Below are 144,179 nucleotides of genomic sequence, written 5' to 3' on the forward strand. Positions count from 1 at the left end.
GTCACCAGTTAACATTCCCTGCACATTGAAACAAACCAGGAATTGCATTATCAGGCATGTTTCAGAGGTGAGCAGTAGCACAGAAAGCAGTGCTCAAAGCAACAGCCAGTTTAGTCAAACATTTTCTCTTGCAACAATCACTGTTCCTACCACAGTTCTTGCAAACAGGAAAAGGAAAGGATACACACCAAACCTCATACAGTGATTTTACTTGATACAGTAGTTTGCTTTTACCAGAAATTACCAATAATTATGGATCCATAATTGATTTAAAAAAAAAAAGTGGCATTGAAATTAATGGTGGAATTGTGATGTCCTATGATTGATAACCAACGTGCGCACAGTGGTGTAGTGATAGAATATGCTGGTACAGTTCACTATATGGGCCAAAGATGGGTTGTCCCCTGTGACAGTAAAGCGTCGTGTCAGCTCATAGGTCTGAGGAAATCTCTTCCGAGTCATAGAGCAGTTACTGTGAGAGTGGTTTCATGCTCATACACACACACACCCCAAGAAATTAGTGCCTCTGTCCCTGTTTTAAGTGTCTTAACCTGCCCCCCCGATGGTCAGAGGAGTTTGGGAGGAGGGTTATATACAGTATAGTATTGTATAGGCTATACAGTACATACCGCTGTTGTTACACAACCACCAAAACATAATTAGGTGAAATGCAGCACATGGTTGTTTATTAATAAATACATTAAAGCATTGATAGCAGCAGTAACAGGTTCAGCTGATTAGTTTAAAATATAAGGTGATGTACTGCACTTATCCAGTTTCCACACCCAACACCCCGTGTCTTATCCGAGTTCAATGACTAGGAAACTTGAGTTTTCTCTAGGTTGAAAAAGGAAATGATTCACCAGATAACATTATTTTAAATGACAGGTATGAATACATTCAACTACCACTGTATTAATAATACATTAGATTTAAAAAATAAGGATTTATTAAACTTCTGTTAAGTTATGGGCAACCATTTTATTTTTCTAGCGATATTCTGCACTGTAATGTACTACTAGAAAGGAAAGGGGGGTCAATATACAGGAGCGACGATTAATGAAACCATCATCTGGCACATGAACTCCATGCAGACTGCTGTCAGTCTCTGTGACAGTAGGAAACCATCAAGCCAAGGGAGGCAGAGGGGTATCAACTGGCTCAAGGCTGCTCGTCATAGGACAGGGCCATCTCTCAGACCCATCTTGCTTCCATCAACATCACACCGTCTGTGACCCCTTATCACAGCTTTAACACCCCTCGAGAATTTCAGACTCGGACAAACCTCTTCAGTTTAGGTGGACTGCCCAGTTCACAGCTGTGTCAAAAAAATAACGTGGGAATCTCCCTGAAGGATACATGCCTTGTTAGGATACTTGGCATTTCTCTTACTAAGTGGGGTATTCTATGTACAATTGCACAATTTGTATCTCTTTAAAAGTCATCTGTAGCTTTCAACATAAAGTGCACAAACAAATATTACTAAGTAGCTATGTTGCTGGTGGTTACAATAAACACTTGATAACTAACAGCAGGTAACATTGTCTATACAAATACATTGTCTTAGTTCATGTGTGTCTACAGTGCAGAGATGTTGAATACTCCACTGGTGCTTCAGGGTTTGAAGTGCGTCAAAGGAAGAAATGCAGTTATATAACACTGCAATGAGATGTTTATTTTATATATCACTATTTATTGTGTAATTTTTACTAAACCTGGTCAATATGTCATGTGGTATAAGTGCCAGGTCTCTAATTATAATGTGTTGGTACATGGCACCTCAGCTCTGTCGAGTGGGTTGATGGCTGAGCTGATGAGAGAAAAAACAAAAAAAAACAACTACAGTTGAAGTGAGACAGAGGGCTGTAGTCACACAGGGCTGGGAGGAATGTCCCTTGTGGTCTCATCATCACTTCTCTATGACCTTATGAGAGTGCGATCCAACATCCAGGCCCTCATCTCGAAGGACAGACACTATTCTCACCCGCCAGGGGGGAACTTGTGACACTTCTACTGTGGCGTCAGTGCATTTTCCGGATAACTCACCAGAGTTGCAGGCGATTTTTTCGCCTTAAAAGACCACATTGCACACCAGAGGAAAGGAAAATATATAAATAAATAAATCCTCATACTCTGGAGTACATGGAGTATCTGATGTCCTGGAATATCTGACAGTGGTTCTCCTCCCCCCACAGACTGCATTGAACATTAACACCTGTCAAGTTTTTATTGACTTGCTGACATTTCTCCATTGTTAATTGAGCTTTGTTAACTTTGTGAGAGATATGACAATAAGGTCTGCAACTCAGTGTCACCGTTTTCCCCATTATGGAAAACACCAAGAATGCCAGCTTGTCCCAGATCCTCAAACGTGCAGTAATGCTGAATATTACAGGGTGGAGTGTTCATTGAGCCATTGAGCCATTGGATCGACTGCCACATCTCCGGTTCTGTGCACTTCAGACTTTACCTCATTCATCATGTCAAAGTCATTATTACGTTGCTGTCTCACCCCCCACCCCTAGATCACCCCAGAACACACTTCACATTATCCATTGATCAGCTCGTTGGCTCGCTAGCTTTCACAGGAATTACATTATTTGTTCATTTCAACCTAATCAAAGCATCATGCAAGGACAAGCAGTCCCTGGCTCAAACAGGTCTGTGTGTTCCCAGGCGAGCAGCTGGCAGGACAAGCACTGCTTCAGAGGACACGCAGAAGAGCCAGGCAGACCGGCCTGCACAGGAACTGATAGCAATCGATAGCATGCAGGGCCTGCGGGTGCTTCTACACTGATTGGCACTGAACTCCTGAAGAGCACATTCAGGCCACATCAGACGGACAGAGACCCCTGTAGACGCTCATGGTCCTGCTATTCTTTGCAAATCTTTACTTCCAGAAACAAGGCATCCTAAGACAGAAGAAATCCATTGTGCAGCCTGGGTCTATATACTATGAGCACTAACGTACTCGCCTGCCAAGATTCTTTTTTTTTCTTTTCTTGTGGCAATCCAGTGTATACAAACACTGCTGTTCATTCCAAAACTCTGGTTTTATTACCAGCCCCCCCCCCCCCAGGCACAGACATTCCTTTTGTATCTGCTTTGAGTATGTTTGAGAACATCAATATTCCTTACAATATTGGTGTATTGGGCTGGGCTTTTATAACATTTAAAATATATATGAGCAATATCAGGTTGGATGTAGTCCTGTAAGAGGTGATATTTAGCAAACATTGGTCAATACTGTAACATTATCTCTGCAGTGCCAATACAGTACTTACTCTTCAGATATCGATGACAGATACCAATCCTGTTAAACCAGACCTGTGAAAATGGGAAGGAAACAAGAGTGTAGCTTCCTGGAGCTTTTCCTTTCAAAAACGACAGACAAAAAACCCAGCTACCGGTCACAACCTTTCCCAGACCTCTGCATCCTTCAGTCGGGCCTGCCACTTCCTATATCTCTCCAGATTGCTGTCAGAATCTGATTAAGTGAACCTTCTCACTTTTTTTTGGTCTTTGTCTTTCAAGATAGATACTTTATTGCACTGTAGTTGGTTCTTAGGGTCAATAATCCAAGCATGATTTCTCAAAAATAAACAGCCTAATAAATATTTACAAGCAATTAATTAATGAGTATCCCTTTGCCAATATAAATCTGAGTGTTTCCTGTACACGCATTGCGGTGAACCCTAATTGCGCATTGCGTTTGCAGTCTAACGAAGTGCAGAGAGAGCCTTCCGTACGTCAGAACATGTCAATGAAAGAAGAGTCCGTCCAATGTTACCACATGTGTGCCCCTTTCACACAAAACACACACACTCAACTCTCATACTCCCCCACCCCATCAAACTGTCCTGTCTCGGAAACTACTGCCTGAATGCCTGAATGGGAACGATGTTTACAAAATCCTCATTAAGGGAAAGGGGATTAGACTGATAACACACAACAAAACTTGCGCGCGCACACACACACCAAAATCAGAGCTTCCCAGAGATAAGAGAGAGAGAGAGAGAGTGGGGGAGAGAGCAAGACAGTTAAGGATGCCACTGGATGAAGCAAAGCCATCCTGTTCCTAGCACTCAGAGCCTCTCAGAGTGGAGAAGCAGCGCGAGAGTGTGGGGTCACAAGCCAGAGACAGTGGAGCAGCAACTCCAAACTTGTCAGCTCAGCTTGACACCAGCCCTGCCCTCTCGAGATTATAAGACGGGCAACCCTTTCCACCCCTGCTAAACAGCCAGCTAATCAAGCCGAGCGAGCGCAGTACCGGGTTGGGTGTTTTTCTCCCCCCCCAACGTGACAAAAGGAAGCTAACACAAGCAGCACCTGGGTGTCAGTAACGACTATGGACACTGCCAGGTTAAGAATCATCATCGTGGCCCTGTGGTTCCTTATCCACGCCGGGGGTTGCAGCCCAATCATGGCGCCTGAGAACCCCCGTCCTGAGATGGGAATGGATGGACGCAACCTCTTCAGCGACCCTCTGCTGGAGCAGGACAGCGAGCTGGATTTCCAGACCTTCATGCAGACCCTACGGAGCCAGTTCCTGAAGACCTTCAACCTGTCAGGCTTCCCTCAGCAGGGCGCCACCAAAGTGGAGCCGCCAGAGTACATGCTGGAGCTCTACAACAGGTTCGCCAACGATCGCTCCTCCATGCCCTCCGCCAACATTGTCCGCAGCTTCAAGAATGAAGGTAAGCATCAGGCCAGGGGGGCATCTTCACATCTGTTCAATGCTGCGTTTATATTGGTACACAACGGTGTTCTCAATTGCAATGTAGAAAGGACGCAAGGCAGCAGGGAAGGTAGAATCAGACCCTTTTCTACAACCCACAGCAGGGTTGGGATCAATTCCACTTTTTCAATTCCTGTTCCTTTCTTCAGACCCATTCCCAATTCCACATGGCAATTCTTCTTGCCATTGATGCAGCAGGGTCAACTGGAATTGGAATTGAATAGAAAAATTAATTGGGGAGAAAAACTGGGATTTAATCCAACCCTGGTATGCTGTCAGTGCAGAAATTGTTTAGAGGGCCCTAAGAGTTTGGGGGTGATGCGCACACATGCATAACCACACCTGGGCTGTGAAATGAAATGCAAGCTGTGTGAAAGTCAGTGTAGATGAGAACGATTGCTTCATAAACGGTGAAATAAATCAGGTCTCCAGACCGACATGATGTCCTGTGGTTGAGAACGCATCTGTGGCAATTTTTTCTGACTCTGTCAGACCAACTGTCTAATCATATCAAAAGGGAAGAACTTAAATTGATATTTTATTTGCCTATTGGATTAATCTCACAGGCTGAACTGCAGCCCTCCAAAATCATAGCACCAAGAAACGAGTCTGAATCTCAAAGCATCATAAATATGACTTTACTGCACCTGTATGTTTAGAGGAAAAATTATGAATCAAAGAATTAGAAGCCGATCTCAACTCCTAAGGAGTGAGATTACGTTGTCTGTAAGGAAAACTGGATGTGCAAAAGTGACATTATATGAGAAGGAATTAATGCAGAGCTGCACAGATGGTGAATGATGGAGTTAGTGGTGGAGGGGGGGTTCAATCAAATAGGTTTAACTGACAAAACAAATGTGACATCACTCTTACTTTACTCTCACATGACTTTAAAAAGCTTAGTCAGACACGCATCAACACAGAACACAGTGTTTCTCTTAAGACATGTGAAACTTCCTGCCAAGTGTTAAGGTCCGTACTAATATAACTTAGTTTTTTTGAATGCCGTTATGATATTTTGACACATGATTAAAGCACTTTCCACTGGTCGAAGTTCACAGCCCTACAAGCTTCCTGTTTTTGAATCACTCGAAGCTGGAGAGGAAATTACTTTGAGAAACTGATCAGTAAACAGAGCTTCAACTAGGTGGGATGCATTCTTTGTACCCAATACACACCACTGCAAGACAATTTTACAGGGCAAGCTTTACAGTAAAACTGTACAGATGATGTAAACTAGCAGCCTGAATTCACAGCTATTCATTTCTTTTATGTCTCCCTACTTCATAATTGAATGCATTAATTGAGCTGCAGCACAGACTTAGAGTACAATACATTTACTAGAAATAAAACCTACCTTGAAAATTTTGTAATCTCATTTCCATTATGCACATTTTTTATTGCTTTTAACCATTTTATGAATGAATCCTTCAAGCTTTGTACAACAATGAACAATGAAACAATGAACAATGAACAAACAAAGTCACTAATCAATTAGTGTGTTGTTTTGTTTCGGTTTAAAGACAACTTGCCTAAACTCAAATGGCCCAGCTGGTGAAGGTAGTTTAATACATTTAAAACACACAAAAGAAGGGGAAATGTTGTTCTTTATAATGATATATCTGTCCTTAACCAGTTTGGATTAATGTTGAGAAGCTTCTCTCTCTTTTGCCAATGATGTGCTGCTGTGACACGTGTAGCATTCAGAAAACACTGCATAAATCTTAACATACAGCTCTTGCACAAGCTTGTCTGGAAAGCAGGCTAGTTTAACCTGATAACCTCTCTACGCAAAGCACAAAGACGGTTTAATTTACACCTGACATCAATATACCACAACAGGCAGAGTGTTAACAGTTTGTCATTACATGATACACAGTGTATGTGAACATGAACACAGGAAATAATACTCATCTCATAATTATCTCATATATCAAGCTCTTTATAGATATACATGCCATACATCTGCAATTTTCAGTTCAGCAAATATACACGTACTTTGTTTGGTTTCAGATGCCTGCTTCCTTAAGAAATGTATGTTTCCACACATTGGGAAATTGAAAGTGCCAAGATATCTAATAATAATAAGTGTGTACATACACACTCACACACACACACACACACACACATACATACATACATACATACATACATACATACATACATACATATATATATATATATATATATATAAATATATGACTTAATATAATAAATAAAATCTTTCTTGTTTTTAGAGGCAAAAGAATATATGCTGATATTACTTTTACTAAAACGATTATAGACCATTGGAAGTAAATTTTTCTGTCAATAGAAAATCAGAGGACATTAGTTTCCTGTGTTCATGTTCATGTCAAAATTGACAACAAAGAAAAAAAATTCTCTCATAAGGAAACTAGTTTTGTCGCTGGTAGAAGTTTCAGAATGTCAGCAGTATTTACGCGTATGTGTGCAAAGCGAGGCTCACAGGAGTGTTTCTGCCTGCTTCCTTACAGACACATCCCCGTACAGCAAGGACAGCAGCGGCATTCGCAAGCACCCTCTGCTCTTCAACCTGTCCATCCCCCACCACGAGAGGATCACCAACGCCGAGCTGCGGCTGTACACCCTGGTGCAGCGCGACCGCCGCCTGTACGACGGAGTGGACAGGAAGGTGACCATCTATGAGGTGCGCGAGGGTGGGGAGGAACAGCAGGAGGCTCCGGAGCAGGGGAGGAGAGGAGGAGGAGGAGGAGGAGGAGGGAAGGAGGTGGTGCTAGCAGAGCTGGCGTCCCGGGAGGTGTACGGGACAGACAGCGGCTGGGAGGCCTTTGACCTGACCGAGGCCACCCGCCGCTGGCGCAAGTTGGACTACACCACGCACCGTCTGGAAGTGCACATCGAGAGCGTCGATGGCGGTGGTGGTGAGGGGGGCACAGAGGCCTACGAGGAGGGTAACCTGGACATCGATGTCAACCCCGAGGCCAAGCACGAACCCTTGCTCATTGTCTTCTCAGACGACCAGAGCAGTGACCACAAGGAGGAGAGGAAGGAGCTGAACGAGATGATCGGGCACGAGCAGATGCCGGAGCTGGAGAACCTGGAGACAAGCCTCAATGGGCTGGAGGGCCAGGACAGCGACGGCCCCAATGAGGAGTCCCTGATGCAGATGAGGTCCAATTTAATCTACGACACAGCATCCCGCATCCGGAGGAATGCCAAAGGCAACCACTGCAAGAAGACCTCCTTCTACGTGGAGTTCAAGGACATCGGCTGGGACAAGTGGATCCTCGCCCCTCCGGGCTACGAGGCCTACGAATGCAACGGTGTCTGCAGCTACCCCATGACCGAGCACGTCACACCCACTAAGCACGCAATCATTCAGACTTTGGTTCACACGACGAGTCCGCAGAAGGTGTCTAGAGCCTGCTGTGTGCCCACGAAACTAGACCCCATATCCCTGCTTTACCTGGATGACACAGGTGTTGTCACATACAAGTACAAATACGAGGGGATGGTGGTGGCGGAGTGCGGCTGCAGATAGTCACAGACTTCGAAAGAAAAAAGAAAAAAAGGATAAAACACTAAAATTTAAATAGGGGAAAAAACATTTTTATGTATAGTCAGTGTGGGAGTATTTAATTTTATCTGTCTGTAAATGTGTACATTTTGTATTTAAAGAAAGAGATTATTTAATGATTGTGTACAGTATAATTGTTTGCTATACGTGTCGTTAAATCTGTAAGAAAAAAGGGCTGTTGTGAATAGTATGAAAATAGTTTCTAGTTTTTTTTTTCTTCCCAAAACATATTTTAGAATTTGTAGATGGAGGGCTTGATTTTAGGAGCAGGCAGTTTATGTATATAAAAAATAGTTCAATAATTAGTATTCTGTATTCCACAAGCCATTAAACTTCCACAGTTTGACTAAAGGACACCGTTATCTGACGTAGAAGATGTACAGCAAGTTAATCAATTTAATCTACCAAATTAGAAGATGCTTTTAAAACACATTATTATCGTAATCGATGCACTAAGCGCACAGGAAAGGAACACCGACAAGTTTTGAAATTAGGTCAGCCAGGGAACTCCCTGAAATCAAACACTTATTTTATTGTCTTTCTGTTTGCCTGTGATTGCATCAGTATCTCGTAATTAAATGTATAACTGAGGATCCAGAAGATTCCACTGTGAACCTCTCATCCCCGATACGCTGCATGCCGAACAAAGGCCATAAATAGAACGGAAAAACAATTGAAAACATCAACAAGCCCCTGGGTTTAAACCAAGGGGCAAAGTGACAGAAGAGACTGTGGAATTATTCACACGGGATGGACAAAAGACCTGCATTATGATTATACTCTACAACACGAAGGGCTTTTGCAAGAGGAACAACTACCAGAAAGGCTGCTGTGCGAGACCATAATACGTACTGAACTGTGAGCACTTCAGTTTCAAGAAATACTACAGATGTCACCCGAAACAACGATGTGGAGCTCTGACTGCATTTTCTGCACCTGAAGGTTTATTCTAACAATGTAGGTTAATTTGTTTGTTGACTTGGACCAATTGGTTGGTGATTCCAAGAAATCTATCAAATCTTCTCTGGAAAGTGGTCCTCGAGGACTGGAACAATGCACCCCCACCCTATAATAGAATACAAAAGTTCCTCTGAGGATGTCAAACTCAATACATATGCTCTCACACACACACACACACACATATATATATATATTTGCCCCAAAGGATAATCACTGTATTGTCACAGCAATGTACTTGCAGCAATTATTGGAGGAATCTGTACAACATTCTTCTCTTCCTTTCAAGCTATAAAAACGCACACAAGTGGGACTGAACGGATGTGCAGAGTTCAATGGACCTCCAGAGAAACTGCCCTCGGTTAAGACATAATTTTTTCTTCTTAGATTTAGCCCTTAGTTATCCAGAGACATTGTTTTCAGGGCTGTGGGTTTCCCTGCAATGCGCTGCCCACATCTTCAGAAGCTCAATCTCCTGGACAGAGCAGTGAGCATCACAGCTCCCTTCCAACTCCAACGGTTTTCCTTCCCCATTATTTTATTGTGGTTTATTCTAATCTGGGAGGAGGGGTGTTCTCAAAAGTGTCCTAAAACAATAGATTTGAAACAGAAATCTGTAGGGGGAGAGGAGGGGGGGCAAAACCCAAAAGGACTCTAAAAAAAAAAAAAAAACTCCCAAAAGGACTGGACCTTTCCCCTCCAGTTATCTGCCCCTGACAACCGCCAGCAAGGATCACATGCCCAGTTAGCAGCACTCTCCCGCTCCCTATAGCTGGGTGATAAGGAGGTGTCTGGGTTGAGAAACATGATTCCCGTCACTCGGCAGGACGGAGGTCCATGGAGCTGTCAGATTCTTGGGCTAATGGTACTGACGAGGACCCCTCCGCCCTGCACAATTGCCCTACACCTCTGCTTTCACTTTTATGGCAAAGATCTCACTTATCATTGGAAGCGATAAGTGGCAATGTCTTTTGAAGAGGGTGCCTTCCCAACACTCTGTGAAGCTCTGAAGGAGAAATACATTTATCAAATACCAGCGCAGACCAGCTTTCAGTTGGATTCACGCAACCCCCTCCACTCCACCTCCCTCCACAACCCCCCTCCCCACCCCCTTTTCTGTGCTGCTTTCATTAATCCTATTTATTGAATTATTTATTGAATGATTTGATTGTGACACTGAAGAACTGTAAATGTAAAATGAGACAAATGTGCTCTCAACAATAATGGGCACCATGTATAAAATACAGTCAAAATAGAAAGAAAGAGCTTGTGCTTATTTCTTGGGAATGTATTTGCTTTTCTTTTTTATTTCAACAGGCACATTAGTCTTTATCTTATGTAATTCAGCAGAGGTTAGAGTAGAAACCTAATTGCATCTAGTTTTTTATACTTCCTCATCAAAGCACTGGGGACAGTTTTACTTCACGAAAACTTCAAATGTAAACAATCAGTTGGGGGGCGGGGGGACCGAACAGATCTTCCACATGTCGGCAGAAGACAAAGCCCTGGGAATGTTATTGGCAACCTGTTTGTGAAACCAGCTTCCCCTGCCTGACGAACTGCAGATCCAAAAAATACTCTGGGGCGGTTGGGTTTAAGCTTTGAAATGCATGACTCTAAAAATGTTTTAATTGCTCTTAAAAAACAGTAACACAAAGATTGGTATCCTAGAGGAAGGGGAAGTGTTATTAACAGTTTCTTGCTCTTTTGATAAATGCTTTTTAAAAAAAGAGAATTGGACTTTATTGCTGCATGACTATCTCAACATCATGCTGATGCCTTTTTAACACAGATATGCAGTTCTTTAAGAAATATAATCAGTTATTTAAAATAATAATAATAATAATAATAATAATAATAATAATATTAATAATAATAATTGCATAGTTAGTCTGAAGAAGACATATCTGAAACAACATAATCCAGACAAAGACAAGGTCTTGACCAAGCACTGAATGATTATTCCAAGGGTGGCGCAAGACACTGACAGTCGCATCTCACATATGCCTTTTCTAACCTGGATTAACAAGATTAGACATCTGTCAAGGGTTTGGGATTTCCATTCTAATGAAGACTAATGATGCTCCCAATTAAGACGATGAAATACCATCTAAACAGATGGGTTCGGACGACTGAATACTGGAATAAGATACAAAAGAGGAACAGGATGAATTGAAAACTATAATGACAATTTAACTGTAGTACGTAGTAATGCTTGATTAACTGACTTTTTTAACATGCTATGTGGAAAAAAAGAATGTGGTTCCTTGCATAGCGTAATTGTATATAAAAATGCACTTCATTGGAAACCTAAGAATTTGATTACAGTGACCTTAAACCACAATCATACTGTCCCCAATTAATTAATTAGTAATAGACAGGCTATTGCAACTTTTAAATATCAAAGCAGGAAGTTTTTTGTGCACTTGATAAAAATATGAAGACATTCTTTAGTGTAATGTGGACAAAAAACAAATCAATAAATGGTATATTATTGCATGAGATTCCCCCCCCCCCCACACACACACACACACACACCAAGTAAAAATACAAAAAACAGCATGTAGATAACTGCATTGTCCCTCAGTGTCCATGGAAACGGTCCCAAACACAGTAGGGCTGTGGGGAGAGCAGGGAGTGTGGCGTGTCTCCACTCTCTCTCACAGGACAGCTAGTGACAGGTACGCATGTCACTGCTGTCAGCCGATGGAGGAGAGCACTTAGCTGAGAAACACGAACAGCAAATGTCTACTTGGTTTCCCGAGGGGCATGGCTGAGGTCCATATGAAGCGTGAATTCCTCCCAGTGTGCGAGATGAACGAAGGGCACCCTCCCCAGTTCCACTCACAGGCTTGCTCTGTGCACCGGCTGCAGCTGAACACTGCAAGGGCAGGTTGTGCAGGACTTTCCAACAATGCAGCATTTAATGTGATTGATTTTAATATAAATTACCTTCTTCTCTTCAGACAAGGGACGGATTAAATCAAAAATTTGACCCACCCACTAATAGAAAACTACAGAACTATACTCAGTTGCGGCTGCATTTTTAGTAAGATGCCACTTTCTTCTAATCATAAATGTAACCGCTATGATGTACAGGTTTGTAGTTTGCTATTAGTGGGTGGGTCAAAGTTTTGATTTAATCCGGCCCAAGGTTTTTAAAACAGAATAACAAAATATGTATATATATTCTTTTTTCCTCTCCTTGAGTCTCTCTGAATAACTAACAAATATTTTATTGTTATTTTTAATCATGTAATATAGTGCAGTCTTTTTGAACCTTGAGGTTTCTTACAGTTTTTCCCAGCAAACCACTGCCCTTGCATCAATGCAATTCACTGTGGCCACAATCCTGCTCCACTCCAATCACTGGCTCATAAACTTATTTAATTTAATAGATATAGGCCTACATATGTTTGTTATGTGGCAGTAATAAGACACTAAGATTCTAGTTTTAGGGACCCTCTTTCGATGCAAGAATTAACATCCAACCCAAAGAAATCCAGCTGTGATAAAGTGTTTAGAAAAAGGAATGAGATGTTGATATTGTGAAATTAAACTTCCTTTTGAGGGCAAACTCGTCTGTTTTTTCGCAGCCCTAGTCACTAATGAGATGGGAATGCTGGTGAGGTTCTGTTGCTAAAAGTGGACTCAGAACAGGGGGCAAAGACCCCGACTGATAGCAGGAGCATTACAAACAAGCTCCGAGCCAAGCTCATTAATGAAGTATTTAAAACAAAACAAAATACAGAATAAGGTCTGGTCACTTTCAATTTACGATATTATCAAGCAATGTAGTGTTGAAAGAGGAAGCTATAATCTGCAAGCTAAAGCTTTTATAAATGAGGTACTATGCTTTTGTCAGCATGGAGGGTTGCAATACCTGCTATCATCCTTTTCATCTCGGGGGTGGGGGGTTGAATGGGGTTCCCCAATGCATGATGTAGCAGTGTACCTTTAATAGCACTTCATACCTACAACACAAGTCTTCCTCATTGCAACTGCACAGATGTTTGTAACCTCTGCTAGGTGTGGATGGCACTGTGCTGCAGGTGTTTGGCTGCAGTTGTTATCATATAAATGAAGTGCACATACTTACAGTTTCAGGCAGTAATAATAAACCGAGGTGCCATTTTATTCACAACCTGGAGACAGAGTGTCTCTCCATAGAAGACATACGCACGGAGTTGGAATCCTCGCTTCTGAGATGTGTGTGTCTTGGCTGCACGTTTCAGGAAAATCCCTCCTCACCTCCTCATGGGTGTAACGTGCAGGGGCCCCTGATGTTGAAGAGTCCTGCCACTGCTGACGCAGGGCACTAATGGATACCATCACCAACCGCACCCCTTACTCAACCAGTAATCTCTCCATCTCCAAAACATCACTACCCACCAGCAGCACTGGGCTGCGCAATCATGCTGTTCACAGGGAGGCAGCTTACAGGGGAGCCAGGACATGCGGAGGTGGAAATCTCAACCCTGATGTAGTCGCAATATAGGAAATGTTTGGGCAGGAAAGGATTTCCTTTAGCAAAACTAAAACTTCCTTAATAAGGTGCCCCACATCCAGACTCACAGTATATTATTATTATTATTTTTTTTTTTTTTCAATTAGATATTCCTTCTGCAGTTATTCCAGTATGTGAGTAAACCAAGGTAACTCTGTAGAAGCACAGTATATATATATAGTTTCAAGGATACAAGTAATGTTGTAGAGTTTCAAAAAATGAATTTTAATTAAACATGGCAATTTGCTTTGAAAACTTCCCTCCTTTAAACCCCTCAAAGGCTATGGGTGGACTGGTGTCTCAAAAGCCCCAGCCTGAAGACATCATGAGAGCAAGTCAACAACAGTGCAGGTGTAAGATGCAGGGAGAGGAAAAGCAAGCCTAGGGACAAATCCAAGAGGAAAGAGGGTGCAATTGTTTTTCAAGAGCATGTACAGTAGGCGTGCCTGTACTTTTGTTTATATTTACATTGCATGTGTAGTCCTGTGTGGGGAGGGAGAGTGCACAAAAACGTGATTATTTACAGGAGAGGAAATGTCTTAATTGCACTTAATAGGGGCCAGGGAGGCCTGACCGTGGGGTCACAGTCTCATTCCTCCATTCAGAAGCGCTTTCATGTGCGAGATCTTGGCGATAGGAAGTAGGCTGTGTAAGTGGGAGATTGCCTGAGGATGCCACTGACACGCATTGTTCTACAGTCGAGCACCCCTGGACTGCAGTTCTGTACGTGTGTTTCGGCACACACTGACTACTTGTGCCTAGCCTCGCCCGCAGCGTGCCCGAGGGCCCCAGGAACAGTGACGGTCATCGGCAGTAGGCACTGGTGGGTGCTACGTAACACTACTTTAACTCCCAGTTATGCCAGGCATACTCAGTAATAACAATGAAAAGTCCAATGCTGTACACAAACACTAGGGCACAATCTGCAGTTTGTCTCCCATCTCAGAGCTTGCCACTCAAGAGACGTTTCTGGCACTGAAGTGGCTAAGGATCTCACCTGCGCCCCTGGACTGGTGCCGTAGCACGGTGTAAACAACAAAGTGCAACAACACCAACAGATGACAAGGAACAGCCAACGAAATACTGTCCAGTAATATGTGTTCTAATCAGCAGCTAAAAAGGAAATACTGAAAAGCACCTTTCTTTCCGCTCCAGACCCTCTGATCAGTTGCAGTTTCTGGAATAAATCCCCAGGGGGTCTTCAAGATGCCTGATCATGACTTAGATGGTCACCCTGTGCCTACAAATAAATTAGGTAAACATTTTTTAATTCAAGTGTCATGAACATTAGTTAAAAAAACATCCCTGACACACTAGGGACAATCACATAAACTCATAATGCTTGTACTATATGATTTCACTTCAGAGGCACTGGATCCCTTCATCTTTACATCATAGTGTTTTTGTCAACTTAAAGCATAAGAAAGTTTACAAACGAGAGGAGGCCATTCGACCCATGGAGCACATTTCCTTATTATTTATGAATATCTATATATTACTTATTTAACAATAATAATAATAATAATAATAATAATAATGTATTTAGACCTCAACATTAAAATGCACACATTTACACAATGATAAGGTCAAACAATGTCCATTGGTACAACACACACACACATATTAGGCCGGGTCGTGTTTTAAATTTACTCGCGATAATAGGCTCGATTCAAAGATGCAATGACCCTCTCCCTCTCGGGGTCTGTGGTGTTAGTTTTGGGGGCTTTTGAAGTGCTGAGGAGGGCGGTTTGATGGGCCTCTGGCTGGGGAAACACCGAGAGGAGACCATCTTTTTCACTCTGGAGTTCCCGGGGATTTACAAAGCAACGCCTGAGCAACTCCTCTGAGAGACGCGGTTTGTGGGCTGATCGATCTTCTCCAACACGTGTAGCCAACCTTTAATGATACAATAATGGACTTCGACAAAAGGAGATATAATTCCCCTGGTTTACTTGTCTTTGAAATGCTAACTTTGCTCCTTAACCTGGTGGTTCGCGACACTCAGGCTTTATTCAGCTCTTACCGTCGTGCGACACGCGAGCGCACAGCCTGCAGAAACGAGCGCCGAAGCGCGAGCCGTGACCTGCCGTGACGTAAGACGGCGAGAGGAAACGGCCAAACCTAACGAATGTACTTTTATTTTATTTTTTAAATCACAAATTATTGTGCACATTTTTAGAAAAATACATAATTATTAATAATATAATATCATCATCGTCATCAAGACAATACGAAACGTATGCTTGTAATGATTAAAGGGTATTTTGGCATTTTAGCCAGAGTCATACGAGTCAATGGAAGCCTTTTTAATGCTGTGCGTCCAGTTTGAATACATTTTAATGTTTCGTTTCGTTAGCTCAGCGCGATTTCTGTAAGTCAATGGTCGCAAAATGCCGACTGTTAAAAAACAGCTAATAGACCTTTTAAATACTAAAAAGCGGTGGATAGCACATTTGTACATTATGTATTCTATACAAGTCTATACAAAATTAAAAGTAAGTTGATTGATATATTTAAAATTTTTATTCTGTTGGAACTATCTCGCCGAACTACGCATGTCTTTAGCTGTGATGAGGCGGCGCAAGGATACGCTCGATGTGCGCGGATGAAAACAGCGCAGGCAGAACCGAAAGTAGTCCGTCAATGTGGAAACTAATTTCTCACGATTACCAGCAAATTAACCAATGCATTGAACTCTTTATTTGGTGTTTATAGTATTGTAATACTACAAATGGCAAACGGCCGAGCTTATTGTATTTATGCCTAGTGTTTATTTAAAGTTATTTAAAATAAATAGGGCCTAATGTAGTTTAATGTATTTTAATCAAGATTAATATATGTATTAGCTATATGCGTTTCAAACAGCAAATCAAAAGCTGCAAAATCTTACGTTCTCCCAAACAATGCATACAAAAAAAAAAGCTACTACAGTTTCGTAAATTTTCCACTAGGTGGCGACAAATGCCTACACATATAACACGTTTTTCAGGAAATGCAGTCTATTTACTGTAAGTCAGAAGTTTGTAAGAGGCCATAGGCCACCAGCTGCTGTACCAGCAATGTCGTGGTTATACACCATGTAACAACGTAATAAGATACGTTTAAGATACTCTGCCGCCTTTGGTAGTTTTAATTATTTACAGATTCCAGTAATTATAAGTTTCACAATTTGTTGATGTACCTATTCAATATGTCCCGTTGCCTTGCTGGAGAGAAAATCAGCATAAGGGTCCAGTCAACACATGTTAAAGAAACTTCAGCAACCAGCGAGCCACTGACAACCCCCATCTGTTTAAACTGGATCAATGCCCAGATGAACTCAACTCAGCTGAGCTTTTCTCAAACCATTACTTCACCATCGTTTTCCATGTAGAACAAATAATAGCCATCTGGCAAGAGGAGCTGCCATGTTGTATGGGTTTGAAATTTGCTGTTGGCAAAGTGTGTTAAGGCTGGCGAAGTCCAGATGACATCCCTTAAGGAACAAATTCAGGCCCTTTTCACAAGACTGGGAACAGGCACATCGAGCCCCTAGGTCAGGACAGATGATGGATCCAAAACATTATTTTATGGGAACAAGAGCAGGAAAGCTTTGATGAGTCAGATTGAGCAAAGCTGTGTTTAAAAAACAACCATGCAGAAATTAGTCTTTGCAGAAGATGGGGGGGGGGGGGGGGGGGACATATAAATTAACACGTTTTCAGACATTTTCCCAGAGGACAAATTATTTCTGCATTTATTCCCCATTGCAATGAATCACATGCCGGTCGATTTGGAGCAGCAACATTTTGTAACCACTCCAGCTCATGCTTCATGGTTCATGCTATAACACTCCATGCTATAACAAATCTGTGCATAGCGGGTCGAGAAAAGCAGGGAATATCTGTTCCTATAAGTTACTTTTGAGAAAAAGAGTTGTATATGTTTCCAGCACAAACACATCAGTGTTCTACAGCATCTACAAAAAGGATCTATCTCCAGATAACTATGCTTTTTTCTCATAGCCAAAGTATATCCATGCAGTAGATTTATTACAGTTTGCGAGTTGGAAAATATCTTGGTCAGCCATTTTGCTTCTACAATAAGGGAGACTGCTTGGTGAGTATTGTAGAGGCCCACACTATATAGGACTATATGTTATCAATCCAGATATATTTCTAAATCAATGCAGGACCTGTAGGGCTCATGTCACAGAAAGGTCATATACATGTATACCATAATTACAAACAATTAGGTGCAGCACAAAAATAATGGTATACCATAGTGTATCAAGACCACAGTAAACCATGAAACTGGAAAACCACCTATGCCTACTATATTTAATAACCGGTTTCCACAAACAGATGCACAATAACTTAACAACAAAATTGCCAAACTTGGTTAAAAGCATCTTAAGTCAGAGCTGCAGCCTTGGGAGAAAGCAAACAAAATGTGTGAAGGCAGATCCAAACTATGAAAATAACAATTTGTGGAATTAAAGATAGATGAGGATGATTACAATTTACAAACATATTGGATTAGAATAGTAATATGGAAACAGTTTATGTGGTGTAACCATGTGGATTAACCTTCCCAATATCCCTCTGTACTGTTCCAGCATTGGTTCTCCTTGCAGTGTTTAAATGACTCCCAAAATCTCTCTATATGTGCTTTTCATGAAGTGACATCAACATCCAGGTCAAAGGTTAAGAGAAAAGGCAAAAAAAAAATCAAGCTTTTTTCATTATCACACGGAGGCAGTTAATCATTGGTTTAATCATTTGAGGCTGGCAGCGCTGCAGAGCTGGGCTCCCTGCGGATCTGGACCGCTGTGGAATACCTGGCGCACCTGAGGCTTGGCAGCAGCAGTCAGGTGACCTGAGGTTGACAACAGGCTGGCCTAGCGTGATGCAGGCCATTGCTTTACCACTTGGGGTGAAATTAGGAAGCCTTTCATTTTAATTAATAAGCAAGAGAAGTGTTTAGGAGTTACCCAAATCAGACACAGGACAGGTGAGAGAGAGAGAAAGCTATTTTGTTGCGTTTCCACTTTCAGAAAGTCTTAGCATTTCTGATCTTGTTTTTAGATTTGCCTTAATTGAAGTAAATCTTATTTCTAGTACTTAATTGTAGTTAATTCAGTCCAGCTGAACTGAGTCACTGACTCCACCTTCAAATACACAAAGGTATTTAAGCTGCTGCTGACAAACAGCTGTGCTGTTTCTCAGTAACAATAAATAAATAAATACATAAATAAATAAGAAGGCATAAATCAAAGTTATCATTATTCTAGTGATAAGGAGACCCACATGGTATCTTGCCTGCCTGGTGCTCAGATTGCAGATCTCCCTAAACTAGTAGACGGGCTACTGGCCAAAGCCGGGGGGAATCCACTGGTCATGGTCCACATTGGAACCAATGACATAAGAAAAGGTAGGACAGAGGTTCTGCAAGACAAATTTAAAGAGTTAGGAACAAAACTAAACTAAAGAGCAGAACCTCCACGGTAGTTTTCTCTGAAATATGTCCGGTACCACGTGCCAGGCCAGGGAGACAGGCAGAGATTAGAAAGTTCAACACCTGGTTGAAATCCTGGTGTAGGGAAGAGGGGTTTAGGTTTATGGAGCATTGGTCTTTCTTCTGGGATAGATGGGACCTGTACAAACCGGACGGTCTACATCTAAACAGAAGGGGGGCTAATGCATTGGGAGAGCGTATGTGCAGAGTAATTGAGAATCTTTTAAACTAGGGACCGGGGGGCAGGGAGCTCTGACAATGGGAGATGTTCCACTAAAGAAAGAAAACCAAGGGAAACTGCTAGTAGGAAAGTCCTGATTTGTTTATACCTCAATGCCAGGAGTATAAGGAACAAGATATTAGACCTAGAAGCCACAGTGCTGGTGTGTGAAGGAGTAACAGAAACATGGCTTACAGAAAATGATGGGGATGAATACAAGTTGAAAGGATACACACAGTTTAGGACAGACAGGCAAAATCGAAGAGGTGGTGGGGGAACATTATATATCAGAAACGACATTGAGGCAGAAGAACTCAAATCTGTAATGAAACAGAATCATTGTGGGTTAAACTTTTAAATAAAAGATCTGGAGGATTAGTGGTAGGAGTGTGTTACAGACAACCCAATTCAGATATTCAGAAAGATGTTGCATTGTACAATGTAATCAGGACTGCATGTAGCAAGGATGTGGCTGTTATAATGGGGGATTTCAATTTTGCAAACATAGACTGGGAAAGCCCAGTTTCGATTGCAGAAGCAGAAATAGAAATGGTTGAGAAGGCAAATTACTGCTTTCTAACTCAATTTGTCAGGGAACCAACCAGAGAGAGTGATTTGATACGGAAAGACACTAGTTACAGATCCACTGGCAAACTGTGATCACAATATGGTTAACTTTGAGGCATTCTTTCAAAAAACAAGGACCAAGTCAAAAACAATGGTCTACAATTTTAGAAAAGCAAATCTTGAAGGTATAAGGCAGCACAAAACAAAATACAAAGAATATGTTGAACTGCAAAGAGATGTTAAGTGAGGGATCAGGAAAGCAAAGAGGGAAATAGAAAGAAACAGCTCTTGGAGCTAAAATTAATGCAACTAAGAGCTTTTTTCAATACTACAACAGCAAGAGGTCAATAAAGGAGGAAGTTAAACAGATAAAGGGCAAACATGGAAGTATCTTGGAAAACGAACAAGAAGTGGCAAAAGTTCTAAATGAGTATTTCACAGAGGTTTTTACAAAAGAAAAGACAGATAACATGCCACAGGTTAACAATCAGTCCAGTCAAACCCTAAGAGAGATCAGGATAAATGAGGAGGAGGTACTAAAGGGACTAGCAGAATTAAAAACCAACAAATCACCTGGGCCAGATGGTATATTTCCAACAGTACTTAAAGAAATGAGGGAAATTATTTATTAGCTAACTAAACTATTCCAAAAGACACTTAGAACAGGGGATGTGCCAACTGGTCAGAAAACTGCTAATGTCACACCAATCCACAAGAAAGGGGACAAAACTGAGCCAGGAAATTACAGACCAATCAGTCTCACCTGCATTACTTATAACATTTTGGGAAAAATTATTAGACTGAAAATCGAGGAGCATCTTAATCTTGGAGATAGTCAGCATGGGTTTAGATGAGGCAGATCATGTCTTACTAATCTATTAGAGTTCTTTGAACATGCAACTGCAGCTGTAGATCATGTGAAAGCATATGATATGATATACTTAGATTTTCAAAAAGCTTTTGATAAGGTTCCACACCAAAGACTGATCCTCAAATTGGAAGCTGTAGGCATTCAGGGTAATGTAAGTAGATGGATTATGAACTGGTTGATGTATAGGAAACAGAGGGTGTCGATAAGAGGAGTCGCTTCTAACTGGAGTGAGGTTGTTAGTGGAGTTCCACAGGGATCAGTATTAGGGCCTTTGCTGTTTCTAATCTATGTTAATGATCTGGACTCTGCGATAGTTAGCAAACTTGTCAAATTTGCAGATGATAGTAAAATAGGTGGCTCAGCAGTTATAATTTCCGCAGCACAGGCTATTCAAAAGGACTAAGATAATATTCAGTTGTGGGTCGACACCTGGCAGATGAAATTCAGTGTGGACAAGTGCAAGGTAGTACATGCAGGTAACAAAAATGTCCACTATACACTCACCTAAAGGATTATTAGGAACACCATACTAATACTGTGTTTGACCCCCTTTCGCCTTCAGAACTGCCTTAATTCTACATGGCATTGATTCAACAAGGTGCTCAAAGCATTCTTTAGAAATGTTGGCCCATATTGATAGGATAGCATCTTGCAGTTGATGGAGATTTGTGGGATGCACATCCAGGGCACGAAGCTCCCGTTCCACCACATCCCAAAGATGCTCTATTGGGTTGAGATCTGGTGACTGTGGGGGCCAGTTTAGTACAGTGAACTCATTGTCATGTTCAAGAAACCAATTTGAAATGATTCGACCTTTGTGACATGGTGCATTATCCTGCTGGAAGTAGCCATCAGAGGATGGGTACATGGTGGTCATAAAGGGATGGACATGGTCAGAAACAATGCTCAGGTAGGCCGTGGCATTTAAACGATGCCCAGTTGGCACTAAGGGGCCTAAAGTGTGCCAAGAAAACATCCCCCACACCATTACACCACCACCAGCAGCCTGCACAGTGGTAACAAGGCATGATGGATCCATGTTCTCATTCTGTTTACGCCAAATTCTGACTCTACCATCTGAATGTCTCAACAGAAATCGAGACTCATCAGACCAGGCAACATTTTTCCCGTCTTCAACTGTCCAATTTTGGTGAGCTTGTGCAAATTGTAGCCTCTTTTTCCTATTTGTAGTGGAGATGAGTGGTACCCGGTGGGCTCTTCTGCTGTTGTAGCCCATCCGCCTCAAGGTTGTACGTGTTGTGGCTTCACAAATGCTTTGCTGCATACCTCGGTTGTAACGAGTGGTTATTTCAGTCAAAGTTGCTCTTCTATCAGCTTGAATCAGTCGGCCCATTCTCCTCTGACCTCTAGCATCAACAAGGCATTTTCGCCCACAGGACTGCCGCATACTGGATGTTTTTCCCTTTTCACACCATTCTTTGTAAACCCTAGAAATGGTTGTGCGTGAAAATCCCAGTAACTGAGCAGATTGTGAAATACTCAGACCGGCCCGTCTGACACCAACAACCATGCCACGCTCAAAATTGCTTAAATCACCTTTCTTTCCCATTCAGACATTCAGTTTGGAGTTCAGGAGATTGTCTTGACCAGGACCACACCCCTAAATGCATTGAAGCAACTGCCATGTGATTGGTTGGTTAGATAATTGCATTAATGAGAAATTGAACAGGTTTTCCTAATAATCCTTTAGGTGAGTGTAATTACACTATGGGAAGAATAGAACTAGATGAAGTAACACATGAGAAAGACCTAGGAGTCTATGTGGACTCCTTACTTTCTCCATCCAAACATTGTGGGGAAGCAATAAAAAAGGCAAACAGAATGCTAGGGTATATTGTCAAAAGTGTAGAATTGAGAACAAGGGCAGTGATGTTCAGACTGTCCAATGCACTAGTTAGAGCTCATCTGGATACTGTGTGCAGTTCTGGGCTCCACACTTCAAGAAAGATATCGCTGCTCTAGAGGCAGTTCAGAGGAGAGCAACCAGACTTATTCCAGGTCTGAAGGGAAAGTCCTACTGAGAGACTGAGGAACTGAACCTTTTCACGTGGGGACTTGATCCAAGTCTTCGAAATCATGAAAGGCATCGACCACATCAAACCAAAGGAGCTTTTCCAGATCAGCAGGGACACACGGACCTGGGGACACAAATGGAAACTGGGCTTCAAGGCTTTCAAGACAGAAAACAGGAGACACTTCTTCACACACTCCCCAGTGATGTGGCTTAAGAGACAATTTGTGAACATTCAAAAATAGACTTGATATGATCCTTGGATCCTGAGACCTGTGTGAGTTATTAATGGACACCAAGCAAGCACGATGGGTCGAATGACCTCCTCTAATTTGTAAACTTTCTTACATTTTTCTTATGTTCTTAATTTAAATATAGGAGACATTCCAGCCACTGCAAAATACAAATCCACATACCAAAGAGTTTAAAAAGCGTAAACTCAAGGAGGTTAGTCATACAGGGCCTTTTTCATGAAAGGGTTTGATTTCAAAACAAAAAGTAAATTTGATCTGGTTTGAATTAGTGGTGTTCTTATAACAGCAGACCCTGGTAGGCTTCGACTGCCAGAACAGACGCTGGGAACTTGGGCTGCTGCCCTGGCATTTGCTTTAAAAAAAATACCAGGGGACATACCCTACTGAAAAACAATTATCCCACACGTCTCATTAAACAATCACTTAGGCCGGATCTTATGCAAAGCAATTGTCGGGCATTGAGGAAAGATTCCTGTAATTAACAACTTGCTGACACTGGGACCCTTGGCGTTTAAACCCATTTGAAGAGACAGGCACGGGGAGTTCCAGTCATTTGCTCGGGTAAAACACAAGCAGTTGTAGTGCCAGCCAGCTGCATAAGACAACTCAGCATGTTGAGTGTAAGGTTGTCGTACAAAGCACCTCGACACGCTACTCAATATGCTCATCTATGGGGAATGGGCGTGATCTAATTTTTTAGTTATTCAATACCCACAGTATTTATATGCATAACCAGCCCTCCTGAAATAGAAATGCCAGCTGAGTGAGATCAGGGGCCGGTTGAACTAAAAAGGTCTAACTTTAAGTCTTAGCCTTAGTCTAAGTCCTGTGAAATTGGACTTGCGTAAGACCTCGCTATAAGACCGCTGCACGAAACAAAACCCCACAGGTCTTACGTTAGCCCTGGCTTAACTGATGTTTAATTAAGTTTTTATTAATTAAATTAAACATTTTATTGTCAAATTAGTTGCAACTATTATTAGTTAAACTTCAATTACTTTGAATGTATTTAAGTATTGATGTATTTATTTTTTATAGCTTTTGCATTCTCCTGTGCTATTTCTGAATTATTTATACGAGAAGGTTTTGTCAGTCCTTAAATATCCTCTCTTGATGAAATGCCCTTTCATATAAAAAATCTAAATTACCTGGCATATGTGCTGCCATGTTGGTTTCATGTCAGTTTCTATAGCAAGAGATACCCATTTCCCATGTAAGCCTGGTGTAGGATAGACTTAAAAAATGACTTAAATTTAAGACCAAACTGAATCGATTTTTTTTTTTTTTTTTGCAACATGCCTATTTATTTTGGGCTTAAATTTAAGTCTAAGACCTTAAAAATGGTCTTAAAAGCATTTAAGACCTTTTGTGCAACCGGCCCCAGGTGAAGGGTGAACTCCTACAGATGTTGGATACACACACACACACATTTGTTTTTACCCCCGAAGTAAATGTAAACAGACAAACATGTGCAGTTGCATAATATTTAATACAGATCTAAATATGGAATCACAATATATATTAAACTTCAGGGTGGCGGGAGATTAATTATTCACTCTGCCAGAGTTTAAAAACAATCATCAGTAATTGTATTTGGTTTCAGTCATGAGAAAACAGCTGCAAGTGAAAATAAGATAATCCCAACTCACAGCAGATGATCGCTGCAGTGCGCCTGCACTCCAGATGTTTACGTGTCCTTGTAACACACTGGTGAGGCAAGTCATGTGATGGCCACAACACTTCACATTCACACACACTCCTCAGCCCAGTGAACTGCAGCACTGACCAGGATGCATCTTCATTGGCTAAAAGCAGAGCACGGCTCCACACAGCTCAGCAATTAAGGTGCAGGAGTGACAGTGACTTCCTTCAGATTTAAACTACAATCTATTAATCGCAGTTGCTCAGCCAAACTCTCAACTGAACTGGTCAGTCGTAAATTAAAATATAATAAATTAATATATTTTCTATCTTTCTGCTTTGGTTGTATTTCATCCTGATACACTAATACTGCTTATTACAATAGTACTGTGTCCAGGTCACAATTTCATCAGTGCATCCATTAGTCTTGACCTGGTCACTGGGCTCTCGGTCAACAGTGGCCAGCACAAGCAGACCCGTGCAGACAGAGTCCCCATCGAGCATAGCAGGAGAAAGTGACAGTTGGAAAAGAGAGAGAGCTCAGGCTGGCCTCACGGTTTCTCTGCAGTATCCGCCCGATAAGTACCACACAGCCGGTCCCAGTGGGTGAAGTAAGGTGCGTAGTTGTAGCGGAAGTGGTGGTGATGGGTCTGGTGAAAGGGCGACCCCCCGAGGAGGTGGAAGGGCAAGAGCCGGTGTGTGGCCCAGGGCAGGTCATGGCCACAGTGGTCCTCCACAGACATCCAGATATTGATCATGTGGAATGCCATTTCACTGAGCGGGTGGCAGTCCAGCAGGGCGGCGCAAGTGAGGGCAATGGTCTGCAGGCTCAGCAGTTCCCAGGGGCTGGAGTCCTGTGCAGCCAGAGCAAAAGTGTCCCGGTTCTGGTGGTGGGTGCTGTGGACTCTCTGGTACAGCCAGGGCACCCTGGGGATGGCAGCAGACAGGGGCTGTGTTTATTGCCTCTTTCTAATCTGAGTGAAGGGAGATCTATTTCTATTGGTTAATCAGAGTGACAGGAGATATATTTCTATTGGTTAATCAGAGTGACAGGAGATCTATTTCTATTGGTTAATCTGAGTGACGGGAGATCTATATCTATTGGTCAATCTGAGTGACATGTCCATCATTAATGTACAATAGTTAGATTGGAGGATTGAGGTTTTAGAGTGGTGTCACAATGGTTATTCATATAAGCACAGTTCCAATGGTAGTTACATATCAGATGACAAATGAATGCTAGTTGCAATTCAACAAAATTGAACACGTTTTTTAATTTATTTTTTTCCCCTAATTTAAAACAGGTAACTTCAGATGAAACAAACACAACCCTAACACCACTGTTCCATGCCAGGCCCATACCAATCTACACTCGATTCAGTTCAGCAAGCAGAAAAGCAACCCTAACCTTAACAAAAAGCCTACATTTACTGGGGACTCTAACCCTAGCTTTATCCAGAATCTGATTTCATCCCTTAATTTTAATGCAAAATATAGCAACTCCAAATAATGAACCTGAATGCAACTGTTAAATTATTACTACCTTCAGCCAAAGCTTTTTATATTAATATTGTGATCTTCAAACATCAAAAGGAGAGTACTTAACCAATACAGCACATTACCTCAGTGTGTCCCGAAGGGCACATTTTTACCTTCGAAGGTTCAGAACACATTACCGAACGAAGGTTCAAAGTTTCATCATTTATCAATTACGTCACATTAGCTATTAATGTACAGATTTGAATGAAAATCCTTTTTTTTTTTTTTTTTTTACAGATAATCCATTTAACTAAATAAAACACCGCCTTGTAGTTTAAGTCGAACAGTAATCATGTTTTTTATTTATGTTTTACATGTTACATGTAACATGTAACTTCATGTTAACTTCAATTTATATTTTATTTAATAAGGTCAAAGTGTTGGAAATGGTGAATCTGTATAAAAAATACATATTGGTGAATATATCCCGGTGTTCTAACTGATATACTTTCCTTATTATGTCAGCATTTAAATTCTACAGTTTTTTGTCATTATTATTATTATTATTATCATCATCATAATTTTCATTATTATAAATACTGGTGAATCAATATTTGAGACTATTCCCAGTGTGTGATCGGTTCTGTTCACGGTGGGAATCTCCTGTCTTCATGGTGTTGGATGCGTGTCCCTTATGTCACATATAAATGTCGCCTCAATGGTCTGAAACAAATCGATATAGACAGTGTAAACATGTTACTGTACCAACATACTTGTTGTCAAGCGCCTACCTGTGAATGACGACGTGCCAGGCGAAGTACACGGAGTCGAAGAGCAGGAGGCACAGGGCGACCTCGGCCAGCGCTCTGGCGCAGCGCGGAGCCTCCGGCGGCAGACTGGGGCTGCGGACGCACTGCAGCAGCGCCGTGACCGGGGCGATGACCGTCAGGTGGCAGCAGGCTATCCTGAGCAGACAGCGCCCCCACAGCTGCAGGGTGTCGCCGACTGGTACCTGCGGGTCCCCGCCAGCAATCCGGTAACAGTTCATCTGCGGCCAGCGGCGCCCCAGCACGTCCACAAGCAGGAACGGCACCGACAGAGCCAGGTGTGCCAGGAAGCCGAAGGACGCGGGCAGCAGCGGGGACTGGAGGAGGCGCTCCCGGCGGAGGATGGACTCCCAGAGCGGCTGCAGCAGCAGGTCAGGGGGGGCTGCAGGACACGTACTGTTCATTGCCCCCTCTCTCTCTGTATGTATATCTTTAACAAATCCAGTGCGGCTGTTTCAGTTCATTCACTCCACTTTCTGATGGTAAACCATGCCTCCTTCGTGTTTAGTTTCATCTTGAAAAGGAAAAAGAAAACAATCAAGACCCCTTACTCCTCTGATGGCAATGTTTAAAAATCGTATCCGCTGCTTGTCATGTACTTTTTCTAGGCAGGCATCCCCGTCTCAGACGTCCTGTGAGGAGGCGCAGGCTGTGCGCTGCTCTGGGGCTCGACTCCGCTTTTGTACTCCGTGAAACTGGAACTGAACCAGCTGAACCGGGGGAGGTCCAGCGCACCGCTCCGAAACTCACACATGTGCGGGAATGAACAGGACTGACCACAGGTGTGACACACAGCTAACTGACACTACATGATGTCGGGAATATTCAGGCTTCTAGGATTGTTTGGGTTATGTAACTTTCTTGCGTGTCTTTATTGAAAAATAAATTAAAAAGGCAGCAACCAAGGCTTTGTAGTATTCTGCCTGCCCCTCACTCAGTGGCGGTTCTAGCTTGTATGGCTCCCTGGGCGAACCCCCCTTTCAGAAACAAACTGTAGTATATAACTACAAATAAAAAAGAGATTCGAATTATAAGGCTAACAAACATAAGTGTTATACTAGCCTATTTCAGTACATGCATAACATTATACTCAAAAAGAGATGACATAGCTGCATACCTTTATCTTTTGCGCGTTTCTCATCTTCTTCTTGCCTCTATTTCCTAAACTGGGCACCTGATGGCTTAGACCATTTCTTATCCATTTGTGTTGATTTGGCACTTGAGCATCAATACATTACCCATCCCCCAACACTGCCAACCAAGAGTCAAGACTAAACCAGTTCACCTTGCTGGTGTGCAGACTGGTTTTATATTATTCTTAAAGACAATGCAACAATATGTCTGAGAAACTATATATCCACAGTATTATTAATTAATTGTGGTTTATTTGGTAGCATTTCGTAGTGTGACTGATTTTAGTAATTGCGTAATAGATCCTTAGAAACTAGATTTATAATCAGCATTTACGATTACACCCATTTATACACAATATTCTCCCACGGTGTGTATCGTGTTTTATCATGATTAGCTCTCCAATCATTAACCAGATTGCACGGTGCGTTGCCCAGCTTGACAACGCGTGTAGTCCTTTATGCCAGGGTGCAATCAAATGTGCAAAAGAGACCCACTATGGAGGGTGATCAGTGCCAAAATGAAGATGAACGTGATTATGGACATGAACATGAACATGCAGACAGTCCGCTTTTACAGTGTTACCACAGAAACTGGTCGGAAGTCAGACAGGTCCACGCAGAGCAATGGTAGACAGACGTGTTTCAATTAATAAAACTTAATAGTTTCATATTGTATTTTGTTCTTATTTAGAAAATGTGCACAGACTCTCACTCTACTCACTCACGGTCAAAAAAAGAGGTGTTAAATTAAGTCCTACATTTTACCTCTATTTCACCTTCTTTCTAACTGTTGCGTTAATGTTAGTAAATGGAGGTCCTTGAGGTCCTTAATCAGGAGAGACAAGTGCTTAAGTGTTTCTTAAAGCAATCACCATGTACGGTGCATTGCTCAGTTAATAGAAACAATAATATAGAAAATATAGTAAATATAGAAAAGTGTTTGCAAACTATAAACCCAGATGGTCAATGTTAACATGGAAATAAGAGAGCTGATTTCACATTAATGAAGAACATCATGCTTTTATTAACTGAAGATTTAACCATTACAGTTCACATAATACTATGTGTGAAATGAATCCGGCGCATGGGAAAACTTAATGCGTTCAAATAAAAATATTAACCAGACGCTTTAATTTCAAAATGTGCCTATAACATACTATATAATGAGGTGCATTTGCATGACGCATTTCCACGCTAAAATAAAGTTAACAAGTTTAATGTTAGCTAACCGGCTACATGTCATCATGTGTATGCCGAGGCATAAAGTTAACGTTAGCTGTCTCAGTATTACTATAATAAAAACGTTTAAATAATAATAATAAAAAAAGCGCGTGTGGTGTCATGTGCATCTTTAACTGTATGATATTTAATTATAATCAAAAGTAACTTTCACAAGTTTAATGTTAGCTAACCTAGTTACGTCATCATATGCAACCCGAGTTAAGAAAGTTAACATCAATGTTTTTAAATAATACTAATACTAATAAATAGATAAAAAAGCGAGTGTCATGATTATGTGCATCTTTATGGTAATTGTATATCACTTTACATTATATATTAGTGTTCGAACTGAGGGGGGGTACCCTCATAAGAGGTAAGAGAGAAAACTTTGAACTTGGGGGGTCCCGATATTTCATTAAATAATACAAACAAATGTCGAAATGAATGCCCTGACACGAGAGGTCTTTGTCGTCTTCTTCCAAATTCCAAAAGTGTTCCAGAATCGATTGTTTTCTCTTCAGTGACGTTCTAAACCCGCGCGTGCGCAAACTCGCAGCGGTGACTCAGTTACAGCAGGACTGAGTGGAAACACGCCATTCTTCTCTGATTTAGCATGATTACAAATGTATATCATTATCTAATTATCTAATTAAACGGCAGTTTATAATCTTTGTCTACCCAGCAGTGTCACGATGTGGAGTCCACCAAAAACATTAAAAACAGAAGGTGATTCAGCAGCCAATAGCAGGGCGGGAATGAGAGCCAATCATAATTCAGTTCCTCCTGGCCAATCAGAATGAGCTGATGTTTGAGTCCTGGCAGGGACAGTTCATGGTAGCTTTTATATGGGGTCAAATTAGTGCCATAAGTATCCCATTCAAAAAATATATATATTGTAAACAAAACAAAAAACAGAAAAAAATGATGTTGAGATCAAAAAAAAAAATCGAATGCAAAATGTATAGAATTGTAAACAAAAACAAAAAAACTTGAAAGCAAAAAATGTTAAATCGAGAGCAACACTCGCCTGCAGTCCCTGTCTGTGGCTGCGATGCTGCGATTTTTGCTTTCGCCGCCGTTTCTTTGCTTTCGATTTATTTATTTTCGTTACGGGTTTTGGCGCCGTTTTGTCGTGAGGGCGGGATGTAATATGTAATAACTGATTAATGTTTCAAGGGCGGCATATAAACCTGATAAGGCAGCTGAGATATGGACGCAAGAACAAAGGCAGGAGAGACAGAAGCGCTGTGTTGTTGCGCACTGGGGGAAGTTCCAATGCCTCTGAGTAACCTGCCTGCCTGTACCTAAATACCTCTGTCTCTAAAGTCCTTACAGTCCTCTTTTGTTTAAATTTTTGTGGGTTAAGTTTTAAAGATCCCATTAGACAAACTATATAGCCTTGGTGCAGATTAATATGCAATTGTTGGGGTAAAATTGCTTTCCAGTAAGATACTAGTTAAAACTTGCTCTTATAAGGGTTTCCTGTGTGGCAGATAGAGATCATTTCTACTGCCGTGGACATTCTTTAGTTAATGAACCAAAACTATACACTCACCTAAAGGATTATTAGGAACACCTGTTCAATTTCTCATTAATGCAATTATCTAACCAACCAATCACATGGCAGTTGCTTCAATGCATTTAGGGGTGTGGTCCTGGGCAAGACAATCTCCTGAACTCCAAACTGAATGTCTGAATGGGAAAGAAAGGTGATTTAAGCAATTTTGAGCGTGGCATGGTTGTTGGTGCCAGACGGGCCGGTCTGAGTATTTCACAATCTGCTCAGTTACTGGGATTTTCACGCACAACCATTTCTAGGGTTTACAAAGAATGGTGTGAAAAGGGAAAAACATCCAGTATGCGGCAGTCCTGTGGGCGAAAATGCCTTGTTGATGCTAGAGGTCAGAGGAGAATGGGCCGACTGATTCAAGCTGATAGAAGAGCAACTTTGACTGAAATAACCACTCGTTACAACCGAGGTATGCAGCAAAGCATTTGTGAAGCCACAACACATACAACCTTGAGGCGGATGGGCTACAACAGCAGAAGACCCCACCGGGTACCACTCATCTCCACTACAAATAGGAAAAAGAGGCTACAATTTGCACAAGCTCACCAAAATTGGACAGTTGAAGACTAGAAAAATGTTTCTAAAGAATGCATTCAGCACCTTGTTGAATCAATGCCATGTAGAATTAAGACAGTTCTGAAGGCGAAAGGGGGTCAAACACAGTATTAGTATGGTGTTCCTAATAATCCTTTAGGTGAGTGTATAACACGTTCTTATCAGTATAGTGTGCTGTGTCCTTGGTACCAGCGCTTCCATGTCTGGATGAAATAGTGTTTTCCTAATTATAAAGAATACCTCATGAATTATTGCTTCCCGTGTCTCGGAACTGCACCGGGACATATGCCAAGAAAATATCATCCAGGTTCGGGACGGCACCGAACCTCCTTTGAAATATTGCTTGTAGATGTATAAAAGGCCGTGTGAAACTTTCAATAAACGAAGATAAACGAACAGACATTGTGTCAGTGACTTTACTTCCCAGGCCTGTCTCCTGCTGAGAGTCTACACTGTTACTGGAAGCGCTCACTGGGGTGCCTGATTTACTGGGACCCGAAAGGTTGCTTCAACTGAAGCATTGTACCTTAACAGCAATCAAGGTGGAGGGGATTATATCTAGGAATAGTCCTTTTTGTATTATGAATGAGTTGGGGAGTTTTTGTAAGGTTTTATATAAATGTCACTGCCGAGGGGGCTCTGTGAGAAACGCGTGACCAACTACACCACCTCAATTGTTGAGCGAGAGAGGAGCTTGCAACCCCCTTTGAATTCTCTCCCCGGGCAGCTCGATCAGACCCCAAGACACAACAGCAGGAGATAAGTAATAACAATATTTTATTTAAGCATGCACAGGGCACAAAGGCTGTACATGACCAAATAAAACATGTTATCTATTGATATAAAACTAATCTTCCCATACTGTATACATTCACACTAAGCAGCAACGGATTTAGAGGCGTCTCTCTCCCAGAGTTGCTCAAATACAGCGAAAGGAGTTCACAACCAGGGTTACTGTTAATTCACTTCAGTCTCGTCAGGGTGCAGCCACCCCACAAAACACCTACAAGTAAGTGAGATGCCTGCTCTGGGACGAAAAGAAAGTACTCATCCACATTGGGCAGGTCTGCCTTTCACCCACGGCCTCCGAACGTCACGTCTCTGGTCCACGGTTAGCCGGGTTCCACGGCCCTTCCTTCAATACAGGACACCGGTGTCTGTTGCTTCACTGTCCAATCCCCTGCACCTTCCTCCAGCGCACTTACTGGCTCTGCTGCTGGTGTGTCTCTGGCTCTCTAGTGAGTAGAACAATAGGGTCAGGGGTGCAGGTGACTGTAATTAAGGAGGTGATGCAGGGAAGTCTACTACCAGATGGACATCTACAACAGAAGAATGTTTGCAAGGGCCCTAATTTCTGAAAATGCAAATAATGTAGAGACTATTTACAAATATTTACTACAACTATTTACACAGATGCATCACTGAGGCAAACAGGAACTAATGTGGCCCAGTCACCCACAGCTCCCAACAGTGAGGGAACCATTGTGCTGCTCGTTAATCACCCCTCACGCTGCTGTGGAGATTGTGCTTTAATTAATTTAGTTGAATTACTCATTTCATGTTTTTCACAAGGTTATAAAATAATGTCATGATTTCAAACAATCACGCTTTGTAAAAAAAAAAAGTGGGGGGATTACAAACCAATGCATTGAGATCAATTGGGCAACACATATAACAGAGGCTTATTGGAAGCTGGTCATTGGGGGGATTTCCAAAAGTGAAACATTTTTTATGAATCATCCTCAACTTCTACTATTGCACAAGCTTGATCTGCAGCACCCCCCACACAGCCCAAGACAACCAGCGCAAACGTCTAAGGAGAGCAGGAATTGGACACCTAACTGGCATGAATTAAGAAGCCGTCCCACAGGGGACTTTAATTAAAACAATCATGCAGGCTGTACTTCATTTTTAATTTCAAAAGCGCTTCATCAGGCAAGAGGCTAAGGGCACCTCATCATCCTGATTCCAGGAGGGGTTGCTAATGCTTTCTCAAGATTTGAATGCCAAAACAGACTGCTGGTTGCCTGTAAATGCAATAACATTTAAATATCAACTATAATTTCTCCCCCTGAAGTTATTCTCCTTACTCACCGCTGCCGAGATTCATGCAGTGTCTCTGGGGAAATGAAACTAGCCTCCGGATCTGTGTGGGTATCGATGATGTCTCCTGCGTACTATAGGTTACAGAGTGCTGATCCCCTCTGGTCAGCAACCATGTGTCTGTGTATGGGAGGGGGTTTCTAACCTGTTTTTCCCACTACTTTGCAAGTCAATATCTACACACAGCAATGTCAGATGTCAGTATGGAGGATAATCCATGCCACAATTTAAAATAAAAATAGAGAAAATAATAAATAAATGTTGACGTTTCAATAAATAAATAAATGGACATTTCTGTATTTCAACAATTAATTTTTAATTTATTTCTACATTAATTTTTTCCCCCCCGTTTGCTGCTTTGCTGATTACATTTCTCAGTGTGCTTTTACATTTCGAGTCGTGGTTCTGGATTTCTTTTTCTTTTTCAATGTGACAAAGCCCCTTCTGTCAATCACAGCTAGTGGGCGGGATCCAGTACGCTTATTTGCCAATCCAATACACTGTGTAGTGGGGTTCCTGTGGGGTTTAAGTTTGTTTTTGTATATAGGTATAAAAACAATACATGTTTTGACTCTTTCAAACTCTAAATTTATACTCAAATTTATTCGATCCACACTACACTCAGTGTATTGGATTAGCCAATAAACACACTGGATCCCGCCCACAAGCTGTGATTGACAGAAGGGACATTGCTGTATTTCTTTTTCAATGTGACAGACGCTTCGAAATGTAAATGGCAAAGCAATAAACAGGAAATTAATACATTAATGTAGAAATAAATGTTGAAATGCATTAATGTCCACTTATGTATTTCAACATTTATTCATTCATTCATTTAATTATTTTCTCTTTTAAATTTTGGCATGGATTAGCCTCCAATATGTCAGATCTATCTATGTCCATCTCTAGTTATATAAAGTGTTGTTAATGACACCCAGGATCCAGCCCATAGAGGCAGGTGGTTAATGACAAAACAAAACAAAGCACAAAAGGTCATTAAGAATAGTTAAAACCTAAAGTTTATTTATAATCATTATTATAAACAAAAATCAATGCATTTCTATTTTCCCATTTAGTTTGTAACCTGCTGTGTAATTATATTGTACAGTTCAATACAATACAGACACTGCTCCCTTGACGTCATTAAAAAACAGACCAATCAAACAAACACAACTACTTCGGTCTTCAGGAATGTGGAGAACAGAGATTGCATAGCATTCTGGGCCGCTGCAGTTTCTTTTGACAGCTTAACAGCCGCAGAGTCCAACTACAGACCCCCAGTGCCAAACGGACCACGTCAGTGCAGAGTGTGCCGTCAACCTGAGCAACAACGAGGGTCTCAGAAACAGTCAAACTGCAGACGAAGGTCGCCATCACATTTCACAAAGACAATTGAGGACAGGACGACATAAAATACAAATTATACAGACACAAAAACAGCACTTTGATGCAATGAGGCTGCACACGTTTTTCCAGGGTGTAAGAAATAGACGATCACAATTTGAATATTTCCCTTTTTAAAACAGAAATTAGCAGATATTTCTTATTACCAGGATTGAGAAAAATGTAGAATCAAGAGTAAACAAAATGATAGGAAAGCAGAAAAGGACATAGGACTGTGAGGCGGTGGGTTTTCTTGCCGAAATCATTAAACACAAGGGGCTGCTGAGCAGAGGAATGTTGTCTGGTTGTTACACAAAGCGAACTTTTAATGAAAATTGCCAAAGGAAAAAACAAATGATCTCTACATAAAATGGCAGCAGCTAGTTTCACCAATTAAAAGAGAAAAACTAAAATGGAATAAACTGTTCTTATGAATGAACTGCATAGTTCTTATGAATTTAGTGGCATTACATCAGCACTTCAAAGCAAATCGATCATAAATTTGGAGGAATATACACTGACGTACAGCTCTAGAATACAGAGAACACTTGTTCATCCCAACAAACTGCCATTCCACGGTAGTTATCTACTCCACCATCGCTGGCACAAGTTACAACTAAGACGCTTCTGCGATTTCCAGGAACCTCAAGACCCGGAACAGCTTTTAAATGGTCTCCGCTGCAACGAACAAGCCCGGGCTCAACACTTTTAATCACTTCTATAGACATCAAAGCATGAACACATACAATGGGATGCATTTGAAAGCCCCTTACTCCTTGAGGGTTATGATTCAGAAGCCTTACTGTAGAAGCAAAGTCACTCAGATTCGCTTCCCCCAGTTCAGACGGTGTATTGTTTAAAGAAAAAAAACACATAACCAAATTAGTGTTTGAATAGCAGAATCAGATAGGTCACAGCACCCACAGACATCACAGTGAGCTTCACATTCTTAATAAAACCGCTTCCTATGTGTAGTGTCACTGTGAAGAAATCTTTAGACCTGCAACTTCGGTCCAAAACACAGACGTGTACAGTTCACAATCTAAGTCTCAGTGACGGGAGGGACAGTGTCCTTCTTCAACCTCACAGAGCGATGCAAACTACAGATAAATAAAATCTCTAATAAAACATGGCATAAAAAAACCACAAATCCTGCCATTCTTCCCACCAATGGCAAGATATAATCTAAAAATCAAGCTTCATACATACATTGTGATTCAGTGCAATACATACCCCAAATATGTCAAATATTATGGGGGTTGAATAAGAACTTGACCACAAAAAAACAAAAACATATAAGCAAAACTGAAACCAGTGTTTGCACAGCCTTGGCATGCCTAGGCTAGTACATCAGACAGAAGCTTCCTGTGCCTTTATAACAGTAGAAAGAAAATACCCATGAAAATCTGAACTAAGAGGCTTGGCCTGGTTTTTCTTCAGTAGCAATTTTATTCAGCAGCACTTTAACACCCTTAGGGTTGTGACGATACTGCACGACTCCAGAACACCACTTTCTACAGCAGGGTTAAGGTCAATTCCAATTCCCTCTCAGGCCCATTCCGAATTCCAAATTCCAATTAATTGTGCCATGGACACAATCGTCTGAAATGGAACTGAAAATGAATTGAGAAAGGAATTGGAAATGGAACCAGAACGGAAAATCTGGAATTGGCCATGACCCGCCGGAACACAGGACAGCTGGAGATCTCCAGGTGATGCTGATGAGGAATTTTTGCCTATCAAATTTGTTCATTTTGAGGTTGTTACTGTATATTTAATTATCCTTCCTATTTAGCAATACATATATTAGGGCCTCATCCCATATCTAGGGGTAATATATATATATATATATATATATATATATATATATATATTCTTGAACAGGGTGGATTGAACACCTAGCAGGGTACTAGGTAAGGTAGGGGAATTTTAGTATTTAAATCACCCAAAAAAGTATAACCAAAATCTGATGTTGTGTAAAACAAAACAGTGTAGGTCTTATAGTTTTGGGTCTGCTGCCAATCTCAGTACAGAGCAGGTTCCCAAACTGTTTGCTGGAAGCATGTTCAGACAGTGGAGAGCAAGAATGAAAGCACTTCCCTGCAGATGTTAACACGCACACATGTGCTGTAAACCCCATATCTGTGCTTGGTATAATCACAGCTGAGGAGAGAGAGACAGAGACCCGAGACTTTTGTGTTGATCAGAAACTCAGTTGGGTTCCCTGGCAGTTGAAGAAGCCCTATGGGAGCCCTGCTAAAAGACACTCGGATATTGAACTATTAAAAACAGATTCTACACTTAATCTTAGCCAATTGGATGAGATAACCAAAAAGGAAACCACTTCATCCAAATTTAGGAGCCCAAAGAGCTCAGAAGAGCCCAGAGCCATGTGGAGACTCCAGGGTTATAGCTGCAGTGGAAAAGGGGACAAGTCCCATCAAAATAACAGTTCTAAACAAATTATACAAATAAAAGGTGTGCAAGACACCTAGAATTTTCCCTATTTTTCCCCATCTTTGGGATTAATCCCCCAAAGTCCAACGATGACATCATGATTACAAAGCATAACGTAGTACAGCGGGACTTCCTTCCCAAAAAGAAGCCGCTCTATGTCCCTGTGCAAGTGTTGTGGTGTGGACACGTCTGTGGAAGTGTGTGTGGGAGGCACTCAATGCAATCTAAACACATCAGATATAAAAAGATATCACACACAAAGGTCACAGACAACACACTGAGCAGAGAACAGAGCCTGCTGGAAAATCCTGAACTATCAGAAAGACCACTTCCTCATTTCCTGCGGCCCTGCCAAATAGATTTTTGCATTGTGCAGAGGGAGGGAAGAGAAGGAGAAAGGAGGAGAAAGGAGACAGAGGGAAAGTCCCTGCAGTGACGCCAGTAGACCACCGGCACAGACGACAATGGAACCACAAACATTTCCCAGCAGGCCAAGGGAGTGACCACAGGGCCATCATTTCAATTGCTAATGAAAAATACCTCTCTGTATGTCACACATATACATAAACCCACACTGAATACAGCAAAAACACCTAGCCCTATCCCACTTAAGTTCAGTCAGTCAGGTGTAGTTTTATGTCACAGATCTGAAGTTATGGATTGGTAGGGAGACAGATTTCCTGGGGTGACCCCCACCAGGCCCAACCACCACCCGACATCTGGTGCATATTTGGGAGAGGCTGAACAGAAAACAGGCTGCACTACATTATCTTACTGTGGGGGGCATCACTGTGTGAACTTCCACTGGTCTCAGCAAAGTGCCAATACCTGTGATCAGAACCACTATGTGAAAGCAATACAGAATAACAACAAATGGGCAGTCAAATGGGGATGACTGGGTCTCTTCTTGCTCTGTGTGACTCCATCAGAAGAAATTCTAAAAGACGGACTGTACTTTAACCCCCATCCCCAATAAAGTGGAATGGTCTACTATAAATGGGGGGTATGCTCATTCAGAGTAACTGAACACTGCCAAACCAATTACAACAGCTCCAACAGTAAGGAATGCAGAAGATGTAGACGCACACTGACCAGGAATGTGTTCGACGCTGTACAAGAACCAGGGTCCTCACAGGAACTCTGATTCAGGGTTTTAGAGGAGGATAGGAAGCCTGATGGCACTCCATTCTAACTGCCTTCCCACACTGATGCTCACCCATGGGATCCACCATGACACGATACAGGAAACAGCTTAGTCTGCACTGCCAATTATAATAACTACAGAATAAAACATACATAAGCCAACAAACCCAAATATAGAAATCAGGCCAGACCATTGCCTATGTACATATGTACAGATAAGAAAAAGTCCTTACATCAGCCGAGGTAATGTGACCTGCTTGCCAGGTGTGCCAGATTACAGATTGGCATTCCCCAATTGTGTGTTCTGCACCAAACAAAAATGATTTGACCAAAGGCAGACAAAATGTTACCAACAAAAATAACCTTAAAAATAACAAAACGGATAAAAACTAAGCCACACACAGGGCCTGCAGGTTACAGCCAACAGCCATAATGCAGAATGGACACTGTTCCTGACACGCACAGGTAGGTTTGGTCTCCCCTTGCTCAGCTCATTTAACCCCCCAAACCCTTTACAGATACAAACTTATTCCCCAATAAAACCCCAGCGCTGCGGCTCTCAGCCCCAGTCCACACTGGCACCCCGCCAGGTCGGCAATTTGGTCCTTTGAGTGCCATGTGTTTTGAACCCATCACTGGTTCACACAGTGCTTAAAATAGTTTAAAAAGGAAAAGGACAGAATTGTGTCTGTGTGTAAGCGTGTCTGTGTGTCCATGTATCTCTGCAAGTGTGTGTGTATGTGTGTGGGGGGGAGAATTCTAAAATATTTGTGTGGACTGGTTAGGGTAAATTTGTTTTTTTTGTTTTTGTTTTTAATGGTGTTTGGTTACATCTCTCAGGAGAGGAGATGAGAAACCAGCTTCAATGATTGACCAGTTAAAGTCCCCACTCCCATCACCGGACTCCCAACTCTATCTCCTCCACTCCCATGGTCTAGCTGTGGCCCTGGGCCCCGCCCTCTGTGACTCCAGCCACAGCAGGGGCCCGGGTGCCGGCCGCCCCCGAGTCCACGAACATGTGCGGGATCTCGCTGCCGAAGTAGATCTTGCTGTTAGCCGCGATGGCTTTGAACTTCATCATCTGCAGGTACTCCGGGGTCAGCTTCAGCTGCAGGGGGCAGAGAGAGAGACAGGTGAGATGGGGAGTAGGGAGAGAAACACAGGGGAGAGATGAAGGAGAGAGGGAAAGGGAGAGACGGGTGAGAGAAAGGGGGAGAGAGAGAGAGAGAGACTTTCTGGCAGAATCAGAGGAGACTCTTTAGGGAGGTTCATGGATTGCACAGCTCTTGGGACTAGTGTAGTCGATGACACCCTCCCTGACATGGACTCCCCCTTCATTAATGCATTCACTGTCAGGCAGCAACCCCGCCCAAGTCAGACAACTAAGGTAACAAAAAAATGGATGTATGCCTCAAATATATGAATATATTAAATATATATATATATATTAAATATATATAAATATTAAAATAATATACAAATACTTTAAGTAGAAAAAACTAAAACACCACCACAAAACACTCAGACATTGAAATAGCTATCAACCAAAACCAATTCAGGGAATCATTTAAATAAAAGTTAATCTCAGGAACTAGCCATACAGAATGGGGACATTTGGAAAAAATAAAACCTATATGCTGAACTCCCACAAAAACCTAAAATTTGAACAGCAACTAATTCAGGAAAACTGAAAAAACCTTCAATCAACAATTAAAACCAATCAAATCTGTGTGAGCAGTAATCTGTAAAGGGTCTTCTGTAGTATTCTCAACCCCAAAATACAGACCTTCCTTAAAGAGCACAGTGTCCTGAGAAAGAGTCTGATTGGCTTCATCCCAAAACTCAGCACCACTGATTGTATCTACAGCCTGCACAGCCTAATAAATACACACATTCATCTAACAAATAAAGGAAACATCTCTGCATGCTTCGTTGGTTTTAAAAAAAGCATTCAACTCAGTCTGGCATGAGGGCCTATATTACAAACTTAGTAGTGTAGTGGGTAAAGTATATAAGAGAGAGAGGTGGGGGAGAGAGACAGGAAGTGAAGGAGGGGAGGAACAAATCAGCAGAAGTGAGAGACACAGGCAAGGGAATCAGGAGGGACAGAAACACAGGTGGTCTTTGCACTGAGATCCCTGCCCTCTGTCCCCCTGGGCAGCTCTTGAGAAATCACAGCTTTATCCCAGATACGGACAGACAGCGGACTGACAGACCTGCAACGTGCAGCCACAAAGGCCAGAGAAGGGCACGGCGAGAGTCAACAGACTGGGGGACATTAGAGACATCAGAGACGACAAGACTTCTGACCGGGAAAGAACATCAATTTGGAAGAAGTGGCTAGTGATTGCACTGAGCCTTGCAATTTCAACTCTTCATTTGTTTTTCAGTAAAAATAAATGTACTCCTCTCCCAAAAAAAAATATGATGAGACTCAAAACAGGGAACTGCCCACAGAAACAATGCAGCGTACAGTGAGGGAAAAAAGTATTTGATCCCCTGCTGATTTTGTACGTTTGCCCACTGACAAAGAAATTATCAGTCTATAATTTTAATGGTAGGTGTATTTTAACAGTGAGAGACAGAATAACAACAAAAAAATCCAGAAAAACGCATCTCAAAAAAAGTATAAATTGATTTGCATGTTAATGAGGGAAATAAGTATTTGACCCCTTTGACTTAGTACTTGGTGGCAAAACCCTTGTTGGCAATCACAGAGGTCAGACGTTTCTTGTAGTTGGCCACCAGGTTTGCACACATCTCAGGAGGGATTTTGTCCCACTCCTCTTTGCAGATCCTCTCCAAGTCATTAAGGTTTCGAGGCTGACGTTTGGCAACTCGAACCTTCAGCTCCCTCCACAGATTTTCTATGGGATTAAGGTCTGGAGACTGGCTAGGCCACTCCAGGACCTTAATGTGCTTCTTCTTGAGCCCCTCCTTTGTTGCCTTGGCTGTGTGTTTTGGGTCATTGTCATGCTGGAATACCATCCACGTCCCATTTTCAATGCCCTGGCTGAGGGAAGGAGGTTCTCACCCAAGATTTGACGGTACATGGCCCCGTCCATCGTCCCTTTGATGCGGTGCAGTTGTCCTGTCCCCTTAGCAGAAAAACTCCCCCAAAGCATAATGTTTCCACCTCCATGTTTGACGGTGGGGATGGTGTTCTTGGGGTCATTCCTCCTCCTCCAAACATGGCGAGTTGAGTTGATGCCAAAGAGCTTGATTTTGGTCTCATCTGACCACAACACTTTCACCCAGTTCTCCTCTGAATCATTCAGATGTTCATTGGCAAACTTCAGACGGGCCTGTACATGTGCTTTCTTGAGCAGGGGGACCTTGCGGGCGCTGCAGGATTTCAGTCCTTCACGGCGTAGTGTGTTACCAATTGTTTTCTTGGTGACTATGGTCCCAGCTGCCTTGAGATCATTAACAAGATCCTCCTGTGTAGTTCTGGGCTGATTCCTCACCGTTCTCATGATCATTGAAACTCCACGAGGCGAGATCTTGCATGGAGCCCCATGTTTCTTCCATTTGCGAATAATCGCACCAACTGTTGTCACCTTCTCACCAAGCTGCTTGGCGATGGTCTTGTAGCCCATTCCAGCCTTGTGTAGGTCTACAATCTTGTCCCTGACATCCTTGGACAGCTCTTTGGTCTCGGCCATGGTGGAGAGTTTGGAATCTGATTGATTGATTGCTTCTGTGGACAGGTGTCTTTTATACAGGTAACGAGCTGAGATTAGGAGCACCTAATCTCAGCCCGTTACCTGTATAAAAGACACCTGGGAGCCAGAAATCTTGCTGATTGATAGGGATCAAATACTTAATTCCCTCATTAACATGAAAATCAATTTATAACTTTTTTGAAATGCGTTTTTCTGGATTTTTTTGTTGTTATTCTGTCTCTCACTGTTAAAATACACCTACCATTAAAATTATAGACTGATCATTTCTATGTCAGTGGGCAAACGTACAAAATCAGCAGGGGATCAAATACTTTTTTCCCCTCACTGTACGTGACTTTGGGCATTTCCCCTCATTAATCACCAGATAATTTGGAACTGCAGTTTTTGACAAGTCAGCCCTCACCCATCCATCGATTATGTCGAACCACAGCACGTAGAGATGTGGCGAACAGACTGTACCCTCCCTGATACCACGGGAGAATGTTCAGATTGTGTGTGTGTGTGTGTGTGTGTGTGTGTGTGTGTGTGTGTGTATTGTTCAGATTGTGTGTGGAGGTGGGGGGGTGGGGCGGATGACAGACGCAAGTCAACTGGAGAGCAGTGAACTCAGGAACCCGCCTGCTGATCACTGCCCACACAGCCCGGCTGCACAGCATCTCCCTCCCCAGTACCGGATGCGGCCCGCCCAGTTGCAGTGTGCCGACTCTGCTCAAGAGAAACTAAATGACCTAAATCGATGACTTAATGAGATGAAAAGCAGACTGAGTAGTGTGTGCTCGGAACAGACTATTTAATATTTGTCCTTAATGCCCCCCACCCACAGACCCAGAAGGTATCGAGTCAGGGATCTCAATGCAAGTTGCTAATGAGTGGACGCTGTCGGCCTGTGTGGATCTGTACGGCGTTGCACACAACAGCCATTTGGCGCCAGGGCAGCCTGCCCTCTCCCTGCCCTCTGCAGGTGTCACCTTGTTGGCCTCGGCGTTCCGCTGGGCCGTGTAGAACTCTGCGTCCGCATGGGCACGCTCCCGGGCCAGGTATGCAGAGTCTGGAGGGAGAGACAGACGGACAGTAAGCATGGGGGAGAGAGGCATAGGCACAGTTTGACTTTCATTTGGGGGGAAAAGTGGGGCAGTATTTGTTTTTTTTTTGTTTTCCCAAATAGCCCAGAAAAACAGGTGTCCACCACATTTGCTACACACAGGCTACAGCGCAGAGTGTGTCACACTAACAGAATACTAGTCAAATAGCATACATAGAGCACAAAGCCAATTTTAATGAAAAATGACCCGCAGTTGCCTCTTAATCACATAAATTCCCACTATCTTCTCCAGGTTCAACCTCGCAAATAAGTCAGATTCCAGTAAAGCCAGTGAAGAAAGTCCTCTCTCTCTCGCTCTCTCTCTCACTCTGGAGTAAAACCAGTTCAAAAGTTGTGTCACTGCGTTCCTGACTGGTCTTGCTCAGAGTGAACTGCACAAGGTAATAGAAGACTGGAGTTGTCTCAATGTTCAGTTTATTCTGAAGTGTCAGTAAAGTGATCTCAAATGCTAAGCCAGCAAAATGCTCAATTTCAGCAGCAGTGAGTGTTAGTTTTCAGTGGGGCTGCTTAAGTTTGTAACAATTTTGTTTTGGCACATCTTAGAACTGAATCGCAAGCCACTGCATTTTTTCATTGCCTCGTCTGAGAATCTCTTTTCAAATTTCTGAAAATAGAACCTCAAGAACCGGGAGATAAAGTTGCTCAGTTTCCTTTCTGAGAAAGCAACAAGGTGGTCTCTGCAAAATTATTTCACCCAAACTTCAGTCCAGTCCCTCTCTTTTGTCCTCTTACCAACCTTTTTAGATTCTCCACCATGGATAAGGCAGAGGCAGAGGCAGAGGCAAGGGTGATATCTTTTAAGTCGCTTGTGCAAAACATGCATACATTTTATCATGTCTTGGAGGACGACCAGATATGAAACGAATTACAGTCTGGTCATTTGCTCATAATGGCCTCTACAGACCACTTCTCTCCTTATTTGTCAAGAGGGAGAGAGACCAGGTCACATTCAGCATGGGTGAGAGGAAGGGAGACTGAAAATACAAGAGGGGATGTGGGTGATTAAGAGCAGTGGTGTAGTCTACGTGATACTCAGGTATACGCCGTATACCCACTAGGAAAGCTCAAGGATTTCCGTATACCCACTTAAAAAGCGCGAGGATACATAACATCGTCTTGTGACAGAACTTTCACACCTTCATTCATAAATTCACCCCATCTGTGATGCGAAGCACTGACTTTTGGACCATTGGGGCTTCCGTGGCCTGTGACCTGGATCTGACATCACCTACCAAGGAACAACAACACAGTTGCTTGGCGGTCATTCTCGGCGCAAGTTTGAAATTAACTAATGTGAATCACTAAAGGAGATATGAAACGAAAGCAAACTCAAACTACACACTTTCACTGTTTTCTTAAGCCTGCAGAAACTACAGAAAATGAGAACAATGCTATCCTACGCGGTACAGAAAACAAGCCTGATGCTATAGTAACGTTATCTGGTAAGTAAAAATAGCATATACGGGTATCATTAACGTTATCATTAACGTAACTGTAACAGCAGGGGATTGTTGGTATATTGAATTGTATCTAGAACTATCTAACTTCACTAATGTTAGTGTGGTGGATCAATGAATGTTGGAGAACGGGAGAGAAAACTTAGATACTGTGTGTGTGTGTCTGTGTACAGTAGTAAAAAGAATAAAATGTTTATATCTCCTTGTTTCAGATGATGAGAGAGATGAAAACTCCTGGCCAGCCCTGTGGACTGAAAGTCAAGCTAGGGAATTTAAAAACAGACATCCTTGGTTAAAGTGGAGGGACAGAAAGTTAGGTAGATATCAGCACACATGCAAAGCTGATATAAACAACTGAAATTCATAAAGTCAACGACTATGCAAATGAGAGTCAATTCATGGTTATCTTAAATGTGCATTAATTAACATTTACACCATTAAATTACTATATGGTAATGTTAGTTATCAATAGTTGTCAGATAATTAGCTATAGAAAGAGTGGAACATTTTTCTCCTTTCGCCTGCTTTTCATGCATTTGTTAGCCATGGTGTTTATTAAATACTTTTGAGTAAATTTTGGCCCTATTCAGCAGATGTTAGTGCTAATATAGATACAAAACTCCCTGGCCCCTAAATGGTGGAACGACCTGCCCACCGAAGTCAAAACAGCAGAGTCCTTGACCTCATTCCGGCGCTTACTCAAGATGCATCTTTTCCGACAGTACTTTTAATATTAGTCCTTTTACTCCCCGTTAGATAGCACTTCACAGTTTTATTATGGTTCTTGCGTTCTTGATTGTTTTCCTCCTTGCTCCCTTTCCCGTAGCCCTCGTCTGTAACCCTACATCTTGACAGCACTTAGCTTTTACCGTCCAGGATGTAGGACCTCACTTACTGTACTTGTGCAAATTGTAAATTTGAATTTGTAAAATGTATTATTTTGAATTGCTATGTTTTAGTTTAATTGAATTTGCAATGATTGATGCCTTGTACTTAACTGTATTTTTGCACTTTGTTTGCACTTATGTTGTAAGTCACCCTGAATAAGTTTGTCTGCCAAGAAATAAATAATAATAATAATAAAAAAATAACAATGATTATGCAAATTAGTCTTGGTTTTGTTTAATTCCAGGTTGTGCTGTTTGCACACTCAAAAAAAGAGTGTCCATATCTGAGGAGTGGGTGTACTTTAAGATCCAGTCCTCAAACGCAAACAGATCAACATCTCTGGCCTCTTTGAGGAATAAGATACGATGACATGAGACATCCAGAGCACACAAAATAGCCCAGGAGCTCACTGAAAAGGGTGGACGGGATTTACTTGGAAATGTGGTGAGAACTGTGTCAGAGACTGTGATGGCTGAGACAGATGCTGTATTCAGAACAGCATACTATCTTGTGAAGATGAACCGACCTTTCACTGACCATGACAATCTCACTGAGCTGAAAAATGGGCACTAGTCTGCACTCAAGGTACAGTTCATAGCAAAAGAGATGCAGAAAAAAATTGTTCACAGTATTGTGTCGTCTTCAAGCAAGTTGTCTGTTCTCATTGACGAGGCTACATCTCTCAGCCACAAATCTGCCCTGATTGTCAATGTGAAAACCTCAGTACTCCTGAAATTGTGTTCCTGGAGCTTGTTGAGCTAGAGAGCCAAAGGGCAGAGGATATAGAAGAAGCTCTACTTAACTGTTTGGACACTGCAGGCTTCAGTGAAGAGTGGTTTCAAAAAAACTGGGTCTCTTTTGTTTCTGATGGAGCCAGTGTCGTGTTAAGCAAGAACTCTGGTGCGGCAATCAGGCTGACTGCAAGGTACCCAAACCTCTTCACATGGCACTGCATGAACCACCATTTGGAACTGGCTGTATCTGATGCCGTGGATGAGGTTCAGGCAGTCAACCACTTCAATGTGTTCCTGAAGAAGATCCACAATCTCTACAGTCAGTCCAATAAAAATTCATGGGAGCTTCTGGAAGCAGCTCAAGAAGTGGGCTCACAAGTCCTGAAAATTGGCAGAGTTTTAAGTACGCGATGGGTGGCCAGCAGCTTCCGTTCTGTAAAGGCTGTGTGGAGGTCGTATGAAGCACTCAACAGACACTTTGAAAATGCTGCTGGAGACCAAACAAGAAACACCAAAGAGAGACAAACTTACAGAGGCCTGGCATGTCATATGCAAAGCAAGGAATTCCTGTGTGACCTTGGACTCATGTATGATGTACTCATGTCTGAACTTGCAAACCTGTCTAAGCAACTCCAGGCCCATTCAATCACACTCTTGAGAGCAGTCCAGCTTCTGAAGCGCACCATCAGAGTGCTGGCATCATTCACCGACACCCCAGGAGAGAAATCAGAGGAGACACTAACAGCACAGGCTTTGGGACATTTTGGATCCGTTCCCTTGGAGTCAAATGCAAAGCTCACACCAATCAATGCAAAGCAGTTCCTACAAAGTCTGATCAACAACATGGAGAAGCGCCTCTCATTTGAAGATGAAATGCTTCATGATCTCAGCATTCTGGATACAGGCAACTGGCCATCAACACCTGGCATACGGCATGGTGAGACACAAGTGAAACGACTGTGCAGGCCGTTCAATCTTTGTGATGAGCAAGCTGTTAATGGTATGAGAGATTTCCTTGAGCACCCAGACAGTGAGCCTGAAAGCCTAAAACCACTCATATGATGCATGCAGACCATCCCTTGCGGCACTGCCGAGTGTGAAAGGGGCTTCAGTCTCATGAACAATGTATCCACGGACAAAAGATCTACACTGTTGTCCAATGTAAGTAATTTGATGATGATCAGCATCAATGGGCCCCCTGTAAGACATTTTGAGCCAAGGAAGTATGTTACAACATGGTTGAGAAGCCATTGCTATGCCACACAAGCCCCTCAGATGCTTGCAATGCACACCTCAGATGCCCGAGTACAAATATATTTGGAAAGCTTTGTAGACTACCAGGCTACCCACCCTCCCCCCCACAGTGACTTAGTGAGCCCACCCCAAGGACACTGCCAGCAATCTAGGTGGAACAGGAGCTTGGCTGTCTGTAAGTGTTCCATTCTTTTTCCAGGGCCTGTGCACTAACACAGTGAACCCAGTATGGATACTTTGATGATGTTAAGTGCCTTTTCAGCCTTCATTTATTGAGGTGAAGCTAATTTGTTAATTAACCTTGTTTGTTTTTTCTTATTTGAAGCTTATTTGTCTTGTAGCAGTTCCTGGATGCTTTCTCATGCATTTAAGCTGATATGGTACATAGCCTAGGTTTGACAATGGTTTTGGAAGATAAGTGTGCTTGAGAAGATGTGGACCACTTTTTGTGTCCTCATAATTCAGTTCATAATATTCTGTAATGAATGAGTGTTGGTGATAGAACTGCACAAATGTTCATTGTTAATACTGCTACTGATAAGCCTCAGCTTTCCATTATTGTTAATAATAGTTGCAACTTGCACTCTTAAATGTGCATTGAAAATTGCCAGCTGATAAAACCTGTGCTCCAGGAACCATATTCATATAACATCTAAGGCTAAATGTAGCACTTAACTGGCTGAGTTAGATGGTGATTAACACTGAACAGTAGAAAATCAGTCCAGTCTCCCCAGCTGTCAATGTCATTGGCTGTTAAAGTCTTGTGTTGCTTATAATAAACTGACATGTTGATAACACATAAGCAGTTTTTCAGAATGCTTTCAATTACATGTAGATGCATACTGTATGCATAAGTGAGTGTGGTGGTGCTTATGGGGTGTCGCTGGGAGGGAAAAAATCACAGTATACTCACTACAAAAAACTAGACTACACCACTGATTAAGAGATACAGTGAATGTGAATCAGAGAGAGAATCACATAATTCCCTGAACTCCCAAAGGTTGGGAAACATTTGCCGGAACCCAGAGTTCACAGCACATCACCACAGTCCTTCATCATGGTAAAATATTTGGACAATGACTGGATTTTAGCAATAGTGAACCTTTTACTAACAGCTTGTCAGATAAGACCTACTACAAAATCAGGGTACAGACAAACATAGCACTTTTACACCGACACAGTGCCGGAGCTGGTGCTCGGCCAGGGAACCAGTTAAACTTTTTATGAGCCGACCTGCATTTCCACCGGTTTAAGAAATGAACGCTTATGTAACTGGATGTGGTGTATTTCTACTTTTATTCTTGTTAGAAAAAAGCTGGATATAAAATTGGCATTATGTAAAACCCTTGATTAATATAGGCTAGCCTACTGATTATGAACACGGCTTGTTTTGGGGGTATTTTCCGTGCAGTCATGGGGAAATCAATGAACTGGCAATGATCTCAGGTGCTGTTAATGCCATAATGTTTGATGGGAAATACTGAAGTGTTGCTCTCATTCACAGACCACTGTTTCCTGTTGATTTCTCTCATCATTCTTCAAAACTCTCCTCTCTGTTATTATAATTTTTTTTTAAATGGTGGCTGAACTCAAGCAAATCACTTTCTGTGGCGACGACTGCTCCCCAGACTCTGACGTCACAGGTTCCTTGACTCCAAACCAGCAGGTTTATGGTGCTGGCACGGAGCAGCTTTTGCTGGCTGAGTATTTTTTTTTGCGGTGTAAATAGCAGAACGGTTCCAGATTAGGCAGATTAGTCGGTGGAAAAGTGCTAACAGGAGACCACTACAGCCCATTTACTGGCCATCTTGGTATCCAGTGAGGGAGGCACACACTGACGCAGATAGAAAAGACAGAGAGAGACAGACCTTCAATCTCTGAAATCTTCTTCTCTGTCTCCTTCTCCATTACTTTCTGTCCATACTTGATCTCTGCCACCTGGGCCTGCTTCTCTGCCTCTGGGAAAGGAAAATAATCAGTTACAGATCAATTAATCAACTGAATCAATAACCCAATGCCAGACTCCAGTACAGCACAGAGCCTGCTCTGACAAAGGCCCTAGACCAGGGGTTGGCAAAATACAGTCCGTATATAAGGCCCATATAACATCTCCGTGCGGGTCACCAGCACTCCTGGCTACAAGCTTTCACTATTACAATGAACAGAATCAGATCATTGCCTGTTGTCCGAATATTTAAAATTTAAACATTTAAACACCATTGAAGCAGTGGCAATCGGACTCCTTTATGGGAACTCATTTTGTCAGCGAACACTGTAAATAAAAAAAAGAATGCAAAATAAAATGCATTCTCTGTATACAGGGTATCTATCATTACTGCCCTGCGTTTGGCTATTTTTATGTTGCTATGGTGAAGCGTTCAGAGAAAACGCTTGAATATTTTTGTGGGAATTATTTTACTACGTGACACTGCAATGGAGGAGTAGAATATAAAAAAAATGAATTTATCAAAAAAAAAGGAAAGTAGACAACGAACGCAGAGTAATGGACATCAAAACACCTTTGCACTGGTGTGGCAGGAAAAGCTTAGTTTGCAAAGGAAGTGAGGCAGCATTCAAAGAATACAATTAAACTGGCATTGAGAGCAAACATGCATCGAAATAGAAGAACGTGTCTGCCGAAGAGAAAGAACAGCGCTAGAGATGGGTGATCGAATGCAAAAGGAGCAATGTTTCTATTGAGAAAAACTCAGCGCAGAGCCGAGCAGCCATTCAGTGTTAGTGATTTATATAGGATTCTTTTGCGTTTTAATCCCATTTACAAACGTTTTACGATTAAAATGAAGATGGTTCAGATTAAGTTATTCTAAATATAAACTTACTAAATGTAAATTTGTAAAGTTGCTTTCTGTTGCAAATCGTTGTTTAGTATGCAATCAGTATGAAGATCCCAAGACTAGCCTAGACTTGTTTTCGGCAACACCATCCCATTTCCTGGTAAACCCGCCTTGTACTTCATTGGCAAATCGGCCGCATGCATAGCAAGACAGACAAGCGTCTCTGATCTTTGATCTGCACAAATCACATGGCTTAACCCACCCCACCACACAGTATTGCTACCGGGTGAAAAGTATCATTAGGAGAAAGAAATCAGTAACTTGGTGGAAAAAAATACACATAATGATCCGATCTGCAATTGCTGTATCAGTTTGTTGGGCAGTTTTTGACGAGCGGATCAATATTTGACCAGTTTGCTGATAAATATGGACCGGATGGGGGAATCTGAATCGGTGCAGTCGTATTTCAAACAGCTGGACCGGCGTAACGATTTGAATTGGTGAATCGATGTAATCAATTTTTTTAAAACATCACCCGTACAACTCAACCACGAACATCACACCACACGTCTAATTTAAAAAAGAACATATGAACAGTTAGCAAATAAACTAATGAAGTGCTCAATATCACAAATCTAATAATTAGCTACACTTTGTTGTGGAAAGATGACAATGTGATATTTAAACAGTAGCTGGTGAGGTGATATCATTACAAAAATGTGTGGCCCATGAGGGCTTACCAAAAGCATGGAGTGGTCCCCAAGAAAATGATTTCCCACCCCTGCCCTAGACTGACACAAGCTCCTCCCAGCATGCCCAAGCCACTCCCCCAGTTGTGTTCACACGCACCAATCACAGCTCTCTTCCTCTCTGTCTCCGCCTCCTTCTCCACCACTTTCTGTGTCTGCGCTGCAATCAGCAGCTTGGTCTTCTCACTCTCCCTAGTGGAAAAACAGAGAACAGGAAGCAGGTCAACACAGCTCCACGCACAATACAGGGCACTCCAGACACACTGCTCCCCCCCAACCACAGCTCTATCCACAACCAGGATGAGATCCACCACTGAGCTCAGTTCCTTCTGCCCAATTCCACTTCCACCTTCATTCGATTCACCCTCATTGTACTGAATTCCAGTTCTGGAACATTGTACACATTCCAGTTCCAGAATTCAAGAAGTAATTAGGTTGTATATACTGTAGAGTGGTTTCACACACACATATACATATAGATATATACACATACATAATTCAGTGTCATACAGAGCAGTGATAGCCACATTAAAGACACGGCAGACTCTAGCAATTAAAGTGCAGGAAAACAATCAGGAGCTCTTGTAGGACACATCCCAGAAGATACAGATGGCAGCTGTACTACCTGAAGAAGGCCTCAGTCACAGGTGTCCCACGGTTTCAGCCTGAGTTTAATCCTGGATTTGGCTTTATAGGTATTGGACCACAAGTGCTTTATTGTGCCTGTTTATTTAACTGCTCTGATGGAGGATCCCTTGTAAAGGAGTCGCATAGGCTCAAATAAATAAATAAAAACATACGATTAATTATGGTAATTCAATTTAAATTATGCCCTTTCTTTCTGTGTAGCAATCATGCTTAAAAGCACTACAGCTGCCATTCACAGTTCACACTGTGCCTAGACACCCCCAACCACTGACAGAGACAGTAATGAGAGAAAGGGTGAGGGCCCCCCCAGTTGTGATCCTCGGGGGCCATGACAGTGAAGCTCACATCAGCTCGTAGTTCCGCCGTATGGATTCTGGGATGTTGGGTTTGGTGACGCGGACGGCCTGCAAAGAGCGAGAGAGGGAGAGCGAGAGGGGAACAGAAACACGGGTTTGAGGTCAGACTCGACAGGCAGATGTAGCTTACATTGAGAACCATCTGCTCCCAGATCCCGTTTTATTCATGAATGCAATGATTTAGAAAGGGCTGCGTAAGTAACTGCTGAACTGACTAATCATGCTGCTGCGAAGTCCGACACCCCGATCTAATAAATGTAGAAAAACATTTGGAAAAACAACAAATAAAATACATCCTACTAAGGGCTCTGGCTCTTTGTGCAAAGGACGACAATACATTTGAAACAGACAGAAACCGCTACAGACGCAATATAAAAATTATTTTGCTGACAAGAGGACACCACCACACACTGATCACATGCTCCACTCCTAAGGTTATTATTGTACTGATGTCCAAGACAAACACATCTGCAAGTACTGGAAACTGAACTCATTACAATAATAACCATCAGTTCAGCTTCTGCATGTGAAGGATGAGAAAAACACGGCCTGGCCACCGAACGCAATCCTTTCTGGCAAACAGTCCAAAAGCAAAGGCATACGTAGTCTGGCAATGGCATTGAGGGAGTAAGTAGAATAAGCAAACTTCACAAGGGAGAGATTGCAGCTTCAGGCTGCGGGGCTTTCCATTTATGAGCTTTTAGATCTTCTTGGCATCGGTCTTTTTAACAGGAAATTGTCCTTGGACATATCTGAAACACTAAATGTCAAGCCTACCGAAAAGAGAGGAAGATAACTAAGAGTTAAGGCAGATATATGGGGTAAATGTTGACAGGGAGACAGCTGGAGAGTTAAAAAGGAGAAGGTAGAAAGCAGCAGAAAGTTGTGGGAAGGAGTTGTAACTACTGAGAAAGCACACCTGCGCAGTGAAGTGGTAGGTCTTGTTTTTGACAGCGTGAAATCTGGCTTATTTCTACAATTCCCATTAAGGGTTTCTGTCTGTAGAGCGCTCTGTGGCTCAACCAAACACAAATTGCATGACTTTAAAAGGCCACAGAAGAATCAGCTAGAAAAGTGTATCCCATTTAGTGAATCCAACAGAGGAAAGACCCGCACATAGGAGGTGCACAGGTGAAGAATTATTAATGAAGTCCTCTGAAAGGAGTTTATCTAGTGCCCACAGAATTAAGTTTTAAGGACTTGCATTGAAAGCAGTTTCTTATTTTGGACTTTGTAGAGGCTCTTCAAAAAGCCAAGTAACAAAGAAACTACATCTTAAATCTTTTCAGGACAAGCGCCAATAAAGGGTCAGGGTTAAGGGCCTCCAGATCTACAGCCACGGCCAGGCAGTATTCAATGGTATGCAACAAAACTAAACAAAATCGGCACTAGTGTGGAATGGCCAAAACAGAGACGAGCTGTTTTGTGCCCGTACTAAAAACCTGGAAGGCAGCTGTGCCGGCAAACCACGCTGTTCACTAAGGTTTCGGTCAATTGTTCTATATAATCGTTATTGCTATTATTACAATAATTACCAAAGCTTGTATTATTAATTCTGTAAGCCAGTCAAAAATCCACAAATGTACCGAGACTGGAGGGGGAAGAGGGCAGAAAAAAAAAAGTTAAATCCCAACGTAAGTAAAGTAAAAGGTTCAATTAGATCGGATTAGGTTGCTACATAAGCACACTGAGGATGAGTCACAACTTGCGGCTTGTTTTATTTGTACAAAGAAAACAGATGATTTACGGTAAAGCAGTGTGTGTGTGTGCATATGCATGTGTGTGTGCGTGCATGCATGCGAGTGTGTGTATGTATGTGCGTGCATGTGCATGTGTATGCATGTGAGAGTGTGCAAGAGCCTGGAGGCACGAGTGTCTGGCTGCTTCGGTCTGATCCACACATTCCAAGAGTTAGAGCTTCCTTGGAATAATGCAGCTGCTCAGACAGACACCGGATTGCATAACTCTGCCATAGAGACAGGGAACAAGCCAAACCGCCGCTAGAGCCGAGGGGAGAACGTGCCGAGCTGCTGCCACTGCACTCACCTGTATGACGATGCCAGGGGCCATGGCAGTGAGGTCCTTCTGCAGAGCCAGTTTCAGGTTCTCGTCGATCTGATCTGAGGAGACCAAGGCAGGGGACAAGCTTAGGATACAGGAGTGGGGCCTTTAATTCCCCCCGTTTTGTAAAACCTACTGTAGGACCGGAAAACCTCTTGATTCGCTTCCATAGCCCGCCGCCCCCACACACAGTTTCGTCTAATTAGCTCTCTGCCAAAAAAAACTAACACAAAATAAATACTTAATGTGCTGTGGACTGATACTGAGAGGATCTGAGTGCCCCCTGGTGGTACTGCGGGCACAGCATCCGAGATGCAGGCAAGAAGGAGAGGGAGAGAGCGGGTGGGGGGGCATGAACACCGTGTACTGGGACTCCCCAGGCGGACACAGCTGCCAGGTCAGGTGATTTTACTGGTGACTGACTGCTTCTAGATCCCCATTTTATGCATTCACTTATTTAAGAAGAAGGGGTTGTGCAAGTACAAACCAGCCAAACCCACAAATTAATTCTCAAGACCCGAGTTAAAGATGTCTGACCACCTGATAATGTAAAATAATGTAAACAAAAATTTAAATAAGTGTTCTAGACCACTCTCAGAGTTCTATTCATCAGCCTCCACCCCCCCGGCCACGGACAGAACTGTACGCATCCGTCACAGGCAGACATGACCTCACGTCCTGTGGTTGTGCAATAAAATTAAATAACACAACTAATAACGGCCAACAATGACAACAGTAAAGTGCTTGCTCTTACCGAACAGCCCGATGTAGACCTCCTGCAGAGTGTGCACGCTGCAGAACTGGTTCAGCTCGTGATGGATCTTGTTGAAGATCAGTGCCTTGTCGTAGTCGGCGGTGAAGTTCCTCACGATATCGTACACTACAGCAAGGGGCACAGAGCCATACGACAAGAGGTAAAGGGAGAGCAGAGAGAGATACAGACAGAAGTGAAGGGAAGGCATGGGATGGCACAGTTCTCAGCACACAAAACACTGCCGTTTGCATTTTAAACCCCTCAGAACCCAGAGTGACCTAAACTACTGGTCAAAAGATTTAAAACACCTCAATGTCTCCAGTTTTTATTGAAATGTAGACAGGTTAATGTCTCAATGTACTCTGAAATTAAGGTATAGAACAAAAACAATTGGACATTATGGAATTTTGTTTAACAAAATTTAACTCCTTAAACTGACAAACCCCTCGGGCACCAAATCCATGTGCTTCTTTTTAATCCCATGTGTACTCTTCACTGTTGTGTTTGCCAAGTGTTTGGCATCCCATGAAAATTTTGTTTTTTAAGCCCCCCACCCCCAATCCGCATTCTGAAATGGGGGGTGGGGGGATACTTGGTCTGAGTAGCAATACAAAATCTCAGAAAATATTGACAATTATGGCGTATTCTGGAACCAGACAGTCTACTGATCGAAACAAGACCCTCCACGTTTTGGTAGAAGCACCACACACCTGTAGAGAGCTAAAAATGTCAAGATGGGAAAACTCTGCTTACAGTGTACTAATACACAACGATTTTACATAATTGCATCTGAACTTCTCTGTGTCTGATAGAACATCAAATATAATAAATAGTTAGGTTGTTCTGAACAAAACAAGCCTATTTGCAAAGAAATCCAATGGAAATTGAGTGTTCTGTGACTGTCTGAATGAGACCCCCCCAGGAGCAGACTGCACGTTTACCCCCCGGGCTCTGAATGATGGTGGGCGACACGGAACCTGTAAATCGGATGTGTTTGAGAGTGAAACGCGCTGGTAGCCAAGAGAATAAGCTTTCAAACGATGTGCGCATTGTAGGAATACAGTGTGACTTCTATGCACAGGAGCGGCGTGTAACACTGACAAATAATGCTTAAGAGGGTGTAGTAATAGTATATAATTCTGAAATATACATTATTTTTCAGTCTTTGGTAACCTTACCTTTTTTAACCTCTGGAAGTTTACCGCTTACCTTTGTACTATTTCAGGTTATTCACTGGATTTTAACTACTTAAATGTCAATAAAAAATAGGGGTGTTCAAAAACTTTTGACCGGTAGTGTACGTCATAAGCTAAACAGAAATCTATACGAGGTACGAAGCTGGCCTGTGCGCAGGACAGATACATCCCATATATAAGTTATATCTTAAGAACGACAAACTGTTATTGACAGGGGGAAGGAATTCAATGTAACTCCTTAACAATATTCCTACCTTTATCTTCATCTCTGATAAAACACATATAGGAACTCAATTAGCCTGACACCTAAATAATACTCACAATATACATGCTGAACTGCGATACTGCTGAATACCCCCTGTATTACATTAGTCGGTTGCCTGCCCCATTTTAAGGCCTAATTTCATCACTTCCATTAATTTAAATCCCAGATTCAACAACCTAACTTAAACTGTAAAAACATTCCTTAATAAAAACTAAGAGGATCAAGCTACTCTGCAAGAGAAATCTGAACACCTCTCTCTAAATGACACGAACAATGCATTTACTCGCTACAGGCCAGGGGCACTGTGGGGCAGAGAGCATTACCTGCTGAGGGGATGAGGAAGTTTACGACCTCGATCCTGTCGAAGTAGATCATCACCCCCCCGCTGCAAACAGACCACAGGTGCATCAGGGAGGAAATGAGACAAACCAAAAAACACACACACACACAAATCACACTTTCCCTTTTTCACACAATACAGACTGTCCAGGCTCCCTCGTGGTGACAGAAGCACATTCTCACAGTCAGTTTATCTTCCTCGGCGCAGAAAACCCAGCAGGGTCAATCCAGTATCATTCAAAATAGCAGATTTATTATTATTTAAATTATTATAATAATTATGATTAAGTCTAGGTCTTATGTAAAGAAAATCAAGCTAGTCTGTTACCTTGTGCCACAGGGGACGTTCTTAACCTCATCGGTCTGGAGCGTCGTCTGAGGAGGAAAGATCAAGAGGTGACCTGACACAGACGAGAGTGCAGGGACAGATTTATGAAAGCGCGCATACATACACATCCACACCCACCCTCACTCACTCACTCACTCACTCACTCACCTGGACAGATTTGAAGGAGGTGATGAAGGGCAGCATGAGGTGGAAGCCAGGGCCGCTGGTGGAGGTCAGCAGAGCACCACCCCTGCAGCAGAGAGAGGGCAGGACGGAAGTTGAGGATGAAGCAGGAGCAGGAAATGAGGAAGAGAAGATGGTGAAGTGTCAGAAGATAGGGTGTGGGTGAAGAAAAAGAAGACAACACTGTAACCAGAACATCCCCCAGTAGGTGACCTGTGCTGGAGCTGGGGAGCCAGCAGGACAGGCCCCCGGCTCTGGCCATCAGCCCACTGACCTGTAGTACACCCCGATGTGGCCCTCCTCGATCTTATGAACCGCAGAGAAGAGGGCGGCGGCGGTGAACGCCAGGAGGATGGAGGCGATGGCCCCCAGCTGTGTCATCCTGCAGGGAGAGGGGAGAGTCAGTGTCTGTGGAGACGTGTGGAGAGCACTTCCACAGCTTTGACTGCACTGCTTTAGATATCTGCATGCATTTTGGAAGGATACACCACAACCAGGTTTATGTCAAAATTATACTCATTTTATGAAGATGCTGGAGAAGTAAATACTTTTCAAGGTGCTTTCAAGGAATTGGTCTTTTCCTTGCAGACCTGCAAGCGGCCACTGGGAACACTGACCTACTCTCGCGATAAGAGGGTTCACCTTCGAGATCCGTGGATGTTACCTGTTAGTATTTAACGTGTCCCTTATAATCCACTTTACCGGCCATCGGCAGCCTGGGGCGCCATGAACAGCCCACTCATGCCAGCCTGCATCTGCTGTGACTGGCTTCTGCCCTGACTGCTCTTACACAATATACAGCTGGGCGGCATACGGTGACATTTGTTAGTCGAAAACATGCAAAACGAGAAGACACGCTGCTCCGTTACCACACAGTCTGCACCGCACACTTTACATAGATGTCGTGTTTTCTGTGACATAGTTTATTTCTAAAGTTTCTTTAAAACTGCAAATAACACAGCGCGTAAACAAACATCCCGACAGAGAAATCGAAAGGCCCGAAGAAAGTTTTTTTTTTTTTTTAAATACCGTAAGCATTCACGATCAAAGTCAAACTGTGCAATTGCATTTCGGGCGAGAAACGCCACTGTCGCCTACAGCAGCTCATTTCCTAACTCGTCTGTTTGGGATTGATTTATTTCACCTGCTCTGTTTCTGTGCGGTCGCTCCAATGTGGACAAAATAATCACCTGCACGGCCACTTCCGGGGGAAAGCGACTCCTACGTCATCAGAATGCGCCCACACTTGTGACCTTGTGCTGAAGGGACGTGTGTTGTTCTGTTTTGTGCCAGCAGGGGGAGACACAGCCCGTTTAATTGTGTAGCATGTCCGATTACTGCGCTATCGTCCTGGGACCCACTGCTTACTCAGTTTTATATAAATACTAACCAATTATATACACATACCAATGGCATTATTTCCAACCGCCTACTGCTAATTTACATCAATATATGATTAAACTATGTATTTTGTTCCCTTAGAGAAATATTATTTTTAGACCAATTGTGGTTAGGGTGGGAGTACAATATGTGGCTAACTGGGATGTCTTTTCTGTTTTTAATAGCTGAGTGTTGTCTGTGTTCTTTTTGTTGCTGTTGTTTGATGTACCTTTTTCGGTGGGTCAAGTCACAGAGGCTATAAGAGCAGTTCTGCCTGAGCTGAGCCGCGGTGTTAAAGAAAGAAAGGAAAAGAAAAAAATAAACAGAAAGAATGAGAGAGAGAGAGAGAGAGAGAGAGAGAGAGAGAGAGAAAGCTGTCAGAGTTCATTAAGTGTCGAGGGAACAATGCAGACACTGGCAACACAGGCACCGCGGCCTGCCGATCATTAATCACCGCTGACAGGGAGCAGGGAGAGCTGCCAGGGCTCTGGTAGTCATTACTGCACAGAAAACACAGCACAGCCCTTTAAAATACCCTACAGTCATAATCACACTTACCAAACCAAAAATATACGTATAATAACAATAACAACCCTACAGAAAAGAGGGAGTGGGGCGGAGATGTCGTGCACGGATCCTGCAATCTTTTGAGTCCTGGGAGAATGTAAATACTGCCCTGGACCTTCTCTGGAAGTTTGCTGCTCATATTTATGACACGAGTTAAACTGCGTTTCTACTGGGGATGACGTGACACCGGCTCCGTTCAGACGAGTTTGGTCCACTGTAGCAGAACCGAAAGGCCGCAGCTCTTCAACGTTTCTGGCAGCGAGAAAGTGCAGCACTGCAGGAAACCACGAAGCAGAGCCTAAATCACAGTCAATTACTCACATTATTAACCCTATACCTGCCTGCAGATCCAACTTCAGCTAATTGTGTGAGAGGATACTGTATATTTATATATATGTATCATAAGAACATATGAAAGTTTACAAACGAGAGGAGGCCATTTGACCCATCGTGCTCGTTTGGTGTCCATTAATAACTAAGTGATCCAAGGATCCTATCCAGTCTATTTTTAAATGTTCCCAAATTTTCAGCTTCAACCACATCGCTGGGGAGTTTGTTCAGATTGTGATGCCTCTCTGTGTGAAGAAGTGTCTCCTGTTTTCTGTCTTGAAAGCCTTGAAGCCCAATTTCCATTTGTGTCCCGGGTGCGTGTGTCCCTGCTGATCTGGAAAAGCTCCTCTGGTTTGATGTGGTCGATGCCCTTCATGATTTTGAAGACTTGAATCAAGTCCCCACCTAGTCTCCTCTGTTCCAGGGTGAAAAGGTTAAGAACATAAGAACATAAGAAAGTTTACAATCGAGAGGAGGCCATTCGACCCATCGTGCTTGTTTGGTGTCCATTAATAACTGAGTGATCCAAGGATCCTATCCAGTCTGATTCATATCTATCGGTCTTTGTGTATAGATAGCTCATTATGTATCGGGAGACCACTGCAGAACAATGCTATCTGTATATCTATTTATATAGATTAATAGATAGATGGATGGATAGATTCAAACAGCATTGCCATACAGTTCACATTTACACTACACAACACAGAACACAAAAAGGAGCTGTCTCAAAGACCCCAGTATTCGATCACATCCTTGTGCATGCATATTGTCTTGTCTTGCTTCATCCAGGTATTTTATGTTTATGCAAAGGGTTTGCCTCATGGAGGGGGCCATGGGACAGTCCCACAAAGCTGCTTTCTGATACATCTGCCGTCTGCTTGTGTTCTGTATCTGTTTTGTCTCTTTTCCCTCTGTGTCAGTAAGCAGTGCTGGTTAAAACGTGCTGAAACTGGGGCTTGCTCTGTGAGAAACGCTTAGCCGAGTGCTTGAGCCTGCAGACTGCAGCATGGAAGCCCGACTTCAGCCAAAGCAGGGAGAGGGTACTGAGCGCGGTCCCTCTGCTGTGCTTTCATCAGACTCTTCGTCCAGACGTTTTTATTGATTTTTTTTGTATTTCAAAGTGCATTGTTGAGGGTCATCTATACCAGTGGTCCCCAACCCTGGTCCTGGTGGACCCCCTACCCTGCTGGTTTACTTTATTCAATTAATTACATAATTGAACCTTAATTGAAGTAATAATTTGCTTAGATTTGAGTTGGTTTTTCCATATTCCATACTTAACTTAAAACCCCTACTGTTTAAAACAATTAAATGCTCTTATTTAGGAAATTATTAGTTCAATTAAGGGTTCAATTAAGTAATTGAGTGCTCGGTTGGAACAGAAACTAGGCTGAGGGTGGGGTCCACATTCAGTTTGATAACATGGCTGTTTTTGTAAGAAGTGATGTTTTTCATGGGACTCGTACGTTACCCATAGGTGCTCAGGCAGCACCCCTTCTGGAATTAAGCAGCTTCCTTACATTAATAGTGGAGCGTTGCGGCCGACTTTTTTGCACATGCATGGACTCCCCTGCCTCCTGGGGTACTGGACAGGAAAGACGGACCGATACAGAGATAGAGAGAGGGAGACTGAGAGAAGGAGAATCCGTGCATTGGGTTCTCCATGCCTGTCAGCCCGACCAGCCTTGCAGTGCTGTGCAGCTCTGTACAGCCCCAGGTCCCGTTGCATGTCTTTTAAGGCCTCCGTTTGGCTGAGATTCATTGGAGGCAATGGATTTGCAGGATGTAGCTTTTCTTTTCTTCCTTTTTTCCTTTCTCTCTCTCTCTCTCTCTCTCTCTCTCTCTCTCTCTCTCTCCCCCTCTCTCAGCAGTGCCATTAAAGCAGCACCGGACTAAGAAAGACCAAAACCCTGTTAAGTGCTTTTCTAGAAAGCACGTCGAGCCTCATTAGCTGTCAGTTGTAACAATACTGAACTGGCAAAGAAGACTATTTGGAGTCTCGCGACCATTAATCACTGCCTGACAGAACTGACGGGGCTGGGAAACAGGCTCACATGTGCAAACCTTCCCCCTCTCTCTCTCTCTCACACACACAGACACACACACACACACACACACAATATACTCTATCTCTCTCTCACACACACAAACAAACCCAGACTCTCACACTGACAAAACCCTCTCACACAGACACACACACGTGAACACCTACTCTTATACACACTCGCACTCTCACACATATACACTCACAAGCTCATATATACTCACTCAAATGCACACACACACACACACACACACACACAAACCTGCTTCCCTTCCCTTCCTTTCTCTGCTCACACTGTTAACCCCTTCAGTGCCAGATCCCCAATGTTGCATCCGCGACACGGGGAGCAGGGTTGAGGGCAGACCTTCATCTCGGGCAGATACAGGGTGAGAGTTGAACGTAATTTGCATATAATATAAATATGTTTATGTACATACTTATACATCTTTATTTATGTGTACACGTGTATATAGGCTACTCTAGCTTCTCCACGCATGGCTGCGCTCTCTGGGCAGCAGAGGCAGCTCCAGTGTCAGGCTGTGCCCCATTATCGGCGGGGGGAGCAGAGCCGCAGCGCAGAGGAGGCCTGACTGGCCCGCTGCTCATTAATCACTGGCTGACAGGGCTGCAGAGGCCTGGTCACTCCTAAACAGCCAGCTGTCCAGCCCACAGTCACAGCCCCCCTCGCCCCCACCCAAACAGCTGGACGGTGTCTCTGTATCCCTGGAAACTTTGCTCTCTTCTTCTCTTTTTCTTTATAACAATTAGTCCATCTATCAGCTGATGACTGTATCCACAATGGTTAACAAAGACTAAGGAGTGAAATCTGTCATTTTCAGCTGCTGCTGTTTCTGTCCTGTACTGTAGCTGCAGAGTCACTGTACTGCAGTGTAGTGTTGTTACAGTCATTGTACTGCACTGTAGTGTTGTTACAGAGTCAGTGTAGTGTAGTGTTGTTACAGAGTCACTGTACTGTAGTGTAGTTACAGAGTCACTGTATTGCAGTGTAGTGTTGTTACAGAGTAACTGTACTGTACTATAGTGTTGTAACAGTCATTGTACTGTAGTGTTGTTACAGAGTCACTGTACTGTAGTGTTGTGACATAGTCACTGTACTGTAGTGTAGTGTTGTTACAGAGTCACTGTACTGTACTGTAGTGTTGATACAGAGTCACTGTACTGTACTGTAGTGTTGTTACAGAGTCACTGTACTGTAGTGTTGTTACAGAGTCACTGTACTGTAGTGTTGTTACAGAGCCACTGTACTGTAGTGTTGTTACAGAGTCACTGTACTGCAGTGTAGTGTTGTTACAGAGTCACTGTACTGTACTGTAGTGTTGTTACAGAGTCACTGTACTGTAGTGTAGTGTTGTTACAGAGTCACTGTACTGTAGTGTTGATACAGTCATTGTACTGCAGTGTAGTGTTGTTACAGTCATTATACTGTAGTGTTGTTACAGAGTCATTGTACTGTAGTGTTGTTACAGAGTCACTGTACTGTACTGTAGTGTTGTTACAGTCATTGTACTGTAGTGTAGTGATGTTACAGAGTCACTGTACTGTAGTGTTGTTACAGAGTCACTGTACTGTACTGTAGTGTTGTTACAGAGTCACTGTACTGTAGTGTTGTTACAGAGTCATTGTACTGTAGTGTTGTTACAGTCATTGTACTGCAGTGTAGTGTTGTTACAGAGTCACTGTATTGCAGTGTAGTGTTGTTACAGAGTCATTGTACTGTAGTGTTGTTACAGAGTCACTGTACTGCAGTGTAGTGTTGTTACAGAGTCACTGTACTGTACTGTTGTTACAGAGTCACTGTACTGCAGTGTAGTGTTGTTACAGTCACTGTACTGTAGTGTTGTTACAGTCATTGTACTGTAGTGTTGTTACAGTCACTGTATTGCAGTGTAGTGTTGTTACATAGTCACTGTATTGCAGTGTAGTGTTGTTACAGAGTAATTGTACTGTAGTGTAGTGTTGTTACAGAGTCATTGTACTTTAGTGTTGTTACAGAGTCATTGTACTGTAGTGTTGTTACAGAGTCACTGTACTGTACTGTAGTGTTGTTACAGAGTCACTGTACTGTAGTGTAGTGTTGTTACAGAGTCATTGTACTGTAGTGTTGTTACAGAGTCACTGTACTGCAGTGTAGTGTTGTTACAGAGTCATTGTACTGTACTGTAGTGTTGTTACAGTCATTGTACTCTGGTGTTGTTACACAGTCACTGTACTGTACTGTAGTGTTGTTACAGTCATTGTACTGTAGTGTTGTTACAGAGTCACTGTACTGTATTGTAGTGTTGTTACAGAGTCACTGTACTGTACTGTAGTGTTGTTACAGTCATTGTACTGTACTGTAGTGTTGTTACAGAGTCACTGTACTGTACTGTAGTGTTGTTACAGTCATTGTACTGCAGTGTAGTGTTGTTACAGAGTCACTGTACTGTACTGTAGTGTTGTTACAGTCATCGTACTGTAGTGTAATGTTGTAAAAGAGTCACTGTACTGTAGTGTTGTTACAGAGTCACTGTACTGTACTGTAGTGTTGTTACAGAGTCACTGTACTGTAGTGTTGTTACAGAGTCACTGTACTGCAGTGTAGTGTTGTTACAGAGTCACTGTACTGTACTGTAGTGTTGTTACAGTCATTGTACTGCAGTGTAGTGTTGTTACAGAGTCTTTGTACTGTAGTGTTGTTACAGAGTCACTGTACTGCAGTGTAGTGTTGTTACAGAGTCTTTGTACTGTAGTGTTGTTACAGAGTCACTGTACTGTAGTGTAGTGTTGTTACAGAGTCTTTGTACTGTAGTGTTGTTACAGAGTCACTGTACTGTAGTGTTGTTAGAGAGTCACTGTACTGTACTGTAGTGTTGTTACAGTCATTGTACTGTAGTGTAGTGTTGTTACAGAGTCAATGTACTGTGGTGTTGTAACAGAGTCACTGTACTGTACTGTAGTGTTAATACATAGTCACTGTACTGTAGTGTTGTTACAGACTCATAGTACTGCAGTGTAGTGGTTTTACACAGTCACTGTATTGCAGTGTAGTGTTGTTACAGAGTCACTGTATTGCAGTGTAGTGTTGTTACAGAGTCACTATACTGTAGTGTTGTTACAGAGCCACTGTACTGTAGTGTTGTTACAGAGTCACTGTACTGCAGTGTAGTGTTGTTACAGAGTCACTGTATTGCAGTGTAGTGTTGTTACAGAGTCACTATACTGTAGTGGTGTTACAGAGTCACTGTACTGTAGTGTTGTTACAGAGTCACTGTACTGCAGTGTTGTTACAGAGTCACTGTACTGCAGTGTAGTGTTGTTATAGTTTCACTGTACTGTAGTGTTGTTACAGAGTCACTGTACTGCAGTGTTGTTACAGTCATTGTACTGTAGTGTAGTGTTGTTACAGAGTCACTGTACTGCAGTGTAGTGTTGTTACAGAGTAACTGTATTGCAGTGTAGTGTTGTTACAGAGTCACTGTACTGAAGTATTGTTACAGAGTCACTGTAATGTAGAGTTGTTACAGAGTCACTGTACCGCAGTGTAGTGTTGTTACAGAGTAACTGTACTGTAGTGTTGTGTTCTTACAGAGTCACTGTACTGCAGTGTAGTGTTTTTACAGTCATTGTACTGTAGTGTTGTTACAGAGTCATTGAAATGTAGTGTTGTTACAGAGTCACTGTACTGTAGTGTTGTTACAGTCACTGTACTGCAGTGTAGTGTTGTTACAGAGTCACTGTACTGTACTGTGGTGTTGTTACAGTCATTGTACTGCAGTATAGTGTTGTTACAGAGTCACTGTACTGTACTGTAGTGTTGTTACAGTCATTGTACTGTAGTGTAGTGTTGTTACAGAGTCACTGTATTGAAGTGTAGTGTTGTTACAGAGTCACTGTATTGCAGTGTAGTGTTGTTACAGTTATTGTACTGTAGTGTAGTGTTGTTACAGAGTCACTGTATTGCAGTGTAGTGTTGTTACAGAGTCACTGTATTGCAGTGTAGTGTTGTTAAAGAGTCATTGTACTGTAGTGTTGTTACAGAGTCACTGTATTGCAGCGTAGTGTTGTTACAGAGTCACTGTATTGCAGTGTAGTGTTGTTACAGAGTCATTGTACTGCAGTGTAGTGTTGTTACAGTCATTGTACTGTAGTGTAGTGTTGTTACAGAGTCATTGTACTGTAGTGTTGTTACAGAGTCATTGTACTGCAGTGTAGTGTTGTTACAGAGTCACTGTATTGCAGTGTAGTGTTGTTAATGAGTCATTGTACTGTAGTGTTGTTACAGAGTCACTGTATTGCAGCGTAGTGTTGTTACAGAGTCACTGTATTGCAGTGTAGTGTTGTTACAGAGTCATTGTACTGCAGTGTAGTGTTGTTACAGTCATTGTACTGTAGTGTAGTGTTGTTACAGAGTCATTGTACTGTAGTGTTGTTACAGAGTCTTTGTACTGTAGTGTTGTTACAGAGTCATTGTACTGTACTGTAGTGTTGTTACAGAGTCACTGTAGTATAGTGTTTCACAGTCACTGTTCTGTAGTGTTGTTACAAAGTCACTGTACTGTAGTGTTGATAGAGAGTCACTGTACTGTACTGTAGTGTTGTTACGGTCATTGTACTGTAGTGTAGTGTTGTTACAGAGTCAATGTACTGTGGTGTTGTTACAGAGTCACTGTACTGTACTGTAGTGTTAATACATAGTCACAGTACTGTAGTGTTGTTACAGACTCATAGTACTGCAATGTAGTGTTGTTACAGAGTCACTGTATTGTACTGTAGTGTTGTTACAGAGTCATTGTACTGTACTGTAGTGTTGTTACAGAGTCACTGTACTGTAGTGTTGTTACAGAGTCACTGTACTGCAGTGTAGTGTTGTTACAGAGTCACTGTATTGCAGTGTAGTGTTGTTACAGAGTCACTATACTGTAGTGTTGTTACAGAGTCACTGTACTGTAGTGTTGTTACAGAGTCACTGTACTGTAGTGTTGTTACAGAGTCACTGTACTGCAGTGTAGTGCTGTTACAGTCACTGTACTGTACTGTAGTGTTGTTACAGTCATTGTACTGCAGTGTAGTGTTGTTACAGTCATTGTACTGTAGTGTAGTGTTGTTACAGAGTCACTGTATTGCAGTGTAGTGTTGTTACAGAGTCTTTGTACTGTAGTGTTGTTACAGAGTCATTGTACTGTACTGTAGTGTTGTTACAGACTCATAGTACTGCAGTGTAGTGTTGTTACAGAGCCACTGTACTGTAGTGTTGTTACAGAGTCACTGTACTGCAGTGTAGTGTTGTTACAGAGTCACTGTATTGCAGTGTAGTGTTGTTACAGAGTCACTATACTGTAGTGTTGTTACAGAGTCACTGTACTGTAGTGTTGTTACAGAGTCACTGTACTGCAGTGTAGTGTTGTTATAGTTTCACTGTACTGTAGTGTTGTTACAGTCATTGTACTGTAGTGTAGTGTTGTTACAGAGTCACTGTACTGCAGTGTAGTGTTGTTACAGAGTCACTGTATTGCAGTGTAGTGTTGTTACAGAGTCACTGTACTGAAGTATTGTTACAGAGTCACTGTACTGTAGAGTTGTTACTGAGTCACTGTACTGCAGTGTAGTGTTGTTACAGAGTAACTGTACTGTAGTGTTGTTACAGAGTCACTGTACTGTACTGTTGTTACAGAGTCACTGTACTGTAGTGTTGTTAAAGAGTCACTGTACTGCATTGTAGTGTTGTTACAGAGTCACTGTGCTGTACTGTAGTGTTGTTACAGTCATTGTACTGCAGGGTAGTGTTGTTACAGTCATTGTACTGTAGTGTAGTGTTGTTACAGAGTCACTGTATTGCAGTGTAGTGTTGTTACAGAGTCACTGTACTGTAGTGTTGTTACAGAGCCACTGTACTGCAGTGTAGTGCTGTTACAGTCACTGTACTGTACTGTAGTGTTGTTACAGTCATTGTACTGCAGTGTAGTGTTGTTACAGTCATTGTACTGTAGTGTAGTGTTGTTACAGAGTCACTGTGTTGCAGTGTAGTGTTGTTACAGAGTCTTTGTACTGTAGTGTTGTTACAGAGTCATTGTACTGTACTGTAGTGTTGTTACAGAGTCACTGTACTGTAGTGTTGTTAGAGAGTCACTGTACTGTACTATAGTGTTGTTACAGTCATTGTACTGCAGTGTAGTGTTGTTACAGTCATTGTACTGTAGTGTTGTTACAGAGTCACTGTACTGTAGTGTTGTTACAGAGTCACTGTACTGTAGTGTTGTTACAGAGTCATTGTACTGTACTGTAGTGTTGTTACAGTCATTGTACTCTAGTGTTGTTACAGAGTCACTGTACTGTACTGTAGTGTTGTTACAGTCATTGTACTGTAGTGTAATGTTGTAAAAGATTCACTGTACTGTAGTGTTGTTACAGAGTCACTGTACTGTACTGTAGTGTTGTTACAGAGTCACTGTACTGTAGTGTTGTTACAGAGTCACTGTACTGCAGTGTAGTGTTGTTACAGTCATTGTACTGTAGTGTAGTGTTGTTACAGAGTCATTGTATTGTAGTGTTGTTACAGAGTCATTGTACTGTACTGTAGTGTTGTTACAGAGTCACTGTAGTGTAGTGTTTCACAGTCACTGTTCTGTAGTGTTGTAACAAAGTCACTGTACTGTAGTGTTGTTAGAGAGTCACTGTACTGTACTGTAGTGTTGTTACAGACTCATAGTACTGCAGTGTAGTGTTGTTACAGAGCCACTGTACTGTAGTGTTGTTACAGAGTCACTGTACTGCAGTGTAGTGTTGTTACAGAGTCACTGTATTGCAGTGTAGTGTTGTTACAGAGTCACTATACTGTAGTGTTGTTACAGAGTCACTGTACTGTAGTGTTGTTACAGAGTCACTGTACTGCAGTGTAGTGTTGTTATAGTTTCACTGTACTGTAGTGTTGTTACAGTCATTGTACTGTAGTGTAGTGTTGTTACAGAGTCACTGTACTGCAGTGTAGTGTTGTTACAGTCACTGTATTGCAGTGTAGTGTTGTTACAGAGTCACTGTACTGAAGTATTGTTACAGAGTCACTGTACTGTAGAGTTGTTACTGAGTCACTGTACTGCAGTGTAGTGTTGTTACAGAGTAACTGTACTGTAGTGTTGTTACAGAGTCACTGTACTGTACTGTTGTTACAGAGTCACTGTACTGTAGTGTTGTTAAAGAGTCACTGTACTGCATTGTAGTGTTGTTACAGAGTCACTGTGCTGTACTGTAGTGTTGTTACAGTCATTGTACTGCAGGGTAGTGTTGTTACAGTCATTGTACTGTAGTGTAGTGTTGTTACAGAGTCACTGTATTGCAGTGTAGTGTTGTTACAGAGTCACTGTACTGTAGTGTTGTTACAGAGCCACTGTACTGCAGTGTAGTGCTGTTACAGTCACTGTACTGTACTGTAGTGTTGTTACAGTCATTGTACTGCAGTGTAGTGTTGTTACAGTCATTGTACTGTAGTGTAGTGTTGTTACAGAGTCACTGTGTTGCAGTGTAGTGTTGTTACAGAGTCTTTGTACTGTAGTGTTGTTACAGAGTCATTGTACTGTACTGTAGTGTTGTTACAGAGTCACTGTACTGTAGTGTTGTTAGAGAGTCACTGTACTGTACTATAGTGTTGTTACAGTCATTGTACTGCAGTGTAGTGTTGTTACAGTCATTGTACTGTAGTGTTGTTACAGAGTCACTGTACTGTAGTGTTGTTACAGAGTCATTGTACTGTACTGTAGTGTTGTTACAGTCATTGTACTCTAGTGTTGTTACAGAGTCACTGTACTGTACTGTAGTGTTGTTACAGTCATTGTACTGTAGTGTAATGTTGTAAAAGATTCACTGTACTGTAGTGTTGTTACAGAGTCACTGTACTGTACTGTAGTGTTGTTACAGAGTCACTGTACTGTAGTGTTGTTACAGAGTCACTGTACTGCAGTGTAGTGTTGTTACAGTCATTGTACTGTAGTGTAGTGTTGTTACAGAGTCATTGTATTGTAGTGTTGTTACAGAGTCATTGTACTGTACTGTAGTGTTGTTACAGAGTCACTGTAGTGTAGTGTTTCACAGTCACTGTTCTGTAGTGTTGTAACAAAGTCACTGTACTGTAGTGTTGTTAGAGAGTCACTGTACTGTACTGTAGTGTTGTTACAGACTCATAGTACTGCAGTGTAGTGTTGTTACAGAGCCACTGTACTGTAGTGTTGTTACAGAGTCACTGTACTGCAGTGTAGTGTTGTTACAGAGTCACTGTATTGCAGTGTAGTGTTGTTACAGAGTCACTATACTGTAGTGTTGTTACAGAGTCACTGTACTGTAGTGTTGTTACAGAGTCACTGTACTGCAGTGTAGTGTTGTTATAGTTTCACTGTACTGTAGTGTTGTTACAGTCATTGTACTGTAGTGTAGTGTTGTTACAGAGTCACTGTACTGCAGTGTAGTGTTGTTACAGTCACTGTATTGCAGTGTAGTGTTGTTACAGAGTAACTGTACTGAAGTATTGTTACAGAGTCACTGTACTGTAGAGTTGTTACTGAGTCACTGTACTGCAGTGTAGTGTTGTTACAGAGTAACTGTACTGTAGTGTTGTTACAGAGTCACTGTACTGTACTGTTGTTACAGAGTCACTGTACTGTAGTGTTGTTAAAGAGTCACTGTACTGCATTGTAGTGTTGTTACAGAGTCACTGTGCTGTACTGTAGTGTTGTTACAGTCATTGTACTGCAGGGTAGTGTTGTTACAGTCATTGTACTGTAGTGTAGTGTTGTTACAGAGTCACTGTATTGCAGTGTAGTGTTGTTACAGAGTCACTGTACTGTAGTGTTGTTACAGAGCCACTGTACTGCAGTGTAGTGCTGTTACAGTCACTGTACTGTACTGTAGTGTTGTTACAGTCATTGTACTGCAGTGTAGTGTTGTTACAGTCATTGTACTGTAGTGTAGTGTTGTTACAGAGTCACTGTGTTGCAGTGTAGTGTTGTTACAGAGTCTTTGTACTGTAGTGTTGTTACAGAGTCATTGTACTGTACTGTAGTGTTGTTACAGAGTCACTGTACTGTAGTGTTGTTAGAGAGTCACTGTACTGTACTATAGTGTTGTTACAGTCATTGTACTGCAGTGTAGTGTTGTTACAGTCATTGTACTGTAGTGTTGTTACAGAGTCACTGTACTGTAGTGTTGTTACAGAGTCATTGTACTGTACTGTAGTGTTGTTACAGTCATTGTACTCTAGTGTTGTTACAGAGTCACTGTACTGTACTGTAGTATTGTTACAGTCATTGTACTGTAGTGTAATGTTGTAAAAGATTCACTGTACTGTAGTGTTGTTACAGAGTCACTGTACTGTACTGTAGTGTTGTTACAGAGTCACTGTACTGTAGTGTTGTTACAGAGTCACTGTACTGCAGTGTAGTGTTGTTACAGTCATTGTACTGTAGTGTAGTGTTGTTACAGAGTCACTGTAGTGTAGTGTTTCACAGTCACTGTTCTGTAGTGTTGTTACAAAGTCACTGTACTGTAGTGTTGTTAGAGAGTCACTGTACTGTACTGTAGTGTTGTTACAGTCATTGTACTGTAGTGTAGTGTTGTTACAGAGTCAATGTACTGTGGTGTTGTAACAGAGTCACTGTACTGTACTGTAGTGTTAATACATAGTCACAGTACTGTAGTGTTGTTACAGACTCATAGTACTGCAGTGTAGTGTTGTTACAGAGCCACTGTACTGTAGTGTTGTTACAGAGTCACTGTACTGCAGTGTAGTGTTGTTACAGAGTCACTGTATTGCAGTGTAGTGTTGTTACAGAGTCACTATACTGTAGTGTTGTTACAGAGTCACTGTACTGTAGTGTTGTTACAGAGTCACTGTACTGCAGTGTAGTGTTGTTATAGTTTCACTGTACTGTAGTGTTGTTACAGTCATTGTACTGTAGTGTAGTGTTGTTACAGAGTCACTGTACTGCAGTGTAGTGTTGTTACAGAGTCACTGTATTGCAGTGTAGTGTTGTTACAGAGTCACTGTACTGAAGTATTGTTACAGAGTCACTGTACTGTAGAGTTGTTACTGAGTCACTGTACTGCAGTGTAGTGTTGTTACAGAGTAACTGTACTGTAGTGTTGTTACAGAGTCACTGTACTGTACTGTTGTTACAGAGTCACTGTACTGTAGTGTTGTTAAAGAGTCACTGTACTGTAGTGTTGTTACAGAGTCACTGTACTGTAGTGTTGTTACAGAGTCACTGTACTGTAGTGTTGTTACAGAGTCATTGTACTGTACTGTAGTGTTGTTACAGTCATTGTACTCTAGTGTTGTTACAGTCATTGTACTCTAGTGTAGTGTTGTTACAGAGTCACTGTATTGCAGTGTAGTGTTGTTACAGAGTCACTGTACTGTAGTGTTGTTACAGAGTCACTGTACTGCAGTGTAGTGCTGTTACAGTCACTGTACTGTACTGTAGTGTTGTTACAGTCATTGTACTGCAGTGTAGTGTTGTTACAGTCATTGTACTGTAGTGTAGTGTTGTTACAGAGTCACTGTGTTGCAGTGTAGTGTTGTTACAGAGTCTTTGTACTGTAGTGTTGTTACAGAGTCATTGTACTGTACTGTAGTGTTGTTAGAGAGTCACTGTACTGTACTATAGTGTTGTTACAGTCATTGTACTGCAGTGTAGTGTTGTTACAGAGTCACTGTACTGTAGTGTTGTTACAGAGTCACTGTACTGTAGTGTTGTTACAGAGTCATTGTACTGTACTGTAGTGTTGTTACAGTCATTGTACTCTAGTGTTGTTACAGAGTCACTGTACTGTACTGTAGTGTTGTTACAGTCATTGTACTGTAGTGTAATGTTGTAAAAGATTCACTGTACTGTAGTGTTGTTACAGAGTCACTGTACTGTACTGTAGTGTTGTTACAGAGTCACTGTACTGTAGTGTTGTTACAGAGTCACTGTACTGCAGTGTAGTGTTGTTACAGTCATTGTACTGTAGTGTAGTGTTGTTACAGAGTCATTGTACTGTAGTGTTGTTACAGAGTCATTGTACTGCAGTGTAGTGTTGTTACAGAGTCTTTGTACTGTAGTGTTGTTACAGAGTCATTGTACTGTACTGTAGTGTTGTTACAGAGTTACTGTAGTGTAGTGTTTCACAGTCACTGTTCTGTAGTGTTGTTACAAAGTCACTGTACTGTAGTGTTGTTAGAGAGTCACTGTACTGTACTGTAGTGTTGTTACAGTCATTGTACTGTAGTGTAGTGTTGTTACAGAGTCAATGTACTGTGGTGTTGTAACAGAGTCACTGTACTGTACTGTAGTGTTAATACATAGTCACAGTACTGTAGTGTTGTTACAGACTCATAGTACTGCAGTGTAGTGTTGTTACAGAGCCACTGTACTGTAGTGTTGTTACAGAGTCACTGTACTGCAGTGTAGTGTTGTTACAGAGTCACTGTATTGCAGTGTAGTGTTGTTACAGAGTCACTATACTGTAGTGTTGTTACAGAGTCACTGTACTGTAGTGTTGTTACAGAGTCACTGTACTGCAGTGTAGTGTTGTTATAGTTTCACTGTACTGTAGTGTTGTTACAGTCATTGTACTGTAGTGTAGTGTTGTTACAGAGTCACTGTACTGCAGTGTAGTGTTGTTACAGAGTCACTGTATTGCAGTGTAGTGTTGTTACAGAGTCACTGTACTGAAGTATTGTTACAGAGTCACTGTACTCTAGAGTTGTTACTGAGTCACTGTACTGCAGTGTAGTGTTGTTACAGAGTAACTGTACTGTAGTGTTGTTACAGAGTCACTGTACTGTACTGTTGTTACAGAGTCACTGTACTGTAGTGTTGTTAAAGAGTCACTGTACTGCATTGTAGTGTTGTTACAGAGTCACTGTGCTGTACTGTAGTGTTGTTACAGTCATTGTACTGCAGGGTAGTGTTGTTACAGTCATTGTACTGTAGTGTAGTGTTGTTACAGAGTCACTGTATTGCAGTGTAGTGTTGTTACAGAGTCACTGTACTGTAGTGTTGTTACAGAGTCACTGTACTGCAGTGTAGTGCTGTTACAGTCACTGTACTGTACTGTAGTGTTGTTACAGTCATTGTACTGCAGTGTAGTGTTGTTACAGAGTCTTTGTACTGTAGTGTTGTTACAGAGTCATTGTACTGTACTGTAGTGTTGTTACAGAGTCACTGTACTGTAGTGTTGTTAGAGAGTCACTGTACTGTACTATAGTGTTGTTACAGTCATTGTACTGTAGTGTAGTGTTGTAACAGAGTCAATGTACTGTAGTGTTGTTACAGAGTCACTGTACTGTACTGTAGTGTTAATACATAGTCACTGTACTGTAGTGTTGTTACAGACTCATAGTACTGCAGTGTATTGGTGTTACACAGTCACTGTATTGCAGTGTAGTGTTGTTACAGAGTCATTGTACTGCAGTGTAGTGTTGTTACAGTCATTGTACTGTAGTGTTGTTACAGAGTCACTGTACTGTAGTGTTGTTACAGAGTCATTGTACTGTACTGTAGTGTAGTTACAGTCATTGTACTCTAGTGTTGTTACAGAGTCACTGTACTGTACTGTAGTGTTGTTACAGTCATTGTACTGTAGTGTAATGTAAAAGATTCACTGTACTGTAGTGTTGTTACAGAGTCACTGTACTGTACTGTAGTGTTGTTACAGAGTCACTGTACTGTAGTGTTGTTACAGAGTCACTGTACTGCAGTGTAGTGTTGTTACAGAGTCACTGTATTGTACTGTAGTGTTGTTACAGTCATTGTACTGCAGTGTAGTGTTGTTACAGAGTCTTTGTACTGTAGTGTTGTTACAGAGTCACTGTACTGTAGTGTTGTTACAGAGTCATTGTACTGTACTGTAGTGTTGTTACAAAGTCACTGTAGTGTAGTGTTTCACAGTCATTGTACTGTAGTGTTGTTACATAGTCACTGTATTGCAGTGTAGTGTTGTTACATAGTCACTGTACTGTAGTGTTGTTACAGAGTCACTGTACTGTAGTGTTGTTACAGAGTCACTGTACTGTACTGTTGTTACAGAGTCACTGTACTGTAGTGTTGTTAAAGAGTCACTGTACTGCAGTGTAGTGTTGTTACAGAGTCACTGTACTGTACTGTAGTGTTGTTACAGTCACTGTATTGCAGTGTAGTGTTGTTACAGAGTCATTGTACTGTAGTGTAGTGATGATACAGAGTCACTGTACTGTAGTGTTGTTACATAGTCACTGTACTGTAGTGTAGTGTTGTTATAGAGTCACTGTACTGTACTGTTGTTACAGAGTCACTGTACTGTAGTGTTGTTAAAGAGTCACTGTACTGCAGTGTAGTGTTGTTACAGAGTCACTGTACTGTACTGTAGTGTTGTTACAGTCATTGTACTGCAGTGTAGTGTTGTTACAGTCATTGTACTGTAGTGTAGTTTTGTTACAGAGTCATTGTACTGCAGTGTAGTGTTGTTACAAAGTCACTGTACTGTAGTGTTGTTAGAGAGTCACTGTACTGTACTGTAGTGTTGTTACAGTCATTGTACTGTAGTGTAGTGTTGTTACAGAGTCAATGTACTGTGGTGTTGTTACAGAGTCACTGTACTGTACTGTAGTGTTAATACATAGTCACAGTACTGTAGTGTTGTTACAGACTCATAGTACTGCAGTGTAGTGTTGTTACAGAGCCACTGTACTGTAGTGTTGTTACAGAGTCACTGTACTGCAGTGTAGTGTTGTTACAGAGTCACTGTATTGCAGTGTAGTGTTGTTACAGAGTCACTATACTGTAGTGTTGTTACAGAGTCACTGTACTGTAGTGTTGTTACAGAGTCACTGTACTGCAGTGTAGTGTTGTTATAGTTTCACTGTACTGTAGTGTTGTTACAGTCATTGTACTGTAGTGTAGTGTTGTTACAGAGTCACTGTACTGCAGTGTAGTGTTGTTACAGAGTCACTGTATTGCAGTGTAGTGTTGTTACAGAGTCACTGTACTGAAGTATTGTTACAGAGTCACTGTACTGTAGAGTTGTTACTGAGTCACTGTACTGCAGTGTAGTGTTGTTACAGAGTAACTGTACTGTAGTGTTGTTACAGAGTCACTGTACTGTACTGTTGTTACAGAGTCACTGTACTGTAGTGTTGTTACAGAGTCACTGTACTGCATTGTAGTGTTGTTACAGAGTCACTGTGCTGTACTGTAGTGTTGTTACAGTCATTGTACTGCAGGGTAGTGTTGTTACAGTCATTGTACTGTAGTGTAGTGTTGTTACAGAGTCACTGTATTGCAGTGTAGTGTTGTTACAGAGTCACTGTACTGTAGTGTTGTTACAGAGTCACTGTACTGCAGTGTAGTGCTGTTACAGTCACTGTACTGTACTGTAGTGTTGTTACAGTCATTGTACTGCAGTGTAGTGTTGTTACAGAGTCTTTGTACTGTAGTGTTGTTACAGAGTCATTGTACTGTACTGTAGTGTTGTTACAGAGTCACTGTACTGTAGTGTTGTTAGAGAGTCACTGTACTGTACTATAGTGTTGTTACAGTCATTGTACTGTAGTGTAGTGTTGTAACAGAGTCAATGTACTGTAGTGTTGTTACAGAGTCACTGTACTGTACTGTAGTGTTAATACATAGTCAATGTAGTGTAGTGTTGTTACAGACTCATAGTACTGCAGTGTATTGGTGTTACACAGTCACTGTATTGCAGTGTAGTGTTGTTACAGAGTCATTGTACTGCAGTGTAGTGTTGTTACAGTCATTGTACTGTAGTGTTGTTACAGAGTCACTGTACTGTAGTTGTGTTACAGAGTCATTGTACTGTACTGTAGTGTAGTTACAGTTATTGTACTCTAGTGTTGTTACAGAGTCACTGTACTGTACTGTAGTGTTGTTACAGTCATTGTACTGTAGTGTAATGTAAAAGATTCACTGTACTGTAGTGTTGTTACAGAGTCACTGTACTGTACTGTAGTGTTGTTACAGAGTCACTGTACTGTAGTGTTGTTACAGAGTCACTGTACTGCAGTGTAGTGTTGTTACAGAGTCACTGTATTGTACTGTAGTGTTGTTACAGTCATTGTACTGCAGTGTAGTGTTGTTACAGAGTCTTTGTACTGTAGTGTTGTTACAGAGTCACTGTACTGTACTGTAGTGTTAATACATAGTCACAGTACTGTAGTGTTGTTACGGACTCATAGTACTGCAGTGTAGTGTTGTTACAGAGCCACTGTACTGTAGTGTTGTTACAGAGTCACTGTACTGCAGTGTAGTGTTGTTACAGAGTCACTGTATTGCAGTGTAGTGTTGTTACAGAGTCACTATACTGTAGTGTTGTTACAGAGTCACTGTACTGCAGTGTAGTGTTGTTACAGAGTCACTGTATTGCAGTGTAGTGTTGTTACAGAGTCACTGTACTGAAGTATTGTTACAGAGTCACTGTACTGTAGAGTTGTTACTGAGTCACTGTACTGCAGTGTAGTGTTGTTACAGAGTAACTGTACTGTAGTGTTGTGTTCTTACAGAGTCACTGTACTGCAGTGTAGTGTTTTTACAGTCATTGTACTGTAGTGTTGTTACAGAGTCATTGAAATGTAGTGTTGTTACAGAGTCACTGTACTGTAGTGTTGTTACAGTCACTGTACTGCAGTGTAGTGTTGTTACAGAGTCACTGTACTGTACTGTGGTGTTGTTACAGTCATTGTACTGCAGTATAGTGTTGTTACAGAGTCACTGTACTGTACTGTAGTGTTGTTACAGTCATTGTACTGTAGTGTAGTGTTGTTACAGAGTCACTGTATTGAAGTGTAGTGTTGTTACAGAGTCACTGTATTGCAGTGTAGTGTTGTTACAGTTATTGTACTGTAGTGTAGTGTTGTTACAGAGTCACTGTATTGCAGTGTAGTGTTGTTACAGAGTCACTGTATTGCAGTGTAGTGTTGTTAAAGAGTCATTGTACTGTAGTGTTGTTACAGAGTCACTGTATTGCAGCGTAGTGTTGTTACAGAGTCACTGTATTGCAGTGTAGTGTTGTTACAGAGTCATTGTACTGCAGTGTAGTGTTGTTACAGTCATTGTACTGTAGTGTAGTGTTGTTACAGAGTCATTGTACTGTAGTGTTGTTACAGAGTCATTGTACTGCAGTGTAGTGTTGTTACAGAGTCTTTGTACTGTAGTGTTGTTACAGAGTCATTGTACTGTACTGTAGTGTTGTTACAGAGTCACTGTAGTATAGTGTTTCACAGTCACTGTTCTGTAGTGTTGTTACAAAGTCACTGTACTGTAGTGTTGATAGAGAGTCACTGTACTGTACTGTAGTGTTGTTACGGTCATTGTACTGTAGTGTAGTGTTGTTACAGAGTCAATGTACTGTGGTGTTGTTACAGAGTCACTGTACTGTACTGTAGTGTTAATACATAGTCACAGTACTGTAGTGTTGTTACAGACTCATAGTACTGCAATGTAGTGTTGTTACAGAGTCACTGTATTGTACTGTAGTGTTGTTACAGAGTCATTGTACTGTACTGTAGTGTTGTTACAGAGTCACTGTACTGTAGTGTTGTTACAGAGTCACTGTACTGCAGTGTAGTGTTGTTACAGAGTCACTGTATTGCAGTGTAGTGTTGTTACAGAGTCACTATACTGTAGTGTTGTTACAGAGTCACTGTACTGTAGTGTTGTTACAGAGTCACTGTACTGTAGTGTTGTTACAGAGTCACTGTACTGCAGTGTAGTGCTGTTACAGTCACTGTACTGTACTGTAGTGTTGTTACAGTCATTGTACTGCAGTGTAGTGTTGTTACAGTCATTGTACTGTAGTGTAGTGTTGTTACAGAGTCACTGTATTGCAGTGTAGTGTTGTTACAGAGTCTTTGTACTGTAGTGTTGTTACAGAGTCATTGTACTGTACTGTAGTGTTGTTACAGACTCATAGTACTGCAGTGTAGTGTTGTTACAGAGCCACTGTACTGTAGTGTTGTTACAGAGTCACTGTACTGCAGTGTAGTGTTGTTACAGAGTCACTGTATTGCAGTGTAGTGTTGTTACAGAGTCACTATACTGTAGTGTTGTTACAGAGTCACTGTACTGTAGTGTTGTTACAGAGTCACTGTACTGCAGTGTAGTGTTGTTATAGTTTCACTGTACTGTAGTGTTGTTACAGTCATTGTACTGTAGTGTAGTGTTGTTACAGAGTCACTGTACTGCAGTGTAGTGTTGTTACAGAGTCACTGTATTGCAGTGTAGTGTTGTTACAGAGTCACTGTACTGAAGTATTGTTACAGAGTCACTGTACTGTAGAGTTGTTACTGAGTCACTGTACTGCAGTGTAGTGTTGTTACAGAGTAACTGTACTGTAGTGTTGTTACAGAGTCACTGTACTGTACTGTTGTTACAGAGTCACTGTACTGTAGTGTTGTTAAAGAGTCACTGTACTGCATTGTAGTGTTGTTACAGAGTCACTGTGCTGTACTGTAGTGTTGTTACAGTCATTGTACTGCAGGGTAGTGTTGTTACAGTCATTGTACTGTAGTGTAGTGTTGTTACAGAGTCACTGTATTGCAGTGTAGTGTTGTTACAGAGTCACTGTACTGTAGTGTTGTTACAGAGCCACTGTACTGCAGTGTAGTGCTGTTACAGTCACTGTACTGTACTGTAGTGTTGTTACAGTCATTGTACTGCAGTGTAGTGTTGTTACAGTCATTGTACTGTAGTGTAGTGTTGTTACAGAGTCACTGTGTTGCAGTGTAGTGTTGTTACAGAGTCTTTGTACTGTAGTGTTGTTACAGAGTCATTGTACTGTACTGTAGTGTTGTTACAGAGTCACTGTACTGTAGTGTTGTTAGAGAGTCACTGTACTGTACTATAGTGTTGTTACAGTCATTGTACTGCAGTGTAGTGTTGTTACAGTCATTGTACTGTAGTGTTGTTACAGAGTCACTGTACTGTAGTGTTGTTACAGAGTCACTGTACTGTAGTGTTGTTACAGAGTCATTGTACTGTACTGTAGTGTTGTTACAGTCATTGTACTCTAGTGTTGTTACAGAGTCACTGTACTGTACTGTAGTGTTGTTACAGTCATTGTACTGTAGTGTAATGTTGTAAAAGATTCACTGTACTGTAGTGTTGTTACAGAGTCACTGTACTGTACTGTAGTGTTGTTACAGAGTCACTGTACTGTAGTGTTGTTACAGAGTCACTGTACTGCAGTGTAGTGTTGTTACAGTCATTGTACTGTAGTGTAGTGTTGTTACAGAGTCATTGTATTGTAGTGTTGTTACAGAGTCATTGTACTGTACTGTAGTGTTGTTACAGAGTCACTGTAGTGTAGTGTTTCACAGTCACTGTTCTGTAGTGTTGTAACAAAGTCACTGTACTGTAGTGTTGTTAGAGAGTCACTGTACTGTACTGTAGTGTTGTTACAGACTCATAGTACTGCAGTGTAGTGTTGTTACAGAGCCACTGTACTGTAGTGTTGTTACAGAGTCACTGTACTGCAGTGTAGTGTTGTTACAGAGTCACTGTATTGCAGTGTAGTGTTGTTACAGAGTCACTATACTGTAGTGTTGTTACAGAGTCACTGTACTGTAGTGTTGTTACAGAGTCACTGTACTGCAGTGTAGTGTTGTTATAGTTTCACTGTACTGTAGTGTTGTTACAGTCATTGTACTGTAGTGTAGTGTTGTTACAGAGTCACTGTACTGCAGTGTAGTGTTGTTACAGTCACTGTATTGCAGTGTAGTGTTGTTACAGAGTCACTGTACTGAAGTATTGTTACAGAGTCACTGTACTGTAGAGTTGTTACTGAGTCACTGTACTGCAGTGTAGTGTTGTTACAGAGTAACTGTACTGTAGTGTTGTTACAGAGTCACTGTACTGTACTGTTGTTACAGAGTCACTGTACTGTAGTGTTGTTAAAGAGTCACTGTACTGCATTGTAGTGTTGTTACAGAGTCACTGTGCTGTACTGTAGTGTTGTTACAGTCATTGTACTGCAGGGTAGTGTTGTTACAGTCATTGTACTGTAGTGTAGTGTTGTTACAGAGTCACTGTATTGCAGTGTAGTGTTGTTACAGAGTCACTGTACTGTAGTGTTGTTACAGAGCCACTGTACTGCAGTGTAGTGCTGTTACAGTCACTGTACTGTACTGTAGTGTTGTTACAGTCATTGTACTGCAGTGTAGTGTTGTTACAGTCATTGTACTGTAGTGTAGTGTTGTTACAGAGTCACTGTGTTGCAGTGTAGTGTTGTTACAGAGTCTTTGTACTGTAGTGTTGTTACAGAGTCATTGTACTGTACTGTAGTGTTGTTACAGAGTCACTGTACTGTAGTGTTGTTACAGAGTCATTGTACTGTACTGTAGTGTTGTTACAGTCATTGTACTCTAGTGTTGTTACAGAGTCACTGTACTGTACTGTAGTGTTGTTACAGTCATTGTACTGTAGTGTAATGTTGTAAAAGATTCACTGTACTGTAGTGTTGTTACAGAGTCACTGTACTGTACTGTAGTGTTGTTACAGAGTCACTGTACTGTAGTGTTGTTACAGAGTCACTGTACTGCAGTGTAGTGTTGTTACAGTCATTGTACTGTAGTGTAGTGTTGTTACAGAGTCATTGTATTGTAGTGTTGTTACAGAGTCATTGTACTGTACTGTAGTGTTGTTACAGAGTCACTGTAGTGTAGTGTTTCACAGTCACTGTTCTGTAGTGTTGTAACAAAGTCACTGTACTGTAGTGTTGTTAGAGAGTCACTGTACTGTACTGTAGTGTTGTTACAGACTCATAGTACTGCAGTGTAGTGTTGTTACAGAGCCACTGTACTGTAGTGTTGTTACAGAGTCACTGTACTGCAGTGTAGTGTTGTTACAGAGTCACTGTATTGCAGTGTAGTGTTGTTACAGAGTCACTATACTGTAGTGTTGTTACAGAGTCACTGTACTGTAGTGTTGTTACAGAGTCACTGTACTGCAGTGTAGTGTTGTTATAGTTTCACTGTACTGTAGTGTTGTTACAGTCATTGTACTGTAGTGTAGTGTTGTTACAGAGTCACTGTACTGCAGTGTAGTGTTGTTACAGTCACTGTATTGCAGTGTAGTGTTGTTACAGAGTAACTGTACTGAAGTATTGTTACAGAGTCACTGTACTGTATAGTTGTTACTGAGTCACTGTACTGCAGTGTAGTGTTGTTACAGAGTAACTGTACTGTAGTGTTGTTACAGAGTCACTGTACTGTACTGTTGTTACAGAGTCACTGTACTGTAGTGTTGTTAAAGAGTCACTGTACTGCATTGTAGTGTTGTTACAGAGTCACTGTGCTGTACTGTAGTGTTGTTACAGTCATTGTACTGCAGGGTAGTGTTGTTACAGTCATTGTACTGTAGTGTAGTGTTGTTACAGAGTCACTGTATTGCAGTGTAGTGTTGTTACAGAGTCACTGTACTGTAGTGTTGTTACAGAGCCACTGTACTGCAGTGTAGTGCTGTTACAGTCACTGTACTGTACTGTAGTGTTGTTACAGTCATTGTACTGCAGTGTAGTGTTGTTACAGTCATTGTACTGTAGTGTAGTGTTGTTACAGAGTCACTGTGTTGCAGTGTAGTGTTGTTACAGAGTCTTTGTACTGTAGTGTTGTTACAGAGTCATTGTACTGTACTGTAGTGTTGTTACAGAGTCACTGTACTGTAGTGTTGTTAGAGAGTCACTGTACTGTACTATAGTGTTGTTACAGTCATTGTACTGCAGTGTAGTGTTGTTACAGTCATTGTACTGTAGTGTTGTTACAGAGTCACTGTACTGTAGTGTTGTTACAGAGTCATTGTACTGTACTGTAGTGTTGTTACAGTCATTGTACTCTAGTGTTGTTACAGAGTCACTGTACTGTACTGTAGTGTTGTTACAGTCATTGTACTGTAGTGTAATGTTGTAAAAGATTCACTGTACTGTAGTGTTGTTACAGAGTCACTGTACTGTACTGTAGTGTTGTTACAGAGTCACTGTACTGTAGTGTTGTTACAGAGTCACTGTACTGCAGTGTAGTGTTGTTACAGTCATTGTACTGTAGTGTAGTGTTGTTACAGAGTCACTGTAGTGTAGTGTTTCACAGTCACTGTTCTGTAGTGTTGTTACAAAGTCACTGTACTGTAGTGTTGTTAGAGAGTCACTGTACTGTACTGTAGTGTTGTTACAGTCATTGTACTGTAGTGTAGTGTTGTTACAGAGTCAATGTACTGTGGTGTTGTAACAGAGTCACTGTACTGTACTGTAGTGTTAATACATAGTCACAGTACTGTAGTGTTGTTACAGACTCATAGTACTGCAGTGTAGTGTTGTTACAGAGCCACTGTACTGTAGTGTTGTTACAGAGTCACTGTACTGCAGTGTAGTGTTGTTACAGAGTCACTGTATTGCAGTGTAGTGTTGTTACAGAGTCACTATACTGTAGTGTTGTTACAGAGTCACTGTACTGTAGTGTTGTTACAGAGTCACTGTACTGCAGTGTAGTGTTGTTATAGTTTCACTGTACTGTAGTGTTGTTACAGTCATTGTACTGTAGTGTAGTGTTGTTACAGAGTCACTGTACTGCAGTGTAGTGTTGTTACAGAGTCACTGTATTGCAGTGTAGTGTTGTTACAGAGTCACTGTACTGAAGTATTGTTACAGAGTCACTGTACTGTAGAGTTGTTACTGAGTCACTGTACTGCAGTGTAGTGTTGTTACAGAGTAACTGTACTGTAGTGTTGTTACAGAGTCACTGTACTGTACTGTTGTTACAGAGTCACTGTACTGTAGTGTTGTTAAAGAGTCACTGTACTGTAGTGTTGTTACAGAGTCACTGTACTGTAGTGTTGTTACAGAGTCACTGTACTGTAGTGTTGTTACAGAGTCATTGTACTGTACTGTAGTGTTGTTACAGTCATTGTACTCTAGTGTTGTTACAGTCATTGTACTCTAGTGTAGTGTTGTTACAGAGTCACTGTATTGCAGTGTAGTGTTGTTACAGAGTCACTGTACTGTAGTGTTGTTACAGAGTCACTGTACTGCAGTGTAGTGCTGTTACAGTCACTGTACTGTACTGTAGTGTTGTTACAGTCATTGTACTGCAGTGTAGTGTTGTTACAGTCATTGTACTGTAGTGTAGTGTTGTTACAGAGTCACTGTGTTGCAGTGTAGTGTTGTTACAGAGTCTTTGTACTGTAGTGTTGTTACAGAGTCATTGTACTGTACTGTAGTGTTGTTAGAGAGTCACTGTACTGTACTATAGTGTTGTTACAGTCATTGTACTGCAGTGTAGTGTTGTTACAGAGTCACTGTACTGTAGTGTTGTTACAGAGTCACTGTACTGTAGTGTTGTTACAGAGTCATTGTACTGTACTGTAGTGTTGTTACAGTCATTGTACTCTAGTGTTGTTACAGAGTCACTGTACTGTACTGTAGTGTTGTTACAGTCATTGTACTGTAGTGTAATGTTGTAAAAGATTCACTGTACTGTAGTGTTGTTACAGAGTCACTGTACTGTACTGTAGTGTTGTTACAGAGTCACTGTACTGTAGTGTTGTTACAGAGTCACTGTACTGCAGTGTAGTGTTGTTACAGTCATTGTACTGTAGTGTAGTGTTGTTACAGAGTCATTGTACTGTAGTGTTGTTACAGAGTCATTGTACTGCAGTGTAGTGTTGTTACAGAGTCTTTGTACTGTAGTGTTGTTACAGAGTCATTGTACTGTACTGTAGTGTTGTTACAGAGTTACTGTAGTGTAGTGTTTCACAGTCACTGTTCTGTAGTGTTGTTACAAAGTCACTGTACTGTAGTGTTGTTAGAGAGTCACTGTACTGTACTGTAGTGTTGTTACAGTCATTGTACTGTAGTGTAGTGTTGTTACAGAGTCAATGTACTGTGGTGTTGTAACAGAGTCACTGTACTGTACTGTAGTGTTAATACATAGTCACAGTACTGTAGTGTTGTTACAGACTCATAGTACTGCAGTGTAGTGTTGTTACAGAGCCACTGTACTGTAGTGTTGTTACAGAGTCACTGTACTGCAGTGTAGTGTTGTTACAGAGTCACTGTATTGCAGTGTAGTGTTGTTACAGAGTCACTATACTGTAGTGTTGTTACAGAGTCACTGTACTGTAGTGTTGTTACAGAGTCACTGTACTGCAGTGTAGTGTTGTTATAGTTTCACTGTACTGTAGTGTTGTTACAGTCATTGTACTGTAGTGTAGTGTTGTTACAGAGTCACTGTACTGCAGTGTAGTGTTGTTACAGAGTCACTGTATTGCAGTGTAGTGTTGTTACAGAGTCACTGTACTGAAGTATTGTTACAGAGTCACTGTACTCTAGAGTTGTTACTGAGTCACTGTACTGCAGTGTAGTGTTGTTACAGAGTAACTGTACTGTAGTGTTGTTACAGAGTCACTGTACTGTACTGTTGTTACAGAGTCACTGTACTGTAGTGTTGTTAAAGAGTCACTGTACTGCATTGTAGTGTTGTTACAGAGTCACTGTGCTGTACTGTAGTGTTGTTACAGTCATTGTACTGCAGGGTAGTGTTGTTACAGTCATTGTACTGTAGTGTAGTGTTGTTACAGAGTCACTGTATTGCAGTGTAGTGTTGTTACAGAGTCACTGTACTGTAGTGTTGTTACAGAGTCACTGTACTGCAGTGTAGTGCTGTTACAGTCACTGTACTGTACTGTAGTGTTGTTACAGTCATTGTACTGCAGTGTAGTGTTGTTACAGAGTCTTTGTACTGTAGTGTTGTTACAGAGTCATTGTACTGTACTGTAGTGTTGTTACAGAGTCACTGTACTGTAGTGTTGTTAGAGAGTCACTGTACTGTACTATAGTGTTGTTACAGTCATTGTACTGTAGTGTAGTGTTGTAACAGAGTCAATGTACTGTAGTGTTGTTACAGAGTCACTGTACTGTACTGTAGTGTTAATACATAGTCACTGTACTGTAGTGTTGTTACAGACTCATAGTACTGCAGTGTATTGGTGTTACACAGTCACTGTATTGCAGTGTAGTGTTGTTACAGAGTCATTGTACTGCAGTGTAGTGTTGTTACAGTCATTGTACTGTAGTGTTGTTACAGAGTCACTGTACTGTAGTGTTGTTACAGAGTCATTGTACTGTACTGTAGTGTAGTTACAGTCATTGTACTCTAGTGTTGTTACAGAGTCACTGTACTGTACTGTAGTGTTGTTACAGTCATTGTACTGTAGTGTAATGTAAAAGATTCACTGTACTGTAGTGTTGTTACAGAGTCACTGTACTGTACTGTAGTGTTGTTACAGAGTCACTGTACTGTAGTGTTGTTACAGAGTCACTGTACTGCAGTGTAGTGTTGTTACAGAGTCACTGTATTGTACTGTAGTGTTGTTACAGTCATTGTACTGCAGTGTAGTGTTGTTACAGAGTCTTTGTACTGTAGTGTTGTTACAGAGTCACTGTACTGTAGTGTTGTTACAGAGTCATTGTACTGTACTGTAGTGTTGTTACAAAGTCACTGTAGTGTAGTGTTTCACAGTCATTGTACTGTAGTGTTGTTACATAGTCACTGTATTGCAGTGTAGTGTTGTTACATAGTCACTGTACTGTAGTGTTGTTACAGAGTCACTGTACTGTAGTGTTGTTACAGAGTCACTGTACTGTACTGTTGTTACAGAGTCACTGTACTGTAGTGTTGTTAAAGAGTCACTGTACTGCAGTGTAGTGTTGTTACAGAGTCACTGTACTGTACTGTAGTGTTGTTACAGTCACTGTATTGCAGTGTAGTGTTGTTACAGAGTCATTGTACTGTAGTGTAGTGATGATACAGAGTCACTGTACTGTAGTGTTGTTACATAGTCACTGTACTGTAGTGTAGTGTTGTTATAGAGTCACTGTACTGTACTGTTGTTACAGAGTCACTGTACTGTAGTGTTGTTAAAGAGTCACTGTACTGCAGTGTAGTGTTGTTACAGAGTCACTGTACTGTACTGTAGTGTTGTTACAGTCATTGTACTGCAGTGTAGTGTTGTTACAGTCATTGTACTGTAGTGTAGTTTTGTTACAGAGTCATTGTACTGCAGTGTAGTGTTGTTACAAAGTCACTGTACTGTAGTGTTGTTAGAGAGTCACTGTACTGTACTGTAGTGTTGTTACAGTCATTGTACTGTAGTGTAGTGTTGTTACAGAGTCAATGTACTGTGGTGTTGTTACAGAGTCACTGTACTGTACTGTAGTGTTAATACATAGTCACAGTACTGTAGTGTTGTTACAGACTCATAGTACTGCAGTGTAGTGTTGTTACAGAGCCACTGTACTGTAGTGTTGTTACAGAGTCACTGTACTGCAGTGTAGTGTTGTTACAGAGTCACTGTATTGCAGTGTAGTGTTGTTACAGAGTCACTATACTGTAGTGTTGTTACAGAGTCACTGTACTGTAGTGTTGTTACAGAGTCACTGTACTGCAGTGTAGTGTTGTTATAGTTTCACTGTACTGTAGTGTTGTTACAGTCATTGTACTGTAGTGTAGTGTTGTTACAGAGTCACTGTACTGCAGTGTAGTGTTGTTACAGAGTCACTGTATTGCAGTGTAGTGTTGTTACAGAGTCACTGTACTGAAGTATTGTTACAGAGTCACTGTACTGTAGAGTTGTTACTGAGTCACTGTACTGCAGTGTAGTGTTGTTACAGAGTAACTGTACTGTAGTGTTGTTACAGAGTCACTGTACTGTACTGTTGTTACAGAGTCACTGTACTGTAGTGTTGTTACAGAGTCACTGTACTGCATTGTAGTGTTGTTACAGAGTCACTGTGCTGTACTGTAGTGTTGTTACAGTCATTGTACTGCAGGGTAGTGTTGTTACAGTCATTGTACTGTAGTGTAGTGTTGTTACAGAGTCACTGTATTGCAGTGTAGTGTTGTTACAGAGTCACTGTACTGTAGTGTTGTTACAGAGTCACTGTACTGCAGTGTAGTGCTGTTACAGTCACTGTACTGTACTGTAGTGTTGTTACAGTCATTGTACTGCAGTGTAGTGTTGTTACAGAGTCTTTGTACTGTAGTGTTGTTACAGAGTCATTGTACTGTACTGTAGTGTTGTTACAGAGTCACTGTACTGTAGTGTTGTTAGAGAGTCACTGTACTGTACTATAGTGTTGTTACAGTCATTGTACTGTAGTGTAGTGTTGTAACAGAGTCAATGTACTGTAGTGTTGTTACAGAGTCACTGTACTGTACTGTAGTGTTAATACATAGTCAATGTAGTGTAGTGTTGTTACAGACTCATAGTACTGCAGTGTATTGGTGTTACACAGTCACTGTATTGCAGTGTAGTGTTGTTACAGAGTCATTGTACTGCAGTGTAGTGTTGTTACAGTCATTGTACTGTAGTGTTGTTACAGAGTCACTGTACTGTAGTTGTGTTACAGAGTCATTGTACTGTACTGTAGTGTAGTTACAGTTATTGTACTCTAGTGTTGTTACAGAGTCACTGTACTGTACTGTAGTGTTGTTACAGTCATTGTACTGTAGTGTAATGTAAAAGATTCACTGTACTGTAGTGTTGTTACAGAGTCACTGTACTGTACTGTAGTGTTGTTACAGAGTCACTGTACTGTAGTGTTGTTACAGAGTCACTGTACTGCAGTGTAGTGTTGTTACAGAGTCACTGTATTGTACTGTAGTGTTGTTACAGTCATTGTACTGCAGTGTAGTGTTGTTACAGAGTCTTTGTACTGTAGTGTTGTTACAGAGTCACTGTACTGTACTGTAGTGTTAATACATAGTCACAGTACTGTAGTGTTGTTACGGACTCATAGTACTGCAGTGTAGTGTTGTTACAGAGCCACTGTACTGTAGTGTTGTTACAGAGTCACTGTACTGCAGTGTAGTGTTGTTACAGAGTCACTGTATTGCAGTGTAGTGTTGTTACAGAGTCACTATACTGTAGTGTTGTTACAGAGTCACTGTACTGCAGTGTAGTGTTGTTACAGAGTCACTGTATTGCAGTGTAGTGTTGTTACAGAGTCACTGTACTGAAGTATTGTTACAGAGTCACTGTACTGTAGAGTTGTTACTGAGTCACTGTACTGCAGTGTAGTGTTGTTACAGAGTAACTGTACTGTAGTGTTGTTACAGAGTCACTGTACTGTACTGTTGTTACAGAGTCACTGTACTGTAGTGTTGTTACAGAGTCACTGTACTGCATTGTAGTGTTGTTACAGAGTCACTGTGCTGTACTGTAGTGTTGTTACAGTCATTGTACTGCAGTGTAGTGTTGTTACAGTCATTGTACTGTAGTGTAGTGTTGTTACAGAGTCATTGTACTGCAGTGTAGTGTTGTTACAAAGTCACTGTACTGTAGTGTTGTTAGAGAGTCACTGTACTGTACTGTAGTGTTGTTACAGTCATTGTACTGTAGTGTAGTGTTGTTACAGAGTCAATGTACTGTGGTGTTGTTACAGAGTCACTGTACTGTACTGTAGTGTTAATACATAGTCACAGTACTGTAGTGTTGTTACAGACTCATAGTACTGCAGTGTAGTGTTGTTACAGAGCCACTGTACTGTAGTGTTGTTACAGAGTCACTGTACTGCAGTGTAGTGTTGTTACAGAGTCACTGTATTGCAGTGTAGTGTTGTTACATAGTCACTATACTGTAGTGTTGTTACAGAGTCACTGTACTGTAGTGTTGTTACAGAGTCACTGTACTGCAGTGTAGTGTTGTTATAGTTTCACTGTACTGTAGTGTTGTTACAGTCATTGTACTGTAGTGTAGTGTTGTTACAGAGTCACTGTACTGCAGTGTAGTGTTGTTACAGAGTCACTGTATTGCAGTGTAGTGTTGTTACAGAGTCACTGTACTGAAGTATTGTTACAGAGTCACTGTACTGTAGAGTTGTTACTGAGTCACTGTACTGCAGTGTAGTGTTGTTACAGAGTAACTGTACTGTAGTGTTGTTACAGAGTCACTGTACTGTACTGTTGTTACAGAGTCACTGTACTGTAGTGTTGTTACAGAGTCACTGTACTGCATTGTAGTGTTGTTACAGAGTCACTGTGCTGTACTGTAGTGTTGTTACAGTCATTGTACTGCAGGGTAGTGTTGTTACAGTCATTGTACTGTAGTGTAGTGTTGTTACAGAGTCACTGTATTGCAGTGTAGTGTTGTTACAGAGTCACTGTACTGTAGTGTTGTTACAGAGTCACTGTACTGCAGTGTAGTGCTGTTACAGTCACTGTACTGTACTGTAGTGTTGTTACAGTCATTATACTGCAGTGTAGTGTTGTTACAGAGTCTTTGTACTGTAGTGTTGTTACAGAGTCATTGTACTGTACTGTAGTGTTGTTACAGAGTCACTGTACTGTAGTGTTGTTAGAGAGTCACTGTACTGTACTATAGTGTTGTTACAGTCATTGTACTGTAGTGTAGTGTTGTAACAGAGTCAATGTACTGTAGTGTTGTTACAGAGTCACTGTACTGTACTGTAGTGTTAATACATAGTCAATGTAGTGTAGTGTTGTTACAGACTCATAGTACTGCAGTGTATTGGTGTTACACAGTCACTGTATTGCAGTGTAGTGTTGTTACAGAGTCATTGTACTGCAGTGTAGTGTTGTTACAGTCATTGTACTGTAGTGTTGTTACAGAGTCACTGTACTGTAGTGTTGTTACAGAGTCATTGTACTGTACTGTAGTGTAGTTACAGTCATTGTACTCTAGTGTTGTTACAGAGTCACTGTACTGTACTGTAGTGTTGTTACAGTCATTGTACTGTAGTGTAATGTAAAAGATTCACTGTACTGTAGTGTTGTTACAGAGTCACTGTACTGTACTGTAGTGTTGTTACAGAGTCACTGTACTGTAGTGTTGTTACAGAGTCACTGTACTGCAGTGTAGTGTTGTTACAGAGTCACTGTATTGTACTGTAGTGTTGTTACAGTCATTGTACTGCAGTGTAGTGTTGTTACAGAGTCTTTGTACTGTAGTGTTGTTACAGAGTCACTGTACTGTACTGTAGTGTTAATACATAGTCACAGTACTGTAGTGTTGTTACGGACTCATAGTACTGCAGTGTAGTGTTGTTACAGAGCCACTGTACTGTAGTGTTGTTACAGAGTCACTGTACTGCAGTGTAGTGTTGTTACAGAGTCACTGTATTGCAGTGTAGTGTTGTTACAGAGTCACTATACTGTAGTGTTGTTACAGAGTCACTGTACTGCAGTGTAGTGTTGTTACAGAGTCACTGTATTGCAGTGTAGTGTTGTTACAGAGTCACTGTACTGAAGTATTGTTACAGAGTCACTGTACTGTAGAGTTGTTACTGAGTCACTGTACTGCAGTGTAGTGTTGTTACAGAGTAACTGTACTGTAGTGTTGTTACAGAGTCACTGTACTGTACTGTTGTTACAGAGTCACTGTACTGTAGTGTTGTTACAGAGTCACTGTACTGCATTGTAGTGTTGTTACAGAGTCACTGTGCTGTACTGTAGTGTTGTTACAGTCATTGTACTGCAGTGTAGTGTTGTTACAGTCATTGTACTGTAGTGTAGTGTTGTTACAGAGTCATTGTACTGCAGTGTAGTGTTGTTACAAAGTCACTGTACTGTAGTGTTGTTAGAGAGTCACTGTACTGTACTGTAGTGTTGTTACAGTCATTGTACTGTAGTGTAGTGTTGTTACAGAGTCAATGTACTGTGGTGTTGTTACAGAGTCACTGTACTGTACTGTAGTGTTAATACATAGTCACAGTACTGTAGTGTTGTTACAGACTCATAGTACTGCAGTGTAGTGTTGTTACAGAGCCACTGTACTGTAGTGTTGTTACAGAGTCACTGTACTGCAGTGTAGTGTTGTTACAGAGTCACTGTATTGCAGTGTAGTGTTGTTACATAGTCACTATACTGTAGTGTTGTTACAGAGTCACTGTACTGTAGTGTTGTTACAGAGTCACTGTACTGCAGTGTAGTGTTGTTATAGTTTCACTGTACTGTAGTGTTGTTACAGTCATTGTACTGTAGTGTAGTGTTGTTACAGAGTCACTGTACTGCAGTGTAGTGTTGTTACAGAGTCACTGTATTGCAGTGTAGTGTTGTTACAGAGTCACTGTACTGAAGTATTGTTACAGAGTCACTGTACTGTAGAGTTGTTACTGAGTCACTGTACTGCAGTGTAGTGTTGTTACAGAGTAACTGTACTGTAGTGTTGTTACAGAGTCACTGTACTGTACTGTTGTTACAGAGTCACTGTACTGTAGTGTTGTTACAGAGTCACTGTACTGCATTGTAGTGTTGTTACAGAGTCACTGTGCTGTACTGTAGTGTTGTTACAGTCATTGTACTGCAGGGTAGTGTTGTTACAGTCATTGTACTGTAGTGTAGTGTTGTTACAGAGTCACTGTATTGCAGTGTAGTGTTGTTACAGAGTCACTGTACTGTAGTGTTGTTACAGAGTCACTGTACTGCAGTGTAGTGCTGTTACAGTCACTGTACTGTACTGTAGTGTTGTTACAGTCATTATACTGCAGTGTAGTGTTGTTACAGAGTCTTTGTACTGTAGTGTTGTTACAGAGTCATTGTACTGTACTGTAGTGTTGTTACAGAGTCACTGTACTGTAGTGTTGTTAGAGAGTCACTGTACTGTACTATAGTGTTGTTACAGTCATTGTACTGTAGTGTAGTGTTGTAACAGAGTCAATGTACTGTAGTGTTGTTACAGAGTCACTGTACTGTACTGTAGTGTTAATACATAGTCAATGTAGTGTAGTGTTGTTACAGACTCATAGTACTGCAGTGTATTGGTGTTACACAGTCACTGTATTGCAGTGTAGTGTTGTTACAGAGTCATTGTACTGCAGTGTAGTGTTGTTACAGTCATTGTACTGTAGTGTTGTTACAGAGTCACTGTACTGTAGTGTTGTTACAGAGTCATTGTACTGTACTGTAGTGTAGTTACAGTCATTGTACTCTAGTGTTGTTACAGAGTCACTGTACTGTACTGTAGTGTTGTTACAGTCATTGTACTGTAGTGTAATGTAAAAGATTCACTGTACTGTAGTGTTGTTACAGAGTCACTGTACTGTACTGTAGTGTTGTTACAGAGTCACTGTACTGTAGTGTTGTTACAGAGTCACTGTACTGCAGTGTAGTGTTGTTACAGAGTCACTGTATTGTACTGTAGTGTTGTTACAGTCATTGTACTGCAGTGTAGTGTTGTTACAGAGTCTTTGTACTGTAGTGTTGTTACAGAGTCACTGTACTGTAGTGTTGTTACGGAGTCATTGTACTGTACTGTAGTGTTGTTACAGAGTCACTGTATTGCAGTGTAGTGTTGTTACATAGTCACTGTATTGCAGTGTAGTGTTGTTACAGAGTCACTGTACTGTAGTGTTGTTACAGAGTCACTGTACTGTAGTGTTGTTACAGAGTCACTGTACTGTACTGTTGTTACAGAGTCACTGTACTGTAGTGTTGTTAAAGAGTCACTGTACTGCAGTGTAGTGTTGTTACAGAGTCACTGTACTGTACTGTAGTGTTGTTACAGTCACTGTATTGCAGTGTAGTGTTGTTACAGAGTCATTGTACTGTAGTGTAGTGATGATACAGAGTCACTGTACTGTAGTGTTGTTACATAGTCACTGTACTGTAGTGTAGTGTTGTTATAGAGTCACTGTACTGTACTGTTGTTACAGAGTCACTGTACTGTAGTGTTGTTAAAGAGTCACTGTACTGCAGTGTAGTGTTGTTACAGAGTCACTGTACTGTACTGTAGTGTTGTTACAGTCATTGTACTGCAGTATAGTGTTGTTACAGTCATTGTACTGTAGTGTAGTGTTGTTACAGTCACTGTATTGCAGTGTAGTGTTGTTACAGAGTCTTTGTACTGTAGTGTTGTTACAGAGTCATTGTACTGTACTGTAGTGTTGTTACAGAGTCACTGTAGTGTAGTGTTTCACAGTCACTGTTCTGTAGTGTTGTTACAGAGTCACTGTACTGTAGTGTTGTTACAGAGTCACTGTATTGCAGTGTAGTGTTGTTACATAGTCACTGTATTGCAGTGTAGTGTTGTTACAGAGTCACTGTACTGTAGTGTTGTAACAGAGTCAATGTACTGTAGTGTTGTTACAGAGTCACTGTACTGTACTGTAGTGTTAATACATAGTCACTGTACTGTAGTGTTGTTATAGACTCATAGTACTGCAGTGTATTGGTGTTACACAGTCACTGTATTGCAGTGTAGTGTTGTTACAGAGTCACTGTACTGTAGTGTTGTTACAGAGTCACTGTACTGCAGTGTAGTGTTGTTACAGAGTCACTGTATTGCAGTGTAGTGTTGTTACAGAGTCACTATACTGTAGTGTTGTTACAGAGTCACTGTACTGTAGTGTTGTTACAGAGTCACTGTACTGCAGTGTAGTGTTGTTATAGTTTCACTGTACTGTAGTGTTGTTACAGTCATTGTACTGTAGTGTAGTGTTGTTACAGAGTCACTGTACTGCAGTGTAGTGTTTTTACAGTCATTGTACTGTAGTGTTGTTACAGAGTCATTGTACTGTAGTGTTGTTACAGAGTCATTGTACTGCAGTGTAGTGTTGTTACAGTCATTGTACTGTAGTGTTGTTACAGAGTCATTGTACTGTAGTGTTGTTACAGAGTCATTGTACTGTACTGTAGTGTTGTTACAGTCATTGTACTCTAGTGTTGTTACAGAGTCATTGTACTGTACTGTAGTGTTGTTACAGTCATTGTACTGTAGTGTAATGTTGTAAAAGAGTCATTGTAGTGTAGTGTTGTTACAGAGTCACTGTACTGCAGTGTAGTGTTGTTACAGAGTAACTGTATTGCAGTGTAGTGTTGTTACAGAGTCACTGTACTGAAGTATTGTTACAGAGTCACTGTAATGTAGAGTTGTTACAGAGTCACTGTACCGCAGTGTAGTGTTGTTACAGAGTAACTGTACTGTAGTGTTGTGTTCTTACAGAGTCACTGTACTGTAGTGTAGTGTTTTTACAGTCATTGTACTGTAGTGTTGTTACAGAGTCATTGTACTGTAGTGTTGTTACAGAGTCACTGTACTGTAGTGTTGTTACAGTCACTGTACTGCAGTGTAGTGTTGTTACAGAGTCACTGTACTGTACTATAGTGTTGTTACAGTCATTGTACTGTAGTGTAGTGTTGTAACAGAGTCAATGTACTGTAGTGTTGTTACAGAGTCACTATACTGTACTGTAGTGTTAATACATAGTCACTGTACTGTAGTGTAGTGTTGTTACAGAGTCACTGTACTGTACTGTTGTTACAGAGTCACTGTACTGTAGTGTTGTTAAAGAGTCACTGTACTGCAGTGTAGTGTTGTTACAGAGTCACTGTACTGTACTGTAGTGTTGTTACAGTCACTGTATTGCAGTGTAGTGTTGTTACAGAGTCATTGTACTGTAGTGTAGTGATGATACAGAGTCACTGTACTGTAGTGTTGTTACATAGTCACTGTACTGTAGTGTAGTGTTGTTATAGAGTCACTGTACTGTACTGTTGTTACAGAGTCACTGTACTGTAGTGTTGTTAAAGAGTCACTGTACTGCAGTGTAGTGTTGTTACAGAGTCACTGTACTGTACTGTAGTGTTGTTACAGTCATTGTACTGCAGTGTAGTGTTGTTACAGTCATTGTACTGCAGTGTAGTGTTGTTACAGAGTCATTGTACTGCAGTGTAGTGTTGTTACAAAGTCACTGTACTGTAGTGTTGTTAGAGAGTCACTGTACTGTACTGTAGTGTTGTTACAGTCATTGTACTGTAGTGTAGTGTTGTTACAGAGTCAATGTACTGTGGTGTTGTTACAGAGTCACTGTACTGTACTGTAGTGTTAATACATAGTCACAGTACTGTAGTGTTGTTACAGACTCATAGTACTGCAGTGTAGTGTTGTTACAGAGCCACTGTACTGTAGTGTTGTTACAGAGTCACTGTACTGCAGTGTAGTGTTGTTACAGAGTCACTGTATTGCAGTGTAGTGTTGTTACAGAGTCACTATACTGTAGTGTTGTTACAGAGTCACTGTACTGTAGTGTTGTTACAGAGTCACTGTACTGCAGTGTAGTGTTGTTATAGTTTCACTGTACTGTAGTGTTGTTACAGTCATTGTACTGTAGTGTAGTGTTGTTACAGAGTCACTGTACTGCAGTGTAGTGTTGTTACAGAGTCACTGTATTGCAGTGTAGTGTTGTTACAGAGTCACTGTACTGAAGTATTGTTACAGAGTCACTGTACTGTAGAGTTGTTACTGAGTCACTGTACTGCAGTGTAGTGTTGTTACAGAGTAACTGTACTGTAGTGTTGTTACAGAGTCACTGTACTGTACTGTTGTTACAGAGTCACTGTACTGTAGTGTTGTTACAGAGTCACTGTACTGCATTGTAGTGTTGTTACAGAGTCACTGTGCTGTACTGTAGTGTTGTTACAGTCATTGTACTGCAGGGTAGTGTTGTTACAGTCATTGTACTGTAGTGTAGTGTTGTTACAGAGTCACTGTATTGCAGTGTAGTGTTGTTACAGAGTCACTGTACTGTAGTGTTGTTACAGAGTCACTGTACTGCAGTGTAGTGCTGTTACAGTCACTGTACTGTACTGTAGTGTTGTTACAGTCATTGTACTGCAGTGTAGTGTTGTTACAGAGTCTTTGTACTGTAGTGTTGTTACAGAGTCATTGTACTGTACTGTAGTGTTGTTACAGAGTCACTGTACTGTAGTGTTGTTAGAGAGTCACTGTACTGTACTATAGTGTTGTTACAGTCATTGTACTGTAGTGTAGTGTTGTAACAGAGTCAATGTACTGTAGTGTTGTTACAGAGTCACTGTACTGTACTGTAGTGTTAATACATAGTCACTGTAGTGTAGTGTTGTTACAGACTCATAGTACTGCAGTGTATTGGTGTTACACAGTCACTGTATTGCAGTGTAGTGTTGTTACAGAGTCATTGTACTGCAGTGTAGTGTTGTTACAGTCATTGTACTGTAGTGTTGTTACAGAGTCACTGTACTGTAGTGTTGTTACAGAGTCATTGTACTGTACTGTAGTGTAGTTACAGTCATTGTACTCTAGTGTTGTTACAGAGTCACTGTACTGTACTGTAGTGTTGTTACAGTCATTGTACTGTAGTGTAATGTAAAAGATTCACTGTACTGTAGTGTTGTTACAGAGTCACTGTACTGTACTGTAGTGTTGTTACAGAGTCACTGTACTGTAGTGTTGTTACAGAGTCACTGTACTGCAGTGTAGTGTTGTTACAGAGTCACTGTATTGTACTGTAGTGTTGTTACAGTCATTGTACTGCAGTGTAGTGTTGTTACAGAGTCTTTGTACTGTAGTGTTGTTACAGAGTCACTGTACTGTAGTGTTGTTACAGAGTCATTGTACTGTACTGTAGTGTTGTTACAGAGTCACTGTATTGCAGTGTAGTGTTGTTACATAGTCACTGTATTGCAGTGTAGTCTTGTTACAGAGTCACTGTACTGTAGTGTTGTTACAGAGTCACTGTACTGTAGTGTTGTTACAGAGTCACTGTACTGTACTGTTGTTACAGAGTCACTGTACTGTAGTGTTGTTAAAGAGTCACTGTACTGCAGTGTAGTGTTGTTACAGAGTCACTGTACTGTACTGTAGTGTTGTTACAGTCACTGTATTGCAGTGTAGTGTTGTTACAGAGTCATTGTACTGTAGTGTAGTGATGATACAGAGTCACTGTACTGTAGTGTTGTTACATAGTCACTGTACTGTAGTGTAGTGTTGTTATAGAGTCACTGTACTGTACTGTTGTTACAGAGTCACTGTACTGTAGTGTTGTTAAAGAGTCACTGTACTGCAGTGTAGTGTTGTTACAGAGTCACTGTACTGTACTGTAGTGTTGTTACAGTCATTGTACTGCAGTGTAGTGTTGTTACAGTCATTGTACTGTAGTGTAGTGTTGTTACAGAGTCACTGTATTGCAGTGTAGTGTTGTTACAGAGTCACTATACTGTAGTGTTGTTACAGAGTCACTGTACTGTAGTGTTGTTACAGAGTCACTGTACTGCAGTGTAGTGTTGTTATAGTTTCACTGTACTGTAGTGTTGTTACAGTCATTGTACTGTAGTGTAGTGTTGTTACAGAGTCACTGTACTGCAGTGTAGTGTTTTTACAGTCATTGTACTGTAGTGTTGTTACAGAGTCATTGTACTGTAGTGTTGTTACAGAGTCATTGTACTGCAGTGTAGTGTTGTTACAGTCATTGTACTGTAGTGTTGTTACAGAGTCATTGTACTGTAGTGTTGTTACAGAGTCATTGTACTGTACTGTAGTGTTGTTACAGTCATTGTACTCTAGTGTTGTTACAGAGTCATTGTACTGTACTGTAGTGTTGTTACAGTCATTGTACTATAGTGTAATGTTGTAAAAGAGTCATTGTAGTGTAGTGTTGTTACAGAGTCACTGTACTGCAGTGTAGTGTTGTTACAGAGTAACTGTATTGCAGTGTAGTGTTGTTACAGAGTCACTGTACTGAAGTATTGTTACAGAGTCACTGTAATGTAGAGTTGTTACAGAGTCACTGTACCGCAGTGTAGTGTTGTTACAGAGTAACTGTACTGTAGTGTTGTGTTCTTACAGAGTCACTGTACTGTAGTGTAGTGTTTTTACAGTCATTGTACTGTAGTGTTGTTACAGAGTCATTGTACTGTAGTGTTGTTACAGAGTCACTGTACTGTAGTGTTGTTACAGTCACTGTACTGCAGTGTAGTGTTGTTACAGAGTCACTGTACTGTACTATAGTGTTGTTACAGTCATTGTACTGTAGTGTAGTGTTGTAACAGAGTCAATGTACTGTAGTGTTGTTACAGAGTCACTATACTGTACTGTAGTGTTAATACATAGTCACTGTACTGTAGTGTAGTGTTGTTACAGAGTCACTGTACTGTACTGTTGTTACAGAGTCACTGTACTGTAGTGTTGTTAAAGAGTCACTGTACTGCAGTGTAGTGTTGTTACAGAGTCACTGTACTGTACTGTAGTGTTGTTACAGTCACTGTATTGCAGTGTAGTGTTGTTACAGAGTCATTGTACTGTAGTGTAGTGATGATACAGAGTCACTGTACTGTAGTGTTGTTACATAGTCACTGTACTGTAGTGTAGTGTTGTTATAGAGTCACTGTACTGTACTGTTGTTACAGAGTCACTGTACTGTAGTGTTGTTAAAGAGTCACTGTACTGCAGTGTAGTGTTGTTACAGAGTCACTGTACTGTACTGTAGTGTTGTTACAGTCATTGTACTGCAGTGTAGTGTTGTTACAGTCATTGTACTGCAGTGTAGTGTTGTTACAGAGTCATTGTACTGCAGTGTAGTGTTGTTACAAAGTCACTGTACTGTAGTGTTGTTAGAGAGTCACTGTACTGTACTGTAGTGTTGTTACAGTCATTGTACTGTAGTGTAGTGTTGTTACAGAGTCAATGTACTGTGGTGTTGTTACAGAGTCACTGTACTGTACTGTAGTGTTAATACATAGTCACAGTACTGTAGTGTTGTTACAGACTCATAGTACTGCAGTGTAGTGTTGTTACAGAGCCACTGTACTGTAGTGTTGTTACAGAGTCACTGTATTGCAGTGTAGTGTTGTTACAGAGTCACTATACTGTAGTGTTGTTACAGAGTCACTGTACTGTAGTGTTGTTACAGAGTCACTGTACTGCAGTGTAGTGTTGTTATAGTTTCACTGTACTGTAGTGTTGTTACAGTCATTGTACTGTAGTGTAGTGTTGTTACAGAGTCACTGTACTGCAGTGTAGTGTTGTTACAGAGTCACTGTATTGCAGTGTAGTGTTGTTACAGAGTCACTGTACTGAAGTATTGTTACAGAGTCACTGTACTGTAGAGTTGTTACTGAGTCACTGTACTGCAGTGTAGTGTTGTTACAGAGTAACTGTACTGTAGTGTTGTTACAGAGTCACTGTACTGTACTGTTGTTACAGAGTCACTGTACTGTTGTGTTGTTACAGAGTCACTGTACTGCATTGTAGTGTTGTTACAGAGTCACTGTGCTGTACTGTAGTGTTGTTACAGTCATTGTACTGCAGGGTAGTGTTGTTACAGTCATTGTACTGTAGTGTAGTGTTGTTACAGAGTCACTGTATTGCAGTGTAGTGTTGTTACAGAGTCACTGTACTGTAGTGTTGTTACAGAGTCACTGTACTGCAGTGTAGTGCTGTTACAGTCACTGTACTGTACTGTAGTGTTGTTACAGTCATTGTACTGCAGTGTAGTGTTGTTACAGAGTCTTTGTACTGTAGTGTTGTTACAGAGTCATTGTACTGTACTGTAGTGTTGTTACAGAGTCACTGTACTGTAGTGTTGTTAGAGAGTCACTGTACTGTACTATAGTGTTGTTACAGTCATTGTACTGTAGTGTAGTGTTGTAACAGAGTCAATGTACTGTAGTGTTGTTACAGAGTCACTGTACTGTACTGTAGTGTTAATACATAGTCACTGTAGTGTAGTGTTGTTACAGACTCATAGTACTGCAGTGTATTGGTGTTACACAGTCACTGTATTGCAGTGTAGTGTTGTTACAGAGTCATTGTACTGCAGTGTAGTGTTGTTACAGTCATTGTACTGTAGTGTTGTTACAGAGTCACTGTACTGTAGTGTTGTTACAGAGTCATTGTACTGTACTGTAGTGTAGTTACAGTCATTGTACTCTAGTGTTGTTACAGAGTCACTGTACTGTACTGTAGTGTTGTTACAGTCATTGTACTGTAGTGTAATGTAAAAGATTCACTGTACTGTAGTGTTGTTACAGAGTCACTGTACTGTACTGTAGTGTTGTTACAGAGTCACTGTACTGTAGTGTTGTTACAGAGTCACTGTACTGCAGTGTAGTGTTGTTACAGAGTCACTGTATTGTACTGTAGTGTTGTTACAGTCATTGTACTGCAGTGTAGTGTTGTTACAGAGTCTTTGTACTGTAGTGTTGTTACAGAGTCACTGTACTGTAGTGTTGTTACAGAGTCATTGTACTGTACTGTAGTGTTGTTACAGAGTCACTGTATTGCAGTGTAGTGTTGTTACATAGTCACTGTATTGCAGTGTAGTCTTGTTACAGAGTCACTGTACTGTAGTGTTGTTACAGAGTCACTGTACTGTAGTGTTGTTACAGAGTCACTGTACTGTACTGTTGTTACAGAGTCACTGTACTGTAGTGTTGTTAAAGAGTCACTGTACTGCAGTGTAGTGTTGTTACAGAGTCACTGTACTGTACTGTAGTGTTGTTACAGTCACTGTATTGCAGTGTAGTGTTGTTACAGAGTCATTGTACTGTAGTGTAGTGATGATACAGAGTCACTGTACTGTAGTGTTGTTACATAGTCACTGTACTGTAGTGTAGTGTTGTTATAGAGTCACTGTACTGTACTGTTGTTACAGAGTCACTGTACTGTAGTGTTGTTAAAGAGTCACTGTACTGCAGTGTAGTGTTGTTACAGAGTCACTGTACTGTACTGTAGTGTTGTTACAGTCATTGTACTGCAGTGTAGTGTTGTTACTGTCATTGTACTGTAGTGTAGTGTTGTTACAGAGTCACTGTATTGCAGTGTAGTGTTGTTACAGAGTCACTATACTGTAGTGTTGTTACAGAGTCACTGTACTGTAGTGTTGTTACAGAGTCACTGTACTGCAGTGTAGTGTTGTTATAGTTTCACTGTACTGTAGTGTTGTTACAGTCATTGTACTGTAGTGTAGTGTTGTTACAGAGTCACTGTACTGTAGTGTTGTTACAGTCACTGTATTGCAGTGTAGTGTTGTTACAGAGTCATTGTACTGTAGTGTAGTGATGATACAGAGTCACTGTACTGTAGTGTTGTTACATAGTCACTGTACTGTAGTGTAGTGTTGTTATAGAGTCACTGTACTGTACTGTTGTTACAGAGTCACTGTACTGTAGTGTTGTTAAAGAGTCACTGTACTGCAGTGTAGTGTTGTTACAGAGTCACTGTACTGTACTGTAGTGTTGTTACAGTCATTGTACTGCAGTGTAGTGTTGTTACAGTCATTGTACTGTAGTGTAGTGTTGTTACAGAGTCACTGTATTGCAGTGTAGTGTTGTTACAGAGTCTTTGTACTGTAGTGTTGTTACAGAGTCATTGTACTGTACTGTAGTGTTGTTACAGAGTCACTGTAGTGTAGTGTTTCACAGTCACTGTTCTGTAGTGTTGTTACAGAGTCACTGTACTGTAGTGTTGTTAGAGAGTCACTGTACTGTACTATAGTGTTGTTACAGTCATTGTACTGTAGTGTAGTGTTGTAACAGAGTCAATGTACTGTAGTGTTGTTACAGAGTCACTGTACTGTACTGTAGTGTTAATACATAGTCACTGTACTGTAGTGTTGTTACAGACTCATAGTACTGCAGTGTATTGGTGTTACACAGTCACTGTATTGCAGTGTAGTGTTGTTACAGAGTCACTGTACTGTAGTGTTGTTACAGAGTCACTGTACTGCAGTGTAGTGTTGTTACAGAGTCACTGTATTGCAGTGTAGTGTTGTTACAGAGTCACTATACTGTAGTGTTGTTACAGAGTCACTGTACTGTAGTGTTGTTACAGAGTCACTGTACTGCAGTGTAGTGTTGTTATAGTTTCACTGTACTGTAGTGTTGTTACAGTCATTGTACTGTAGTGTAGTGTTGTTACAGAGTCACTGTACTGCAGTGTAGTGTTTTTACAGTCATTGTACTGTAGTGTTGTTACAGAGTCATTGTACTGTAGTGTTGTTACAGAGTCATTGTACTGCAGTGTAGTGTTGTTACAGTCATTGTACTGTAGTGTTGTTACAGAGTCATTGTACTGTAGTGTTGTTACAGAGTCATTGTACTGTACTGTAGTGTTGTTACAGTCATTGTACTCTAGTGTTGTTACAGAGTCATTGTACTGTACTGTAGTGTTGTTACAGTCATTGTACTGTAGTGTAATGTTGTAAAAGAGTCACTGTAGTGTAGTGTTGTTACAGAGTCACTGTACTGCAGTGTAGTGTTGTTACAGAGTAACTGTATTGCAGTGTAGTGTTGTTACAGAGTCACTGTACTGAAGTATTGTTACAGAGTCACTGTAATGTAGAGTTCTTACAGAGTCACTGTACCGCAGTGTAGTGTTGTTACAGAGTAACTGTACTGTAGTGTTGTGTTCTTACAGAGTCACTGTACTGCAGTGTAGTGTTTTTACAGTCATTGTACTGTAGTGTTGTTACAGAGTCATTGTACTGTAGTGTTGTTACAGAGTCACTGTACTGTAGTGTTGTTACAGTCACTGTACTGCAGTGTAGTGTTGTTACAGAGTCACTGTACTGTACTATAGTGTTGTTACAGTCATTGTACTGTAGTGTAGTGTTGTAACAGAGTCAATGTACTGTAGTGTTGTTACAGAGTCACTATACTGTACTGTAGTGTTAATACATAGTCACTGTACTGTAGTGTAGTGTTGTTACAGAGTCATTGTACTGCAGTGTAGTGTTGTTACAGTCATTGTACTGTAGTGTTGTTACAGAGTCACTGTACTGTAGTGTTGTTACAGAGTCATTGTACTGTAGTGTTGTTACAGAGTCATTGTACTGTACTGTAGTGTTGTTACAGTCATTGTACTCTAGTGTTGTTACAGAGTCACTGTACTGTACTGTAGTGTTGTTACAGTCATTGTACTGTAGTGTAATGTTGTAAAAGATTCACTGTACTGTAGTGTTGTTACAGAGTCACTGTACTGTACTGTAGTGTTGTTACAGAGTCACTGTACTGTAGTGTTGTTACAGAGTCACTGTACTGCAGTGTAGTGTTGTTACAGTCATTGTACTGTAGTGTAGTGTTGTTACAGAGTCATTGTACTGTAGTGTTGTTACAGAGTCATTGTACTGTACTGTAGTGTTGTTACAGAGTCACTGTAGTGTAGTGTTTCACAGTCACTGTTCTGTAGTGTTGTTACAAAGTCACTGTACTGTACTGTTGTTAGAGAGTCACTGTACTGTACTGTAGTGTTGTTACAGTCATTGTACTGTAGTGTAGTGTTGTTACAGAGTCAATGTACTGTGGTGTTGTTACAGAGTCACTGTACTGTACTGTAGTGTTAATACATAGTCACAGTACTGTAGTGTTGTTACAGACTCATAGTACTGCAGTGTAGTGTTGTTACAGAGTCACTGTATTGTACTGTAGTGTTGTTACAGAGTCATTGTACTGTACTGTAGTGTTGTTACAGAGTCACTGTAGTGTAGTGTTTCACAGTCATTGTACTGTAGTGTTGTTACAGAGTCACTGTACTGCAGTGTAGTGTTGTTACAGAGTCACTGTATTGCAGTGTAGTGTTGTTACAGTTATTGTACTGTAGTGTAGTGTTGTTACAGAGTCACTGTATTGCAGTGTAGTGTTGTTACAGAGTCACTGTATTGCAGTGTAGTGTTGTTAATGAGTCATTGTACTGTAGTGTTGTTACAGAGTCACTGTATTGCAGTGTAGTGTTGTTACAGAGTCACTGTATTGCAGTGTAGTGTTGTTACAGAGTCATTGTACTGCAGTGTAGTGTTGTTACAGTCATTGTACTGTAGTGTAGTGTTGTTACAGAGTCATTGTACTGTAGTGTTGTTACAGAGTCATTGTACTGCAGTGTAGTGTTGTTACAGAGTCTTTGTACTGTAGTGTTGTTACAGAGTCATTGTACTGTACTGTAGTGTTGTTACAGAGTCACTGTAGTGTAGTGTTTCACAGTCACTGTTCTGTAGTGTTGTTACAAAGTCATTGTACTGTAGTGTTGTTAGAGAGTCACTGTACTGTACTGTAGTGTTGTTACAGTCATTGTACTGTAGTGTAGTGTTGTTACAGAGTCAATGTACTGTGGTGTTGTTACAGAGTCACTGTACTGTTCTGTAGTGTTAATATATAGTCACAGTACTGTAGTGTTGTTACAGACTCATAGTACTGCAGTGTAGTGTTGTTACAGAGCCACTGTACTGTAGTGTTGTTACAGAGTCACTGTACTGCAGTGTAGTGTTGTTACAGAGTCACTGTATTGCAGTGTAGTGTTGTTACAGAGTCACTATACTGTAGTGTTGTTACAGAGTCACTGTACTGTAGTGTTGTTACAGAGTCACTGTACTGCAGTGTAGTGTTGTTACAGAGTCACTGTACTGCAGTGTAGTGTTGTTATAATTTCACTGTACTGTAATGTTGTTACAGTCATTGTACTGTAGTGTAGTGTTGTTACAGTCATTGTACTCTAGTGTTGTTACAGAGTCACTGTACTGTACTGTAGTGTTGTTACAGTCATTGTACTGTAGTGTAATGTTGTAAAAGATTCACTGTACTGTAGTGTTGTTACAGAGTCACTGTACTGTACTGTAGTGTTGTTACAGAGTCACTGTACTGTAGTGTTGTTACAGAGTCACTGTACTGCAGTGTAGTGTTGTTACAGTCATTGTACTGTAGTGTAGTGTTGTTACAGAGTCATTGTACTGTAGTGTTGTTACAGAGTCATTGTACTGTACTGTAGTGTTGTTACAGAGTCACTGTAGTGTAGTGTTTCACAGTCACTGTTCTGTAGTGTTGTTACAAAGTCACTGTACTGTACTGTTGTTAGAGAGTCACTGTACTGTACTGTAGTGTTGTTACAGTCATTGTACTGTAGTGTAGTGTTGTTACAGAGTCAATGTACTGTGGTGTTGTTACAGAGTCACTGTACTGTACTGTAGTGTTAATACATAGTCACAGTACTGTAGTGTTGTTACAGACTCATAGTACTGCAGTGTAGTGTTGTTACAGAGTCACTGTATTGTACTGTAGTGTTGTTACAGAGTCATTGTACTGTACTGTAGTGTTGTTACAGAGTCACTGTAGTGTAGTGTTTCACAGTCATTGTACTGTAGTGTTGTTACAGAGTCATTGTACTGTAGTGTTGTTACAGAGTCATTGTACTGCAGTGTAGTGTTGTTACAGTCATTGTACTGTAGTGTTGTTACAGAGTCATTGTACTGTAGTGTTGTTACAGAGTCATTGTACTGTACTGTAGTGTTGTTACAGTCATTGTACTCTAGTGTTGTTACAGAGTCATTGTACTGTACTGTAGTGTTGTTACAGTCATTGTACTGTAGTGTAATGTTGTAAAAGAGTCACTGTAGTGTAGTGTTGTTACAGAGTCACTGTACTGCAGTGTAGTGTTGTTACAGAGTAACTGTATTGCAGTGTAGTGTTGTTACAGAGTCACTGTACTGAAGTATTGTTACAGAGTCACTGTAATGTAGAGTTCTTACAGAGTCACTGTACCGCAGTGTAGTGTTGTTACAGAGTAACTGTACTGTAGTGTTGTGTTCTTACAGAGTCACTGTACTGCAGTGTAGTGTTTTTACAGTCATTGTACTGTAGTGTTGTTACAGAGTCATTGTACTGTAGTGTTGTTACAGAGTCACTGTACTGTAGTGTTGTTACAGTCACTGTACTGCAGTGTAGTGTTGTTACAGAGTCACTGTACTGTACTATAGTGTTGTTACAGTCATTGTACTGTAGTGTAGTGTTGTAACAGAGTCAATGTACTGTAGTGTTGTTACAGAGTCACTATACTGTACTGTAGTGTTAATACATAGTCACTGTACTGTAGTGTAGTGTTGTTACAGAGTCATTGTACTGCAGTGTAGTGTTGTTACAGTCATTGTACTGTAGTGTTGTTACAGAGTCACTGTACTGTAGTGTTGTTACAGAGTCATTGTACTGTAGTGTTGTTACAGAGTCATTGTACTGTACTGTAGTGTTGTTACAGTCATTGTACTCTAGTGTTGTTACAGAGTCACTGTACTGTACTGTAGTGTTGTTACAGTCATTGTACTGTAGTGTAATGTTGTAAAAGATTCACTGTACTGTAGTGTTGTTACAGAGTCACTGTACTGTACTGTAGTGTTGTTACAGAGTCACTGTACTGTAGTGTTGTTACAGAGTCACTGTACTGCAGTGTAGTGTTGTTACAGTCATTGTACTGTAGTGTAGTGTTGTTACAGAGTCATTGTACTGTAGTGTTGTTACAGAGTCATTGTACTGTACTGTAGTGTTGTTACAGAGTCACTGTAGTGTAGTGTTTCACAGTCACTGTTCTGTAGTGTTGTTACAAAGTCACTGTACTGTACTGTTGTTAGAGAGTCACTGTACTGTACTGTAGTGTTGTTACAGTCATTGTACTGTAGTGTAGTGTTGTTACAGAGTCAATGTACTGTGGTGTTGTTACAGAGTCACTGTACTGTACTGTAGTGTTAATACATAGTCACAGTACTGTAGTGTTGTTACAGACTCATAGTACTGCAGTGTAGTGTTGTTACAGAGTCACTGTATTGTACTGTAGTGTTGTTACAGAGTCATTGTACTGTACTGTAGTGTTGTTACAGAGTCACTGTAGTGTAGTGTTTCACAGTCATTGTACTGTAGTGTTGTTACAGAGTCACTGTACTGCAGTGTAGTGTTGTTACAGAGTCACTGTATTGCAGTGTAGTGTTGTTACATTTATTGTACTGTAGTGTAGTGTTGTTACAGAGTCACTGTATTGCAGTGTAGTGTTGTTAATGAGTCATTGTACTGTAGTGTTGTTACAGAGTCACTGTATTGCAGTGTAGTGTTGTTACAGAGTCACTGTATTGCAGTGTAGTGTTGTTACAGAGTCATTGTACTGCAGTGTAGTGTTGTTACAGTCATTGTACTGTAGTGTAGTGTTGTTACAGAGTCATTGTACTGTAGTGTTGTTACAGAGTCATTGTACTGCAGTGTAGTGTTGTTACAGAGTCTTTGTACTGTAGTGTTGTTACAGAGTCATTGTACTGTACTGTAGTGTTGTTACAGAGTCACTGTAGTGTAGTGTTTCACAGTCACTGTTCTGTAGTGTTGTTACAAAGTCATTGTACTGTAGTGTTGTTAGAGAGTCACTGTACTGTACTGTAGTGTTGTTACAGTCATTGTACTGTAGTGTAGTGTTCTTACAGAGTCAATGTACTGTGGTGTTGTTACAGAGTCACTGTACTGTTCTGTAGTGTTAATATATAGTCACAGTACTGTAGTGTTGTTACAGACTCATAGTACTGCAGTGTAGTGTTGTTACAGAGCCACTGTACTGTAGTGTTGTTACAGAGTCACTGTACTGCAGTGTAGTGTTGTTACAGAGTCACTGTATTGCAGTGTAGTGTTGTTACAGAGTCACTATACTGTAGTGTTGTTACAGAGTCACTGTACTGTAGTGTTGTTACAGAGTCACTGTACTGCAGTGTAGTGTTGTTACAGAGTCACTGTACTGCAGTGTAGTGTTGTTATAATTTCACTGTACTGTAATGTTGTTACAGTCATTGTACTGTAGTGTAGTGTTGTTACAATCATTGTACTCTAGTGTTGTTACAGAGTCACTGTACTGTACTGTAGTGTTGTTACAGTCATTGTACTGTAGTGTAATGTTGTAAAAGATTCACTGTACTGTAGTGTTGTTACAGAGTCACTGTACTGTACTGTAGTGTTGTTACAGAGTCACTGTACTGTAGTGTTGTTACAGAGTCATTGTACTGTACTGTAGTGTTGTTACAGAGTCACTGTAGTGTAGTGTTTCACAGTCACTGTTCTGTAGTGTTGTTACAAAGTCACTATACTGTACTGTTGTTAGAGAGTCACTGTACTGTACTGTAGTGTTGTTACAGAGTCAATATACTGTGGTGTTGTTACAGAGTCACTGTACTGTACTGTAGTGTTAATACATAGTCACAGTACTGTAGTGTTGTTACAGACTCATAGTACTGCAGTGTAGTGTTGTTACAGAGTCACTGTATTGTACTGTAGTGTTGTTACAGAGTCATTGTACTGTACTGTAGTGTTGTTACAGAGTCACTGTAGTGTAGTGTTTCACAGTCATTGTACTGTAGTGTTGTTACAGAGTCACTGTACTGCAGTGTAGTGTTGTTACAGAGTCACTGTATTGCAGTGTAGTGTTGTTACAGTTATTGTACTGTAGTGTAGTGTTGTTACAGAGTCACTGTATTGCAGTGTAGTGTTGTTACAGAGTCACTGTATTGCAGTGTAGTGTTGTTAATGAGTCATTGTACTGTAGTGTTGTTACAGAGTCACTGTATTGCAGTGTAGTGTTGTTACAGAGTCACTGTATTGCAGTGTAGTGTTGTTACAGAGTCATTGTACTGCAGTGTAGTGTTGTTACAGTCATTGTACTGTAGTGTAGTGTTGTTACAGAGTCATTGTACTGTAGTGTTGTTACAGAGTCATTGTACTGCAGTGTAGTGTTGTTACAGAGTCTTTGTACTGTAGTGTTGTTACAGAGTCATTGTACTGTACTGTAGTGTTGTTACAGAGTCACTGTAGTGTAGTGTTTCACAGTCACTGTTCTGTAGTGTTGTTACAAAGTCATTGTACTGTAGTGTTGTTAGAGAGTCACTGTACTGTACTGTAGTGTTGTTACAGTCATTGTACTGTAGTGTAGTGTTGTTACAGAGTCAATGTACTGTGGTGTTGTTACAGAGTCACTGTACTGTTCTGTAGTGTTAATATATAGTCACAGTACTGTAGTGTTGTTACAGACTCATAGTACTGCAGTGTAGTTTTGTTACAGAGCCACTGTACTGTAGTGTTGTTACAGAGTCACTGTACTGCAGTGTAGTGTTGTTACAGAGTCACTGTATTGCAGTGTAGTGTTGTTACAGAGTCACTATACTGTAGTGTTGTTACAGAGTCACTGTACTGTAGTGTTGTTACAGAGTCACTGTACTGCAGTGTAGTGTTGTTACAGAGTCACTGTACTGCAGTGTAGTGTTGTTATAATTTCACTGTACTGTAATGTTGTTACAGTCATTGTACTGTAGTGTAGTGTTGTTACAGAGTCACTGTACTGCAGTGTAGTGTTGTTACAGAGTCACTGTATTGCAGTGTAGTGTTGTTACAGAGTCACTATACTGTAGTGTTGTTACAGAGTCACTGTACTGTAGTGTTGTTACAGAGTCACTGTACTGCAGTGTAGTGTTGTTACAGAGTCACTGTACTGCAGTGTAGTGTTGTTATAATTTCACTGTACTGTAATGTTGTTACAGTCATTGTACTGTAGTGTAGTGTTGTTACAGAGTCACTGTACTGCAGTGTAGTGTTGTTACAGAGTCACTGTATTGCAGTGTAGTGTTGTTACAGAGTCACTGTACTGAAGTATTGTTACAGAGTCACTGTACTGTAGATTTGTTACAGAGTCACTGTACTGTAGTGTTGTTAAAGAGTCACTGTACTGCATTGTAGTGTTGTTACAGAGTCACTGTACTGTACTGTAGTGTTGTTACAGTCATTGTACTGCAGTGTAGTGTTGTTACAGAGTAACTGTACTGTAGTGTTGTTACAGAGTCACTGTACTGTACTCTTGTTACAGAGTCACTGTACTGTAGTGTTGTTAAAGAGTCACTGTACTGCATTGTAGTGTTGTTACAGAGTCACTGTACTGTAGTGTTGTTACAAAGTCACTGTACTGTACTGTTGTTACAGAGTCACTGTACTGTAGTGTTGTTAAAGAGTCACTATACTGCATTGTAGTGTTGTTACAGAGTCACTGTACTGTACTGTAGTGTTGTTACAGTCATTGTACTGCAGTGTAGTGTTGTTACAGAGTAACTGTACTGTAGTGTTGTTACAGAGTCACTGTACTGTACTCTTGTTACAGAGTCACTGTACTGTAGTGTTGTTAAAGAGTCACTGTACTGCATTGTAGTGTTGTTACAGAGTCACTGTGCTGTACTGTAGTGTTGTTACAGTCATTGTACTGCAGTGTAGTGTTGTTACAGTCATTGTACTGTAGTGTAGTGTTGTTACAGAGTCACTGTATTGCAGTGTAGTGTTGTTACAGAGTCACTGTACTGTAGTGTTGTTACAGAGTCACTGTACTGCAGTGTAGTGCTGTTACAGTCACTGTACTGTACTGTAGTGTTGTTACAGTCATTGTACTGCAGTGTAGTGTTGTTACAGTCATTGTACTGTAGTGTAGTGTTGTTACAGAGTCACTGTATTGCAGTGTAGTGTTGTTACAGAGTCTTTGTACTGTAGTGTTGTTACAGAGTCATTGTACTGTACTGTAGTGTTGTTACAGAGTCACTGTACTGTAGTGTTGTTAGAGAGTCACTGTACTGTACTATAGTGTTGTTACAGTCATTGTACTGTAGTGTAGTGTTGTAACAGAGTCAATGTACTGTAGTGTTGTTACAGAGTCACTGTACTGTACTGTAGTGTTAATACATAGTCACTGTACTGTAGTGTTGTTACAGACTCATAGTACTGCAGTGTATTGGTGTTACACAGTCACTGTATTGCAGTGTAGTGTTGTTACAGAGTCATTGTACTGTACTGTAGTGTTGATACAGAGTCACTATACTGTAGTGTTGTTACAGAGTCACTGTACTGTAGTGTTGTTACAGAGTCACTGTACTGCAGTGTTGTTACAGTCATTGTACTGTAGTGTAGTGTTGTTACAGAGTCACTGTACTGCAGTGTTGTGTTGTTACAGAGTCACTGTACCGCAGTGTAGTGTTGTTACAGAGTAACTGTACTGTAGTGTTGTGTTCTTACAGAGTCACTGTACTGCAGTGTAGTGTTTTTACAGTCATTGTACTGTAGTGTTGTTACAGAGTCATTGTACTGTAGTGTTGTTACAGAGTCACTGTACTGTAGTGTTGTTACAGTCACTGTACTGCAGTGTAGTGTTGTTACAGAGTCACTGTACTGTACTGTAGTGTTGTTACAGTCATTGTACTGCAGTGTAGTGTTGTTACAGAGTCACTGTACTGTACTGTAGTGTTGTTACAGTCATTGTACTGTAGTGTAGTGTTGTTACAGAGTCACTGTATTGAAGTGTACTGTTGTTACAGAGTCACTGTATTGCAGTGTAGTGATGTTACAGAGTAACTGTATTGCAGTGTAGTGTTGTTACAGAGTCATTGTACTGCAGTGTAGTGTTGTTACAGTCATTGTACTGTAGTGTAGTGTTGTTACAGAGTCATTGTACTGTAGTGTTGTTACAGAGTCATTGTACTGCAGTGTAGTGTTGTTACAGAGTCTTTGTACTGTAGTGTTGTTACAGAGTCATTGTACTGTACTGTAGTGTTGTTACAGAGTCACTGTAGTGTAGTGTTTCACAGTCACTGTTCTGTAGTTTTGTTACAAAGTCACTGTACTGTAGTGTTGTTAGAGAGTCACTGTACTGTACTGTAGTGTTGTTACAGTCATTGTACTGTAGTGTAGTGTTGTTCCAGAGTTAATGTACTGTGGTGTTGTTACAGAGTCACTGTACTGTACTGTAGTGTTAATACATAGTCACAGTACTGCAGTGTAGTGTTGTTACAGAGTCACTGTATTGCAGTGCAGTGTTGTTACAGAGTCACTATACTGTAGTGTTGTTACAGAGTCACTGTACTGTAGTGTTGTTACAGAGTCACTGTACTGCAGTGTAGTGTTGTTACAGAGTCACTGTATTGCAGTGCAGTGTTGTTACAGAGTCAATGTACTGTGGTGTTGTAACAGAGTCACTGTACTGTACTGTAGTGTTGTTACAGTCATTGTACTGTAGTGTAGTGTTGTTACAGAGTCAATGTACTGTGGTGTTGTAACAGAGTCACTGTACTGTACTGTAGTGTTGTTACAGAGTTACTGTATTGCAGTGTAGTGTTGTTACAGAGTCACTGTATTGCAGTGTAGTGTTGATACAGAGTCACTATACTGTAGTGTTGTTACAGAGTCACTGTACTGTAGTGTTGTTACAGAGTCACTGTACTGCAGTGTTGTTACAGTCATTGTACTGTAGTGTAGTGTTGTTACAGAGTCACTGTACTGCAGTGTTGTGTTGTTACAGAGTAACTGTATTGCAGTGTAGTGTTGTTACAGAGTCACTGTACTGAAGTATTGTTACAGAGTCACTGTAATGTAGAGTTGTTACAGAGTCACTGTACCGCAGTGTAGTGTTGTTACAGAGTAACTGTACTGTAGTGTTGTGTTCTTACAGAGTCACTGTACTGCAGTGTAGTGTTTTTACAGTCATTGTATTGTAGTGTTGTTACAGAGTCATTGTACTGTAGTGTTGTTACAGAGTCACTGTACTGTAGTGTTGTTACAGAGTCACTGTACTGCAGTGTAGTGTTGTTACAGAGTCACTGTATTGCAGTGTAGTGTTGATACAGAGTCACTATACTGTAGTGTTGTTACAGAGTCACTGTACTGTAGTGTTGTTACAGAGTCACTGTACTGCAGTGTTGTTACAGTCATTGTACTGTAGTGTAGTGTTGTTACAGAGTCACTGTACTGCAGTGTTGTGTTGTTACAGAGTAACTGTATTGCAGTGTAGTGTTGTTACAGAGTCACTGTACTGAAGTATTGTTACAGAGTCACTGTAATGTAGAGTTGTTACAGAGTCACTGTACCGCAGTGTAGTGTTGTTACAGAGTAACTGTACTGTAGTGTTGTGTTCTTACAGAGTCACTGTACTGCAGTGTAGTGTTTTTACAGTCATTGTATTGTAGTGTTGTTACAGAGTCATTGTACTGTAGTGTTGTTACAGAGTCACTGTACTGTAGTGTTGTTACAGAGTCACTGTACTGTAGTGTTGATACAGTCACTGTACTGCAGTGTAGTGTTGTTACAGAGTCACTGTACTGTACTGTAGTGTTGTTACAGTCATTGTACTGCAGTGTAGTGTTGTTACAGAGTCACTGTACTGTACTGTAGTGTTGTTACAGTCATTGTACTGTAGTGTAGTGTTGTTACAGAGTCACTGTATTGCAGTGTAGTGATGTTACAGAGTAACTGTATTGCAGTGTAGTGTTGTTACATAGTCATTGTACTGCAGTGTAGTGTTGTTACAGTCATTGTACTGTAGTGTAGTGTTGTTACAGAGTCATTGTACTGTAGTGTTGTTACAGAGTCATTGTACTGCAGTGTAGTGTTGTTACAGAGTCTTTGTACTGTAGTGTTGTTACAGAGTCATTGTACTGTACTGTAGTGTTGTTACAGAGTCACTGTAGTGTAGTGTTTCACAGTCACTGTTCTGTCGTGTTGTTACAAAGTCACTGTACTGTAGTGTTGTTAGAGAGTCACTGTACTGTACTGTAGTGTTGTTACAGTCATTGTACTGTAGTGTAGTGTTGTTCCAGAGTCAATGTACTGTGGTGTTGTTACAGAGTCACTGTACTGTACTGTAGTGTTAATACATAGTCACAGTACTGTAGTGTTGTTACAGACTCATAGTGCTGTAGTGTAGTGTTGTTACAGAGCCACTGTACTGTAGTGTTGTTACAGAGTCACTGTACTGCAGTGTAGTGTTGTTACAGAGTCACTGTATTGCAGTGCAGTGTTGTTACAGAGTCACTATACTGTAGTGTTGTTACAGAGTCACTGTACTGTAGTGTTGTTACAGAGTCACTGTACTGTAGTGTTGTTACAGAGTCAATGTACTGCAGTGTAGTGTTGTTACAGAGTCACTGTACTGTAGTGTTGTTACAGAGTCACTGTACTGCAGTGTAGTGTTGTTATAGTTTCACTGTACTGTAGTGTTGTTACAGTCATTGTACTGTAGTGTAGTGTTGTTACAGTCACTGTACTGCAGTGTAGTGTTGTTACAGAGTCACTGTATTGCAGTGTAGTGTTGTTACAGAGTCACTGTACTGAAGTATTGTTACAGAGTCACTGTACTGTAGAGTTGTTACAGAGTCACTGTACTGTAGTGTAGTGTTGTTACAGAGTCACTGTACTGCAGTGTAGTGTTTTTACAGTCATTGTACTGTAGTGTTGTTACAGAGTCATTGTACTGTAGTGTTCTTACAGAGTCACTGTACTGTAGTGTTGTTACAGAGTCACTGTACTGTAGTGTTGTTACAGTCACTGTACTGCAGTGTAGTGTTGTTACAGAGTCACTGTACTGTACTGTAGTGTTGTTACAGTCATTGTACTGCAGTGTAGTGTTGTTACAGAGTCACTGTACTGCAGTGTTGTGTTGTTACAGAGTAACTGTATTGCAGTGTAGTGTTGTTACAGAGTCACTGTACTGAAGTATTGTTACAGAGTCACTGTAATGTAGAGTTGTTACAGAGTCACTGTACCGCAGTGTAGTGTTGTTACAGAGTAACTGTACTGTAGTGTTGTGTTCTTACAGAGTCACTGTACTGCAGTGTAGTGTTTTTACAGTCATTGTACTGTAGTGTTGTTACAGAGTCATTGTACTGTAGTGTTCTTACAGAGTCACTGTACTGCAGTGTAGTGTTTTTACAGTCACTGTACTGTAGTGTTGTTACAGAGTCCCTGTACTGTAGTGTTGTTACAGAGTCACTGTACTGTAGTGTTGTTACAGTCACTGTACTGCAGTGTAGTGTTGTTACAGAGTCACTGTACTGTACTGTAGTGTTGTTACAGTCATTGTACTGCAGTGTAGTGTTGTTACAGAGTCACTGTACTGTACTGTAGTGTTGTTACAGTCATTGTACTGTAGTGTAGTGTTGTTACAGAGTCACTGTATTGAAGTGTAGTGTTGTTACAGAGTCACTGTATTGCAGTGTAGTGATGTTACAGAGTAACTGTATTGCAGTGTAGTGTTGTTACAGAGTCATTGTACTGCAGTGTAGTGTTGTTACAGTCATTGTACTGTAGTGTAGTGTTGTTACAGAGTCATTGTACTGTAGTGTTGTTACAGAGTCATTGTACTGCAGTGTAGTGTTGTTACAGAGTCTTTGTACTGTAGTGTTGTTACAGAGTCATTGTACTGTACTGTAGTGTTGTTACAGAGTCACTGTAGTGTAGTGTTTCACAGTCACTGTTCTGTAGTGTTGTTACAAAGTCACTGTACTGTAGTGTTGTTAGAGAGTCACTGTACTGTACTGTAGTGTTGTTACAGTCATTGTACTGTAGTATAGTGTTGTTCCAGAGTCAATGTACTGTGGTGTTGTTACAGTGTCACTGTACTGTACTGTAGTGTTAATACATAGTCACAGTACTGTAGTGTTGTTACAGACTCATAGTACTGCAGTGTAGTGTTGTTACAGAGCCACTGTACTGTAGTGTTGTTACAGAGTCACTGTACTGCAGTGTAGTGTTGTTACAGAGTCACTGTATTGCAGTGCAGTGTTGTTACAGTCACTATACTGTAGTGTTGTTACAGAGTCACTGTACTGTAGTGTTGTTACAGAGTCACTGTACTGCAGTGTAGTGTTGTTACAGAGTCACTGTATTGCAGTGCAGTGTTGTTACAGAGTCACTATACTGTAGTGTTGTTACAGAGTCACTGTACTGTAGTGTTGTTACGGAGTCACTGTACTGCAGTGTAGTGTTGTTACAGAGTCACAGTACTGTAGTGTTGTTACAGAGTCACTGTACTGCAGTGTAGTGTTGTTATAGTTTCACTGTACTGTAGTGTTGTTACAGTCATTGTACTGTAGTGTAGTGTTGTTACAGAGTCACTGTACTGCAGTGTAGTGTTGTTACAGAGTCACTGTATTGCAGTGTAGTGTTGTTACAGAGTCACTGTACTGAAGTATTGTTACAGAGTCACTGTACTGTAGAGTTGTTACAGAGTCACTGTACTGCAGTGTAGTGTTGTTACAGAGTCACTGTACTGCAGTGTAGTGTTTTTACAGTCATTGTACTGTAGTGTTGTTACAGAGTCATTGTACTGTAGTGTTGTTACAGAGTCACTGTACTGTAGTGTTGTTACAGAGTCACTGTACTGTAGTGTTGTTACAGTCACTGTACTGCAGTGTAGTGTTGTTACAGAGTCACTGTACTGTACTGTAGTGTTGATACAGTCATTGTACTGCAGTGTAGTGTTGTTACAGAGTCACTGTACTGTACTGTAGTGTTGTTACAGTCATTGTACTGTAGTGTAGTGTTGTTACAGAGTCACTGTATTGAAGTGTAGTGTTGTTACAGAGTCACTGTATTGCAGTGTAGTGTTGTTACAGTTATTGTACTGTAGTGTAGTGTTGTTACAGAGTCACTGTATTGCAGTGTAGTGTTGTTACCTAGTCATTGTACAGTAGTGTTGTTACAGAGTCACTGTATTGCAGTGTAGTGTTGTTACAGAGTCACTGTATTAAAGTGTAGTGTTGTTACAGAGTCATTGTACTGCAGTGTAGTGTTGTTACAGTCATTGTACTGTAGTGTAGTGTTGTTACAGAGTCATTGTACTGTAGTGTTGTTACAGAGTCATTGTACTGCAGTGTAGTGTTGTTACAGAGTCTTTGTACTGTAGTGTTGTTACAGAGTCATTGTACTGTACTGTAGTGTTGTTACAGATTTACTGTAGTGTAGTGTTGTTAGAGAGTCACTGTACTGTACTGTAGTGTTGTTACAGTCATTGTACTGTAGTGTTGTTACAGAGCCACTGTACTGTAGTGTTGTTACAGAGTCACTGTACTGCAGTGTAGTGTTGTTACAGAGTCACTATACTGTAGTGTTGTTACAGAGTCACTGTACTGTAGTGTTGTTACAGAGTCACTGTACTGCAGTGTTGTTACAGTCATTGTACTGTAGTGTAGTGTTGTTACAGAGTCACTGTACTGCAGTGTAGTGTTGTTACAGAGTAACTGTACTGTAGTATTGTTACAGAGTCACTGTACTGTAGTGTTGTTACAGAGTCACTGTACTGCAGTGTAGTGTTGTTATAGTTTCACTGTACTGTAGTGTTGTTACAGTCATTGTACTGTAGTGTAGTGTTGTTACAGAGTCACTGTACTGCAGTGTAGTGTTGTTACAGAGTCACTGTATTGCAGTGTAGTGTTGTTACAGAGTCACTGTACTGTAGAGTTGTTACAGAGTCACTGTACTGCAGTGTAGTGCTGTTACAGAGTAACTGTACTGTAGTGTTGTGTTGTTACAGAGTCACTGTACTGCAGTGTAGTGTTTTTACAGTCATTGTACTGTAGTGTTGTTACAGAGTCATTGTACTGTAGTGTTGTTACAGAGTCACTGTATTGCATTGTAGTGTTGTTACAGAGTCACTGTACTGAAGTATTGTTACAGAGTCACTGTACTGTAGAGTTGTTACAGAGTCACTGTAACGCAGTGTAGTGTTGTTAGAGAGTAACTGTACTGTAGTGTTGTGTTGTTACAGAGTCACTGTACTGCAGTGTAGTGTTTTTACAGTCATTGTACTGTAGTGTTGTTACAGAGTCACTGTACTGTAGTGTTGTTACAGAGTCACTGTACTGTAGTGTTGTTAGTCACTGTACTGCAGTGTAGTGTTGTTACAGAGTCACTGTATTGAAGTGTAGTGTTGTTACAGAGTCACTGTATTGCAGTGTAGTGTTGTTACAGTTATTGTACTGTAGTGTAGTGTTGTTACAGAGTCACTGTATTGCAGTGTAGTGTTGTTACAGAGTCACTGTATTGCAGCGTAGTGTTGTTACAGAGTCATTGTACTGTAGTGTTGTTACAGAGCCACTGTACTGTAGTGTTGTTACAGAGTCACTGTACTGCAGTGTAGTGTTGTTACAGAGTCACTGTACTGTAGTGTTGTTACAGAGTCACTGTACTGCAGTGTAGTGTTGTTATAGTTTCACTGTACTGTAGTGTTGTTACAGTCATTGTACTGTAGTGTAGTGTTGTTACAGAGTCATTGTACTGTACTGTAGTGTTGTTACAGAGTCACTGTACTGTAGTGTTTTACAGTCACTGTTCTGTAGTGTTGTTACAGAGTCACTGTACTGCAGTGTACTGTTGTTACAGAGTCACTGTACTGTAGTCTTGTTACAGAGTCATTGTACTGCAGTGTAGTGTTGTTACAGAGTCATTGTACTGTAGTGTTGTTACAGAGTCATTGTACTGTACTGTAGTGTTGTTACAGAGTCACTGTACTGTAGTGTTGTTACAGAGTCATTGTACTGTACTGTAGTGTTGTTACAGAGTCACTATACTGTAGTGTTGTTACAGAGCCACTGTACTGTAGTGTTGTTACAGAGTCATTGTACTGTACTGTAGTGTTGTTACAGAGTCACTGTACTGTAGTGTTTTACAGTCACTGTTCTGTAGTGTTGTTACAGAGTCACTGTACTGTAGAGTTTTACAGTCACTGTTCTGTAGTGTTGTTACAGAGTCACTGTACTGTAGTGTTGTTACAGAGTCATTGTACTGTACTGTAGTGTTGTTACAGAGTCATTGTACTGTAGTGTTGTTACAGAATCACTGTTCTGCAGTGAAGTGTTGTTAGAGTCATTGTTCTGTAGTGTTGTTACAGAGTCATTGTACTGTAGTGTTGTTACAGAGTCATTGTACTGTAGTGTTCTTACAGAGTCACTGTACTGTAGTGTTGTTACAGAGTCACTGTACTGTAGTGTTGTTACAGTCACTGTACTGCAGTGTAGTGTTGTTACAGAGTCACTGTACTGTACTGTAGTGTTGTTACAGTCATTGTACTGCAGTGTAGTGTTGTTACAGAGTCACTGTACTGCAGTGTTGTGTTGTTACAGAGTAACTGTATTGCAGTGTAGTGTTGTTACAGAGTCACTGTACTGAAGTATTGTTACAGAGTCACTGTAATGTAGAGTTGTTACAGAGTCACTGTACCGCAGTGTAGTGTTGTTACAGAGTAACTGTACTGTAGTGTTGTGTTCTTACAGAGTCACTGTACTGCAGTGTAGTGTTTTTACAGTCATTGTACTGTAGTGTTGTTACAGAGTCATTGTACTGTAGTGTTCTTACAGAGTCACTGTACTGCAGTGTAGTGTTTTTACAGTCACTGTACTGTAGTGTTGTTACAGAGTCCCTGTACTGTAGTGTTGTTACAGAGTCACTGTACTGTAGTGTTGTTACAGTCACTGTACTGCAGTGTAGTGTTGTTACAGAGTCACTGTACTGTACTGTAGTGTTGTTACAGTCATTGTACTGCAGTGTAGTGTTGTTACAGAGTCACTGTACTGTACTGTAGTGTTGTTACAGTCATTGTACTGTAGTGTAGTGTTGTTACAGAGTCACTGTATTGAAGTGTAGTGTTGTTACAGAGTCACTGTATTGCAGTGTAGTGATGTTACAGAGTAACTGTATTGCAGTGTAGTGTTGTTACAGAGTCATTGTACTGCAGTGTAGTGTTGTTACAGTCATTGTACTGTAGTGTAGTGTTGTTACAGAGTCATTGTACTGTAGTGTTGTTACAGAGTCATTGTACTGCAGTGTAGTGTTGTTACAGAGTCTTTGTACTGTAGTGTTGTTACAGAGTCATTGTACTGTACTGTAGTGTTGTTACAGAGTCACTGTAGTGTAGTGTTTCACAGTCACTGTTCTGTAGTGTTGTTACAAAGTCACTGTACTGTAGTGTTGTTAGAGAGTCACTGTACTGTACTGTAGTGTTGTTACAGTCATTGTACTGTAGTATAGTGTTGTTCCAGAGTCAATGTACTGTGGTGTTGTTACAGTGTCACTGTACTGTACTGTAGTGTTAATACATAGTCACAGTACTGTAGTGTTGTTACAGACTCATAGTACTGCAGTGTAGTGTTGTTACAGAGCCACTGTACTGTAGTGTTGTTACAGAGTCACTGTACTGCAGTGTAGTGTTGTTACAGAGTCACTGTATTGCAGTGCAGTGTTGTTACAGTCACTATACTGTAGTGTTGTTACAGAGTCACTGTACTGTAGTGTTGTTACAGAGTCACTGTACTGCAGTGTAGTGTTGTTACAGAGTCACTGTATTGCAGTGCAGTGTTGTTACAGAGTCACTATACTGTAGTGTTGTTACAGAGTCACTGTACTGTAGTGTTGTTACGGAGTCACTGTACTGCAGTGTAGTGTTGTTACAGAGTCACAGTACTGTAGTGTTGTTACAGAGTCACTGTACTGCAGTGTAGTGTTGTTATAGTTTCACTGTACTGTAGTGTTGTTACAGTCATTGTACTGTAGTGTAGTGTTGTTACAGAGTCACTGTACTGCAGTGTAGTGTTGTTACAGAGTCACTGTATTGCAGTGTAGTGTTGTTACAGAGTCACTGTACTGAAGTATTGTTACAGAGTCACTGTACTGTAGAGTTGTTACAGAGTCACTGTACTGCAGTGTAGTGTTGTTACAGAGTCACTGTACTGCAGTGTAGTGTTTTTACAGTCATTGTACTGTAGTGTTGTTACAGAGTCATTGTACTGTAGTGTTGTTACAGAGTCACTGTACTGTAGTGTTGTTACAGAGTCACTGTACTGTAGTGTTGTTACAGTCACTGTACTGCAGTGTAGTGTTGTTACAGAGTCACTGTACTGTACTGTAGTGTTGATACAGTCATTGTACTGCAGTGTAGTGTTGTTACAGAGTCACTGTACTGTACTGTAGTGTTGTTACAGTCATTGTACTGTAGTGTAGTGTTGTTACAGAGTCACTGTATTGAAGTGTAGTGTTGTTACAGAGTCACTGTATTGCAGTGTAGTGTTGTTACAGTTATTGTACTGTAGTGTAGTGTTGTTACAGAGTCACTGTATTGCAGTGTAGTGTTGTTACCTAGTCATTGTACAGTAGTGTTGTTACAGAGTCACTGTATTGCAGTGTAGTGTTGTTACAGAGTCACTGTATTAAAGTGTAGTGTTGTTACAGAGTCATTGTACTGCAGTGTAGTGTTGTTACAGTCATTGTACTGTAGTGTAGTGTTGTTACAGAGTCATTGTACTGTAGTGTTGTTACAGAGTCATTGTACTACAGTGTAGTGTTGTTACAGAGTCTTTGTACTGTAGTGTTGTTACAGAGTCATTGTACTGTACTGTAGTGTTGTTACAGATTTACTGTAGTGTAGTGTTGTTAGAGAGTCACTGTACTGTACTGTAGTGTTGTTACAGTCATTGTACTGTAGTGTTGTTACAGAGCCACTGTACTGTAGTGTTGTTACAGAGTCACTGTACTGCAGTGTAGTGTTGTTACAGAGTCACTATACTGTAGTGTTGTTACAGAGTCACTGTACTGTAGTGTTGTTACAGAGTCACTGTACTGCAGTGTTGTTACAGTCATTGTACTGTAGTGTAGTGTTGTTACAGAGTCACTGTACTGCAGTGTAGTGTTGTTACAGAGTAACTGTACTGTAGTATTGTTACAGAGTCACTGTACTGTAGTGTTGTTACAGAGTCACTGTACTGCAGTGTAGTGTTGTTATAGTTTCACTGTACTGTAGTGTTGTTACAGTCATTGTACTGTAGTGTAGTGTTGTTACAGAGTCACTGTACTGCAGTGTAGTGTTGTTACAGAGTCACTGTATTGCAGTGTAGTGTTGTTACAGAGTCACTGTACTGTAGAGTTGTTACAGAGTCACTGTACTGCAGTGTAGTGCTGTTACAGAGTAACTGTACTGTAGTGTTGTGTTGTTACAGAGTCACTGTACTGCAGTGTAGTGTTTTTACAGTCATTGTACTGTAGTGTTGTTACAGAGTCATTGTACTGTAGTGTTGTTACAGAGTCACTGTATTGCATTGTAGTGTTGTTACAGAGTCACTGTACTGAAGTATTGTTACAGAGTCACTGTACTGTAGAGTTGTTACAGAGTCACTGTAACGCAGTGTAGTGTTGTTACAGAGTAACTGTACTGTAGTGTTGTGTTGTTACAGAGTCACTGTACTGCAGTGTAGTGTTTTTACAGTCATTGTACTGTAGTGTTGTTACAGAGTCACTGTACTGTAGTGTTGTTACAGAGTCACTGTACTGTAGTGTTGTTAGTCACTGTACTGCAGTGTAGTGTTGTTACAGAGTCACTGTATTGAAGTGTAGTGTTGTTACAGAGTCACTGTATTGCAGTGTAGTGTTGTTACAGTTATTGTACTGTAGTGTAGTGTTGTTACAGAGTCACTGTATTGCAGTGTAGTGTTGTTACAGAGTCACTGTATTGCAGCGTAGTGTTGTTACAGAGTCATTGTACTGTAGTGTTGTTACAGAGCCACTGTACTGTAGTGTTGTTACAGAGTCACTGTACTGCAGTGTAGTGTTGTTACAGAGTCACTGTACTGTAGTGTTGTTACAGAGTCACTGTACTGCAGTGTAGTGTTGTTATAGTTTCACTGTACTGTAGTGTTGTTACAGTCATTGTACTGTAGTGTAGTGTTGTTACAGAGTCATTGTACTGTACTGTAGTGTTGTTACAGAGTCACTGTACTGTAGTGTTTTACAGTCACTGTTCTGTAGTGTTGTTACAGAGTCACTGTACTGCAGTGTACTGTTGTTACAGAGTCACTGTACTGTAGTCTTGTTACAGAGTCATTGTACTGCAGTGTAGTGTTGTTACAGAGTCATTGTACTGTAGTGTTGTTACAGAGTCATTGTACTGTACTGTAGTGTTGTTACAGAGTCACTGTACTGTAGTGTTGTTACAGAGTCATTGTACTGTACTGTAGTGTTGTTACAGAGTCACTATACTGTAGTGTTGTTACAGAGCCACTGTACTGTAGTGTTGTTACAGAGTCATTGTACTGTACTGTAGTGTTGTTACAGAGTCACTGTACTGTAGTGTTTTACAGTCAATGTTCTGTAGTGTTGTTACAGAGTCACTGTACTGTAGAGTTTTACAGTCACTGTTCTGTAGTGTTGTTACAGAGTCACTGTACTGTAGTGTTGTTACAGAGTCATTGTACTGTACTGTAGTGTTGTTACAGAGTCATTGTACTGTAGTGTTGTTACAGAATCACTGTTCTGCAGTGAAGTGTTGTTAGAGTCATTGTACTGTAGTGTTGTTACAGAGTCATTGTACTGTAGTGTTGTTACAGAGTCATTGTCCTGCTGTGTAGTGTTGTTACAGTCATTGTACTGTAGTGTTGTTACAGAGTCACTGTACTGTAGTGTTGTTACAGTCATTGTCCTGTAGTGTTGTTACAGTCATTGTACTGTAGTGTTTTTAGAGTCACTGTACTGTAGTGTTGTTACAGAGTCATTGTACTGCAGTGTAGTTTTGTTATAGTCATTGTACTGTAGTGTTGTTTCAGAGTCACTATACTGTAGTGTTGTTACAGAGACACTGTACTGCAGTGTAGTGTTGTTACAGAATCATTGTACTGTAGTGTAGTGTTGTTACAGAGTCACTGTACTGCAGTGTAGTGTTGTTAAAGAGTCACTGTACTGTAGTGTAGTGTTGTTACAGTCTTTGTACTGCAGTGTAGTGTTGTTACAGAGTCACTGTACTGTACTGTATTGTTGTTACAGAGTCATTGTACTGTAGTGTTGTTACAGAGTCATTGTAATGTACTATAGTGTTGTTACAGTCATTGTACTGTACTGTAGTGTTGTTACAGTCATTGTACTGTAGTGTTGTTAGAGTCACTGTACTGTAGTGTTGTTACAGAGTCATTGTACTGCAGTGTAGTTTTGTTATAGTCATTGTACTGTAGTGTTGTTACAGAGTCACTGTACTGTAGTGTTGTTACAGTCACTGTACTGCAGTGTAGTGTTGTTACAGAGTCATTGTACTGTAGTGTAGTGTTGTTACAGTCATTGTACTGCAGTGTATTGTTGTTATAGTCATTGTACTGTAGTGTTGTTACAGAGTCACTGTACTGCAGTGTAGTGTTGTTACAGAGTCATTGTACTGTAGTGTAGTGTTGTTCCAGAGTCAATGTACTGTGGTGTTGTTACAGTGTCACTGTACTGTACTGTAGTGTTAATACATAGTCACAGTACTGTAGTGTTGTTACAGACTCATAGTACTGCAGTGTAGTGTTGTTACAGAGCCACTGTATTGTACTGTAGTGTTGTTACAGAGTCACTGTACTGCAGTGTAGTGTTGTTACAGAGTCACTGTATTGCAGTGCAGTGTTGTTACAGTCACTATACTGTAGTGTTGTTACAGAGTCACTGTACTGTAGTGTTGTTACAGAGTCACTGTACTGCAGTGTAGTGTTGTTACAGAGTCACTGTATTGCAGTGCAGTGTTGTTACAGAGTCACTATACTGTAGTGTTGTTACAGAGTCACTGTACTGTAGTGTTGTTACGGAGTCACTGTACTGCAGTGTAGTGTTGTTACAGAGTCACAGTACTGTAGTGTTGTTACAGAGTCACTGTACTGCAGTGTAGTGTTGTTATAGTTTCACTGTACTGTAGTGTTGTTACAGTCATTGTACTGTAGTGTAGTGTTGTTACAGAGTCACTGTACTGCAGTGTAGTGTTGTTACAGAGTCACTGTATTGCAGTGTAGTGTTGTTACAGAGTCACTGTACTGAAGTATTGTTACAGAGTCACTGTACTGTAGAGTTGTTACAGAGTCACTGTACTGCAGTGTAGTGTTGTTACAGAGTCACTGTACTGCAGTGTAGTGTTTTTACAGTCATTGTACTGTAGTGTTGTTACAGAGTCATTGTACTGTAGTGTTGTTACAGAGTCACTGTACTGTAGTGTTGTTACAGAGTCACTGTACTGTAGTGTTGTTACAGTCACTGTACTGCAGTGTAGTGTTGTTACAGAGTCACTGTACTGTACTGTAGTGTTGTTACAGTCATTGTACTGCAGTGTAGTGTTGTTACAGAGTCACTGTACTGTACTGTAGTGTTGTTACAGTCATTGTACTGTAGTGTAGTGTTGTTACAGAGTCACTGTATTGAAGTGTAGTGTTGTTACAGAGTCACTGTATTGCAGTGTAGTGTTGTTACAGTTATTGTACTGTAGTGTAGTGTTGTTACAGAGTCACTGTATTGCAGTGTAGTGTTGTTACCTAGTCATTGTACAGTAGTGTTGTTACAGAGTCACTGTATTGCAGTGTAGTGTTGTTACAGAGTCACTGTATTAAAGTGTAGTGTTGTTACAGAGTCATTGTACTGCAGTGTAGTGTTGTTACAGTCATTGTACTGTAGTGTAGTGTTGTTACAGAGTCATTGTACTGTAGTGTTGTTACAGAGTCATTGTACTGCAGTGTAGTGTTGTTACAGAGTCTTTGTACTGTAGTGTTGTTACAGAGTCATTGTACTGTACTGTAGTGTTGTTACAGATTTACTGTAGTGTAGTGTTGTTAGAGAGTCACTGTACTGTACTGTAGTGTTGTTACAGTCATTGTACTGTAGTGTTGTTACAGAGCCACTGTACTGTAGTGTTGTTACAGAGTCACTGTACTGCAGTGTAGTGTTGTTACAGAGCCACTGTACTGTAGTGTTGTTACAGAGTCACTGTACTGCAGTGTAGTGTTGTTACAGAGTCACTATACTGTAGTGTTGTTACAGAGTCACTGTACTGTAGTGTTGTTACAGAGTCACTGTACTGCAGTGTTGTTACAGTCATTGTACTGTAGTGTAGTGTTGTTACAGAGTCACTGTACTGCAGTGTAGTGTTGTTACAGAGTAACTGTACTGTAGTATTGTTACAGAGTCACTGTACTGTAGTGTTGTTACAGAGTCACTGTATTGCAGTGTAGTGTTGTTACAGAGTCACTATACTGTAGTGTTGTTACAGAGTCACTGTACTGTAGTGTTGTTACAGAGTCACTGTACTGCAGTGTAGTGTTGTTATAGTTTCACTGTACTGTAGTGTTGTTACAGTCATTGTACTGTAGTGTAGTGTTGTTACAGAGTCACTGTACTGTAGTGTTGTGTTGTTACAGAGTCACTGTACTGCAGTGTAGTGTTTTTACAGTCATTGTACTGTAGTGTTGTTACAGAGTCATTGTACTGTAGTGTTGTTACAGAGTCACTGTATTGCATTGTAGTGTTGTTACAGAGTCACTGTACTGAAGTATTGTTACAGAGTCACTGTACAGTAGAGTTGTTACAGAGTCACTGTAACGCAGTGTAGTGTTGTTACAGAGTCATTGTACTGTAGTGTTGTTACAGAATCACTGTACTGCAGTGAAGTGTTGTTAGAGTCATTGTACTGTAGTGTTGTTACAGAGTCATTGTACTGTAGTGTTGTTACAGAGTCATTGTCCTGCTGTGTAGTGTTGTTACAGTCATTGTACTGTAGTGTTGTTACAGAGTCACTGTACTGTAGTGTTGTTACAGTCATTGTCCTGTAGTGTTGTTACAGTCATTGTACTGTAGTGTTTTTAGAGTCACTGTACTGTAGTGTTGTTACAGAGTCATTGTACTGCAGTGTAGTTTTGTTATAGTCATTGTACTGTAGTGTTGTTTCAGAGTCACTATACTGTAGTGTTGTTACAGAGACACTGTACTGCAGTGTAGTGTTGTTACAGAATCATTGTACTGTAGTGTAGTGTTGTTACAGAGTCACTGTACTGCAGTGTAGTGTTGTTAAAGAGTCACTGTACTGTAGTGTAGTGTTGTTACAGTCTTTGTACTGCAGTGTAGTGTTGTTACAGAGTCACTGTACTGTACTGTATTGTTGTTACAGAGTCATTGTACTGTAGTGTTGTTACAGAGTCATTGTAATGTACTATAGTGTTGTTACAGTCATTGTACTGTACTGTAGTGTTGTTACAGTCATTGTACTGTAGTGTTGTTAGAGTCACTGTACTGTAGTGTTGTTACAGAGTCATTGTACTGCAGTGTAGTTTTGTTATAGTCATTGTACTGTAGTGTTGTTACAGAGTCACTGTACTGTAGTGTTGTTACAGTCACTGTACTGCAGTGTAGTGTTGTTACAGAGTCACTGTACTGTAGTGTAGTGTTGTTACAGTCATTGTACTGCAGTGTATTGTTGTTATAGTCATTGTACTGTAGTGTTGTTACAGAGTCACTGTACTGCAGTGTAGTGTTGTTACAGAGTCATTGTACTGTAGTGTAGTGTTGTTCCAGAGTCAATGTACTGTGGTGTTGTTACAGTGTCACTGTACTGTACTGTAGTGTTAATACATAGTCACAGTACTGTAGTGTTGTTACAGACTCATAGTACTGCAGTGTAGTGTTGTTACAGAGCCACTGTACTGTAGTGTTGTTACAGAGTCACTGTACTGCAGTGTAGTGTTGTTACAGAGTCACTGTATTGCAGTGCAGTGTTGTTACAGTCACTATACTGTAGTGTTGTTACAGAGTCACTGTACTGTAGTGTTGTTACAGAGTCACTGTACTGCAGTGTAGTGTTGTTACAGAGTCACTGTATTGCAGTGCAGTGTTGTTACAGAGTCACTATACTGTAGTGTTGTTACAGAGTCACTGTACTGTAGTGTTGTTACGGAGTCACTGTACTGCAGTGTAGTGTTGTTACAGAGTCACAGTACTGTAGTGTTGTTACAGAGTCACTGTACTGCAGTGTAGTGTTGTTATAGTTTCACTGTACTGTAGTGTTGTTACAGTCATTGTACTGTAGTGTAGTGTTGTTACAGAGTCACTGTACTGCAGTGTAGTGTTGTTACAGAGTCACTGTATTGCAGTGTAGTGTTGTTACAGAGTCACTGTACTGAAGTATTGTTACAGAGTCACTGTACTGTACAGTTGTTACAGAGTCACTGTACTGCAGTGTAGTGTTGTTACAGAGTCACTGTACTGCAGTGTAGTGTTTTTACAGTCATTGTACTGTAGTGTTGTTACAGAGTCATTGTACTGTAGTGTTGTTACAGAGTCACTGTACTGTAGTGTTGTTACAGAGTCACTGTACTGTAGTGTTGTTACAGTCACTGTACTGCAGTGTAGTGTTGTTACAGAGTCACTGTACTGTACTGTAGTGTTGTTACAGTCATTGTACTGCAGTGTAGTGTTGTTACAGAGTCACTGTACTGTACTGTAGTGTTGTTACAGTCATTGTACTGTAGTGTAGTGTTGTTACAGAGTCACTGTATTGAAGTGTAGTGTTGTTACAGAGTCACTGTATTGCAGTGTAGTGTTGTTACAGTTATTGTACTGTAGTGTAGTGTTGTTACAGAGTCACTGTATTGCAGTGTAGTGTTGTTACCTAGTCATTGTACAGTAGTGTTGTTACAGAGTCACTGTATTGCAGTGTAGTGTTGTTACAGAGTCACTGTATTAAAGTGTAGTGTTGTTACAGAGTCATTGTACTGCAGTGTAGTGTTGTTACAGTCATTGTACTGTAGTGTAGTGTTGTTACAGAGTCATTGTACTGTAGTGTTGTTACAGAGTCATTGTACTGCAGTGTAGTGTTGTTACAGAGTCTTTGTACTGTAGTGTTGTTACAGAGTCATTGTACTGTACTGTAGTGTTGTTACAGATTTACTGTAGTGTAGTGTTGTTAGAGAGTCACTGTACTGTACTGTAGTGTTGTTACAGTCATTGTACTGTAGTGTTGTTACAGAGCCACTGTACTGTAGTGTTGTTACAGAGTCACTGTACTGCAGTGTAGTGTTGTTACAGAGTCACTATACTGTAGTGTTGTTACAGAGTCACTGTACTGTAGTGTTGTTACAGAGTCACTGTACTGCAGTGTTGTTACAGTCATTGTACTGTAGTGTAGTGTTGTTACAGAGTCACTATACTGTAGTGTTGTTACAGAGTCACTGTACTGTAGTGTTGTTACAGAGTCACTGTACTGCAGTGTAGTGTTGTTATAGTTTCACTGTACTGTAGTGTTGTTACAGTCATTGTACTGTAGTGTAGTGTTGTTACAGAGTCACTGTACTGCAGTGTAGTGTTGTTACAGAGTCACTATATTGCAGTGTAGTGTTGTTACAGAGTCACTGTACTGTAGAGTTGTTACAGAGTCACTGTACTGCAGTGTAGTGCTGTTACAGAGTAACTGTACTGTAGTGTTGTGTTGTTACAGAGTCACTGTACTGCAGTGTAGTGTTTTTACAGTCATTGTACTGTAGTGTTGTTACAGAGTCATTGTACTGTAGTGTTGTTACAGAGTCACTGTATTGCATTGTAGTGTTGTTACAGAGTCACTGTACTGAAGTATTGTTACAGAGTCACTGTACTGTAGAGTTGTTACAGAGTCACTGTAACGCAGTGTAGTGTTGTTACAGAGTAACTGTACTGTAGTGTTGTGTTGTTACAGAGTCACTGTACTGCAGTGTTGTTACAGAGTCACTGTACTGTAGTGTTGTTAGTCACTGTACTGCAGTGTAGTGTTGTTACAGAGTCACTGTATTGAAGTGTAGTGTTGTTACAGAGTCACTGTATTGCAGTGTAGTGTTGTTACAGTTATTGTACTGTAGTGTAGTGTTGTTACAGAGTCACTGTATTGCAGTGTAGTGTTGTTACAGAGTCACTGTATTGCAGTGTAGTGTTGTTACAGAGTCATTGTACTGTAGTGTTGTTACAGAGCCACTGTACTGTAGTGTTGTTACAGAGTCACTGTACTGCAGTGTAGTGTTGTTACAGAGTCACTGTACTGTAGTGTTGTTACAGAGTCACTGTACTGCACTGTATTGTTGTTATAGTTTCACTGTACTGTAGTGTTGTTACAGTCATTGTACTGTAGTGTAGTGTTGTTACAGAGTCATTGTACTGTACTGTAGTGTTGTTACAGAGTCACTGTACTGTAGTGTTTTACAGTCACTGTTCTGTAGTGTTGTTACAGAGTCACTGTACTGCAGTGTACTGTTGTTACAGAGACACTGTACTGTAGTCTTGTTACAGAGTCATTGTACTGTAGTGTTGTTACAGAGTCATTGTACTGTAGTGTTGTTACAGAGTCACTGTACTGCAGTGTAGTGCTGTTACAGAGTCTTTGTACTGTAGTGTTGTTACAGAGTCATTGTACTGCAGTGTAGTGTTGTTACAGAGTCATTGTACTGTAGTGTTGTTACAGAGTCATTGTACTGTACTGTAGTGTTGTTACAGAGTCACTGTACTGTAGTGTTGTTACAGAGTCATTGTACTGTAGTGTTGTTACAGAGTCATTGTACTGTACTGTAGTGTTGTTACAGAGTCACTATACTGTAGTGTTGTTACAGAGCCACTGTACTGTAGTGTTGTTACAGAGTCATTGTACTGTACTGTAGTGTTGTTACAGAGTCACTGTACTGTAGTGTTTTACAGTCACTGTTCTGTAGTGTTGTTACAGAGTCACTGTACTGTAGAGTTTTACAGTCACTGTTCTGTAGTGTTGTTACAGAGTCACTGTACTGTAGTGTTGTTACAGAGTCATTGTACTGTACTGTAGTGTTGTTACAGAGTCATTGTACTGTAGTGTTGTTACAGAATCACTGTACTGCAGTGAAGTGTTGTTAGAGTCATTGTACTGTAGTGTTGTTACAGAGTCATTGTACTGTAGTGTTGTTACAGAGTCATTGTCCTGCTGTGTAGTGTTGTTACAGTCATTGTACTGTAGTGTTGTTACAGAGTCACTGTACTGTAGTGTTGTTACAGTCATTGTCCTGTAGTGTTGTTACAGTCATTGTACTGTAGTGTTTTTAGAGTCACTGTACTGTAGTGTTGTTACAGAGTCATTGTACTGCAGTGTAGTTTTGTTATAGTCATTGTACTGTAGTGTTGTTTCAGAGTCACTATACTGTAGTGTTGTTACAGAGACACTGTACTGCAGTGTAGTGTTGTTACAGAATCATTGTACTGTAGTGTAGTGTTGTTACAGAGTCACTGTACTGCAGTGTAGTGTTGTTAAAGAGTCACTGTACTGTAGTGTAGTGTTGTTACAGTCTTTGTACTGCAGTGTAGTGTTGTTACAGAGTCACTGTACTGTACTGTATTGTTGTTACAGAGTCATTGTACTGTAGTGTTGTTACAGAGTCATTGTAATGTACTATAGTGTTGTTACAGTCATTGTACTGTACTGTAGTGTTGTTACAGTCATTGTACTGTAGTGTTGTTAGAGTCACTGTACTGTAGTGTTGTTACAGAGTCATTGTACTACAGTGTAGTTTTGTTATAGTCATTGTACTGTAGTGTTGTTACAGAGTCACTGTACTGTAGTGTTGTTACAGTCACTGTACTGCAGTGTAGTGTTGTTACAGAGTCACTGTACTGTAGTGTAGTGTTGTTACAGTCATTGTACTGCAGTGTATTGTTGTTATAGTCATTGTACTGTAGTGTTGTTACAGAGTCACTGTACTGCAGTGTAGTGTTGTTACAGAGTCATTGTACTGTAGTGTAGTGTTGTTACAGAGTCACTGTACTGCAGTGTCGTGTTGTTACAGAGTCATTGTACTGTACTGTAGTGTTGTTACAGAGTCACTGTACTGCAGTGTAGTGTTGTTACAGAGTCACTGTACTGTAGTGTTGTTACAGAGTCATTGGACTGTAGTGTTGTTACAGTCACTGTACTGTAGTGTTGTTACAGAGTCATTGTACTGTAGTGTTGTTATAGAGTCATTGTACTGCAGTGTAGTGTTGTTACAGTCACTGTACTGTAGTGTTGTTACAGAGTCACTGTACTGTAGTGTAGTGTTGTTACAGAGTCATTGTACTGCAGTGTATTGTTGTTACAGAGTCATTGTAATGTACTGTAGTGTTGTTACAGTCATTGTACTTTAGTGTTGTTACAGTCATTGTACTGTAGTGTTGTTAGAGTCACTGTACTGTAGTGTTGTTACAGAGTCATTGTACTGCAGTGTAGTTTTGTTATAGTCATTGTACTGTAGTGTTGTTACAGAGTCACTGTACTGTAGTGTTGTTACAGAGTCACTGTACTGCAGTGTAGTGTTGTTACAGTCATTGTACTGTAGTGTTGTTACAGAGTCATTGTACTGTAGTGTTGTTACAGAGTCATTGTACTGCAGTGTAGTGTTGTTACAGTCATTGTACTGTCGTGTTGTTATAGAGTTATTGTACTGCAGTGTAGTGTTGTTATAGTCATTGTACTGTAGTGTTGTTACAGAGTCACTGTACTGCAGTGTAGTGTTGTTACAGAGTCATTGTACTGTACTATAGTGTTGTTACAGAGTCACTGTACTGCAGTGTAGTGTTGTTACAGAGTCTTTGTACTGTAGTGTTGTTACAGTGTCACTGTACTGTAGTGTTGTTACAGAGTCATTGTACTGTAGTGTTGTTACAGTCACTGTATTGTAGTGTTGTTACAGAGTCACTGTACTGTAGTGTTGTTATAGAGTCATTGTACTGTACTGTAGTGTTGTTACAGTCATTGTACGGTAGTGTTGTTACAGAGTCATTGTACTGCAGTGTAGTGTTGTTACAGTCATTGTACTGTAGTGTTGTTACAGAGTAATTGTACTGCAGTGTTGTTACAGAGTCATTGTACTGTAGTGTTGTTACAGAGTCATTGTACTGCAGTGTAGTGTTGTTACAGTCATTGTACTGTAGTGTTGTTACAGAGTCATTGTACTGTAGTGTTGTTACAGAGTCATTGTACTGCAGTGTAGTGTTGTTACAGTCATTGTACTGTCGTGTTGTTATAGAGTTATTGTACTGCAGTGTAGTGTTGTTATAGTCATTGTACTGTAGTGTTGTTACAGAGTCACTGTACTGCAGTGTAGTGTTGTTACAGAGTCATTGTACTGTACTATAGTGTTGTTACAGAGTCACTGTACTGCAGTGTAGTGTTGTTACAGAGTCTTTGTACTGTAGTGTTGTTACAGTGTCACTGTACTGTAGTGTTGTTACAGAGTCATTGTACTGTAGTGTTGTTACAGTCACTGTATTGTAGTGTTGTTACAGAGTCACTGTACTGTAGTGTTGTTATAGAGTCATTGTACTGTACTGTAGTGTTGTTACAGTCATTGTACGGTAGTGTTGTTACAGAGTCATTGTACTGCAGTGTAGTGTTGTTACAGTCATTGTACTGTAGTGTTGTTACAGAGTAATTGTACTGCAGTGTTGTTACAGAGTCATTGTACTGTAGTGTTGTTACAGAGTCATTGTACTGCAGTGTAGTGTTGTTACAGTCATTGTACTGTAGTGTTGTTACAGAGTCACTGTACTGTAGTGTTGTTACAGAGTCACTGTACTGTACTGTAGTGTTGTTACAGTCATTGTACTGTAGTGTAGTGTTGTTACAGAGTCACTGTACTGTAGTGTTGTTACAGAGTCACTGTACTGCAGTGTAGTGTTGTTACAGAATCATTGTACTGTAGTGTAGTGTTGTTACAGAGTCACTGTACTGTAGTGTAGTGTTGTTACAGAGTCACTGTACTGCAGTGTAGTATTGTTACAGTCACTGTACTGTAGTGTTGTTACAGAGTCATTGTACTGTAGTGTTGTTTTAGTCACTGTACTGTAGTGTTGTTACAGAGTCACTGTATTGCAGTGTAGTGTTGTTACAGAGTCACTGTACTGTAGAGTTGTTACAGAGTCACTGTACTGCAGTGTAGTGCTGTTACAGAGTAACTGTACTGTAGTGTTGTGTTGTTACAGAGTCACTGTACTGCAGTGTAGTATTTTTACAGTCATTGTACTGTAGTGTTGTTACAGAGTCATTGTACTGTAGTGTTGTTACAGAGTCACTGTACTGCAGTGTAGTGTTGTTACAGAGTCACTGTATTGCAGTGTAGTGTTGTTACAGAGTCACTGTACTGAAGTATTGTTACAGAGTCACTGTACTGTAGAGTTGTTACAGAGTCACTGTAACGCAGTGTAGTGTTGTTACAGAGTAACTGTACTGTAGTGTTGTGTTGTTACAGAGTCACTGTACTGCAGTGTAGTGTTTTTACAGTCATTGTACTGTAGTGTTGTTACAGAGTCACTGTACTGTAGTGTTGTTACAGAGTCACTGTACTGTACTGTAGTGTTGTTACTGTCATTGTACTGTAGTGTAGTGTTGTTACAGAGTCACTGTATTGAAGTGTAGTGTTGTTACAGAGTCACTGTATTGCAGTGTAGTGTTGTTACAGAGTCACTGTATTGCAGTGTAGTGTTGTTACAGAGTCATTGTACTGTAGTGTTGTTACAGAGCCACTGTACTGTAGTGTTGTTACAGAGTCACTGTACTGCAGTGTAGTGTTGTTACAGAGTCACTGTATTGCAGTGTAGTGTTGTTACAGAGTCACTATACTGTAGTGTTGTTACAGAGTCACTGTACTGTAGTGTTGTTGCAGAGTCACTGTACTGCAGTGTAGTGTTGTTACAGAGTCACTGTACTGTAGTGTAGTGTTGTTATAGTTTCACTGTACTGTAGTGTTGTTACAGTCATTGTACTGTAGTGTAGTGTTGTTACAGAGTCATTGTACTGTACTGTAGTGTTGTTACAGAGTCACTGTACTGTAGTGTTTTACAGTCACCGTTCTGTAGTGTTGTTACAGAGTCACTGTACTGCAGTGTAGTGCTGTTACAGAGTAACTGTACTGTAGTGTTGTGTTGTTACAGAGTCACTGTACTGCAGTGTAGTGTTTTTACAGTCATTGTACTGTAGTGTTGTTACAGAGTCATTGTACTGTAGTGTTGTTACAGAGTCACTGTACTGCAGTGTAGTGTTGTTACAGAGTCACTGTATTGCAGTGTAGTGTTGTTACAGAGTCACTGTACTGAGGTATTGTTACAGAGTCACTGTACTGTAGAGTTGTTACAGAGTCACTGTAACGCAGTGTAGTGTTGTTACAGAGTCACTGTATTGCAGTGTAGTGTTGTTACAGAGTCACTGTACTGAGGTATTGTTACAGAGTCACTGTACTGTAGAGTTGTTACAGAGTCACTGTATTGCAGTGTAGTGTTGTTACAGTTATTGTACTGTAGTGTAGTGTTGTTACAGAGTCACTGTATTGCAGTGTAGTGTTGTTACAGAGTCACTGTATTGCAGTGTAGTGTTGTTACAGAGTCATTGTACTGTAGTGTTGTTACAGAGCCACTGTACTGTAGTGTTGTTACAGAGTCACTGTACTGCAGTGTAGTGTTGTTACAGAGTCACTGTATTGCAGTGTAGTGTTGTTACAGAGTCACTATACTGTAGTGTTGTTACAGAGTCACTGTACTGTAGTGTTGTTGCAGAGTCACTGTACTGCAGTGTAGTGTTGTTACAGAGTCACTGTACTGTAGTGTAGTGTTGTTATAGTTTCACTGTACTGTAGTGTTGTTACAGTCATTGTACTGTAGTGTAGTGTTGTTACAGAGTCATTGTACTGTACTGTAGTGTTGTTACAGAGTCACTGTACTGTAGTGTTTTACAGTCACTGTTCTGTAGTGTTGTTACAGAGTCACTGTACTGCAGTGTACTGTTGTTACAGAGTCACTGTACTGTAGTCTTGTTACAGAGTCATTGTACTGTAGTGTTGTTACAGAGTCACTGTACTGTAGTGTTGTTACAGAGTCACTGTACTGCAGTGTAGTGTTGTTACAGAATCATTGTACTGTAGTGTAGTGTTGTTACAGAGTCACTGTACTGTAGTGTAGTGTTGTTACAGAGTCACTGTACTGCAGTGTAGTATTGTTACAGTCACTGTACTGTAGTGTTGTTACAGAGTCATTGTACTGTAGTGTTGTTTTAGTCACTGTACTGTAGTGTTGTTACAGAGTCACTGTATTGCAGTGTAGTGTTGTTACAGAGTCACTGTACTGTAGAGTTGTTACAGAGTCACTGTACTGCAGTGTAGTGCTGTTACAGAGTAACTGTACTGTAGTGTTGTGTTGTTACAGAGTCACTGTACTGCAGTGTAGTGTTTTTACAGTCATTGTACTGTAGTGTTGTTACAGAGTCATTGTACTGTAGTGTTGTTACAGAGTCACTGTACTGCAGTGTAGTGTTGTTACAGAGTCACTGTATTGCAGTGTAGTGTTGTTACAGAGTCACTGTACTGAAGAATTGTTACAGAGTCACTGTACTGTAGAGTTGTTACAGAGTCACTGTAACGCAGTGTAGTGTTGTTACAGAGTAACTGTACTGTAGTGTTGTGTTGTTACAGAGTCACTGTACTGCAGTGTAGTGTTTTTACAGTCATTGTACTGTAGTGTTGTTACAGAGTCACTGTACTGTAGTGTTGTTACAGAGTCACTGTACTGTACTGTAGTGTTGTTACTGTCATTGTACTGTAGTGTAGTGTTGTTACAGAGTCACTGTATTGAAGTGTAGTGTTGTTACAGAGTCACTGTATTGCAGTGTAGTGTTGTTACAGTTATTGTACTGTAGTGTAGTGTTGTTACAGAGTCACTGTATTGCAGTGTAGTGTTGTTACAGAGTCACTGTATTGCAGTGTAGTGTTGTTACAGAGTCATTGTACTGTAGTGTTGTTACAGAGCCACTGTACTGTAGTGTTGTTACAGAGTCACTGTACTGCAGTGTAGTGTTGTTACAGAGTCACTGTATTGCAGTGTAGTGTTGTTACAGAGTCACTATACTGTAGTGTTGTTACAGAGTCACTGTACTGTAGTGTTGTTGCAGAGTCACTGTACTGCAGTGTAGTGTTGTTACAGAGTCACTGTACTGTAGTGTAGTGTTGTTATAGTTTCACTGTACTGTAGTGTTGTTACAGTCATTGTACTGTAGTGTAGTGTTGTTACAGAGTCATTGTACTGTACTGTAGTGTTGTTACAGAGTCACTGTACTGTAGTGTTTTACAGTCACTGTTCTGTAGTGTTGTTACAGAGTCACTGTACTGCAGTGTACTGTTGTTACAGAGTCACTGTACTGTAGTCTTGTTACAGAGTCATTGTACTGTAGTGTTGTTACAGAGTCATTGTACTGTAGTGTTGTTACAGAGTCACTGTACTGCAGTGTAGTGTTGTTACAGAGTCTTTGTACTGTAGTGTTGTTACAGAGTCATTGTACTGCAGTGTAGTGTTGTTACAGAGTCATTGTACTGTAGTGTTGTTACAGAGTCATTGTACTGTACTGTAGTGTTGTTACAGAGTCACTGTACTGTAGTGTTGTTACAGAGTCATTGTACTGTAGTGTTGTTACAGAGTCATTGTACTGTACTGTAGTGTTGTTACAGAGTCACTATACTGTAGTGTTGTTACAGAGCCACTGTACTGTAGTGTTGTTACAGAGTCACTGTACTGTAGTGTTGTTACAGAGTCACTGTACTGCAGTGTAGTGTTGTTACAGAGTCATTGTACTGCAGTGTAGTGTTGTTACAGTCATTGTACTGTAGTGTTGTTACAGAGTCATTGTACTGTAGTGTTGTTACAGAGTCATTGTACTGCAGTGTAGTGTTGTTACAGTCATTGTACTGTCGTGTTGTTATAGAGTTATTGTACTGCAGTGTAGTGTTGTTATAGTCATTGTACTGTAGTGTTGTTACAGAGTCACTGTACTGCAGTGTAGTGTTGTTACAGAGTCATTGTACTGTACTATAGTGTTGTTACAGAGTCACTGTACTGCAGTGTAGTGTTGTTACAGAGTCTTTGTACTGTAGTGTTGTTACAGAGTCACTGTACTGTAGTGTTGTTACAGAGTCATTGTACTGTAGTGTTGTTACAGTCACTGTATTGTAGTGTTGTTACAGAGTCACTGTATTGTAGTGTTGTTAAAGAGTCATTGTACTGTACTGTAGTGTTGTTACAGTCATTGTACGGTAGTGTTGTTACAGAGTCATTGTACTGCAGTGTAGTGTTGTTACAGTCATTGTACTGTAGTGTTGTTACAGAGTAATTGTACTGCAGTGTTGTTACAGAGTCATTGTACTGTAGTGTTGTTACAGAGTCATTGTACTGCAGTGTAGTGTTGTTACAGTCACTGTACTGTAGTGTTGTTACAGAGTCACTGTACTGCATTGTAGTGTTGTTACAGAGTCACTGTACTGTACTGTAGTGTTGTTACAGTCATTGTACTGTAGTGTAGTGTTGTTACAGAGTCACTGTACTGTAGTGTTGTTACAGAGTCACTGTACTGCATTGTAGTGTTGTTACAGAGTCACTGTACTGTAGTGTTTTTTACAGAGTCATTGTAATGTACTGTAGTGTTGTTACAGTCATTGTACTGTAGTGTTGTTACAGTCATTGTACTGTAGTGTTTTTAGAGTCACTGTACTGTAGTGTTGTTACAGAGTCATTGTACTGCAGTGTAGTTTTGTTATAGTCATTGTATTGTAGTGTTGTTACAGAGTCACTGTACTGTAGTGTTGTTACAGAGTCACTGTACTGCAGTGTAGTGTTGTTACAGAATCACTGTACTGTAGTGTAGTGTTGTTACAGAGTCACTGTACTGCAGTGTAGTGTTGTTACAGTCACTGTACTGTAGTGTTGTTACAGAGTCACTGTACTGTAGTGTTGTTACAGAGTCACTGTACTGTAGTGTTGTTACAGAGTCATTGTACTGTACTGTAGTGTTGTTCCAGAGTCATTGTACTGTAGTGTAGTGTTGTTACAGTCATTGTACTGTAGTGTTGTTACAGAGTCATTGTAATGCAGTGTAGTGTTGTTACAGAGTCATTGTACTGCAGTGTAGTGTTGTTACAGTCATTGTACTGTAGTGTTGTTACAGAGTCACTGTACTGTAGTGTTGTTACAGAGTCATTGTACTGTAGTGTTGTTACAGAGTCCCTGTACTGTAGTGTTGTTACAGAGTCACTGTACTGTAGTGTTGTTACATAGTCACTGTACTGTACTGTAGTGTTGTTACAGAGTCACTGTACTGTACTGTAGTGTTGTTACAGTCATTGTACTGTAGTGTAGTGTTGTTACAGAGTCACTGTACTGTAGTGTTGTTACAGAGTCACTGTACTGTACTGTAGTGTTGTTACAGTCATTGTACTGTAGTGTTGTGTTGTTACATAGTCACTGTACTGTAGTGTTGTTACAGAGTCACTGTATTGCAGTGTAGTGTTGTTACAGTCATTGTACTGTAGTGTTGTTACAGTGTCACTGTACTGTAGTGTTGTTACAGAGTCACTGTATTGCAGTGTAGTGTTGTTACAGAGTCACTCTACTGTAGTGTAGTGTTGTTACAGAGTCACTGTACTGTAGTGTAGTGTTGTTACAGAGTCACTGTATTGCAGTGCAGTGTTGTTACAGAGTCACTGTACTGTAGTGTTGTTACAGAGTCACTGTACTGCAGTGTAGTGTTGTTACAGAGTCACTGTACTGTAGTGTAGTGTTGTTACAGAGTCACTGTACTGCAGTGTAGTGTTGTTACAGAGTCACTGTACTGCAGTGTAGTGTTTTTACAGTCATTGTAGTGTAGTGTTGTTACAGTCATTGTACTGTAGTGTTGTTACAGAGTCACTGTACTGTAGTGTTGTTACAGAGTCACTGTACTGTAGTGTTGTTACAGAGTTACTGTACTGCAGTGTTGTGTTGTTACAGAGTCACTGTACTGTAGTGTTGTTACAGAGTCACTGTACTGCAGTGTTGTGTTGTTACAGAGTCACTGTACTGCAGTGTAGTGTTGCTGCAGAGTCATTGTACAGCAGTGTAGTGTTGCTGCAGAGTCACTGTACTGTAATGTAGTCTAGTTATAGATTCACTGTACTGTAATGTAGTCTTGTTATTGAGTCACTGTACTGTAGTGTTGCTGCTGAGTTCTGTTCAGCACTATACTGTTCACACACTCCCGGGTTTGTGATTGCACCTCTGGATGTGTTGGGATAGAACTTCTTCCCCCTTTAGCAATTCCAGAAGCCACAGGGTGGACATACCTGTAGGTCTGACAGGGGTCTGGGCTGCAGTCCTGTCCTTCAGAGGGTCATGCGCATTCGGGTCTCTTTGGTCTGTCAGAGCTGATAGGCTGTATAATGTGTTCCTATTTCTGATTTGACCCTTGATTGTGCTCCCTGGGTTGCTCTTCTCTTCTCTCTCTCTCTTTTTCTTTCTCTTCCTTGCAATTTCTAGTCCGCTTCACTTCCGTCTCTGTGCAAGAAGCTTGTAAACTTTACAAGGATTTAACAAGAATCTGATTAATAGTGCATCCTGCGGCTTTTCCTCTCATTTCGCTCTCTCCCTCTCCTCTCTTCTCTTTTTTTCTCCTTTTCTTCCCTCCCTCCCCTCCCCTCCGCTGCTTGACTGTTCCCAGTCTATTAGAGATCAGTGACGGAGAGCAGAATACAGTACAACAGGACAGTATACATCTGATTCTTATCCTTAATGCTATTTATTTATTACTGTCAGGCGCAGCTCTTTGTGTCATCCTGTTCTAGTTAATACCATCTCACGTTACACTGGCCGTGAAGACATCAGACTATTGAAACTGAAGACATGTCCCTCTCCCCCCCCGCTCTCTTTCTCTCTCTCTCTCTCTCTCTCTCCCTGCACACATCCTCTGTTAACTTCTTCCATATGCGGTGCCCGGCTGTCTTCCCTTAGTGTCGAGATTTATGAGTGTGAGCGGACGGGTGTGCGAGGGGGGTTGTTGGCTGGGGGAGGGTGACAAAGAACAGCAGCATCTAGGTAGTGGAAAAAAGCCCCGTGTGAGAGTGGTGAGAGCGAAGAAGGAGGAGAAGTAGAAGGAAAAAGGAGAGGAAGTAGAGTGCTTTTTTTTTCCTTCTTCTTCTTCTACTCCAGCTGTTCGCCATTCATTACTGGGGTTGATCTCTGGGGGGGATTACAGGTTGGAACCCGGGCACACAGCAGACACTGCAGCCCAGCTCCTCTTCCTCTGTGGGTGATGTCAGGTCTGGACCCGACTCCCGCAGTTCTAAGTGGGGGGCAGTGCCAGGCCCAGCTGGGGTGAGTGTTTGGAGAGTGTCCTGCAGGCAGTCATTAGTACTGACATGGAGGGGCCTGACTGCACTTGGACACTAGAAATTACGACTGTGGTGCTTCAGTTCACTTCAGCTCTTTAATTAGATTTTTGGCTGCATTATATTTATATATATTTACTCACACACACATACAGATATGCTGGAAGCTATGCCGCTATGCCGGTGCTGAAACGGTGTGTATGAAGATGACCTGTGAAGGTGATAATTAATGCAAACCAGCGCTGGCCTTGTGATTGGCTCAAGGGAAGCCGGTGACAGCTGAGGGCCACAGAGGAGAACGTCAGAGCCATCCCGGATGCAGGGAAGGCCGACGAAATAAGGCCAGAGAAGGAGACAACGACAATGGCAACAAAACACAAAAAAATGTAAATATTGAAAAAAAAAAAAGACTGAAAGAGCTACTGAAACAGGGATGGCCAGGGGTCTGGTGTGTCCCTGTGCGAGTGCCCTGTTGAGGGAGGTGTACGTGGGACCCAGACTGGTTGGCGAACAGCACTGCAACACACATCTGCTTTACTGCAGGTTTCAGTTAATATCAATTATATGTGTTTAGCCGTAGTAGTGCAAGGCCAGGGGCCAGGGGATCGCTGAGGCCGCCCTCCCTGCCCGCGGTGCTGTTTATAGCCTGCGTGTCTGGGCTCGTCAGCCAGGGAGAATGGTTTGGTTTCAGCACTTCAGCTGTTGGTGAGAAAGCCAATTAATCATGATCGCTGCTCAGTCTGCCAGCGAGGGCTTTTCAAGCTCCCATGAAGCACCTTAGAAGTGTTTTCAACCGACAGAGGAACTCGGGGAAAGGAAAGAAAGAATGAAAAAGAAAAAAAAAAGAGAAAAAACCTGGCTCTGCAATTGGAGTCATCAATCTGTGCATTATGGGAGGTGTCAGGCAACTGTGACAGACAAGGACCCCACTGTTCAAGGGGTCCTGACTCTTACAGGCTGTCACATCAAGTGCCTGATCGGATTTGACAGTTTCATTTGTACCTACAGAGGAGATAAAAGGGCGGCTCATTGGGACAAATGGAGAAAGAAACCGAGAGAGAGAGGAAGGAAAGAAGAGAGGAGTTTTTTTTCCTCTTCGTTTTTTAACTGAGTAAATAAAGCCCAGGGTCTGTAAGTCACACAGGAAGACCAAGGAGGGTCCTTGAGGCAGACAGTCGGCCAGATTAACTGATTTGTTTTCTTTTTCTTTTCACACATTGTAATTGACACTGATAAGATCACACAAAAACACACAACACACTGACCAATGAAGTGTGGCCCTGCTTTCCCCGTCTGATCTCACAGCACAGTTTGACCCAACTGGAGCTGTGAAAAGCCGCCAATAAGGACAGCTTCTTATAACTTATAATTAGGGCCTTGCGTATTGCCCGATCTGTCCATATAATTGCTACAGCAAATGTCATGAAACACAGGGCCCTACTTATATTGAATACTCTAGCTTGAATGTCCAGGGTTTCATACATTTCATTTTCACTGTCCGAAAAAGCTGTGCAACCCGTCAAGGAAAACTAACGTTCAATTAGTTATGAAGAGGAAAGGAGATACAAGGGTTTCAAGTTCCCCTCGACAAACAGAGACCTGTTTCTGGAGTTTAGGGTGTCGAATCTGGAACGCGCTGCAGACATGGGAGAAAGTCCCAGCCTTCCTCTGTCTCCAGTCCTTTCTGTACAAAATACAGAAGTGAGAGCCAGCGAGAAACATGGGGGGGATCTCGGCCCCTGTCTGTGGTCTGAGCACTAAACAGAACGCTTCAAAGCAGGCTACAAGAAACAAACCCCAACTCTCCCGGAGACAGACTGCGCCTTCCTCTCCCCCTCTCCTTGGGTTTCTTGTTTGAGTTTTTGTCTTTCCATTCCGCCTCCATCGTGGAAGTAAGCAAAAGTAAGTCAGATGAGCTCTGATGTAATACGTAGGCCTGGCTGCTGACTCTCTGGACCAACACCCCCCCACCCCGTGCCTCCGCCCCTCTTTCTCCACCTCCCTTCCCAACCCCCCCACCTCCCTACCCCCTCCTCACAGTATTCTCTCTCTAACCTCAGAGAGGCCTCATACTACTGCTGTAATAAATCAATGGGAAAATCGTGTCTGCCAGTTAGACTAAACAAGAGCATTTGCGAAGATTGCTGGCTCTCATTAATCATCCTGACAGTTCTAAAAACACATTTCCCCTTTAATGACTGTATTTGGATAATCAGCCCCTTCTCTGCCCGCCCGACTGCCTGCCTGCCTGCCTGCCTGCCTGCTTGCCTTCACTGGGGCTGGTGGACAGCTGGGTTAGCCCAGGAAGCTCCAGACCGCAAGAGAGTTGCAGGGGTGTGGAGGACAGACAGGTAGCGCGGTGGTGAAGGTTGAGGTAATGCTAAGAGAGAGGTGAGAGAGGAGTCAGCCAACCTGCTCACCCCCTTCTTCCCTCCTTAGACGACACTGCAAGTTCATTTTCTCGTTGAATGTTATCCCACTTTGGCAGGGCAGCAGGGCCGAGTGCTCAGGGGGTGAGGGGTGATGGGGGGTGATGGGGGGTGGTGGTATCCAAAGTCCCCCGTTGGCCCCTCTGTCCTGGGCGGCCTGTGAGAGGTCAGAGCAGGGTTGCGCAGGGTCGGCTGGGATCCCAGCGGGACAGCATGAAGAATTGAGATGTCAGTGCTTGGTGCTGCATGTGCCAGGATGCGTTGTGCTGTCAGGCCTCAGTGTCCTCCCTCTCTCTGTCTCTCTCTCTCTCTCTCTGCTCTAATCACAGCTGCTGCAAGAATGGTGGTGGATGGATGTTGGCTTTTTTTCCCCTTTCATTTGCTCTCCTCCTCCTGACATTCTCCGACCCACTCCTGTGATCTCCTTCCTACCTGCCACCACCAGTGAGTGTCACACAGACAGTACACTCACCCATCAACCACAGAGAAAGTGTGCCTGCCTCTCTTCTGGGCCCAGATGCCAGGAGCGGTATTTCTTTCATGTCATTTTCTTAGTTGGTTTTCTGTAATCAATTACCACTTTTGCAGTGCTGTCTGAGGGGGAGAAAAACCCAAA

At 41.1% G+C, this 144,179-nt stretch overlaps 3 protein-coding genes across 5 annotated transcripts; 1 reads left to right on the forward strand and 2 right to left on the reverse strand.

Moving 5' to 3' along the window:
* The first annotated feature begins 4,064 nt into the window (after window positions 1-4,064).
* Window positions 4,065-12,831, forward strand: bmp10 (bone morphogenetic protein 10). Its single transcript, XM_066714246.1, has 2 exons — window positions 4,065-4,697; window positions 7,234-12,831. The coding sequence occupies exons 1-2, from the start codon at window positions 4,349-4,351 to the stop codon at window positions 8,259-8,261; spliced, it is 1,377 nt and encodes a 458-aa protein (XP_066570343.1). The 5' UTR covers window positions 4,065-4,348; the 3' UTR covers window positions 8,262-12,831.
* Window positions 12,832-24,671: 11,840 nt separating this feature from the next.
* Window positions 24,672-27,552, reverse strand: LOC136759319 (cholesterol 25-hydroxylase-like protein). Its single transcript, XM_066714247.1, has 2 exons — window positions 27,113-27,552; window positions 24,672-25,769 (listed from the first exon to the last, which is right to left on the reverse strand). The coding sequence occupies exons 1-2, from the start codon at window positions 27,550-27,552 to the stop codon at window positions 25,394-25,396; spliced, it is 816 nt and encodes a 271-aa protein (XP_066570344.1). The 3' UTR covers window positions 24,672-25,393.
* A 7,179-nt stretch (window positions 27,553-34,731) lies between these two features.
* On the reverse strand, window positions 34,732-58,721 carry erlin2 (ER lipid raft associated 2). 3 transcript variants are annotated; one of them, XM_066714250.1, is made up of 12 exons: window positions 58,653-58,721; window positions 57,783-57,890; window positions 57,494-57,575; window positions 57,326-57,372; window positions 56,982-57,043; window positions 55,198-55,323; window positions 54,429-54,502; window positions 52,372-52,430; window positions 51,479-51,570; window positions 49,703-49,792; window positions 43,368-43,447; window positions 34,732-39,821 (listed from the first exon to the last, which is right to left on the reverse strand). In XM_066714250.1, exons 2-12 carry the CDS (start codon window positions 57,887-57,889, stop codon window positions 39,648-39,650), a joined length of 993 nt encoding a protein of 330 aa, XP_066570347.1. In that variant the 5' UTR covers window position 57,890; window positions 58,653-58,721; the 3' UTR covers window positions 34,732-39,647. The 3 variants fall into 3 exon arrangements, with proteins under 3 accessions (XP_066570347.1, XP_066570348.1, XP_066570346.1); XM_066714251.1 differs by having other exon boundaries at window positions 55,198-55,326; window positions 58,653-58,696; XM_066714249.1 differs by lacking the exon at window positions 58,653-58,721 and adding an exon at window positions 58,538-58,630 and having other exon boundaries at window positions 55,198-55,326.
* Between the last annotated feature and the right edge of the window lie 85,458 nt (window positions 58,722-144,179).

This window comes from Amia ocellicauda, chromosome 9 (assembly GCF_036373705.1).
Source record: "Amia ocellicauda isolate fAmiCal2 chromosome 9, fAmiCal2.hap1, whole genome shotgun sequence".
Lineage (NCBI taxonomy): Eukaryota > Metazoa > Chordata > Actinopteri > Amiiformes > Amiidae > Amia > Amia ocellicauda.

Excerpts from the sequence above, each read along its gene's own strand:
- bmp10 (XM_066714246.1), top strand. The coding sequence starts at position 4,349 with ATGGACACTGCCAGGTTAAGAATCATCATCGTGGCCCTGTGGTTCCTT. Across the intron at positions 4,698-7,233 it reads CCGCAGCTTCAAGAATGAAG|ACACATCCCCGTACAGCAAG; the intron begins GTAAGCATCAGG and ends GCTTCCTTACAG.
- LOC136759319 (XM_066714247.1), bottom strand. The coding sequence starts at position 27,552 with ATGAACAGTACGTGTCCTGCAGCCCCCCCTGACCTGCTGCTGCAGCCG. Across the intron at positions 25,770-27,112 it reads TGGCACGTCGTCATTCACAG|GGTGCCCTGGCTGTACCAGA; the intron begins GTAGGCGCTTGA and ends TGCCATCCCCAG.
- erlin2 (XM_066714251.1), bottom strand. The coding sequence starts at position 57,889 with ATGACACAGCTGGGGGCCATCGCCTCCATCCTCCTGGCGTTCACCGCC. Across the intron at positions 54,503-55,197 it reads GGTCTACATCGGGCTGTTCG|ATCAGATCGACGAGAACCTG; the intron begins GTAAGAGCAAGC and ends TGGTCTCCTCAG. Across the intron at positions 39,822-43,367 it reads GGAACGCCGAGGCCAACAAG|CTGAAGCTGACCCCGGAGTA; the intron begins GTGACACCTGCA and ends TGCCCCCTGCAG.